The sequence below is a fragment of the Galeopterus variegatus genome, unplaced genomic scaffold (genome assembly GCF_000696425.1).
Source record: "Galeopterus variegatus unplaced genomic scaffold, G_variegatus-3.0.2 Scaffold1596, whole genome shotgun sequence".
In the NCBI taxonomy this organism is placed as follows: Eukaryota; Metazoa; Chordata; class Mammalia; order Dermoptera; family Cynocephalidae; genus Galeopterus; species Galeopterus variegatus.
In genome coordinates, this window is record NW_007727707.1 from 241,341 (window position 1) to 365,370 (window position 124,030).

The window sequence follows — 124,030 nt, forward strand, 5'->3', positions numbered from 1 at the left end:
AACCTTCCTTGTGGGGCAGTATCCACATGATTTATTTAGACCTCTTCTCCATGCGAGATTTCTTTTTTCCTTCCTTCCTTCCTTCCTTCCTTCCTTCAATCATTCACATTAGTATGGACTCCAGATATTTATTTTATACTTTGGGTTATAATCCAATACTTTGTTTTGTTGCTTAAGTTGTTCCAACGTTGGCCATTGGGAGCTCTTTTGGTTCGCTCCTGTGTCCCTTTGAAATATGACCACCATTTTTCTTTTCTTTTCTTTTTTAGCACTTTCTTGCTTTCTGGTGCTACATGATGTTACAGGCTCATTGTGTATATTTCCTGCCCCAGATTATAGCCATTTAAAGACATATTTGAATTGTTCTTGCATACTCCTTAATTTCAGATCAATGTATATTTTTTCTCAGAATAATTAAAAAATTTAAAAAGTATTGGAGAAATATATCAGGAAGTTAGGGTTTTGTGATATTTGTCAGCTTTAAAAATTTGTAAGCTGTGATTTCTTTTTTTTGGCTGAAATAAATATTATTTCTATAACTGATTTGGCATTTATGATTTTGTATGTTTTTCTTTGAAACAGTCCCCCAACTGTAAAAGTTTTAGGCCCTAGATCTTCCCCCTGGTGAGACCCTGGTTCTCCTATGCTGCCTAAGTGAGCCAAGGCATTTACAAATGAAGTCTAGGTCTTCAATAGTCATGGTTGAGAGAGAGAGGAAGTGACAACATTGGTACATGGGAAAAAGCTGGCACAGCCCACATGCCAGGACAGCTGAGCCTCCCCTTAAACTGGTTGCTGACCATGGGCCTTTGCTAGCAGCCCTTCTTTGCCTATAATGTAATTTCAGTTGTTGTATTTATTATTTTACTAAGCACATGGTACTAGTGATTCTTTCAATAAGTGTTCAGCAAGAACATTTAATTGTGTTAGGCACAGCTGGAGATAATAAGACAAAGTCTCCAACTCCAACAAACCTACAGTGCAGAGGCGGAGATAACATAGGAGGTTATATAGATCGTTACAAATGGAATGTGACAGGTGCTTTGAGGCCATAAAATTCTCCAGGGGTGTCAGGATAAGCTCCATCGAGCAGGGGATTTTTGGATTGGGTCTGGACAAATGAACAGAAGTTTGCCAGGCAGAGAAAGGGTCATTTCAGGCTGGGAAGTGGTGTAGGGCTGTATTGGGTAAGGATTAGGATTGTGAAAGGTCCTGCCAGGCACACCAGGAACCTGAGGGAGGCAAGCCCAAAATGTAATTATGATTATTTCAGTATACTTTCCTAGACTGACAATTCCTGTGCCAGATTCCTCTTTGTAACTCTAGCACTTAGACAGTTCATACCAAATAGTAGGTGCTCAAAAGCATTTGTAGAGCGAATAAAATAAAACATGCTAACATTCATATGGAACAACAAAAGACTGCAAACAGCCAAAGCAATCCTGAGCAAAAAAAATAAAGCCAGAGGCATAATACTACCTGACTTCAAGTTATACTACAAAACTACGGTACCCAAAACAGCATGGTACTGGCATAAAAACAGACATCAGACTAATGGAACAGAACAGAAAACCCAGAAATCAACTCACATACTTACAGCCAACTGATCTTTGACAAAGGTACCAAGAACATACATTGGGGAAAAGACCACCTCTTCAACAAATGGTGCTGGGAAAACTGGACATTCATGTGTAGAAGAATGAAGTTAGACACTTACCTCTTGCCAAATACCAAAATCAATTCAAAATGGATTAAAGACTTAAACATAAGATGTGAAACTATAAAATTCCTAAAAGAAAACATAGGGGAAACACTTCAGGAAGTAGGACTGGGCAAAGACTTTATGAATATGACCCCAAAAGCACAAGCAACAAAAGGAGAAATAAACAAATGGGATTATATCAAACTAAAAGCCTTCTGCACAGCAAAAAGAACCATTAACAGAGCAAAAAGACAACCTACAGAATGGGAGAAAAGTTTTGCAAACGATGCATTCAACAAAGGATTAATACCCAGGATATACGAGGAACTCAAACAACTTAATGTTAAAAAAAAAAAAAAAAAGCCTGATTAAAAAATGGGCAAAGGAGCTGAATAGGCATTTCTCAAAGGAAGATTTATAAATGGCCAATGGACACATGAAAAAATGCTCAACATCACTCAGCATCAGGGAGATGCAAATCAAAACGCCATGGAGATATCATCTCACCCCAGTTAGACTGGCTATTATCAGAAAGACAGAGAATAGCAAATGCTGACAAGGATGCAGAGAAAGGGGAACCCTCTTACACTGTTGGTGGGATTGTAAATTAGCACAGCCATTATGGAAAACAGTATGGAGTTTTCTCAAAGACTACAGATAGAACTGCCATATGATCCAGCAATACCACTGCTGGATATATACCCAAAGGAATGAAGATCATCATGTTGAAGGGATACCTGTATTCCCATGTTTATGGCACACTGTTTACAACAGCTGACAGTTGGAAACAACCTAAATGTCTATCATTGGATGACTGGATAAGGAAAATGTCATATATCTACACAATGGAATACTACTCTGCCATCAAAAAGAATGAAATTCTGCAATTTGCAGCAACATGGATGAACTTAGAGAAAATTAAGTGAAATAAACTAGGCACAGAAAGAGAAATACCATGTCCTCACTCATAAGTGGGAGCTAAAAAAATAAACAAATAAATAAAAAAACGAAAGAAAGAAAGATACAACAATCATAAAAATTTTTGAACTTTCAAAAGGAGAGAACAGAACTGAGGTTGCCAGAGGTGGGAAAAGGGGAGAGGGAGGGAGGTAGCAAGGAGTTAGTAAAGGGCCACAAAAAACAATTACATTGTATGATGCTCAATATACTAATTATCCTGATTTGAGCATTACATATTGTATATGGGTATTCATATTCAACTCTGTACCCCAATGATATGCACAATCAACTATGTTTCTGTAAAAAAAAAAAGAAAAAATAAAAAGAAAACATGCAACATTCATTCTATATTTACTTCTTCAATGTAGGCAATGTGAATATTTGACTATAAAGTTGTCCAGCATAACATTATATATATAATAATAAAATCTCAAAAGAACTTAAATTTCCAACAGAAGTGGATTGGTTAGGAAAAGTATGGTACATTCACTAATACAACAGAATTCTGTAGCTATTAATAATAATGATAAAGATTGAGATTATATTTACGAATATGGAACAGTACTTATAACATATTGTTGAGTGGGAATAGGAGCTTGCAATAACAAAATGTACAATATGAACTAGTTTTGTAAATTTTATGCGTGTGTATATATGTGTATGAGTATATACACACACATACACACGTAATTATATGTATACATATATGTATATGTATGAAATATCTGAAAGAATTTTTGTAAATTATGGATTTTTATTTTCTCCTTTTTGTTTATTCACCTTTCGTATTTTCTCTATAATGTGTATACATTAAATATGTAACAAAAAATGCTTTTAGTAAACTAAAATTTTGAGAAAAGTTGTTTTTCACCAATAGTAACCATAAAGAGTTCCCTATTAAAATGCAAATGCTCGTGTGTGTGTTTTGTGTAGTTATATCACTATTTTAACACTTCATTGGTTCACATTGAATGGTCTTTACCTAACCACTGTCTCATTTAATTCTCACTACAAACCTGGGTTAGAGGCAAGGCTGGTGTAATTGTTAGTGAGAAGTGTAAGTATAGGGAACTGACATTCAGAGCCTCAGCCTTGCCTAAGTTCACACAGCTGGTCACTGGCTAAGCTGGACGTCACCTACAGGCCTCTTGACTCCAAGGGGCAGGGCATTTGTCTTTCCATCCCAGAGATTATCCAGGTGGAGGCCGAAGACATCCATAGTAATATTCCAGCGCTTTCTCCTGACATAGCAACCTTTGAAAAATGATACAGTAGAAGAATATTTGATGATATACAAAGATGTCCATAAAAAATTCCTAAGTAAAAAAAGCAAGTTACAAAAGTATATTCTCATTTTAGTAAAAACTAAAATGTCTGCATAAACATGTAAAAAGAATCCGCAACAGGATATATTGTCAAGTTCAAGAAGCTAGATGTGTATATGTGGTGTGCTACCTTTCGTAGTAAGAAGGGTGCAAAATAAGAATTTATATCTGCATTATGAAACGTTAGAAGGATATAAAAACAACAAAAAGAACCGGGTAGGAGTGCGTGGGAAGTACGACGGAGGGGGTGGGGGATGGGCAGCATTTCTCAGGGAATACCTTTAATACCACTGTGATTTTGAACTATTAAAAAAACTATAATTAAAAATTGAAAAATGTGATAGACATATCAAAATGCTTATTTGAGGTTGTTGGAGAAACAAGGGCAGCATTTCTCAGGGAATACCTTTAATACCACTGTGATTTTGAACTATTAAAAAAAATTGAAAAATGTGATAGACATATCAAAATGCTTATTTGAGGTTGTTGGAGAAACAAGGAATATTTATTCCCTTTTTTGGGGGCATCTGTATTTTCTCAATGTTTTGCTGTGTAAGAAAGGAGTTATTTTGAAATGTTTTTCTAAACTTATTAAAGTCTTTGTACCCATGGTTGAAAAGAGGAATCGAAGGAGATTTCTAAAAGATTTCAGAAAAAAAAAAAAGCATTCTGTAGCATGCTGTAAATATGAATCCTTTCTTTACCTGAAACTATTTATTACTCCAGCCTGCTAGGCTGCAAAGATACATTCTGGACCTGGTTTCCGTTTTAAGAAAAGCCGTAGTCCCCAGAATTCCCTCTGGAATTGCATTCAGGATACTGTTCTGCTGGAAGGTAAAATGCAGATTTCCCACTACGAGGCCAGTCCTTTCCCCTACCCCAGTGTTGATTCACATATGCTTAAAAAAGAATCCCACCCCACCTACTTTCAGGGAAATGGAAGAAGTCCAGTTCAAAGATATTCCCTGGGCCTTTCACATTTTTGATTGATTGTGAATTTAATGTATTTTTAACTCAATTCAAGTGCTTCTCTCTCAAGAGACTGCTCCTCCTCTGTTTCTCGGCTGTGTTGCCTGAGTTGTAGTCAGTGGAGTTTGGCTGGGTGTTTGTTGACACATTTTCTGGGCAAGGCTATTTGAGAAGCACTGACATTTCCCCTATCTTCCTCTCTAGGCATCAACCCAGTTTGTCTTCCATCCCGGTTGGGCTCTAGTCTCTTTCTTGGAAGAGAAGAATCTGCTTTAGTCTTCACAATTGCTTTCAGATTTTTTTCTTCTCTCTTTATTTCCTTCTCCAGACTTGTCTCTATTCCCACAGCCTGGACCTCTGCCCAGCCAGCCTTGGAACCATGCTGTCTCCCTAAGCACAGAGTCCTCTGCTCTAAAATTTGGAAGAGACCTCAGAGATCTTTTTAGTTTGCAAATCAGGAATCTCCTCTACCATATCTTTGCCAGATGGTCATCCAATGTCTTCTTTACCACCCCTAATGACAGAGAACTTACTACCTTTCAAACCATTGTTGGTGTTAGAAAGCTATTTCCTAAGGGCACTGAGAGCAAGCCAGAGGTCCCTCGTTTGCTCTTCAGTCTTCGTCTAAGTGAACTGAAGGGCCTGAGGGAAGGAGGATGGGGAAGAGAGGAGACCATTGCCTAGCCTGGACCAGACGGACAAGACTGACATTTGCCTTGAGGGCAGTGGGGTGGCCTGGAAAGAGCTCTGCATTTGGCCCCAGAAGATAGGGCTTTGTCCCAACTCCATCTTTTACTTACTGGCCCACTGATCTGGAGCAAGTCATTCATACTGAGTCTAGTTTCTCTCATTTATAAAATTAAAGTTGCAATAACTACTTCATAGGGCTAATGGGAGGGTTGAATGAAACAACACAGGTAAAAATGCTTTGTAACTATAAAGAATTTTATGAAGAGCATAGTTATCATTGAAGATGTTAAATGCCCAGCTTAGTAAATCTGTGAGCCAGCCCAGACTAGAGAGCTACAAAATGGAGGATTTTGGGATTTACTCTGCCTGCATCTACGTGTCCTTGGCCGAATTAGCTCGTGATCATTGTCGGCCTCCTCTGAGTGGCCAATGATAATGTGACAACAGAATCTGGGCAAGTCAGAGGCTGAAGGATGTGAGTTCCCATCTGGTATAAAACACTTATTTTCAAGATGAGTGAGAAAGATTGGTGACTTGCCCAGTTACATGACTCTATAATGGTGGGCTGGTCTCTGAACCCAGAAGCCTGGTTTCTAGGCACAGCTCTTGTAAGGTTTCTGACAGAGATGCAGTTGGTATTTTGGACAGTACAGTCTTCATTGTGCAAGACTTTCTGGATCACTGTAGCAAGCTGAACCTCTCTGGTTTTCGTCCACTAAAGGGCAATATCATCCCCTTGTCTTGTTGCTATTGAAAAGGCTGCCACACATCTGCGACTGCTTCCAGGCGGCGATACCTCCCCCAGTTGATGACCATGAGAAACTTCAGTGATAGATCCCATAAAGTGGAAAGAGCATTGAATCAGGAGCTAGAAAATGTTTGCCCTTAGCAAGCTCTGTGATCTACAGAAAATAATTTCATGTCTCTAAGCCTTAGTTTCCCCATCATGAAATGAGGGAGCAAATCCAGAGCTCTCTAAGGTCTCTTCCACAGCTCTACTCCAGGCCTCACTCTCTGGCCCTGCCTGCACCCAAAATGACTCCATCAACGAGCCTTCATATTAGATATTGACATAATGGGTGACTTGTGTTCTTTTATATGAGGGCACTTCAAAAAGTTAGTGGAAAAATGGAATTGTAAGATCATATAAATCTTTCCACAAACTTTTTGAAGACCCTTTCTATATTTTCCAAGTTTTCTACATGGCACATATGTCGTTTTTTATAGTCACAAACATTTCCTCATTCTTCCCATTCACTCTCGTGTCCTCTCCCTTCCTCTAGTCTTTATCCTCCTCCCTCAGCTGGCATCTTTCCATTGGTATTTAAGTATGCTTAAGTTTCTCTCATTAAAAAGACAAAAACAAAACCAAATACCTTTGACCAACTTATCTCTCTTCCTCATTACAATAAAAGCTATTTTAAAAATGGTGTGTTAATATTTTCTTTTTAAATTTTTATTTTCTCATAATTTTCTATCTACAGGAATTTGCAAAAATAGTTCAAAAAATTTCCACATACTTTTCACCCAGATTTCCCAAATGTTTGCATTTTACCACATTTTGCTTTATTTATCTACCTATCTACCTATCTATAGCTATCTGTTTATGTTTATATAAACATATAAATAGACATATTTTCCTGAGCTGTTGCACACAGAACTCTCCTTTACCCCTAAATATTTCAGTGTGTATGTCCTATAAATGTAAGTACAAGGATCAAAATCAGGAAATTAACATTAATATCATGTTATGTAATCTACAGACCTTAATTCTAATTTACCAATTGTCCCAATAATGTTCTTTATAGCAAAGGAACATTCTTGATCATGCTTTGCATTTGGTTATCACATTTCTTTAGTTTTTTGGTTTTTTTCACACTGTGGTAGAGAGTGTCTCCAATCACCAGCTACTGAGCAAGCTGGGCATGGAATGGGTACCTCTGCCAGGCTTGCTTTCCCTCCCATCTCCAAAGCTGACAGAATGCTAGTCACTCTCCAGATGCAATCCCAGGAGGTCTCTTTAGTTATTTTTGATCTGGAACAGTTCCTCAGCTTTTTTCTTTGTGTTTCATGACATTGACATTTTTAAAGACTAGAGGCCAGTTTTTTGTAAAAGCAGAATGCTAGTCACTCTCCAGATGCAATCCCAGGAGGTCTCTTTAGTTATTTTTGATCTGGAACAGTTCCTCAGTTTTTTTCTTTGTGTTTCATGACATTGACATTTTTAAAGACTAGAGGCCAGTTTTTTGTAAAAGAAATCTCTCAGTTTGACTTTGTCCTATGTTTCCTCATGATTAGAATAAAGTTATGTTTGGGGCCGGCCCGGTGGCGCACTGGATAGTGTGCCACTTGGGAAGCGCGGCGGCGCTCCCGCCCGAGGGTTCGGATCCCACATACAGACCGGTTCCCGCTCACCGAGGGTTGTGATCCCGTTGCCGGTCCCCGGTCCGGTACGGGGGCAACACTGAGGGTTGCAATCGGTTGCCGGACACAGAAAAAGACAAAACACACACACACACACACACACACAAAAAAAGAATAAAGTTATGTTTCTTCAGCAGGAAGACCATGGAGTGATGCTGTGTTTTTCTCAGTGCGTCATATCAGGAGGCATGTGATGTTGATTTGTCCTATTACTAGTGTTATGGACTGACTGTTTCCCCAAATTCCTATGTTGAAATCCTAACCCCCAATGTGTGGGGCCTTTGGGAGGTTATTAGGTTATAAGAGTGTAGTATGCATGAATGGGATTAGTGCCCTTACAAAAGTGACCCCATAAGGAAGGAATTGGTAAAGGGCCATGAAAAATGATAACAGTGCATAATGTTGAGTATACTAATTATCCTGATTTGAGCATCACGTATTGCACACAGGTATTGATAGTTAACTCTGTACCCCATAGATATGTACAGTCAATTATGTTTCAATTATAAAGAAATAAATAAAATAATTTTTTAGTTAAAAAAATAAAAGTTACCCCAGAGAGCTCTTGCGCTCTCTTTCTGCCAGATGAGGATACAAGAGGAGGGCAGACTGCAACCCAGAAGACGGTCCTCACCAGAACCCCGCCATGATGGCACCCTGAACTCAGACTTCCAGGCTCCAGAACTGTAAAAAATAAATTTCTGTCTTTTATAAGTTACCCAGTTTATGGTACTTTGTTGTAGCAGCCCAAACGAAGACAACCAATCATGTTAACTTTGCTTACTTGGTGGTGTTAAGCAGGTTTTTTCACTGTAAATTTACAATTGTTTCCATTGCAATTAATAAGTATCTTTGGGAAGATACTCTGAGATTATGAAAATATTGTTAGTCCTCGAATTTTTTATCTTTTAATTTTAGTACCCATTAATGATTCATAGCTTGATTGAATTATATTATTATAATGATTGCCAAATGATGATTTTCTAATTCCTTCATTCCATCTGCATTTATTAGTGATTTAAATATTTTAATTTTGTTAAATGCCTTTTCAGTGTCTATGGAAATGATCCTTATTTCTCCTCTTAGATCTACTAATATGAATTATACTGATAGATTTGTTAGTATTGAACCATCCATGCACTCATAGAGTAAACTTCACACAGTCGCTACTTTTTTTTTTTTTTGGATGATGCTGGGGTCTATTTACTAATATTTTATTTAAGATTTTTGCATCCATATTCATAAGTTAGATAGATTTATAGTTTTTTGTGTGTAATCTTTGTTATTTATCAATATTATATTCTCATTATTATAAAATTTTTTTTTGTGCAAGGTTTCCTTTTTTTCCTAAGCTGTGAGACGGTTTAAATAGCATCAGCATTATCAATTCTCAAAAGTCTGGTAAAAATTCCCTGTGAAATTCTCTGAGCCTGCTGCTTTTTTTTTTTTCCTTTTTGTCTTTTTTACTGACTGGTAACGGGATCGCAACCCTCAGTGTTGCGCCCGCACTGTGCTCAGCCAGTGAGCAGGAACCGGTCTCCACATGGGATCCGAACCCTCAGCGGGAGCGCCTCCGCGCTCCCAAGCGGCGCACTCTCCAGTGCGCCACCGGGCCGGCCCAAGCCTGCTGCTTTTTGAGGGAGTAGCTCTTTGATAAATTTCTCAACTTCTTTTATGGAAATTGGCCTATTTTTACTTTCTACCTATTCTGGGATTGGTTTGAGGTATTACATTTTCCTAGAAATGTATCCATTATATTAAGATTTTCAAAGTTATTTGCATAGAGTTATGCAAAAAAATTAATTAAAAAAACAAATAATTAATTTAATTAATTAATTAATTTTAAAAAATTAGTCTTATGCTTTTTTATTTCCTCTAATTCTAGGCTTATTTCTCCCTTTTCATTTATTATTTTGTGAAGTTGAACTTTCCCCTGGTATTAATTTTCTGTTGCCATGAATTTAGTGGTTTAAACAATACACATTTATTATCTCACATTTCAGTAGGTCAGAAGTCTGACCCAGGTATCACTATCTAAAATCAAAGTACTGGCAGGGCTGTGTTGCTTTCTGGAGGTTCTAGGAGAAAATCTCTTTCCTTGCCTTTTCCAGAGGATGCCTGTGTTCATTGGCTTATGGCCTTCTTTTTCCAACTTCAAGCTAGCAATTACAGGTTGAATTCTCACGTCATGACTCCTTGACTGCTGTGGATTGAACGTCCCCCCAAAATTCACTGAGGCTTGACCCCTTCTATAACAGTGTTAAGAGGTTGGAAAATCTGATTATGGTATTTGAAAGATGGGGGCCTTTACGAGGTGATTGAATAGTGAGGACTATACCCTCATAAGTGGATTAATCCATTCATGGAGTAATGGGTTAAATGGTTTAATGGGTCATCGGGGAGTGGTTCTGATGTCTTTATAATGAGAGCAAACGAGCACATTAACTCTCTTGCTTATGTCTTTCTCACCATGTGATACTCTGGTTGCCATGCGACTCTGTAGAGAGTTCCCACCCAGAAGAAGGCCCTCACCAGATGTGTCCCTTGGATCATGGACTTCCCAGCCTCTGAAACTGTAAGAAATAAATTCATTTCTTTATAAATTGCCCAATTTCAGGTATTCTGTTAAAAGTAACAGAAAATGAGCTAATACACTGACCCACTGTCATGTCTCTCTGATCTCAGCCCAGAAAGGTTCCCTGATTTTAAGGACTCATGTGACTAGGTTTGAGCCCACCTGGATAATTCAGGATACTCTCCCCATCTCAAGATCCTTCACCTTGGCTTCCAATCAAGATGGTGGAATAGACGGTCCCCAGCATCACCCTCTCCCACAATCAACCAATATACACCTATTAAAAAGCAACGACTGCCAAGCTTGGGCTGCTAGAGCTCAGGAGAAGGGAAGAGACCTACAGAGTTCATGAAGGTGGGAGAAGCTGCAATGAGAGGAATAAAAGGACCGCTCCAACCTTTTTGAGCCCCAGCCACTTCAAGGCTGGCCCTGGTGAGTGCATGGAGCAAGAGCAGACAAAAGCCACAGCTGTGCCCTTTGTGTGATGTTGCTTGGAATCTGCAGGGGAGAAGAGGGTCTTGGTGGACCCCAGGACAGCAAGACCACTAAGCATGCTCCTGTGGACCCACATAGGAGTGAGGGGCTACAGACAACTGAAAAGAGGAGCCACTCAGAGGCCGTTAGTCATTGCAAGGGACTGGAACATGGCCTGTCCCATAGGAAGTGTTTGAAGTGAAGGGAGTCAGGGAGTCAGGCCCACTGGGTGAACATTGGAGAACAGCACGGACAGCTGATCTGCCCTCCAATCAGTGCAGGACCACTCAGTGGAGACTGGTCAAGAATATAGAACTGCAGGGGAGGCAGTTTGCTGAAAAGACTCAGGACCAGACCAGAGTTTCCACACAACCCAGGTATATTAGATCTCACAAGACCTTGAAGTGCTTAAAAGGTCAACAATTAAAACCTGAGCTGCACAAAAGGCCTTCCCCAGGGAATCAGCAACAAAGCAGGAATTTAGCTCAACCACAGGGCTCAAGTGCTGGTCCCCACAGGAAGTTCCTCCATTTTAGAAATAAGCAAAAGACAACAAATTAGTTCCAGTGCAGAGTTTAAGTGGGGGGAACAGCAAATAATCCAACACAGAACTGCAAGAAAAAACAAAAAACTCACAGATCAGAGACAAAGTTTTGATATTAACAAGTAAATATCTAATACCACTAAAGAATGCCTATAAAACCTAAAAGAACTGGAATCCCCCCAGCTCCCAAGCTGGGGTAGAGGGGGGCCAAGGGCATCGGCCATGCCCCGCAACCTCTGCATCCAGCCCAGCCATGACCAAACTGCCATTGGAAGCCCCTGGGCTCCCGAACTGGAATGGGGGCAGTTGCTGCAGTCCTCCACCACACCCCCTGCCCTCTACAACCAGTCCAGTGAAGGAGCTAGCTGTGGGCCAGCCCCTCCACTCTCCACCCATTCCCTTGCCCTGTTCCCCCCAACTGCTCCACAACATCTTAGAATGTTAAAATTAATTAATTAATTAAATTTTGAAAAAAGATCCTTCACCTTATTTACATCTTCAAAGTCCCTTTTGCCATGTAAGGAAGAGTATTCACAAATTCTGAACATTAGAGTATGAACATCTCTAGAGGGGCCATTATTCTGCCTACCATCTCCCTTTTCTTCTTAATAAAATTGGCTAAATTTTTATCTATTTCATTATATTTTCTCTTAATTTGTTCATTATGTCTTGTTTCTTTTTTTTTTTTCTTTAATGCAGCTGGCCCTTGACCTTGGTGTTATAACACCAAGCTCTAACCAACCGAGCTAACTAGTCAGCCTTGATTTATTCCTGTTTCTACTATTTTTATGTATTTTTAACACATTAATTTGTGTTTTTTCTTTCTACTTTCCTTTGGTTTATTTTGCTGTTCTTTTTGAAATTCTGTAGTCAGATACTTAATTAGTTTTTCTTCTTTACCAATATGAATAAAAATATGGAATTTCCCTCTGAACACTATTTTAGCTCTATTCCATAGTTTCTGATCTGTTGTTTTAATTGTTATTATTTCTAGACAGACTACGACTTGTTATTTTTTCTTAAACCCAAGAAATATCTAAGACAGAATTTTAACATTATTTTTGTTTTCTGAAGGTGGAAGGATCTCTATAATTTCTGATTTTCTTTACTATTACTGGTTTTATTGTATGTTCTGAGAATGCTTTCTTGTGACCTAATAATACTTTCTTAAGTTTCATGAATGTTTTATGGGCCCTTGGAGGTGGGAGGAATGTATTCTTTTTTTTTTTTTTCCTTTTTGTCTTTTTTTTTCGTGTCCGGCAACGGATCGCAACCCTCAGTGTCGCGCCCGTACCGGACCGGGACCGGCAACGGATCGCAAACCTCAGTGCTGCGCCCGCACCTCGCTCAGCCAGTGAGTGGGAACCGGTCTGTATGTGGGATCCGAACCCTCGGCGGGAGCGCCATCGGTGGGAGGAATGTATTCTTTAATTTCACAGTATAAGGTTGAAATTTTAGCTCTCAGAACTTCCTTACTAATAATTATATATAAGGAATTACCTATCATTGCTTATTTTTCTGTCCACTTGACTTTTCATGGACTGAGGGAGGTGAATTAAAGTCTCCTAACTCTTGCTTCCTCTCACCATGTGATCTGCTAGTACCCGCTGGCTGCTTGCTGCTTGCTGCTTTCTGCCATGAGTAGAAGCAGCCTGAGGCCCATGCCAGATGCAGCTGTCCCAGAATCAGATGAAGATAAAATATGCCATCTAAGAAGAGAGTGTGAACCAAGAACTGAACAAACTGCAGCTCAGTGGACATTTCATGTTTTTTCCTTAGTCACTAATCATCAGAGAAATGCAAATCAAAATCACGATGAGATTTCATCTCACCCCAGTTAGACTGGCTGATATTAAAAAGACAGAAAACAACAAATACTGTCAAGGATGCAGAGAAAGGGGAACTAATATACTGTTGGTGGAAATGTAAATTAGTATAGCCATTATGGAAAACAGTATGAATATTTCCCAGAGAACTACAGATAGAGCTACAATAAGATACAGCAATTCCACTACTGGGTATATAAAGAAAAGGAAATCAACCACTTGAAGAGATACCTGCACTCTCATGTTCATTGCAGCTCTATTTATAATAGCCAAGACTTGGAGCCAACCTAAATGTCCATCAATGGATGACTGGATAAAGAAAATGTGGATATGTATGCAATGGAATAGTACTCAGCCATAAAAGAGAATGAAATCTGCCATTTGCAACGACAGGGATAAGTTTGGAGAAAATTATGTTGAGTGCAGTAAGCCAGGCACAGAAAGGGAAATACCAGTGTTCTCACTCATGTGGAAGCTTAAAAAGTTGATCTAATAGAAGTAGTGAGTAGGATAGTGTTTACTAAAGACTTGTAAGGGGAGTGACGAGGGGAGATGGGGAGAGGGTAGTCAACAGAAAATTGTGGAGAGACAGGAAGAATAAGATCTAGTGTTCTGTAGCAATGTAGGGAGACTACAGTCCACAACAAATTACCGTATAACTTCAAGCAGCTAATTGTGAGGATTTTGAATGTTTCCAACACCAAGAGGTGACAAATGCTTGAAGTGATGAATATGCTAAATACTCTGATATGATCATTGCACCTTTATAAATGTGCACAATTATTATACTCCATAAATATACACAATTATCATGGATCAGTTAAGTAAAAATAAATTAAAAAGAAAAGAAATAGAAAGTAGAATAGTGGTTACCAGAGGCAGGAAAGGGGAGGGCGGGAGGGAGAATGGAGGAAGTTGGTAAACAGGTGCAAGGTTGCAAAGTTAAAGTTAGATAGGAAGAAAAAGTTCTGGTGCTCTAGGGTGACTATAGCTAATAACATTGTACTGTATATTTCAAGGTGGCCAGAAAAGAGGATCTTGAATGTTATAACCACAAAGAAATAATAAATGTTTAGGTGATAGATATGCTAACTATGCTGACTGGATCATTATACAATTCATGCATGTATTGAAATAACAAACTGTACTCCATAAAAATGTACGATGAAAAACATAAAATAAATAAATATATTTTTAAAATAAAAATGAAAAAAATAAAGTTAAAAAAACCCATTTTTTAAAAAAAAGTCTCCTAATAATGTGTTTCTATTTCTTCTTGTATCTTGTAAAATTTATGGAATGCCAGTATGATGGTGGTTGTTACATTACTTTGTGTATGGCTTTTCATAACTATTATATCTTCATTGTAGAAATTCCTTATCTCATCTGGTACAGTATTTTTTATGTACAAAAGCTTTTAAGGTTTTATGTGGTTAAATTTTATCAGTATTATTCCTTATGGTTTCTGTGCTTTGTGTCATGCTTTAAGAGGCTTTCTCTATTCCCAGCTTTTAAAATTATTCAATCATGGTTTCTTCCAGTACTTTTGTGGTTTTTTTTTATACATAAAAATGTTTAAATCATCTGGAACTTATTTTGATGTAAAGGGTGAGTAGACGCCTGGTTATACTCCCCACCCCCCAGCCTTAGTCTTTTCAAATGGCTTATCAAATTTTGAAACATCTTTATTGAATACTCACGTATAGTAGAAATCTGTTGTTTTTGCCTCCTGTCCAGTATCCTTTGCCTCTTCTTTTAATAACAGCACCTTTATTTTCCGTGGGGAACCACCTCTCAGTCTGTATAGTTTGTCTGGAACTAACACTAATTCCAGCTCCAGGGTTAGGTATATAAATCAACCTTGGTATCATCTCTCTGTCCATAGCGATTGGTTCAGGGAACGGGGCATGACCCAAGTTAAACCCATCAGAGTCAAGGAGACTTAGCTCTAAGACATTTACTGGTATTACTTCAGAAGAGATAGTTCTTTTCTGTTGGACTTGAAGCTATAAAAGTGTCAGCCTGGGTGTCCAGGGACCACTACTATGTGTAACCCAAGAATGAAACCAGTAGAGTGAAAAGCAGAGCCTCGTGTGATGAAAAGAGACGAGGCACTGGCAGAATTATTTGATCTTCTGGATCCAACTATGTCCTACCCCTGGACATTTCAGTAATGTGAGCCAAATATAAATATATGTTATAATATAATAAAATATGTGTGTGTGTATTTATTTGTCTGGGGTTTCCACTTGCAATCAAAAGACCCCTGGACTAAAAAAAAAAAATAATACATTGATTGGAAATAATGCTTTTATCATATGTAAAATTCTGGTAATAACTTCTCCCTTGAATCTGTTTCATTGACCATTTATCTATTGCAAGGGTCATAAACTAGAGGAACTTGTTTTTCAGATGTCTTATGTTTGGTTAAATCAATGTTTAAAAACATTTTGAATTTGAATGTTGCCGTGAGTATTGGCTGGTAACAGTTCTTAGCTGCCCCTTCTTCAGAGAACTGCTCTTGCCCAAACAGGAGCCCTCACACCAAGGAGGTTGTGCCCCCTGGCAACCCCCAAACTCTGCTAATGATAGACTTCCATGGGGTACAAAAGACCAATTCTGTCATCTCAAAGACATGGCCTAACTTTGTGTTCCATGGCATTCTGGCTTAGCATTTTCTCCTCGCCCTACCCTCTTACCTTTACTCTCCTTCTCCTAAAGGCACTTCCCAACAAACTGCTTGAGCAAGAATCCCAATCTCAGGCTGTGCTTCTAGGGAACCTGACCTAAGAGAGAAAGCTATTCTTTTCAGTTATTCTTAATACTCATTCCCAGGACCTGTCACTAAGTGGAAGAAGCAGCCCCTCTAAAAACAGAAGCAATGCAGATTAAGGATGCTGATACTTTTAAATGTATCTGCAAAGTTTTCTGGAACTACCAATCTTTCAAAATAGATCACATAATCAACACTGGGCACCTGCCAATGTGTAGCTTTATTCAGGCAAAAGCATCAGAGGATGATAAAACCATTGGGTGAAATTTGGTTGGGGAATGGGTTATTATTAATTACATAGGGGTAAAGGTACTTTTATAACCAAGAGAACCAGCATCACCACCTTACCAAAGAGATCAAACAGCATCAGTAATACTGGGGTGAACTGACATCGTGTGCCTCTTGAGTGATGTGACAGGAAGTACACAATAACACTTAAGTAGTGTTCCTTCCAAGACTATTTAACCTGAATCCAATCATGAGGAAATATCAGACAAATCCAGCTTGTGAGACATTCTATAAGACAATAGGTCTGGAGAATATCCTTGCACTTAGGAGCTGAAGTTCATTAAATAGAAGATAGATGAATTTAAGTGGTGTGTATATTATTCTGTCTACTTCTCACAAGTTTGAAGTTGTTTTTTTTTTTTTTTCCTTTTTGTCTTTTTTCGTGTCCAGCAACGGACCGCAACCCTCAGTGTCGCGCCCGTACCAGACCGGGACCGGCAATGGGATCGCAACCCTTGGTGCTGCACCCGCCCCTCGCTCAGCCAGTGAGTGGGAACCGGTCTGTATGTGGGATCCGAACCCTCGGCGGGAGCGCCGCCACACTCCCAAGCGGCGCACTGTAGCAGTGCACCACCAGGCCGGCCCTGAAGTTTTTAAAAAACAACTTGCAAATGAAATAAAGTATCCTTCATACAAGCACACAAAATATGTACTATATAAAAATCTCACATGCTTTCAAATTTGGTGTGCATCATTCAGTTGAAGCCTATTTTATCAAATTATGTTATGAAATGTGCATTATAATTATAGTCAATACTCCTCATATTTCAGTTTATAATAAGATTTTCTACCCCCTATTAACAAAAAATAAAATTATATTCTAGCTGCTGTACCAATTAGTTTTAGCAATATATACCTTTCTTTTTCATTAAATACATGGGAAATTTAATTATAATGTCTAATGAAATTAACAGAGCTATTTTGGTCTTTTTAATGCTTTACTTAATTGCATTATTCTCAAAAGCTGTCTACCAGAATTTAATACCTACATGGACACACATTTACCAAAGGAGTACCTTTCTTTCAACAACACTTGTCGCATTAATAGTAATTGATAACTTTAGCCACATATCACTCTGGATAATTATAAAATAATGAGGACTACTATTATCATCTTGTCTTGGTAACTTGGATTTGATTAATTATATTAGATCTGCATCAGTTTAATTTTTTTTTTTTTTTTGCGGCTGGCTGGTAAGGGGATCCAAACCCTTGACCTTGGTGTTGTAACACCATGCTCTAAGCACCTGAGCTAATTGGCCAGCCCAGCATCAGTTTAATCTTGACCTGACTACTTTAGTAATATTTCTTTCAATATGTGCTACAAAATGCATTATTCCAAGTTTTAAAATATTATTTTTGAAAATTTGTATTAACAGGTTTATTTGAACTGAAAAAATGACATCACTCTTTCTGATAGAAATTAAGTTGGAGTGTGACTCGGCTGATTGGTTTGACAATGAGGCCCAGCTTTCCCAAAAATGTTTTAGTAAACATTTTCCGGAATGTTTATTATTGAATGATCAGAATGGAATCTCTGAAGTTTTGATAAAATAGAGTTAAAGCATGCAATAAGACAAAGGCATTTAAGCAAAAAAAATTGAGTGATGGCAGGCATATTCTAAGTTGGCTCCCTGACCCCTGCTTTCTGGGTCTCTTGCCTTTGTGTAACTCCCTCCCCTTGAGTGTGGATGGGACCTAGGGCTTCCTTCTAACCTAAAAAATACAGCGAAGGTGATGGAATGAATGTGTTGATGTGATGTGATTATGTTACACAAGATTGTAACACTAGTTTTGTTAGGAGAGACTCTCTTGCTGGTTCTGAAGAAGCAAGTGGCCATGCTGGCGAGACCCACACGGCAAGGAGCTGAGGGTGGCCTCGAGCTGGCAGCCAGCAAAGAACTGAGTGCTGCCAAAAACCATATGAGCTTAGAAGTGGGTGCTCTCCCAGACATGTATCAGATGAGACTGTTCTTCCAGCTGACACCCTTACTGCAGCATTGTGAGGCCCTGAAGTAGAGGACCCAGCTAAGTCATGCCCAGATTCCTGACCCACAGAAATAGGGAGAAAATAAAGGTGTGTTGTTTTAAGCCACTAAGATTGTGTAATATTGTTATGTACCAACAGATGACTAATACACATGGCAAAGGTATGTTGAAATTAATACTTCAATATTTGAGCCTTTTTCAAATTATCAGATTAAATGGGAGTCCAGGTGAGGGAATTACAGTGGTTCTCAAACTTGAGCATAAATCAGAGGGCTTGTTGTAAAACAACAGATTGCTGGGTCCCACTCCCAGAGTTTCTGATTCAGTAGGTCTGGGATGAGGCCTGAGAATTTGTATTTCTAACAAGTTGCCAGGGATGTTGATGCTGCTTGTCTGGAATAGACAGTTTGAGAATCACTGGGTGCAGAATTATTTGGTAGCTAAGTCTTGATAAAACCTTTTTGATGTAATTCTCAGAAACTGAATCCATATATAGAAACTAGGAATTAAAACCCTGTTCTCCCTCAGTATTACTATAGCACCCTCTACTGACAAAGCCTCAATACTAGCCACCAAAGGAAAAAACGTTTAAAGGGCCCAGATCCACTTCACAGAACAAAAAAAAAAGGGTGTATTTGAGCTGAGAGGCAATATATTGATAGTGGGCACAGCCACACTGTAAGGGATGCTGGGAAGTATAGTCCAGCCACATATCTGGCTACAATCTTATAACCATGGGAGAAGAGGAAAAATGATTTTGGTGAACAGCTAGCACTCTCTGCCACATATTTCTTAGCACTTAACTTAAAATAGAAAAATAGGATAGAACTGATGCTAAACCCTATCTCATTCTTGCAGTAAACTAATGGAAAAAATACTAACTCTCATCTATTTCACTGAGAGATTAATTTCTGACAAATTTTTACTTTTTATGTTTAATAATAACATATCAGATTTGATTATATATTTGTTTTTTTGATTAATTATGAACTAATAATTATAATAATCACTCAATACAGAATAATTTTCAACGTGCAGAGCCTTATTGTCAAAGGAAATAATTTAAAATAATTTGTTGTGTACAAGTATGATAGAGTAAGATTAAAAAATAGGATAAAGACTTCCAAGCATACAAATATATCAAGATAAGAATCTTTATGGGGGTATACATGGAAGTATGAACTTAAGGATAAAAAAGAGTGACATTAAAGTTTGTTAGAACAGGAGATTATGTTTTTTGGTCGTAATTAGTGATGGTAATTTAGTGATGGTGGTAATTTAATTGCTAGTATATACAAAATCAGTTGCTAACTCAGAATATATTTTAAAATGTCAGAATTTGTAATAAATTGGAAGTTATATTCTTTTTACAGTATGATGAGAAATATTAAATGTCAACTTCAAATAGTGCTAAAGGATACCTAGCTTTACAAAATCCTTTTAGAGAGTATATAAGTCAAAAATGTGAAAACTACTAATTTAATTCATCATTGAACTTTCAACATCTGGCTTGGTACATGGTACATAACAGGTGCCCAATAAATATTACTTAAATACATAAAGAAAAGAAATAATGAATAGCAAATGGAGGAATATATATACCTATATACTTATAAATATATATATATATATATATAAATATATACTTATAAATAGTGCCCAGTGTAAGACAAAGGTTGTAAGAACCAGAGAGTCTCCGTCTAGTACAGGTACAAATTAATACAATCTTTTTGACGGGATCCTTGCAGTTCATATAATAAATAGCTTTAAAATGTGCCTACTCTTTGACCCATCAGTCCATCTTCTAGGAATTTATCCTGAAAGTCGTAAATAAACAGGATGCTCATTACTGTATTCACTCATTCAGTGGATATTTCTTATTCACCTACGAAGAAAAGAAATAATGAATAGCAAATGGAGGAATATATATACCTATATACTTATAAATATATATATATATAAATATATACTTATAAATAGTGCCCAGTGTAAGACAAAGGTTGTAAGAACCAGAGAGTCTCCTTCTAGTACAGGTACAAATTAATACAATCTTTTTGAAGGGATCCTTACAGTTCATATAATAAATAGCTTTAAAATGTGCCTACTCTTTGACCCATCAGTCCATCTTCTAGGAATTTATCCTGAAAGTCATAAATAAACAGGATGCTCATTACTGTATTCACTCATTCAGTGGATATTTCTTATTCACCTACTCTGTATTGGAGATAAAGTAGTTGGCAAAATGGTTACAGTCCTTCCTTCATGGAATCTACAGTCTACTGGGGAAGACAATCAGTTAATCTTGCAAATGAATGAATAATTAAAAATCATGAGAAGTTCTATGAAAACAGATAGCCAGCAGTGAGAGAGTATATGGGGGAGTGGAGAGGTGGGATGTGGAGAGCAAATCTAAGAGGGACAGGAAAATGAAATTATTCATTTATTTGCTAGGTTAGTTGACTGTGTTCCTCTGGAGTGACCTTAGAATTGAAATTAAGGAATGTGTGGAGGTTCAGCTGGTTGGAGATCAGGGATGGACTGAGAGGTGGTGTAACATTTCAGGTCCAGGGAACAGTTTGTGTCAAGGCTGGAGTAGGAGGAAGCAAGCTATGGTTGAGACACCAGAAGGTGAGGGGTGCCGGAACATATAAACTAGGGGAGAAATGGTGCAAGATGAGGCTGAAGAGATCGGCAGGGATTCACCTTGTTGGGACAAGTAAAGGATTTTAGTTTTATTCCAAGAAATGACTATAAATATTTTTGAAGGAATAATTAACAGAAATAAAACGCAGACTCCAGGTGTTCAGTTCAACAAGCGTTGACATTTACATGTAACAACTACCCAAACCAGGATACAGAATAGTTCTATTACCCCAGCATGTCCCCTCTACCCCTTTCCAACCAATATCTGCCCACCCATCCTCTGCTGCTTCTTTATGATTTCTATCACCATAGATTGGTTTTGCCTATTCTAAAATTTCATATAAGTGGAACCATAGAGTATGTATCTTTTGAATCTATTTATTATCTATTTATTTATTATTTAGTTTAACATAATGTTTTTGAGATTCATCCATGGTGATGTGTGTATCTGTAGTTCATTCTTTTTATTATTGAGTATTATTCTGTTGTATGGATACCATGACTTGTTTATTCAATCTCCTGTTGAAGGACATTTGGGTTATACTTAGTGGCTGTTGTGAATAAAGCTTCTATAACTGTTCTTGCTCAGGTCTTCTTGTGATACATGTTTACATCTCTCTTAAGTAAATATGATTGAAATTGCTGAATCATAGAGTAGATGTATGTTTACCTTTGTTTACCTTTTCAGCTTTGAAAAAATCACTCTGACTACAGTATGGAGAAAGGGCTAGAGTGGGGCAAGAGTAGATGTGGTGAGACCTGTTAGGTAGTGATTTGAATGGTCCAGTGAGAGATAACGGCAGATTGAGTTATGGTTCTGGTGATGGAGAGGGATTTCAGAAATATTTAGAAGGTAAAATTAATGAGTTGGTTACTAATGTTTCCAGTGTTCCTAATACTAGAAAAGGCCCAAATTATTATCATTTGTTTGTTTTGGACATATCATATTTGTGGGCCCTTAATCTCCAGCAAAGGGAACTGCTTAAATATGTTACATGTGTACTGTGGAATAGCATGCAATCATTAAAAATGGTGTGGTAGAAGAATATTTCTTGACATGGAAAGATGTTCAAAATATATTTTTAAAAATGTTACAAACTCTGTACAATGTATAGTATGACAACTTCTTAATATTTGAAAATCAGTATAGACAAAAGCCATCTGGAAAAATGTACAGTAAAGTGTTAACGATGATCTCTAGATTGAGTTTCCAGAAGAGTTTTTAATTTGGGTATGATTTTTTCTGGTTTTCTACAAAGAACATATGCTAATTGTGTAATATGAAAAAACACTTAAAAAACACTTAACATTTCAAAAATAAAAATTTAAGAGCACAAAACAAAAATAAATAGAATCCCACGGGGATAGGAAAGGTGGTGGGCATCTTTCTTCTTGATTCTTCTTCCTTTATCATCTTGATTCTTCTTCCTTTATCCTCGCATGGCTCTTTCTCACCTTACACTGTATCTTCTGCGCAGGATACCTGGCAAGGCTTCCTAGGCCTTTTTCAAATTTTGAGTCTGAGAGTGGAAGGGCTAGTGAGAAAGGCTGAGCTGAACTCAAATCCAGGATTTTGAAATCCATGGAACTTTCTCTGATCCCTGTCCCACCTGAGGGTAAACTCAAACCTCCTTTGGATTCCAGGAGCATCGATCAGTCCTATCGCCTCTACCATTCCATGGAATGTCTTGTGCAAGTCATCCCTGACCTTCCTGTTGTTAACCCAGCCCCCATGCTCAGACTACCTGACACATCAGAAACATCTGCCATGGTTGGTCTCTCCTTCCTACTGGAAATAATCTTGCGATTATCTCTAATTCACTGGCAACTTTTCTTTCAGCTTCCTTTGCTGGTTCTTCTTCATCTCTCCAACCTCTTTATCTTGGAGTGTCCTAGTGCTCAGTCCTTGGAACTTTACTTTCCCATAGTGATTTCATCCAGTCTCAGCTTTAAACACTCTCTTGCATACTGACAGCTCCTAATTTCTATCTCCAGCCTGGATCTCTCCCCCGAACTCGACTCATATATCCCAATCATTGTTCTCATTTGGATTTCTAACAGGCATCTCAAAGGTGATATGCCCAGAATGGAATGCCTGTTCTTCCCCCACCTTCACCCCAAATTGTTTCTTCTTAGTTTTCTCCTTCTCAGTAAATGGCAACTTCAACCTTCCCTGTGCTCAGGCCAAAAAACTTTGAAGCCATAATTGACTCTTCTTTTCTCATTCTACATGTCCAAAACTTCTTGGCTCTTCCTTTAATATATATCCATAAATCTATGTCCTCCTTATGCCCCTGGTCCATGCCACCATCTCACCACACCTGCATTACTGCAGCAGCCTACAACTTGGTCTTCTTGCTTCCTTCCTTGCTCCCTAGACTCTATATTCAATTTAGCAGTCAGAGTGATCCCTTAAAATATACATTAGATGATGTCACTTCTCAGTTCAAAAAACTCTAACAGCTAAACAATAACAGAGTAAATGCCAATCCTTTGAAAGCCTAAATGGCCCTAGATGGTGCAACCACAGTTATCTCTGACTTTCTGTCTTACTATGCTCTGACTCCCTCTGATCCTTGCTATTCTGAAAGTATTCCAAGCACGTTCAAAGTTTTGGGGCCTTGCACTTGCTCTTCCCTCTGCCTGTAATGCTTTTCCTTCAGAGATCCATCTGGCAGCCGCTTTTTCAAATCTTTACTCAACTGTGAGGCCTTTCCTGACTTCCCTATTTAAAATTGCAACCCTCCAGCCTCATCATTCACTACGCTTCCCTGCTCTATTTTTCTCCATAGTATTTAATACTTTCTAAAAAATGCTACCATTTTATTCATTCTATTTGTTTTTTGTTCCCTTTCCCAGATGTAAGATCCTTGAGAGCAGAGATCTGTATGTTTTTTCCTTCCACTAATCCTAGAGCAGTACATGGCATAGCATCCGCACTATTTATTCACTGAGTGATACTCAGTATGTTATACCTTGTATCCTAGTTTCACATAGAGAAATGTCCCCCACTAGCCTGTGAGCTGCATAAGGGAGGGTGGGTTTCATTCTGATTTCCCAGGCCCCTTGCTCAAGGTGTTTCACACAGAATACACGACTGATTCATGGTAACTGAATGATGGAAGAAAAGACTCCCCTTCCTTAAATATGGAGACATCCTGGAGAGCCCTGGTAATTGTTAAAGGAAGGTGTAGCAGACACCACTGATGCCAGCTCCATGTCCCCTCAGCTCACCTGAGCTAACTGCATCTTTAGTTCCCAGCACACTGATACCTGCACCTGTCCTCTTCTTCTCTTCCTGGCAGAAAGTACATTGAAGAGTTAACATTCCTGGCGATAACCTTCAACCAACAGGGGCAGGAATTGGTGGATAAATGCCCCAGCTTCCCCAGCCACTGGCCAATGTGGTCAGAATAAAATGGTGTCAGTAGTGTTTAAGTATGAGCTTGGAAGTAGAGCATTTAAACATTTAAGAGGTCACCACATGTACTACCATACCACAAACAGGCTTTAGTTTGAAAATGCCATCTAAATAATTTATTTCCAGCATCCAGCAGTCTCTGGCATCTAGTAGGTACTCAGTGGATGCTTGGAACATGAATAAACATATGCCTTTAATGGCGGGACTCACCAATCTTCAGAGCTTGCTCAAAGGTGGTGACTTGAGAATGATGTTCTTAACTGCTAAACTCGCCTACATACGTGCACACGCACACACACACACACATCCTGAGTGTCCTAGGAAACTCCTTTCTCCCTTACCTCCTATGAGATCTGGGAAGTAGCACTTCATTGGTGCCCTCACTGACCTAGAAAGTTAGGCTGAGATGGCTCTCTGAGACCATGTAGTTAAATCCAGTCAATCACAAAGCTGGGGCTGAACACAAATGTCCAGGCTCCAAGTGTCTCGTCCTCTTTCCACAGTAGCCACTGTGAACATTCCAAGGAAGAAAGTAATTTTGGAGGATAACAGTCATGACCATTTTCAAATTCAATTTCAAAAAAGCGTTACCATTTAAGAAAGCCTGCCAAAAAGATAATGGAGATGAAAAAGTGCACTGTAAACTGTAAAGCGCTATCCAAAGGTTAGCTGTCTGAGGTTCACTGCCAAGGTCAGCAAATCCAGGCCTGGATATAGAGCCAGTTCTTACATCAGAGGAGCTAAGGAAAGGCTGGTCATTCAAGGGGCCCCTTCTGAATGGGACACCAGTGTATTTGCTCGGATCAAAAGGACACAGTTGCTTGCCTGTGTACCACCCTCACCCCCACCCCCTATTTTAAGTACAAAACACTAATGCTGAATAGAATCATGCTTACATTATATATTTGTTTTAAAACTGATAATTTTCTGGACCCTTTCCCTTTTGCTTGTATTTCAGAGCATACTGAGCTCTGGCCACCTGCACCACTGGGCAACGGACTGTCTATCCAAGGTTTCCAACCGTCTGGGCACATTAGTGTTTTTCTTCTACATTAGTTTACATTTGTCCCAGCTGCATTAGAATTTAGATTCTGCACATACTCTGGCTCTCAAAACCACATTCTTTTGCCCTCACACTACCTCTTTGTCTTCTGACAACTGAATGAGCATTGTTCTCCTGGCTTGTCTCATGAAAGGGGACCCTGATGAAGAGTAAACTTCCCACTTTCCAGGCTTCCTTATCCTAGCGCCCAACTGTAGAAGGGGGGCAGTGTTTGGTGACCTCTGGCGTTAGGTTAACGATCTGGGTCTGGGCCCAGGCTGGATAATGAGCCTGTGAATAATGCGGAGTGGACTGTCAAAGCCTTATCATGGTGAAGCTGAGAAGCAGAGACAGCTTTGTCCTGCACTCCCTGCCTCTTCTCCCCAAGCATCTTTTCTTAATCTGTCAAAGCTAATGGGGTTTATGTGGCAGACATTCACTCCTCACAAGCTCCAATTCGAGCGGCTGTGCACCGATTCAGTCTCGGATGTTTCTACACTTAAAGGCTTGTAAAACGGTGAAAGAAAGATAGTAGATAAACTTACAGAAACCTTTCTGTTCTAGGCTGGAAAAAAGACTCTGCTTTATTTCTCTACTGTAATAGGAGTCCTGAAAAGCCCAAATTAAAGCTGCAGAAAAAGGGTGAAATAAGAACACTAAAGGCACACATTTCCCAAGAGGTGTATTACCCAAGAAAAAGATGCAAACTTGGAGGAAGGTTTTTACTGCTGCATGGCCAGAAAAAAACAAAACACGTAAAAGCCTCCTAAGTTTGTCGTTTTTTTCTTGAGGTACCATTAGTAAAATTTTTATTTGTCAAGAGCAAAACTTGGGGGAAAAATTAAGAAATAAATGGTCTTCTTAAGTTCTTACTGGTTTTCAAAGTATCCATCTAAGGGGCTAAGCAGAATAATTCTGGGACTCAAAAGTCCTAGCCTAGTTAGTAATCCTTTCACACAACCAAGACCCAAACATGAGCTATGCTTTTCAAGTTGGTGACTGGATGGGCTAAAGGGCATGGGTGATCTCAACTCACCACTGGCTGGGAGGAGAACCTCTCTGCCTACTACTCCTCTGGATCAAATTTTAAGCCAGAGTTTAGGAGCAGCTGTGTACTTCTATTTCCAGGTAAGAGTTCCCTCAACTACTCTCAATGCCATGGTAAAGCTAAATAGTTGATAGAGAGGGGTGGGGCTGGAGACAGAGAGGAAGCCTGGCGGCTTTTGCTTGCTTTAAAACCAGACCACTGAGTGCAAGAAAGAGGCAGGTTTCAGGCACTTGATAAACGAAAAGCAAACTTCTTTATTGTACACAGTACAGAATATAACGCAGCTTGGCAGGATGCATACAGCCCTGCGCAGGGGAAAGTATTTCAAATCAACTGGCAGGTTAAAGCCTTTCTTCTGCACTGTAGACTTTCCACACTCTGGAAAAGAAGCAAAAAAACAGACCCCCCAAACCCTGAAAAAAACCCAAAAACCATCCGGGAGGTACATGAATCCGGTGGGAATGCCATGGTGATGCTGCCGTCCTATGTCCTGTGACAGCACAGGCCACATAGTTTCAGCAGGGGAGGGGTAGCTCAGGCTATAGAGGATTACTTTCATACTTGCTAAGACAGCATAAGTTCATAAAAAACAAAACAAAACCAAACAACCGACAAAAAAACCCAAACCAGGATAAGTAAAGAAAGGAAAAACAAATCTATACAGCATTTACAACAAATAAATCTCTAGCCGGCAGGGGGGTTAAATATGCATCTATGTATACAGATTATGTGTAGGTTAGAAAGCTATAAATATGGTTTTAGAAAGAGTCTTTTGATTAGAGTACAATGCTAATTAAGACCCAAGCTATAGGTTCAACACCTCTGTGGGCTAATTAGTTTCCAATAGAGGAAAATCTATTGTTTCCACAGCTATAAAATGAACCCCTTGTCTCTGAGAACTTCTTCACAAATGTGCTGTCAGTCACAAGGGGGACTGTTTGAAACTATGGAACGCTCCATTAATAGAAAAGCAATTCAAGGCATGTGTCTTACTCTCATGGAGTCAGCACTGTCTCCTTCACATCTCAGGAACAGCACAGTCATTCTTAACATGCTAAGTGTCAAGGGGAGCACAGAACTCTACCAATGGAGCAGGCAGCAAAGTACTACCACTTTCTAGTAACTTTTCCTCTACTTCGAGCTCAACTTTCACATAGCTTTAGCTTGGTTTAAAACTTTTCCAATATAATACAGCATTCAAAATAAGCTTAAAAAAAAGTGGCAATAGAATGCTAGCTCTGTTTTACCTGTCAGGGTCACACATAAGTCGCTTTAGCTTGGTTTAAAACTTTTCCAATATAATACAGCATTCAAAATAAACTTAAAAAAAAGTGGCAATAGAATGCTAGCTCTGTTTTACCTGTCAGGGTCACACATAAGTCTCGAACCCTACTGAATCATATGTAGGAATTAAAGTCCAAGATTAAAAGGAGAAGGAAATCAAAACAAACGGATGAAATGGAAACTGTTACCAGTTATGTCCAGGGAAGAATCCCTAGGGTTCCCACCAGGTGACCAGGTTTCAAATGGATGTGATGTGTATTATGTACATATGCTTTCCATGTTTGAGAGGGCATGTTTGTGAACATGGGGAACTATACATATAGAATTTAAGCTTGTGTCCAGACTGCCCTGCACACTTCAGAAATGTACAACTCAGGTTCAAATGTTCCATCAGGCTGTCTGGTGCAGAAAGCACTAAGCAGGCAACAAAGTGGGCTTTTACATGGCTAAGGGGAAACCCCCAGCAAAGCCCCTCTCAAGCTGCAGCGTCTTCATCATTTGGCACGGCCCTGGATAAAGGACACAGTGCACAGTTACCAAAAGGGTTTTTTTTTTGCTTTAAATACCAAAACTACAAAAATCAGTTTATAAACTGTTTTTCCAAAACAACCACCAAAACAAAACAATCCCCCAAATCAAAGTAAAACAAAATACTGTCAAAAGTGTTCATTGCCCTTCTCCTAAAATGAAAGCTGTCCACACTCGGCCATGTGACTGGAAAGGGAAAGGGGGCTTGCTCTACTTGGTGACCACATGGCCAGAAAGGTTCCCAAGAGTAGCAGTGACTTACAATTTGAGAACCATGGAGTGGGTAACAGCTGTTCTGACTTCTCCCCTTTTTTCTAGACCAATGGGAAACATTTCAGATCGAGCTAGAAGAGCTCTCCAAATTTCAAAACATATTTTTAACCCTTAATAGTTTGAGCCTCCCTAACTTAGCCTATGTACTTTTCTATGGGTTTGTGATTTCTTTTTCAATAATTTGTGCAAACTAGAGCCCTTCTATGTAAAGGCATTTAATAGCCCATGATCAATGAAGATTGTCACACATTCTGTCCCGTTTTGTGGGTACTAACCTGAACAAGGTATTGCTTTGCATATATTGTCCACAGTAAGGAGGCTCCATTTTGATCTTTTCCCAGAAACCTCATCAGAATCAGAGTTGAGGCACCAGCCTTTTGGTGGTTTTCTGCCCCTCCCCGTTCCCACTCCTATCTTTAAGGTGTATGTCTTTAAGGGTGCCAATCCAGAGATGGCTTGGGTTTTCCAGATAATACTCAAAGGGCAAGCTTAAGGAACAGCCAAAAACACAAACAAAACCACTGCCCTCATTTGCCTGAATGGGAACTGCTAGCTCTAGGGTTTGGCTGCTCAGCCACTCAGAAACTTAGTAAGCAAAACCCTCAGCATAGGGGAGGCTGCTGCAGCGCTCCAGATCCAGGAGGTAAGCAGGGCTGTCTTCGAAGTGGGTCAGCGGCAGGGTGTCCTCCTCGCTGAGGTGGCACTCGGACTCTGCCTTCAGGAATGGACGCTGATTGTCCGGGAAGGCCATGGAAAAGAGGGCATCCGGGTCACAGACAAATTTGTAGACGTATCGCTCCCCAGCCACCTGAGAGAGAAAACACACCTTACAAGGACCAGCTGGAACAGGGCATGGGGATCAAGGGAAGAACATGAGCTATTTCTAAGTCCCTGAGCTCTCAGGAGCCTGGGACCAATGGAGGCTCATAAGAAGCTGATTATCACAATCATTAAGATTTATTGTGAGAAATCTCAGGGACCTATTATGACCTACCAAGTGTTTTGATGAAATCACAGCTCAGCAGTTGAAAAGGAAGATATGCGAACTTCAAAATCACACTAGATAGGCTCTTTTAAAAGAAAATCCTCACTTTCTTATACTGACAGTTTAGACAGCATGGTTATGTGGAGGCTGGTGTGTGATGTTTTCAAGAAGGTATAGGATCGAAAGGTACAATACAGGAGACAGATCACATTTTCAGTTACCTCCCAAGTTTAGTGTTTATGGTATGGCTTTGTTATTTTGAAGGATTAGGAATGATTAGAGAGGCTGTGTGGAATTCTTTTTTTTTGGGGGGGGGTTTATGAGTATTCATGAGATGCAAAGCTGATTGTTGTGTGGAAATTTTAAGTTATGTTCCAAAGCCAAACAGAATTGCTTTCTGGCTTATATGAAGTTTTAAATTACTCATTGTGTGGTTCTGCTATATGAAGGAACTGATAACTACCTTTATATGTGTTCTACATATTATAATATTATTAGAATCAGAAGGTCTTGATTATTCAAGGGCCTCATCATGTAGTTGATGAGCCATCTAGGTCAATGGGATCACCCACTCTCTGCAGGTTGTTTAGCAACAGAATAAGAGGGCACACGCCACTGGAAACCAAACCTGATAATCAGCTACTGTCCGGAAACAAAGGGGGAAAAAGAAGGCAACTAAAAGTACTGATAAAAGAAACATTTTAGGCTAAAAATTTGAACTATTGAGTTTAATCCTGCCCTTCAGTCCTTCTGTTGTGATTCTAAAATCTCTTTTTAATTGAAGACATATGGCTTTGCTTCCAAATCTTTGATTTAAGAAGTCTGTTGCAGCAGCGGCTGGTTGTAGAGCTACCAGTACAATTATCCCAATAGGTCTTAAGCTCATTTTATGGTGACACTTCGGTGTCCAGTCACTAGAGCATGGGTGTCTACACCAACATTCCATGGAACTCCAACACTAGGTAACTAGGAACTATGTGTATGAAACTGGGTGATTAGTGTCTTCACCAGCAAGTCTTAAGGGTGGCAGACATGTGCAATCAACCATCCCTATTTAGTTTTTTAAACCACAGTGTTAACTTGAATCCCAACGCCAAAAGTCAGTTTGTGTGGAGGAGTGAGACAGGAGGACCTAGTGGACATAATGCTAGCTCAGAAGCCAGGAACAACATGGCTTCTGGTCCTGGTTTAGTCACTAATGTGTCTTAACCCCTATGAACCTCAATTTTCCCTTCAAAAACTGAGGGCATGGGACTACAGCTTTTCTAAGTCCCTCCCCACACTGACAGGCTATCATTCATCTTTTAATTAGTTCTCATTTGATCATGGGTTATATAATAAATAACATAATAATTCCTTATATTGGATTAAACATTATTATTTCTGGGTCATTTTCAATGTATTATCCTGTGAGATTACAGCAGAGATTATTATCTACAATTTTATTGGAAATAGAGGCTTTGGGAGGTTGAGTTTCCTCAAAGCATCCAACCAACAAATGGGAGTGTTAGAATCTGAACCTACCCAAGCCTCATTCCTGGGCCTTCTAGTATTCTTTACTTATTTCATCCTTAGAAAAAAGTTATCTTCTACTTCTGTAGAAAATCTAGGAGCTACTCATAGAGACAACTCATTTCCATTAATTCAAGTTATTGTGTCTTGGTTACATTCCCTCATGATGGATCTGGAGTTGGGAATAGCAAAGGAATAATGGCGATGCCTCCTGAACTTAGGATTTGACCTGATGGTCGAATTAACACTAAAAGGGGCATGGTGGCTCGGGGCAAATGCAAGTGACTGCTAATGGGTATGGGATTTCTTTTTGGGGTAGATAAAATGTTCTAAAATTGATGGTGGTGATGGTTGCACAATTCTGAGAATATACTACAAACCACTGAATTGTATACTTTTAAAAAAGAGGAAATAGGGCAGGGTGACCACCCATCCTAGAACACTTAACTCTGTGCCAAACACTGAAGTCAAACTTCAATTCCTGCCCCAAAGGAGCTTACAGTCCTGTGGGGGTACTGACAAGTAAAGAGTAATTTACAGCACAGACAGAAGGGTAGTAATAGAGATAAGAGCAGCTGCTATTAGAAGCAGAACAGGGGACCATCTAACCCAGCCTGGGGACTGCAGATTCTTGAAGTGAAAAGATGATTACTGAGACAGAAAACAAGTAGGGGCTGGCCATGTAACGAAGGCATCAGGAATGTTCTAGTTCTTAAGCAGGATGGTAGTTTAATAGGTGTTTTTCCATTTTATAATATGCTTGATAACACACATATGTGACACGTATTCTTTGGTAAATACTACATTAATTAACAGAAAAGGTGGTAATTCTAGTGAAAGCAGTCAAATGTGAGTGAGGAAACAGGAGTTAGATGGTAGCCTGACTGGGAACAGCCTGTATGAAGCACTAAATAGTCTGGACTTTATCCAGAAGATTATAAAAAGCTGTTCAACATTTTCTTAGGGTGGTGAGGGGAATACAGGGCCTAGGAGAGAGATGAATCTGGCTTCAGTGCAGACATGTTCTTAGCAGCAATGCCCATATGTTTCTGCCAAGTTCATCTTGTCGGCTACTACCATGTAGACTGCCTAAATGTGTAAATGCTAGAATCTGGGGAACAGTGCACTTACAACATTTTCTGGCTAAGAAACGCCAGCAAAGATTTGCCGTTCTCATCTTCTACTTATCCACAGGATTTTAAGATTGTTGTCCCTTACCACCTATCCCAATAAGGACTATTTTACTGGCTTCCTCAAAATATGCTTGAGACTCTATTCTGCAAAGAGCAACCTGCTACCAGGTGATTCTGCTCCCATTTTATAAGTCCTGGGTTTTTAACTTGAATTCCAGTTTCTATAGGTTCTGAAAGAGAAATAAGATTTTCTTATTCTTTTAACTAACCAACACATTTGGAAGTCTAAGTGTTTTAGCAACTAAATACTTCAACCAAGCTCTTGTGGGAGGAGAGATCTTCAAATTGATTTCGTGTACTCCTTTATGGATACAATAGTTGATCTAAGTTTCTGGACATTTTTGTAATTAGAGGCAGTTTAAGTAAAGCAGAGGAGCCTAAATTTCCTATTGGATGTTCCACACGCATCTTCTGGTTTCCACATACCCAAGAGCATTAAGGGTGCTCTTTATATCTCATCTGATGCTTAAGTTTGCTTTCTCAAGACTCTTCCCTACCACAGAATCACTTACAAGGTTGACGTTTTCTCCTAGCTGTTATAAACAGTCTTATTATGGGTGCTCTTTATATCTCATCTGATGCTTAAGTTTGCTTTCTCAAGACTCTTCTCTACCACAGAATCACTTACAAGGTTGACGTTTTCTCCTAGCTGTTATAAACAGTCTTATTATAGAGCCCTGGACATCTCCTTTGACAGTAGTCAGGGTGGTCTAAGTGTGTTGTGTCATTGCTCACCTTCTGCATGATGCCCTTCTCATAGTAATAGCGTAGAGAACGGCTCAGCTTGTCATAGTTCATGGCTGGCCGGTTCTTCTGGATGCCCCAACGTCTTGCAACCTGAAGAGACAGGAAAGCAAAGAAGCAATGGAAACACATTCCCTGGGCCTAGTGGTTTTCTCCCAGTCCCAGGAGAGCCAGTTATATAGCCTGACTACTTTGGTCAGCAATCCATTTCTCTGACCTGGAAGGGAAAGCATTTAATTCCCTCAAGAACACACATTCAAAAAAGGTGATGATTCAGTCACAACTGCGAGGAGGTGAGATCTAGAGGTGGAAGAATCCTATCACTTTAAGATTGCAGAGGGCTTGGCTAACATCCCAGAGGATGCAGACTCTCTACTGTTTCTCCACATATGAATTATTGACCAATACCCATAGACCATTAACATGTGGCCATTAACTGCTATGGTTTCTGTAGCAGTCAATAAGGAATAATTAGAATGGTCATTCCTGAAACATTAGAAACACACTACTGAGTTGCTAATGGGCCAGCAGAGCAAAAGTTCAATTCTAATAAGATTGGAAAGGGGCTGGGAGATGTTTACTTATTGCAGCTCATGGAGTAACGGGGGAGTCAGATCATTTCAGCCTGCTGCCATCCAATCCCCTGCTCCCAGCAGACTTGCAGAATGGACATTAAAGCATGCAGCACCATTATCCACTTAATGAAAAATTAACAGGGCTTCTCAAACAGTTCTGAAGTGCATTATATCCAGCCCAGTCCACCTGAGGTGCAGTGGTGGGGAGATGTAATTGGAGCTTTGGGCAAAGAAGCCTCATGGCAGGAAAACTTCCTAGTAGAGTTTATCTAATTCTCAGGAAAGCCAAGCAATTTCTGTTCTTAAGTATCTCAACTTCCAAAATCTTACTTATGAGGATGGCTGTCATGGTAGGAGAAGAATAATCCTGGAAATCTGAGATTTCTCAAAGGTCTTTAAATGTATGCAAACCAGGTTGGTTTTGGAAGCTTTTTAAAAAAACAAACTACATTCCTTTGATCTTTTAAAAACCAAATGTTAAACATGGAGTGGGAAGTATGGAGAAAATAGCATTTCACATTAAGCATTTCCTTAAAGTATTTGGGCAAAATGAAAGCAACATCTCCTAAATTCAGGATTCTAAAATGACCTTTAATAAATACCAAAAATGATCTGATAAGAATGCATTTGTCCTAATTACATTAGAATAATTCAATAGGCATGATTCTACTCTGCTGTGTAAGAAACTCTGTGAAAGTTCAATTTCCATTTGTTTGCTTCATGCCCCGGTGGCAGACATGATGTCCCCAGGTCTCTTTTCTCTGTATTGCACCCACTCAACTCTATCTTCAAAACAGCCCAAAAGGTAAAATTAACCAAAAATTACATCCTGGTTAGAAAAGATAAACGTTTTAAATCAATGTAAATAGTGGGGAGAAGGGAAATCTGCTAAACCAATATTTCCTTCTACCCTATTCAAAAAAAGTGACACTCCATGAAACTAATTGTCTGCCTCAAGTGACAGGGACATTTAAAAGAAGTCCAGACTCATCATTTTACTATGTTTAGTTGTGGAAAACAATTCTTGAATATTCTTCAACTTTAGCGGCAACCTCTCTTTGCTTTGACTTGCATATGCAATAGCTTGCTGAAGAGAGTTTTGTATATGCACAGATTTCAAAGCAGCTCTGGTAGCCATAGTTACTGACTCATCCTCTCAGGCCACAGCTCTATGATTCAGTAGCCCTCACCAAGGCTGCTCCTTCCATAGTAATGAATGATGCAGCACAGCACCAGAGCAGCTGGAAATCAGGGCTGCTCCTCTTCTAGGGGGAGGGGGTTCAGGCCAATAGCTTGTTACCAGCTCTTTACTTTCATCTTTCCCATTAGTTATTTTGGTAGCACACGTCTTGAGGACTGAGGATGAAGGAGTTAAAAAAAATCCACTCATCTCCTCCTCCCCTTTAAAGATAGAGGAGCCGCAGCACAGGGAGCGGCTCTTTCTAGCAGCCCATCCTTTAAAACCTCCCCATGGCATCAGTTATCTGCCACATGTTCAACAAACAACCCTACCCCCCAAAATATTCATTAATGCAGATTCACAGTTAAAATGGCTCCAGATTAAAGCCGAGTCAGTCATAATTGAGAGGGTGCTAAGCTGGATGACTATCAAAAGACATTTGATTAGGGGGCCTGCCAAAACGCAGTTCTAAAACCACAATTTCCATGCACAGTGTAATGGATATTATGGATAATTACCCAGAGTGCACTACTCAGCCACACAGCTGCCTACAATTACGTCCCCAGCAGCTTCCTCCTCCGCCTCACCCTTCAAGCTCCCCCCATGACAACTTCTTACAGCTTTTTCCAAGAATTGGTATCTTCCTGACATCAACAAGAATAGAACCCTCACAGTTACACAAGGAGTAGAGGGGGAAAACTCAACAAATGTTGCGTGTCCTGAGGCTAAAGTGCATGTGTGGAACCCAATCGGTCCTGGTTAAGAGAGTGGAACATTTGGAGCTTACGGAATGCTCAGGGACTTCAAGGTGGGGTGGAAAGAAGCACTTCCTGAAGAAACAAAGCTGCCCAATCAACCAAGGGAGGCTCAAGGCCACCGCAGGCCTCTCACATGACTTGGCTGCTTGGCATTTATGAACATTCTGGATGAATATTAGTTCCTTTATTAAGTAAGAAAGCAGAGGCCCTTTGCCATCTGTTCATCATTTTCTTTACCACTGGTAGGAGAGCGGAAGATTCAATAACAGCTTTACAAAGGGTCATAGCCAGGTTTACCTGCAGCTGGGCAGCCTGTGCTGGGGCCCGAGGCAGTGGCAATAAAGTAATAAAAGCTCCTGCTTGTGAAACGAGATAAATCAGTAAGTGCTGCCCACATGACAGATCTACTTTCAAAAAGCCTGTGAGTCTAGGTGATATGCTTTCCTCAAACTTCACATAAGCCAGGCCACATTATTAGGAATGCAGTGAGGGGGCGAATGGGTTCTCCAGTAGGGCTGGAAGCCTAAAATATGGCTCCATTTCTACATGACTTAGCCAGAAAGAAGTAGTTAGAAAAATACAGCGGTACCAAACCCTGGCTTTGAAGGTAGACTGAGCCTAATAGGAACTGTTTACAGTATTGGATGTTGACACTTATCCATTCTTGTGAATGAATACAAGACAGGGAACACCATATGCATGTCTTCTTTTACAATAGCCTTTAAAGAAGCCTGCCTTATTCTCCTACCAATCAGGATTCTTCCTAAGTTTCTAATCTATATATTCTCCTTTTCCCGTTTTAACTTTCAGACCATTTCCTTCTTCAAAACCAAGTGCCAGGTTGTTACCTCCTGCTGTTAACCCCCATACCAACTTTTCCCCGTGGTGCACTAAAGTGAGCCCTGGAGTTAACTGAACAACATCTAAAACCTCAGTCTTCCTCAAATGCTTTCCAAGAGTACTGTTCCCATTTCAATTATATACAACTCAGAGATACCTTTTGCTCTGCTGGCTTAATACATATGCCTAGGTACATATTACCAAAAGAAACATATGTCAGTTTTGGGGGGCAGTTATTATTGTTTTTTTTTTATTTATAATCTCTCTAGATTCTAAATCAAATAAAAACTAAAAATCACCCCTCATTAGATTATGTTAAATTCAGACCTGATTTAATTTACTTTGTTACGTGATAGTCAGGAAAAAGGTTCTATGTTGTGTCTTTTCCATTGAAGAAATGGTACTGGTTCTGTCCATAGGTCTTTCTGTCAATAGTTCTGGGCAAAATGACAGTAACAATGTTTCTTTTTCTATTAGCAAAATAATGGAGGTTCTCTGTCATATCTCAACTAATGTGATGCCACATAACACATTTTAAAAAATCTAAGCTCATAAGATTGACCCATCTCTGATAATTTTATTTCTCCAGGTTAGAGCCATTTAAAATATGCAGTGGGGTAGTTGCATCCCGTAATATATCACCAAAATGTCATACAATGTGTTCATGTAGCCTCAGATATAGGCTGCGACATACAAGGGCTGAGGCCAAAACAAGTTTGTATCATCGAAACAACTCTTGAAAAAGACTTTCCAAGAGGGATAGCATATCCTACTTGTGTTTAAGCCTTCATGAACTCATTCCCCAGATTTTGCAGAAGTGTTACAAACACTTTTTGTGTATTCTACAGTGCAGAACTCTGCCTGTCCATGTTTTGGAAACTGTCCTATTAATAGGAAAGGCATTGCCAAGTCCATTGGCCAGGCCAGAATGTGAATGAGAAGGAAGGGCACATTTAACACAGTAAAAAGCGTTAATGGAATCTAAACAAACATCATCATCACCATGGTCAACAGCAAACCAAAAATCACCTGAGCCCAGCCTCCAGCGCTTACCTCCTCTGGTTCTATCAGCTTGAATTCCATGCCTCGGCCTGTCCAGGCAATGAAGTGGGCATTGGCTGGGTCATCAAGAAGGGTGACCAGGAACTGCCACAGCTGGAGGGAACCTCGCCTCTGGTAAGGGGGCCCCTCCCGATACATGGTGGGCTCTTGTTTGACTTTTCCTGTTTGGGACAAAGATACATATGTAATACTTTAGTCCTAAGTTTCTCAAGTGATTTGGACAAAAAGGAATTGTTAATGCTGATTTAATCATTTAACTTGATAAGACTGACTGAGGTGTTCTGACATCTCCAACACTCTAGCTTAGCAAGAGACCTTGAGTGAGGCTACTTACCTTCCAGTCTTTCAGGCACAACACAAGTGTCATCAAAGTATAACCGGGGATCTTTCTCATATGAAAAACCTGTAGGAGAATTTAAAGAGAGAGACCATGTTGCTTAACAAATTTTATCTGTGTTGTACTAAAACTGGATTTGAGGACTAAAATGGGATTCTAGCATTTCAGGTCCTAAGCCCTACTGTTATCTCTATGCCAGACTGAATTTTGGGGGACTTCAAAAGGACTTAGGTGTTTGAGTTCTGATGTAATCACCTGAGCCTCAGTCAGAGCAGCATCAATTCCTGCTATTAGAGCTAAGATGGCAGGGAAGCGCTGAGTCACCAGTAAGATCCTTCACATCTCGCTTCTAAGGTCTGCATGGATCAGTGTTGCTGTGACTAAGCCTTTACATCTGAAAAGACATCTCATCTATTTCGGTTGTCCTAGCTGGATGGATTTGGTACACAGTCACTCCATTTTCCTTTTAGCTAATATTCATTTCAGCCTTTCCTACAAACTTGTCCAGGTTACTGTAGGGAAAATATAGTAAAATGGTCAGGGACCCTCAGATGTTCAGAATCTTGCTGAGCATTTGATGTAAATATGCACGTGCACCCAGGTGTTCCTTGGTTATTGTCTAATGTAATTGTGCACCCAGGTGTCCTGGGTTATGGATTTAAGTATAAAGGATGAGCGACTCTGATCCACATGGCCCCGGGCCCCCAGGGTGGCCTCTACTGCTGCTGGAGACTGTTGCTGCAAGCTGTTGTTAGTGCCCCTGCCCCTGAGGGATGCCCTGCGAGGTCACCACTGTTGCTGCTACTGCTGCTATTTCTTTTTTTTTTTTTTTTTTCTTTCTCGGTGTCGTGCCCGTACCCGGGACCGGCAACGGGATCGCAACCCTCGGTGTTGCACCCGCACCGCGCTCAGCCAGTGAGCGGGAACCGGTCTCCACATGGGATCCAAACCCTTGGTGGAAGCGCCGCCGCGCTCCCAAGCGGCACACTCTCCAGTGCACCACCGGGCCGGCCCAACTGCTGCTATTTCTGAGGACTGAGCTTGTGTTGTCTGCCAGTGGCTCCTGGGATCTTTCCCAATTACCCAGCATGGACCTGCGTGTGAGGGGTCTGGTGATCCAGTCCGTACAACGGGTTTGAAGGGTCTGTGGGCCCTAACCTGTAGCCCTGACAATACAAATGGAAAACTTAGCGTAACTAAAATAATGAAACATTTTGGTTTTAGTTATGAATTGCCTTCCCCTTCAATTGGCATAGTCATATAACCCCAACCAGATAATTAGTGTAGCTATTGCTATAACCCAACAATTGGCGTAGCAATGGCCCTAACCCAACAAGTGATTTAGTCATGTAACCCTACTGTTACCTACATACCTCATTCAATTATGAAAGAGCTTGGAGGGTAAAGAATGTTGCCAAAATGAATAAAGATTTGGGTCTGTAGAGGATTGCGATGAGCAGCATCAAGCTTAAAAGCAAGTTGGAGGTATTATCACCAGTCACAGTAGAAGTAATCTTGAGAATCGCTAGTAATGAAACTTACTCATTGTATAGACAACAAAACAGAGGTTAAGAAAATTGTTCCAACTACACATGTAAAGGAAATGAAGGGAAGGTGTAGGGAAAGTGAAGATAAATGGTTGGGGTCCCTTGGGGGTTTGGAATCTTGCCAAGCATTTGATGTAAGTAATGTAAACTATGCACATGTGCCCAGGTGTTCCTTGGCTATTTGTCTGTGGATGCGCGTGTTCGCCCAGGTATCCTGGGTTATTGGACTTAAGTATAAAGGATAAGTGGCTCTGATCCACAGGGTCCGCTGCCTCCAGGATGCTCCCATGGAGGCGACCACTGCCACCACCACTGCTGAGGACTGAACTTGTGTTGTCTGCCAATAGCTCCCAGGATCTTTTCCCAATTACCTAGCGTCGACCTGCACATGAAGGGTCTGGTGACCCAGCCAGGCATGTGAGGAGTCCGTGACCCAGTCTGTACAACGGGTTTGAAGGGTCTGTGGGCCCTAACCCCTAGCCTGGACAATACAAATGGAAATTTAGTGTAACTAAAATAATGAAACATTTTGGCTTTAGTTATTAATTGCCTAGCCATACAATTGGTGTAGTCACTTAGCAATACAGAAGGTAAGGCAAAAAATGAAAGGGGCAAGGAGAAGGAAGGACAGCCCGACATTCTCCATCTGCAAGTCCTTAACGTGCATTCAGCTCTGCCCCACATGGCACCAGGCAACCTGACAAGATCAGCGGTTCAAAACAGAGGATGCAGATCACATTCTTCCCTGAGGTCTAGCCTGTTCCGGAGTATAAGGACTCCAGTGTACGTTCCTTTACTAGCATACTTCTCAGGAGAATGTCTGATAAAGGATGCATCCCTATGCTCAGTTCTCTGGTTGATTCACCTGCTCATATAGTACAAGTATATGTGTGTTGCATGCAGTAGGGACAGGCAGGGGAAAATGCTCTGTAATGAAAGGCTTTCATTAGAGTTTGAGAGGGATTTGCTGTGACTTGAAAAATCCATGGGTAAATATGCCAAGAAATAATTCCACTATTCTTTATTTCTTCACAATCAGCCCAGATCAAGTAGCTTCTTGGCAGGACCAGCACCATTTCTAAGAGGCCTAGGACTGAAGAAACACTGCCCAAGTTGAAGGAAACTGAGACTGTTTTGAGGTTTGTATTATTCATTTTTGTCTCCTCAATTTCAAGAATGATTTCCCTGTTGCTTAACTGTATCAAAGAAGTATATTTTACTGACATTTATTTATTATTTAATGCACTAAATATTTATGCCAGGCATTGTGCTAAAAGGGGGCAGGTAGCGAGGGGAAGAATACAGACTTGGTCCTTGTTCTCATGGAGCTTACATCCCAGCTGAGGAAGACAGACAGTAAAGGAAAAAAGAAATAAATGAGACATGGTGTAAGGTGGAAGTTAAAGAGTGTGGGTTCTAAAGCCAGACTAAAGACCTCAATTAGCTGTGTGATCTTGAATAAATCTGTCTGCACTCCAGTTTCCTCACTGGAAGACTGGGGGAGATAATTCTTACTTTATAGGGTTGTTATGAGAATTTAATGAGTTAACATATATTCTGTTCCATTGATCTATTTATCTTTACATCAGAGTGCCAAGAATAGCTCTTGGTACATAAGTGTGTCATAAATGATAGTTAAAAAAGTAAACACAGTAATTGCACATTGTGATAAGTTCTGTTAGGAAATTAACTGGATACTGTGAGAGCTTTATCTTATATCCTCTGTCATAGATTCTAAATTCCTTGAGGATAAGGACAATATCCTGAATATGTTAGTGTCCTTACAGCACATTGCACGTAAGTGCTTAATAAATGAGTGACTCTATAATGTACATTAAAAAAAGACTTAAGAATATAATGCTAGTCTTTAAGTCAGGGATTCAGTGATTCCTGATTAGTTTGCAATTTGGTACTAGGAAACTTTGACTTTTATGACAAATTGGTAAACTTTATATTATCAACAAGACTTACATAATCCATTATGTTTCATGCTTTTTGCCTTGGGTGCCAGGAAGCTATTTCCTGACATTCCATACACATTTCATTATTTCAATGATATTTTAATGGTCTCATTATAAAGTTATTATAAGTGAACTACTTCAAAGTGTACACACCTGTCAAACTTGCCATGTTATTTTTGCAGCTTTTCTTCCTCTAAGGTGAGGATAATACATTCACAGTATATAGAAAAAAAAAATGTAAATCTAGATTAAATTCTTGGTTTGGTTTTCAAAACTAATCAGATGAGGGCCTGCCTATAAGGAGTATCGTTTTGATGTATTTTGTGGTTTTTAGTCATTGCCACATGTGGGTCCTCTGAAACATCTCTAAGATGCTATTGGTTTAAGTGAAATTTAAGTCAGTTGAATGTGCACCAACAGTTGTATCAGTTGTGGCCACAACCATCTAATCACTCAAATAAAGGTGGCAGGAAGGAGGAACCTGTTTGAGGGGCAAAGTAGAAATGAAAAACAAAGTATTATGCAAGGATTCCAGGTGAACACTCAAGGCAGGAGGGGTATCTTAGCAATCACAGATGCCAATCAGAAACACTTGTTTTGCTAACTGTTTCATGGACATCTGTGGTCAAGCCTTATGAGGATAGAAAAACTATGTTAAGGTAATTTAGAACATTTAAAAATGCTGGTCTCTTAAACTAATTTCTTCAATGTGGGTGGGGTCAGGGACAGGAACGGGAAAGAGTGGGGGGGAAACACACAAACTCAGTCTGTGTGTCGTAAGCAACCCAATGCTTTACTAAAAATATTTCCTTTAAGAGCATGCTCTTTCCTAAATGTTGTAATTATGCAAAATGTTTTCCTCCCTCTCTTCCCTCTAGTTTGCCTGCTGCAGACATCAACTGCTTCTGTAGAAACATTCAGGAACTTTGGAAGAGAGCCCCACACAGCTGTGCCTATCACAGCCAGTGGTCCAGCAGACAGCCATTCCTTTCCAGGGCTGGACACTCAGAATATCAAAGGGTGCCCAGTGGCACAACACTTGGTCTCCCATCTAACCAAGTCAGTAGGAAGCAGCTTCCCATAGAAACCACTCTTGTGAACTAATACACTTATAAAAACTAGCTAAGGATTCCTGGATATCAGCTCTTCTGACCTTTGTCTAAAACACTAGAGACCAGTAGTTCTCAACCTTGGATGTATGTTAGAATCACCTGGGGAGCTTTAAAAACTATTAAAACCTGTGACCCATCACAGAAGTTGATTTAATTGCTCTGGGTGAAGCCAGGACATCAAAATTTTTAAGAGCTCCTGAGGTGATTCTAATGTGTAGCCGAAGTTGAGAATCACTACTCTGTAGTTCTCAAACTTGAACGTGCATCAGAATCTCCTTCAAGGCTTGTTAAATAACATACTGCTGGGCCCACCCCTCGAGTTTCTGAATCAGTAAGTCTAGTAAGTCCTGAGAATGAAGTCCCAGGTGAAGCTCATGCCACAGGTTTGGGGAGTCACACTGCTCTAGATATTCATGGGGAACGGTATTTGACAGAAAACAAGACATACTTCTGGAGAACCTGCTCTAAGAAAAAAACCTTCTCTTTTTTAAGGTTCAGAATGGAAGTCCTGAACCTATTAACTCAAGTCATGCTTTTGTTCAGAAGTGTAACTTTAAGTTCTGAGCCTACCTCTTAAGACCATTCATGCCCCACAAACTTCATCTAGGTACCCAACAGGGCCCCCTTTCCATCCAATGAGCCCACAGATTTGCTACTGTCATCCATTCATGCAGGAGCTATTTAGCAAAGGCTCCTTGCAGTTCTGAAAGCTAAATTATCCTCTCCCCCACAAAGGCTGTCTTCTGCCTTTTGATTCATATCTAATTACTTCTTTAAGGAGATCCTAAATTTTAAAAATCTGTGAGGATGCACTACAAACAACAACAAAAAAACACAGGCCTTACAAAAACTGGCATCAGATGCCTTAAAAATGTCATATCCTTTTTACCCAGAAATTTCAGGAATTTTGCTTCAAGTATTAATCAAGAAAATGTGAAAAGATTTAGCTAGATGAATGTTTACTTCGTTTGGTTTATTTTGTGGATAATCTGGAAATACCTACATTTTCAGCAACAGGTGATCAGCTAATGCATACTCATGCAATGAGTACTGTGCAGCCATTAAAGAGGAAACCATGGAGGAGTGTCTGATGCTATGCAGATTACATGGGCTGCAGAGTGTGGAGGGAGATGAAGAGTGTGGGTTCTGCAGTCCAGGGCTTGGCTCGGCTCAGAATTCTGGCTCTACTCTCACAGCCATGTGAGACCCGGAGCAAATCTTTTAACCTCTCTGAGCCTCAGTTTCCTCATTATACTATGTGGCTAACAGGACTGCTATGAGAGTTAAACGACTTTAATTCAAGTAAAGAGCTTAGAACAGTTTTGAAACACAGTAAGTATTCAATATGAGTTAATGATTATTGTTAAAAGAGAAAATAGATCATAAAACAATAAGCCCTGTATTATCTGTATGATTCTATATTTATATATACACAGAAAAGACTGGAAAACTAAATTGCAAATTAATGATTATCTCTGGACAGTAATATTTAATTTTCATCTTTTTGCCTGTCTATGTTTTCTAAATTTTGTGTAATTTATTGCTTGTGGTAAGAATAAGCTACAAAAGCTTATATTTTTAACAAAAGAAGCTCCTCCAGGAAAGTTTGAGATCCTAACTTCATTTTGACTACTTCTTGATGCCATATGCTGTAGAACACTTATGCATCTTATTTGTACACTACTTTCACCCCAATTAGGTCAGTGCTAATGAAGGCAAAGTCACAGGCTCAACCCTGCCCAATGTTTCTGCTCCTAATTATAGTGAGATTATTGATGAATTAGTTTGGTCCCAAACGGATTGGGCATAAAAACTTGAATAGATAGCATACACTCAACACAAAACCATCTTCTTTACATATGAATAAATGTCAGGACATATGATAATCCTGGTTTGTGGGCAAACTGCTTTATATCAGTTCTCATGTTTCTCTTTCCAGACATTTTTTATTTAACCAATTAGAAAACATTTTTGCCTTTCTATAGAGTGTTTTGTACATAATATACATCTATAGAGTCTCCCTCAACCTCTCCACCCCCACGTCCTTCAACCCTCCCACCCCCTGCCAGTTCACCTCCTCAGCGACCCTCTCAAGGTCAGTGAAGAACACCTCAAATGTTAAAAGCAGCAACCATTTATCATGTGACAATAGTTACAATGAAGAGTTACCCACCTAAACCAAGTAAAACCTAGAAACACATTTTAAAACTTTTTCTAAGACATCTTTGGGCCACATAAAACCATCCTCACTAATATAATTCCTAAATTCCAATTTAGGCTAGTAGCATTATATAGCTATATAACTTCCATGTCTAGAAGTGTGGAAATGAGGGGTATCATTTTTTCTTCATATTGTCCTATGAAATCTTAAGTTAGGGTCATTGATATTGAAGATGATGGTAGCCCTCACAATGCTTAGAAGTATGCCTTAAACCCTGTGTGCAAAACAACAGAAGATTACAATCAATTAGCTCTTATATTCATGAACTAAGGAGGGCCTAATCCATGATCTCAAATCTCAGCCTGGAAATTGAGCAATTTTAAGCTTATTATAACAACAACAACAAAAAAAAGCAAGCTCCTTACCTTCATGACTGTTGGAGAAATACCCCCCTCTCATGTAGGATGACTGGCAGTTAGGCACTTCTGAAAGGGAAACACAGATGGACACACTCCCATCAATATCAATAGTTTCTGTAGTAGAAGCAACATATTGGTTTAACTGCAGCTCTGTAGTAAAGCCCCTAAACCTTCTCCTGCTCTAGGGTTATGTCTTTTTGGCCTTGTCCTGGAAAAGAGGTACCACCCAAATAAGAAACACGAGAAACACTATAACCCACCATCTGAAAATAAGATATTCCTAATCAAGAGTCGTGGGAGGAAATAAGTGATGCCTCATTCTCATATTCACTCATTTTAGAAATTAGCACCAAGTCTGGTGAGAGAACTAATTGTAGAGAAGGAAATAGGCTTTCAAAAGGTCAAGCTTAGCCTCCTGCCTATACTGCCTCCTGGGCTTTCGTTGGGGAGGAGGAAGAAGACTGCTTTAGATCTTTCCCAATTTGCTCCCCTTTACTGCCGATGGTCACACACAATTCTGCTCCAAGAGGTGAGGGTATTTTTATGCCAAAGGGATTAGGGGATTTGAAGTTATGAAGCCAGGATAAGAACTGGCAGGGGTGGGGGACTGCAGTTTGTCAAGTTTGCAGTGTTCGGACCGTTACACTGAAACCAAACCACACTCAAGTGATCTCTTCTTCAGGCATCATGTTATCAAGGTGTCTGTCAAGAGGAAAGGAAGACAAGTGAGTTGTGCTCATGTGGCACAAGGCTTCACCTTAGGAATACCACTCAGAGCAAAGAATTATAGATATGGTAACATCTGTTGAGTGTCTTGCTTTAAGGAAGTGGGGTGGGGTGAAAAATCCATCAGGACAGATTAAAATGTTAATCCCAAAGGAAAAAAAGTTGCTGGTCATGCCTACTCCTGAGAAAAATACATCAAAGCCTTCAAGAGGAATGCCAGTGGAAATTTTTACAAGTTATCACTACCTCACACTTAGTAATTTTTCTGTCATAAAGCAACAAATGTCTCCCTTCTACCTACCTCTCCAGCCTTTTCCATAACCAATTTCTGCTTGAAAGGAGCAATCTATGTATTATCTCAGAGAAGGCCAAGAGCAAATTCTATATCCCATTCCATTTGCAAAAGCTATTCAAGATCATACTGCCCCACCTTCCCCAGGGTCTTTATGAAAAGACCACAAGGGAAAGGTTGAAAATTTACCAACTGCCCTCAAATTCCTTTTGCACCAACTGCAAAAACAGAGTGAAAGTTTAAGTCATTTCTGAAAAGGGAAGGGGAAATGATGAGGAGGAAACAGTTGCCAAATGTGCAAGCTGAAAAATTCCAATTCTCCTTTCCTCTAATAGTCTCATTTAATGTGCTTGGCCTACAAGATATGTGGCAGTGAATGGGAGAGATGGGGGATAGGTCCCCCAAGTACAGCTTAAACTGCTTGATATGCTTAAGTTCATAGGTAAGAGGTATCCCATTACCAAACAATAGATGCCCTAACATGTTATATATCTCCCTCTGTATACCAGCAGCCACTGAAGACACAAACTTTCCCAGTTGCAAGCATTGCAATAGAGCAGTGAAAGCCATGAAGCAACCAACAAGACAGCCCTTCTCATGGTGTATCCAGTACCTCTTACAGCTATGAACTATCAGGTGCCTTCTCAGAACACCATTTATTTCAAGAATAGAAAGAATCTGTCCTACACGTAGACTCTCTTTCTTATACTGGAAATTTAATGGGTCTGTTGAATTAAAAAACAAAGTCACAAAACTAAAGACAGGACTAAAATACAGAAATAATGTTCCTTGTGTCCAGTGAGCCTAAGGCTAATATATCTTAAATCACTCAATACTGGACCTCGGCAATCTTCTGGCTTGGACTCAGGTGTACTTTGCTCCACTTATGAATGCTCCTGCACTTCCTACTATTTATATAGCTTTTCTGTTCTCTTTTGTATTCAGTTATGCATAAACATGTCTGCTTTACTAGCTCACAAGTTCTTTGAGAGCAATTCTTATAAAACTATTCCCCAGTGCCCTGCACATAGAAGACACTCAACAGCAATGAGGCAGATGAATGTGAGAATGCAGAAATGGATGGCAGGATTTCATGCTAACCTGAGTCAACGCAGTAATCCCGGGGCTCCTGCTTGATTCCCATTGGTGACTGGAACCCGTGTGCTGGGGGGCCTGGCATGCCTGGGACCCCATGCTCATAGAGCGGGTCATGGTATTCTTGTTTGAATCCCTGAGGGGGAGGGGGAGCTGCAGGGACAATAGGTTCTGACATTTGCCGGTGGTAACTGGGGCGATTATCTCCAGGAGCTCCTGACTGAGGAGGGAAGGGGTGGCAGGGTTCAGACAGCTGTCTCTGAAATCTGTAAGAAGAAAGAAGTTACTTGTTTAACTAAGACAGGATGAATACCTACTATGATTGAGCACTGGAGACCAGAAGTTCAAATTAATTTATTTCTGGACAATTTACCCTCTTCCCCAAATTATGTCACACATTTCAAACCTCTTGAGTCAGGGAGTGGCCAAAAAAATCAATCAAAGCAATGATGTGGTAGCCTCTTATCTTACATGTAAGTTTATTTCATGCACAGACTGTCTTTACATATGGGCCAGATTATGTATTTGTAGACAGAATGAATTTTTAAAGACTGAAGAGTACAAATTAACCAGTTAGAAAATGTAGTTAAAGAAATAAAAAGAAAATCCTATCCACAATAGCAAACAAAAACAAAATTCCTAAGAATAATCAGGAAATGTATAGGACATATAAGAATATCTTAAAATTGTTTTCTGAGGAAAAGAAGATCTAAGTAAAGAGAAAATACTGTATATTTAGGAACTTTGAAGCTGTTGATTCACTGCAAATTATTCTATAAAAGCAAAAACCTTTTCAACCAACTTGACAAAATGATTTTAAACTTCATTTAAAAGATTAAATAATGTTTTAAAAGAAATAATGACTTACTAAGTATTTACACATATTATAAAACTACAATAATTAAAACAGTAATACAAGGAATGAAAGATTGGTAGATCAAAGGAATTGAATTGTTAAGTCAAAAACTGTCTCATATATTGTAAAATTTACTACTCGTTAAGGTTAGCATTTCAAATTAGTGAGGAAAAAGTTAGACTCCTTTGTTTATCACATGCCCAAATAAATTTCATATGGATTAAAGATTTTTTTTTTTTTTGGGCAGCTGTCTGGTGGATTAAAGATTTTGGTGTAAAAGTGAAACCATAATAGGAAGTAAATATACAGAAAAACATGTTTGGAGTGAGGGAAAACTTTTCTAAACATCATACCAAAAGCCAAAATCAAGATAAACATAGATATACCTCACCGTATAAATTTCTATAAGTCAGAAAACACCAGAAACAAAACCAAAAGAAAAATATCAAATGGGGTTGGGCAGGGGACTATAATAGTCAGAAAAAAAACAGAAACAAAACCAAAAGAAAAATATCAAATGGGGTTGGGCAGGGGACTATAATAGTCAGAAAAAAAACAGAAACAAAACCAAAAGTAAAACTGGGGAAAAAATTTCTAACAGATACAGCAATGTTAATATTGTTGACATAAAGAGCTTTTAAAAATCTACGAAAGATTAATATCTCAATAGAAAAATTGGATAAAGGGAATAAACAGCAAAATCACTACAGAAGAAATACTAATGGTCACAAACAAACAAAAAGTTTAACATCATTAGTAATCAAAAAAGTACAAAGTAAAAAGAGAAATACTTTTTCCTGTTAACTTGGAGGATGAGCAGGCAGCTAATAATTCTGTGCCTGGCACATAAACTGCACTTGAATCAGATGATTAAATAAATCTACAGAGATGGTTACCGATGCAAATGTCTACCAAGGGAACTGGTTTACATTGTGATATAGCCATTTAGTTGAAAGCAACCATTAGATATGATATAATATGCAAATACATAAAAACCTGGAAAGGTATTTTTGATATATTAAGGCAGGTTGCTAACTAGTATACAGAGCATCAAAGCTTTGCAAAAATAAAAAAAAGTATCATGGTGTCCTATAAAATCATGGAAAGATTTACACCTAAATGTTAACACTGCTTATCTTTGGGATGGTTATAATTTTAGTTGATTTTCCTTTTTTGCTCATCTACAATTTAATAATAAATATGCATTATTTTTAAAACAAGACAACAATAAAAGCCTTTTGCTATTGTTATTAGTCAACGAGTATCCTTAACACTCTTTAGCTGTCAGATAAATCCAGATGTGTGCCAACTGACCTTCTCCTTTTGAGCGGGTACTGTTTTTTAAAAAAAATCAATGAGTTTTTTAAAAATCAGCAATATAATCCTGTAATATTAAGTACTCTCTACTCTTAGCTTGAATTCTATTTTTCTTTTGGGTGGCTGGCTGGTACAGGCATTGAGCCATGGACCTTGGTGTTATCAGCACCATGCTCTAACCAACTGAGCTAACTGGCTAGGCTTGAATTCTATTAATAGCTTTAATCAAATAATTTGATTTTGATTTGAATCAGTCTGTGGCAACAGGTGGCCAATGCATTTCTAAAACATCAAGATTTAGAACTGTGAAGAGATCTGGGTGCAGAAGAGACACTGTTTAGATCAGGGTATAGAACAACATGATATGTTCTCTGTGAGTCTTTGCTATCCTATGGAAAGCAGCACCAAAATATCATTTCATAACATGAAGACTACTGAGCAATTTACATATAATTATCCTTTCATCTCAGATATTGAAAACATCAGAATCTGCCTGGCCAATGTCTTAAACCACTTTTACAAACTATATAAGGTTCAGGGGGTCAAGAGCCTATCACTGGGGTGCTGAGTGCACTAAAGTAGAACTTCATCAGAAACTCGATTTTTAAGATTCCTGTTATTTAAGGAAACCCTTCAATGGTCTTTGAAGAAGTGTAAATTTGCAACTCAGGTATAGGCTTGACATTTACAATATAGGCAACAGCAGCATGCTGCAAACCTGACTCTTTCAGAAAAGAAAGTTGAAGATACTCTTAAGGCCTTATTTTTATAAAGTTCCCAAACCTTATGCTACTCGGAAGGAGCAGTAACAAAGGCATCCACCTTCCATTTTCTCTCCCTGTCCCCTCTGCCACCATTGTAGCAGCTTCAAAGGTGACCTCCACAAATCAGTTCCTTTGGTGGCCCCAAGATGGCATGTATCACTCAGTCCTGTAACCAGAGCCTCCGTGCTGGCAAGCCCCACCGCCCCATCGTCCCACTTCCGCTCGGTGCTCATCTTTTTGCCTTCCAGAGTGAAACTCTAGAGTTGGCCTGGTATGGCCTCCTCAGGAAAAGGTACTTCTATATGGGCACCAGCCAGCAACCTCATCCCCTCCCCCAGCATGACTTTAAGGATGCATAAAGCTTAGATGCCTGTGAACTGCAGAACAGATTCTATAATTGGGATTGTTCAGTCCTGGTTTGTTTTGAAAGAAGTGGGAGTAGCAAAGGGGATCTCAGGGGTAGGTCACAAAACCAATATATTTGGAAAAAATAATCTCTCAGAGCTTGCTGCCCATAATGACTTTTATTTGCAGAGCTTAGTGGAATAAGTCAGTTCTTGTCCTCAAAATACATTTTGAGAACTTTACTCACTGACCTTCATTTGAACCCCCTTCCCCTGTCTGCAATCTTTTTGAAGCATCTGAGAATGTGTTGTATACATAATACAGCTATGGCAAAGATGCTCCTGTTTACAAGACAGGCAATCATTTTCAATGAAGGAGTAGCTTGGTTCCTTACAAACCTCTTCTTCCCTTTAACCTCCCTCCCCCTTTCTCCCACCCCACCTCCTATCCCAACCAAGCTCATGCGTAATGAACTCACATTTGGTGAGCAAAGGGAGACTTCTGACTACTGAATAAGCTTCAACTCAATAGGTTACAGATTAAGGCTTTTTCAGTGCCAGTTTATTTAAAGAACCAGTTATTTATTTATTTGTCAGATTTATATAGCGCCTTTCCTCCCAAGAGCTCACCCACGCTACCAACATTTGGTTTACATTATGAAAACCGTTAGATGCTTTTTCTGCATTTCCTTTTCAGTTTCTGCTGCCAACACACAGAGTAAACACAATGCTTACAGGAAAAAAGGAGAAAAGTGTAGATTCGATGAAGGCTACACAGTGGTTATGGGTGCCAGGTGAAGTAGTGACGGTCCAGAGGCCAGCTAAAAGATGACACAGAAAATCTGCCAAGAAACCAACACCATACACTTAGTATTTCCGTTAAGGCTGAGAGAAGAAGACGGAAAATAGAAAAGCAGCATAGCTGGGTAAGAGGCTCTGGCTGTGAAGTCAGAACATCCTGGGCTGAAATCCAGGCTTTACTAGTTACTAGCTGTGTGACCTTTGGTGAGTTATATAACTGCTCTGAGCCTCAGTTCCCTCATCAATAAAATACGGGTAACCGGGATACCTTCCACAAAGATTTGTTATAAAGATTACATAAGATAATGCATATAACAGGGCCCAGCACACTGGTAAGTTCTCAATGTACGTTACCTTCAACTGCTCTACCTTTTCCCTGCAACCCCCAAGCTAAAATCAGAAGCTATGCAAATATAAGGGAACATCTTAAGGAACTGAGAGAGGACTATCACACATACATGCTCACACAAATCAAAAGAGCCCCACTGGTTGTGTACCGAACATCCATTCTCCTTTTTCAGAAAGAGAATACTGATTTTTATTGTGGGTGGCAATGCGCCACCCAACTTCACATTAATTTTTATTTTCCTGCCATATAATCAAGAACACACCAAAGAACTCTGAAAGAGCTCCCAGGGCTCCAGGAGGCTTGTCAACACTGCCTAGACTCCAACTGGCCCATCTAAACTATGATAAAACAGTGAGAGGAGAGGAGCCAAATATCTCCTTTTTAGGCATAGATGTTTGATTTCTCAAGATCAAATCTGGGAGAAGGATGGTGATGCAAACATGACTTGTCCCCAGGATATAAGATGGTGAAAATCTTAGTCGTACATATACAACCCTAATAAGTCTAATGATGAAGAGAAAAGATTAGGAATAAAGGGAGACTTACATTTTAAAAACTTAACATTAAACAAAGCAAAGAGTTAAGTTTGTGGTATCTACATTTTAGACAGATTTTTTTTAGTATAGTATATGGAAAATAAATGATTTTTTAAAAAAGTAAAATAGTCAAAAAAAAGTAAAATTGTCATAGAAGCTAACATTTACTGAGCACCTTTTCTGTCTCAATGTTATTTTATTTAATCTATCCAACAATTCTACTATTCTCCCATTTTCAGATGAAGAAACCAAAGTTTACAGAAGTTAAGTGCCTGTTTCATCTCATACAGTAGCAGAGCTGGGATTCAACCCCAGGTCTATCAGTCTGTTCAGCTCCGGAGCCACCAACCTATACTATTTCTACAATCATTTTGAAATACTCTCTTGATGACATTTAAATAAAAACCATATAGTCCAAGCAACTAGAAAAATCTCCTATGTTTGGCGATGAAGGAACATATTTGTAAGGAACTCTAAGGTTGAAAGAAATAATAGAAAATACTTGGAACTGAATTTTAAAAATACCACAAATCATAACTAGTGGAATACAGATGAAGTAGGACTTGGGTAAGGAGATCAAATTACTGATTGTCCAAACCAGAATACTTTGGGGAGCGAAGGGGAAGCTATTAGCCATTATTTCTAGACAAGGCATAAACTGTATGTGACCTGGAAAACCTGAATGTATGGTTACCCCAGCCTTAGAAGAAATTTTATTTGGTTATATACTTATACTATAAAGAAAAAGGTTAAAAATTAACAAGCTAATCATCCAACCAAAGAAGTTACAGAATAAACCCAAAGAAATTGAAAGAATATTTTAGTAAGAGTAGAAACCAATGAAATAGGAAACACCCAATAGAGGAAATAAGCAAGGCCAAAAGTTGATTTGTTGGGAAGACAATAGTGTCTGCTGAGACTGAGAAAGAAAAAAGGTCTAGATAAATAACATCAAAAATGAAAAAGAGACAACTACAGATTTTAAAAAGGATATCACAAACAACTTTACGCCAAATAATTTTAAAATTCAAACAAAATGAACAAATTCTTAAAAAAAAATTAAATTCATTCAACTAAATAAAAATCCAGAGTAAAACTGTTAAAGGTGAAGACACTGAACCAGTAATGAAAAAAATATTCCCACAAAGAAAATATCAGGCCTAAACTGTTTTACTGGAAAATTCTTCACCAAATTCAAGGAATAAAGTATTCCAATTTCACATGAAATATTCTGGAGTATAGAAAAAGGAGGATACCCTCTACTCATGTGATGAGTGTAACCTCAATGCTAAAACTAAACAAGGAGGATATAAGAAAGAAAAATTATACATCCTTCTCAATCATGAATACAGATGCAGAAGTCCTAAATATGTATTAGAAAACAAAGTTCAGCAACGTACAAAAGGTAATACATAATAAACAAGTTCGGTTTGTCACTAGAATGCAAGGCTGGTTTCATATAAATCAACTCAACACATTAAGAAATTAAAGGAGAAAAATCGCTTGGTCATCTCAATAGAGGCAGAAAAAATGTTTGATAAATTTCAACATACATTCATGTTAAAAACTTTCTGTGAATTAGGGATAGAAGGAAATTTCCTTTAGCTTATAAAATGTAATGAAAAACCTACAGAGAACAAGGTGAAATTCTGAAAACAAGCCCTCTTAAGATTCAGAATTTTAAAAACTGCACTGTATCCGTTATAAGTACATTATTCAGTCTGTCAAAGAAGGTTCCATTAAGCATCCATGAAACTCAGTTTCGGATCCCAAAGTGAATGTGTGCAGCCATACATAACATGCTATTGACAGGGGCACATGGAGATGTGTCAAACACTTTCCTTTAGTCCAGGCCAGGCTACAAATATGACTCACATTCAAGTTCTTTCCTCTCTAAAAACTACAAAATCTGGGCCGGCCCGGTGGCGCACTCGGTAGAGGGCGGCGCTTGGGAGCGCGGTGGCGCTCCCGCCGAGGGTTTGGATCCCATATAGAGGCCGGTCTGCTCACTGGTTGAGCGCGGTGCGGGCGCGACACTGAGGGTTGCGATCCCATTGCCGGTCGTGGTACGGGTGCGACACCGAGGGTTGCGATCCCGTTACCAGCCACGAAAAAAGACAAAAAGGAAAAAAAATAAAAAATAAAAATAAAAACTACAAAATCTGAAGGACAAAAATGAATAGCAATTTATTAGGGATGGACTTTAAGAGAGGAAGTAGAAACAGGAGAAAAACTTAAGTATACTAAATCCCTTAACTTATCTAGTATCTTTAAGGAATGAGTAGTTTCTATTAAATCAAAATTCCAGAAAACTTAGCTCAACTCTTTAAGCTTTAAAGGCTTGATGATCACAACTGAGGGAGAGAACTTTCTCAAACAGGTTAGGTGACATCCTTGTTCACAAGATACTGCACATAACCAACCTTTTCTTGATGACACTGGGGTGCTATATTCTGACTATCAGTTACAGCATGATAGCCTATTATAATACTGATGCCCGTAGGGGCTATTCGGAAGCAGAAGTTTTTTCCACAACAGGAAAAATCCTTTTCTTAAATCTTGTCTTTTCTTGGGTTTTTGCATCTTTCCTTGCAAGACAGCAGCGTATTTCAAAATTCTTAGATGATATATTTCTTAGTGGAGCCTCTTCAGTTGAACTGTGGAGCTTTCTTCAACTCAAGATGTAATGAGATGTGGTATAATAAAAGACAAAAATATATATGGCTAGTGCTATAGGCATAACATAGGAATATTTTCTAAGTTCCCCCACCCAGCACATGTAAACACTGTAAGTGGCACAATGAAAAAGCTTGTGATTGGAATGGCTGAAGGAAAAGCACTCCTCTTTAAGGAGCAGCTGGTCTGTTGGGATAAATGGAACATGTCTGAACATGCCAAATTACATGGTTTTTTATTCCCTCCTTGCAGGGAGGAAATCACCAATATAAATCATAGCTTTCAAACACAGTATTTATCTTCTAAAAATAAACAGAGTTGTGAAGAATTATGTACTAAGATTATATAAAACATTAAGAATATGCTTTTGACTAGATTATATTTTAGTTGTTTAAAGAATAATCTTAGCAAACTACCATCACTACCAATAAACACATATTGAGGACAAGTAAGATATAGGGCTAAATGTACTCTAAAGAAAGGGGTTTAAATCATGGTTTTTATTCTCAAAGAGCTTACTTTATTCAACTGAATAGATAAGACACACTGTAAGCAAAACAAAAGATAGGTGTCAAAATATGGGTTTAAATTAAGTAATGTAGGAATTCAGTAGGATTTTGTAGTTTACGAGATGGATCAAGTTCAAGGTTCAAATGGATTTATCAAGGTCACTTTCTCAGCTTTGAGTAGACTTTAGTGGATGTTAGCAACCCAAAGAAAATCATAAGCAAAATGAATAGTGTAGCTGTAAGTTAATGTTTTGGTTTCTGAATGTAGGACCCTATATTTGGCCATGTGATCTTTAGGAAGTCCATTAGTTGCTCTGAGGCCTCTTATCTGTAACATGGCGTTTTTAATTCTGTCTTGGTCACAGAATTGTTAAAAGGTATAAATAAGACTGTATTTTCTTCTATCCTGCACAATACCATGTATTTTTGTTAAGGGGTAAGTTTGAGTTTTGAAGTAATATTCCTTTTAATTTTAACAAAAAGTTATAAGTAAAGAACAAACTACAGTTACTAACAAAAGTAATCAGCCCCATTTTTTGGCAAATATAAAAGTTATTAAATGTGTGATTATTAAACTTGATATGATACATGATTGAAATTACTATTACTTTTACAAATTCAAACGGGAGATTTTAGTTTGCCTTGTTAAAATCACTGTCATGTTTCTGATGTGGCAAATATAAAAGTTATTAAATGTGTGATTATTAAACTTGATATGATACATGATTGAAATTACTATTACCTTTACAAATTCAAACGGGAGATTTTAGTTTGCCTTGTTAAAATCACTGTCATGTTTCTGATGTATTTTGCATCACACATGGATACCCTCAATAGGCAAGGGCAATAAGAACAAAATTCAGAATACTGGGTAATCTATGCTTTATAAAAGAAAGCAGGGATGGGTGGGCTGGAATAGGGATAATGGTAGAGGAGAGAGCTGGGTCAACTCTTAAAGTGTGACAATAATACATCCAGGCCCTGCCTTGACCCACCAACTCAATTGCTGGGGTGGAAAAAGGAATCTTCATTTTAAATGCCTGGATCTGCATTTAAACTCCTGTGCACTCTCAGCTTTGAGACTACAGTGCTCTAGTACAGAACCCCAAATGCCCCCATATTGTTTTTATTTTATCAAATCAGGAGCCTACAGAATACTTCACCCTTCACCCCAATTCTCTCAAGCATCTCTGGATCGCCCTGGAGTTTGTGAGGTCTATTTATTTCAGACTCATCCTTGAAGGCAGAGTATAAAGGGAAGTAAGTCCAAGATGGAAAGGTAGAATTCAGGTAGGAATCACCCTGAAAAAGAAATACCTGTTCTCTGGTTCGCCCCTCTCTCCCTTTGAACACCTAAGGGCAGACACTCAGGAATCCAAACCTCCTCCCTTTCCAAGGAGGCTGGGTAGCCTGAAGACCAAACCTACTTCACAACGCAGACTAAGGCTACCCTGTCTGCCAGTGCTGCAGGACAAATAACCTCCAGTGGAATGGTATTTCTCCCCCAACTCAGTTAACTATTAATATTATCTGTTACATAAGCCCCTTGGATAAAAAACAAAGATTGAGGGGGAAATATTATTAAAAGAGACTTAACATGAATAGTTTTCCTTTACACGTGGCATAACACATACAAAGTTTGCTAAGTATTTTAAATACTGAATATATGCCTACCCTGTCCCTCCTCTCCAACTATAACCCTTGCAGAAAATCATCAAGATGCTGTTTAAAATATAACACCAAATAACTACTGAAATAAAAATGGTATCTAGGCCGGAGTTCACAAACTAGCAGGCCTGCAGAGTGATTTTGCCCAAAAAGAGGTTATATTTAATCTGCAAAGTGTTGTTGTTTTTAATTGGAATTAATTGCCACTTTAAAAAAAAATCTGGTCCCGGTCTGGTACGGGCGCGACACTGAGGGTTGCGATCCGTTGCCAGACACGAAAAAAGACAAAAAAAATTAAAAATAAATAAATAAATAAATAAATAAATAAAAAATCTGTAATTTTTTTTTTCCTTTTTGTCTTTTTTCGTGTCTGGCAACGGATCGCAACCCTCAGTGTCGCGCCCGCACCGGACCGGGACCGGCAACGGGATCCCAACCCTTGGTGTTGCTCCCACACCTCGCTCAGCCAGTGAGCGGGAACCGGTCTGTATGTGGGATCCGAACCCTCGGTGGGAGCGCCTCTGCACTCCCAAGCGGCGCACTGTAGCAGTGCGCCACCGGGCCGGCCCCTGAAAACATCTGTAATTTTTATATAAAAATCCACATTTCTAAATTCTCTTGAAAAAGTACAAAGTTTGTAAAAAATCTGTAATTTTTATATAAAAATCCACATTTCTAAATTCTCTTGAAAAAGTACAAAGTTTGTTAATATAAGGTAACAATTGTCAAAAATTTAGTGGTAGCTGTCTCCTCCAGATGAACTCCCAGTCGCAAGAGAGGCCTACTCCTGAGCCAGCCCCCCAATCAATGCTCACCCCTTGGGCCCTGTATAGCATGGGTGTGTGGCCCTTGGCCTAACCAAGGGAATAAACACCAACCAGCCATATGACGCATCTCTTTATGGTGACTTTCAGAGCAAAGGGAGGAAGAGGATCAGAACCAAACAAAGGTGCTTTACTTTTTCCCAGCATTTGATCTAGAAATAAAGAAACCTCCAAGTAAATACTGGCAGGCATCTGGGCTGCACCACACATGGAGAAAATATACTCACACATTCTCCCTTCTCCTGTCCTCTTGCCCCTACACCACCCAATGCAGAGCAAGAAAGACAGAAATGAAATATAACGGTAACCATCTTAATGTAATAACCTGCCTACAGTTAGCTCCTCATCCCAGAGAGACTTGAAATAAAAGACAGGCACCCAGAACATCTTACACATAAAGGAAGGCCACAAACATACAAAATTCTAGAATACCAATGAACTTACAAGGCTGGGACTTTTGAGGTCAAGTTTGTTGTGCAGAGCAGGTTCCCTTTGCGCCTCTTTTTGATGAATCAATGACTCTGGACAAGTTACTCCTGATGCCTCAATTTTTTTATTAGGACTGTAAAACTACCTGCAGTCTAACCAGGAGAGTTCTTTCTTAAAATAGATATATAAATATATAATAAATAATATATAAAAATAATATATATAAATAAGGTCCTTAGTTAATCTACTTTTAAAATGTGTTAAAAATCAGATAAGTAATAACACCTCTTGAAACTCAGCAATCTTCCCTAATATGCAAGTAAAATGGTAATAAAGCAATTATGGGCAGAACTATAAACCAAAGTTCAATTCTAGTAAACAGTATCCAGGAAACCTGCCCTCGGTGAAGGTTAACAGATTGTATGGCCTGGGCAAGTCACTCTTGCTGTAGCTCTGTGGGGGGGGGCGGGGGGGGCGGGGTTAGTACCAATGATCTCTCCCTTACCTACTTCATAAGGATGTCGCAATGTCTGTAAACCACGGGGAGTACCTCAGGAACAGGGTGGCATAGCAATAGGTCATATTCACGTCATTGTTAGACTTACCTCATAAGGGGCCTCTGTGGAATGAGAGTTTCATAGGTACCTGGGAAATATGACAGATGGCTTCCCCTCCCCCACTGAAGACAGGAGAGGGGTGATGGAGACAGTGAAGGAAGCCGGATCTGTTGTTGGCACCCACCTCTGTTCTGATGGATACTGGTTTTCAGGCATCATCTTTGGCATGTGCAGGGGCTGATGTGGTGGTCGGGGCACTGCAAACGTTTGCTGTTGTGGTCCAGGTTCTGGAAGTGAATGGGGCACGGGGGCAGGGCCCACACCTTGTACTGGGCCAGCTGCAGGGGTATGTGCTGAGGTGGGCAGAGTTGGCTGAGGTGGGGGAAATAGGGAATTCTGATGGGTGGGTGACAGCGGCGTGGTAGGAGGGGTTAATGGCTTGAACCCAGAGGGAGGCTTCCTATCATAGGCACTGTAAACAGAAAAAGAGAAGGAACCATTAGCTGTGATGAAGCCATTAGCATGGTTACCAGGTCCAGCACAACGCTAGTTTGCAGCCCATTGTTGCCAGGAAATGACAGCATTAACATAGTTAAATTGCCAGCAGCCCTGAGGGAATATTTGTACCTCTGAAAAGTGACAAACACACTGCGTCACAGGGACTTGTTTAACACTTCTAGTGATTTTTCTCAAAGATAATTTTAGCCTCTGCTTCCGGTTTCCTTTTCGCCCTTTTCTAAAAGAATTCTCCTGTATGCATATGTAGGTGTGGATGGTCCCCTCTCTCAAGTATTCCAGGGTTCCCAGGAATTAGCCAGAATCCTTGTAAATTTCTGCTGTAACATCACTTGAATGAACAACCCTTCTCCTCCCCCGTTCAGGCATATCTGTGTTTATCTTCTAGAGCAAAGAATGATTTAAAATTAAAGCTTCATTCCTGAGGCCTGGATATTCTTAAGTAAAGGGCATAAGAATTGAAACTTTTTTGTGTATTCTGATTTGAAGATTACTTCTTTGGTGCTTAAAGTTCACATTAACATAGGATAGACATGAAGAAAAATATATTACCTGCTTCGAAGCCACAGATCAAATATCCCAGCATTCAAGGCTCTTTCCCTAGAAGGGCTCAGTACCATAGGAACTTAGCTCCCTGCAGAGCCACAACACTAACACTGGGCTACAACTCAAGGGTTACATAGTCAGGAAAGAAGTGTTTGCTTTACTCCAAAGCTCTGCTGAATAATACCTGGAACACTTGGTTTGATGTCTATTCCCAGAGCCTTTCTGGGCAGCCTTTCTGTGGTTCCACTTACCAATAGTTGTAGAGGCACTTTTCTCCATAGTTAGCACCAAGAGCCTGCTCATGGCTGCAGGAGGACAGCTCAGAGGAGGGGCTGTGCAGCTCCCGTTTGATCTTGGTTGGAGGTGGGGCATGAAGCACCACTGAATCAAAAGAGGGATGAGGGAGGCACAGAGAGAGGACAGCCGATTAGCAGGGAGCACAATGATTCCTTCTGCAAACCTTGCAACTAGCTAATTGTTCTTGGAAATCATGTCAAGTCTCACATCAGAGAAAGCAAAATACTTAAACATATAACCTTCCACCTAAAGCCAATTAAAAGTTCTTTAAAGTTAGAAATCGTCGTCTCATACTTTTAATTAGTCACGTCTTTCTTTCCCAAATTTCTTTGGTCATGGGTCTTACTTCCCAGAGGCTCTGAAACCCTTAAAAATCCTGTATGTGGGGCCGGCCCGGTGGCGCACTGCTACAGTGCGCCGCTTGGGAGTGCGGCGGTGCTCCCGCCGAGGGTTCGGATCCCACATACAGACGGCCGCTCACTGGCTGAGCGAGGTGTGGGCGCAACACTGAGGGTTGCGATCTCGTTGCCGGTCCCGGTCCGGTACGGGCGCAACACTGAGGGTTGCAATCCGTTACCGGTCACGAAAAAAGACAAAAAGGAAAAAAAAAAAAAATCCTGTATGTGATGGGTCTTCAGGAAAAATACAGGTGGTAGTAGAATACCAAGAGTTGCAGACATGAAGAATTTTGTTTCCAAAGAGGACAAAACAGCCAAAAATATGTTGGTAGACATTACACATTAGCTTATCAAAAGCTTTAAATTGCTGTAGCAAATACATTTCTTATTCAGAGGTATATTTACAAATTAAACATGATTTTTTAAAAGTCCATCCTCAAGTGACTCTAAATAATCAGCTGTGAGTAAGAAATACTCAACTTTAGGGGCATTACAAATTTTTTTTAAAGCAAAGGAATGAAACAACAGACTGGCCCACTCCCTAGGAAAGGCTAACTGCATACAGGAGAAGTCCTGGCAACCTCTGTGCCCACAACATCTGCTCTAGGCCTGCCCTGGTGAACAACTAGTGAGGGCAGGTTTTCATAACCAGTGCTTTCGTAGATGGTGCCAATGACTTTTCCTGAAGTCATGAAATAAGTACATGGAGCTGCTGCTTTATGTTGGAAGCCAGCTACATATTCCATATATGGTTCTGAGAGGGCAAAGTAACAAGAATCTTTCACATCAAGGCGGCTTACACACAGAGGCCAACAAAACCCAAAGAATGAAAAACCAGGTTTGCCTTTTCTGTCTTACTAGGAGCTAAATTGTTTCAGAGAGGGCATTTTGCCTAAAGGAGAAGGACAAACTCTAAAGATGCTGTACGATGAGGGCTGTCTTCTTCTAGTTCTGAGTTAGAATAGCTACTGCCTATCCAGTGGCCTTGGAAGGTGGGAGAGGAGAATGTGCAAAGCTTCTGTGCTGGCCACTTTCCACAGCATCAAAGGTCTCGTTAAATAGCTAACCACAGCCAGTACCCTGGTGACCCACTAAAATGTTCTGTCTGACTCAATGTTTACTCCTAAAACACTTTCAGGTGCTTTTTAAATTCTGAGTGATTATACTAGCTAGCATGAGCTGAATGATCACCCTTTTTCTGTATGATAAGACTAAACAACCTTCTGGCCAGCTGGTTTCTCAGGTGCCTCCTACAACCCCAAATTCTGGGCTCAGGAGTGAACACATGAGACAATGACTCTAACACAGATGACAAGGTTATAAAGCAATGTCACTGTAAAATCTTGCCAGTGACTGACTAGAAAAGACAGGTTTTCATAATTCCTTTCTTACATAACTCCAACTGCTTTTCCTGAGTACATGAAATAAATTGAGAACTAGCAGATTATATTTAGAAGTCATTAGCGTCTCTTGTGATTTTTTGATGGTGACATCAATGGCAACCAACACTCAATTGTTATTAAATGTTTTCAGACATTCAGACACAGAAACTAGCTTAGCTTGTTATTGTTTGAATGTCGTTAGTAAATGAGAAGAGAGTCAGAGGATGTGACATGGAAAACCATCCCTCCAGTGCAGGCCTTCCTTGCACTGGTCTTCTGCCGTAAAAGTTCCGGCAAAATAATAATGAGAGGTAATGATGCCCCGATTTAAACAAAAGTTACAAGTCCTTGAAAAATCTACTTTTCTTACTTTATGTAAAGGTGATCATTTATAATCAGGGCTTTCCCTAAGTCTGGAAAGTAAAAACAATTATGGTATAATTCAGTTTTATCATTTCGAGGTTGTAGAAATGTCTTGACATTTTTACAATATTATTATAAAAGTTATCAGTTCCACTGACAAGACTAACACACACTAAAGGGTAAACTAAAGTTGCCCAGAAAGAAGAATTTTATAATGGTTCCAGGAATAGGATATATCCATTTAAAAAGAGAACCTAAACTGCCAGCTAATTTTGACATCTTTGTTTTTTCAAAGCTAGACAGTACTATTAGTGGGTTGCTCTAAATTATATAGTATCTTCTACCCCCAAATTGTCTTAAATGTGAAAATTTAAGTTCTCTATACAAAAGGGAAGTTCAAAAAATATTTGATCAGTAAATAAACGGATTATATTTTCAACTGGCTTTTAACATTGAAGGCAGAGACCACATCTACCCTACAACGCTGGGTACAATGTTAATCATAAATACATTTTCCCCCAGAAATCAACCATTTGAGGAGGAGAAGAATATGAAACACTGCAGAAACAAGAATGGAAGCTTTCACAGATCTACACCGACAGGAAAGCCATTAGGGGCTCTGAGGAAGGGTCAGCTCCCCAAAGGTCTGCTGGACTAGAGAATGTGTGAAGGAGCCTGATCATGGCATGCATTAGTCAGAGGTAGTGATTTATTTAAAGCAGGAACTCAGATGCCCAAGGAATGCTCCTTGTTTCCGTCTGTTTCCTCATTTGTAAAATGAGGTATGTGACACTGTCTTAAGAAATAAAGAAAATGGCACAGCACCTTGCAGATGGTGCTATGATATTGTGTAATTATACCCTGTGCTTTCAAAAATAGAGTATTTACCTTTGCACAGCCAACTTACTAAATGATGATAGAGACCCAAGACTATAAAGAATGGCAATAAATTGGAATTGAAAAAAGACCATAAATTCTTGAGGGAGTGGAAAAGAAATGCCAAAAAAGTCGACTATTTGAGCTGACAAACACCTTCAAGAATTAGAAACTGAATTTAAGCTCAGTGTTATAGAAGATGGGTCCACAAAGTCAGTGATGCCCTGATGATGATTCTTGATTAATATGGACCATCTTCTTTGTCATAAAGATCCCTCTGTCTCTCCCTCCCTCCATTCCTTCCTACCTTTTTTCTTTCCTTCTTTCTCCGAGTATCCTCTACAGGCCAAGCATTCTGGAGGCGCTGGTGGTATGATGCTAAGCAAAACAGACATGGTCCTTTCCCCATTGGCATGCATAATTTAGTGAGGGATCTGACTATTAGCATCTTCTCATATATGCAGTTAGAGATAGACTTGGGCCTCAGTACACTTAATTCAAGACCTTACACTTATAGGTAAGGACCCTGAGGCCCAAAGGAATTGCTCAGGGTCTCAGAGCCGCTGCTATGAGAGGGGAGGGGCGTCAAGGGCTCCCCACTGTCATTTTGGCAATCTTCTACCACATGGATAGAAATGGGAGATATTCCACTCCACTCATCTACTTTGTACATTAAAAATAGAAGACATAATTTTTTTTTTTAACTAAAACAACAAAAATATCACATTACACCTGGTTGAGAGAAAGTGCCCTAGAACAAAGGAAAAAAATGGATGAGAAGAACTAATACCTCTGGAAAAGAACAAGGAAGACAGACCAAGAAAGATGCAGCCAGACAGATCCCTTACCATTTACTTCGTGCCAAGTTGCTCTTACGTATCTTATTTCATTCAAACTTCCCAACCCAATGAGAAAGCTGCTCCCATTGTCTCCATTTTATAAATGGGAAAACAAGGGTCAAAGTAACTTGCTATAGTCTCACAGCTAGTAAGTGGCCAGGATTCCTACCTAAGCAGTTCGGAGTCATTCCATTATATCGTCTCCCAGAGGGAATCTGAGAGAAAAAAGGCTAAATCAAAAAGGCATTATAAGATATAGGGAAAGAATTGGAGAAGGAAGACAATGCAGGAGCAGACAACGGAAGAATAGTTTTTGCCAAGTCTCAGAGCTGTATCCTCACGTGTACTCTACTTTCTCCAGCGGAAGACACACCTCATATACCTAAATCCACGCAACGACTTAAACCTTCCCCTATTTCTAGGACACTGCTCGGGATCTCTCTTTCACCCCTACAGAAAGCTAACATCTCTGACTACAGCAGCCTTCACTTTTTGCATTTCTTGCCTCCCATTCTAGTGTTGCACCTAAAAGGTCTCATTCCCCTTCTATATTCCAGCTGATCAATATCCTCTGCTCACTTAGACAGTTGCAAGCACTCTGGAAGACTGGTATCTTCTACAGCCAGTCACTGACTCCACATTGTTGCCATGAATACCCCATCTCTCTCCCCAGAAGCCCTGCCCCTCCTTAAAATAACTTCTGGACAATCCTCCCTTGCTACCACCTCTGAGGCAGGAACACTTTGAGTGAGCTGTCTGGATTCCTATTTGACTGCAAGAACTCTGTCAGGGATACATGCAGAAATATACACAAGCATCTTGCTTGTCAAGAGTAGGAAAGAAAAAGGTGTTAGCTTATAAGATTTAATTAAGTTCCTATCTGTGGGTATGCACTACAAAGTACAATGTATTGCTTTGTATATCACCATAACACCATTTTAAATTTAGATATGATGTTCATGTCAACCAACTTAACTTCACAGTTGCTTTTCTTACTAAACTAGGGAACTCCTTAGAAGATATTTCCATCTGACACAGGAATCAAAAATCAGGCCTGGGCCTACCCAATGCTATAAGGCAGGAAAAATATATGCATAGCATATGGATTAGAAAGGAAGAAATGTAACTGTCATTATTCACAGATGGTCTGATTGGGTATATAGAAAATATAAGAGTATCCACGAAATATAAGAAACAATAGGCTAATTTAGCAAGGTCACTGGATACGAGGTCAATTTATAAAAAGAACTGTCTCTAAATATAGTAACTAAAACAATGTGAAATTAAAAAATACATTTACCCCAGCAAGAAAAACATAAAATACCTAGGAAAACATCTAATAAAGGACACATAAGATGCCTACACTGAAAACTACAAAACTCAGAGGAAAATCAAAGAACTCACAATAAATGGAAGGCTATATCATGTATCATGTTCATGAACTGGAAAGCTTGATATTGTAAAAATATCAGTTTTTCTGAAATGTATCTATAGGTATGTAACCCCAAACAAAATCTCGGCACTACACAGAAATGAGAATAAAGAAATTACAATTACCGCTTAACTACATGGACAAATCTCACAAATATGTTGAGCAAAAGAAGCCAGACACAAAAGGGTAACATACACACTGTATGAATTGAATCCATTTCTATACAGTTTGAAAAGAGACAAAATTAACCTATGGTGTTTAAAGTCAGGATGAGGCTGGCCGGTTGCTTACTTGGTTACAGCATGGTGCTGATAACACCAAGGTCAAGGGTTCTCATCCCCGTACCAGCCAGCCACCAAAAAAGAAAAAAAAAGTCAGGATGGAGGTTACTCTCAAGGGGACAGTGTCTGTTAAGGAGTCTTCTTATATTCTGATAAGTTCTGTTAACTGATCTAAATGCTCATATCGCCTATGAAAACTCATCAAGCAGCTATACCCTTATGATTTCTGTTACTTCAATTAAAACTACTATTTAAAAAAAAAAAAAGCAGCCCTATCCTGGTCAAAAAGCACCATTGAGTTAATAATACTAAGATTTCTCAAATCTTATTAAATCTTTCTTCTGTGACGGTATAGAAACAGTCTTCCAAAGAAATAACCCAATTGTTTTAAAAGAGATAAAATACACAAACTGGTCCATTCAAGAGAAATAATTCCCTCTGCTGACAGAATCTGTTTCCTGCCCACAAGTACAGGCCTGTGGACTCTGTCCAAGGCAGCCACCCCTTGCCAGTGCTACAGTGAACTACACTATTACAGCACCAAGGATGAAAATGAAGGAAAACACTCTTGTTGAATGTTATGATGAATGACAGTTCCATTCAGAAGGAATTTTTTTTTAGAAAGACAAAAACCACCTTGTCTAACAACGCTTTCCTCTGATGCTTCCTAATCATTAAAGTTTCAATTTGTCACAGACTTTGTGGCGAATACATAAAACATTTATGTGGCTGCAGAGCGTTACAGAAATTGCCAATCAGTGATACTGTGGTCTGAGGGGAGAAGGACTAAGCCCATCCTATTTCCTTTGCTTCACACAGGCTTTGCCTGTCTTCTACCACTTGCCACCATTCAGGTTTTGTTTTGGGGTCTTCTTCCTCCCTTCTTCAGTTTCATTACCTTCATGTGGGGCAGACTCATCTTTCCAAAATCAGCATTGCAGCCCTGACCTCGGGGGAGGACCTTATTTGGTCACATGTCAACAGCCACGATCCTCTTACTTTACATGGAAACTTGTATCTCATGATGCAAGTTAACCAGAACACCAATTTCTGCTTCTGAATGGCATGTCCATGAGGCTATGTCTCAGGTGGCCAACCTATGTCTCCAGAGCCTCCCACAGCACTTCTGAACAAATGTGATGTGGAATGTATGTAAACAGTCATGGCCAGATACTTCCCAGGATCTCAGAGCCATAATCCAAAAGTGAAGGCCTACTCCCAAGCTTGCCACTCTCTAGGCCACCAGCTTTGGGTCACTGCTTCTCTCTTACACTACTGCAACCCCACATTATTTCCCTCTACAGGAAGAATTATGTACTAGTTAATTCATGAATTGGGGTGGGGGTGAGGGGAGCCTGAGACATCTGCTCATACTATTCTTTGGTTGTGGCAATGAGTAGAACATGAAGAAAGAAGGCAGAGAAAAAGACTATCGTGCAGAGGGACATGTGAATATAAAAATGGCACTGGCAAAAAAGAACTGAAGGATCCACCAGGGAAGAGCAGAGGTGGCCTCTTCTCCTTTCTCCCCTGATTTACCCTTAACTTGTCTGAGTACTCCACTGGCAAAATCCAGAGAGCTTTAAGTCACGAGAGGGAATGTATCCTGGGTTGTGGTTTGAAAAGCCAAACAAAGCCAGAAGGTCTTTTATCCAGCATACTGATGCCTGTTCTTAGCTCTGGCCTTTTTTGATGAATTTTGAGACAAAGCTCAAATAGCTAGTTAGTAGAAAAAGAGACATAGATAGGATGAGGCTTACTTTTTAAGTTCTACCATATTACCACAACGGGTCAGAAATATTTCTTTATTTTAGGACTGAGTGGATTAGAAACTCATTTCAGGCATAAAATTTATTATTAATATCTCAATATTCTTTATAATTGCTACAGCAGCACTACTGAATGACAATGATAGTAGATAATACCCTGTTCTGGGAACCTGGGAACCAGGGAGGTTCACAAGGAGATAAAGTAAGCAGATAAGTTCTGGTACTTAAAAAGAATATCTGGAGAAGGAGATGTCTTTTGGATTTCTAAACAGAATAAGAGGCACACTCAAACTCATTTTAATGGTTAACAATGATCCTGCCTAGTAATAATCTTCAAAAATAAAAATTGGAAATGTTATCAAATTTAGTTAGGGTGCACAAGTTCTAAAAGCAGAACTGGAGTAGGTATGGGGGAATGTGCTGTTTTCTTTAATATCTAACACAGCTAACCTTTGTAAGCATAAGTTCTCTTTTTAATATAGTAAAAATCACCCATAAATAGTAAAATCAACTATTGAACAAGCTGTCATAAAAATTTTTAATGAGTCCCTCAAAAGCCTCAAACATGCACAAACCATCTCTGACCCAATCATCTCCATTTGCTACACTCTGCTCTTTTATCAGTGTTTTAAGTTCAATCCAATAATGTGGATGTGAGAGGTGAGAGAATCAACAATACAGATTGCCAGGCCTAATGTCAGCATTTCCAGATGTTCTTTTAAAAATGTATCCTAAAAAAAAAGTTAACAACAATAAAATAACTGGCCAGTACTCTTAAAAAAAAAAAATTCAGTGTTATAGGGGCAGAAAAAAGGTGGGGAGACTGCTACAGATTAAAGAAGATAAACGAAGCACCAAAATAAATGCAATGTATGATTCTTAACTGAATCCTAGATCAAAAACAATATCAACTTCAACTATAAAGACATTTGGGGACAACTGGGGAATTCCGAATATTACTGAATAAAAGTTAATTTTCTTAGGCTACATAGAAGAATGTCCTTAATCTTTGGAGATGCACACTAAAGTATTGTGGTTGAAATGTCATAATGTCTGCAACTTGCTTTCAAATGGTTCAGAAAGAAAAAGTATATGTGAGTATACACAGAGATGAAGCAAATGCAGCAATATGTTTTAAAAATAAATCAACAAGACAGATATTATATCCCATGTCCTCTGAGATATTTGGAGGAAAAAAATCCTTTATCTTACAATTGACTAACATGTCAAAAGTAGAAATGCTAAGAACACCAAAACTGTGCATTCACACATGAAAAAAGCAACCTTTGACCTGTTACCAAATCAGAAGGATAATATAGCCCCGGGAATCCAAAATTACACAGGATAAATGTTGGTCATACTCTAAAGTCTAAGCCAGTGGTTCTCAAATATTTTGTTGGCCTTGGCCCACTTAGAAAGGATAAGGTAACAACCTAGAAAGGGCAAAATGATCAATGAAAATAACGCCTATTGGTAATTCCATATACATATTAATGCACATATATCAAGAACTAAAACATATGCCCAACTCAAGACCACAAAACATTCCTGAGAAAAAATGATGAATTTCTACTCCTTCTGACTATATATGAACATCAGGTTTAGAACATTACCAGAACAGCTGGACAACTTGTTAGATTTCATCCCTGGACTCCTCAAGAGGGCACAAAGCTGCCATCACCAAACTGTGAAGGGCCAGGACCAGGGCGAGGAGGAGAGGCTTGAAATGGGTGGCCTAGGCTATTGCTGCTCTGAGCCTTAGGGGAAAAAGGCACAGGAGTTTCTGTGGGCTCCAACTGGCCCAACCTAGCTTACCAGGCCAGGAGATCATAAAGAAATATGGAGCTAAAGACTGAAAAATAAAGTATGTTGGCTTAGAGAATCCCCTGTGCATTTAAATCCTGGGACCCAAGGATGGCAGAGGACTCTGGTGTGGAATCCAGGCCCTCCAAACATCTCATGACTAACACCTAGGTGGACATATCACATACAGGGCTGAGATTCCAGGGTAGGCTCATTCCATAATCTCAAACTGCAAGAACAGCTGTAATTGTCCTGGGCCAAGTCCTACATGAAGAAAGCAAAGCTTCTGCTCTGGGATAGGATTTGGTATCAGTAGGTATAGGGAAGGATTGCTTCAGGATTGGCCTGGCTGCAGAATTCAGGATTTTAGATTAGTGACTAATAGTGATGATGGGAGGGGGTTATGGTGTTAATTACGCCAGGGTATTTTTTCCTATTTGTCTTTTGTTTCTTGGGGAGGAAAAGGACTGACTGTCACCCTGGTAGTGTATGTCAGGGCTGCAGGGTATAGGATTATACCATGAGGTAGCAGAATTTGTCAATAAACAATTACAGAAGCCCTTCCTATAAGGCCAATTTCATTTTCTGTACAATAAATAACGCAAGAGCCAAATTAGGAACTGGTAAAGCTAGTTCCTGGAACATTTGGCTCCTGGAATCAGATTTCTCCTATGCAGTGGGAAAAAACTATAGTCAGCAGAAAAGAGGCTTCAGGAATTGGTGTGTAGACAAAAAAACCACTCTACTCTTCATGATCTAGACTTAAGAAACTTGGAGTAATATAATCAGCAGAAGAAAAAAGGCTCTGACCTTATCATGAGATGGACCATGGGAAAAGACAGATGCAATGAATAGGGTTAGGATTACATTGGTATAGGAACAAGATCTGCTTAAGATTGAGATTCAAGTTTTTGAAGTTTTGATGAACCTGCATAAAAATGGTGGGGAATACCAGAGTGAAATAATAACCACTGAAATTAGAGCGAGGGCTTGCTACAGTGAAAAAAGAAGTGAGGGAAGGAAATGCCTTTCTTGCCCATAAGAGTAGATGAGGTTGTACCAAGTGTTTGGAAATTCAAGAGTTGGGACCTTTCTGGGGAAGATTTTTGGGATGCAAGGAATTTTGTTGGTGAGCTCCTAATGCTAGGCACCTTGCTTGAAAGATAGTGTAGAGACTCTTTCTCCAAAGAGCCCACTCAGTTCATAAATGGGTTGGCAGAACACCTGGTTATCAGGGACACTGGAAGATTACTTTACAATTCTGAAAATAGAAACCTAGAGGCCTTGAATATGAGTTAGAAATTAAAGGGAGGAAAAGGAGCTTAGAAAAGAACTGAACCAACTCTGAAAATGTATAAATAGCATGAGTAGAGAGTGGTATCTGAAATATCTCTAAGAGGCCACCTGCAAAGGTAGTGGAATTTCTCCTAGGATACAGGAATTAAGAGTTATCAATAGAAGGCTGGCCGGTTAGCTCATTTGTAGCTCTCTCAGTTAAAGCATGGAGCTGATAACACCAAGGTCAAGGGTTCAGATCCCTATATCGGTGAGCCATCAAACAAACAAAAAAAAGTTATTGGTAATTTCCCCCACCTGAGCTTTAAGTTAAATAACAGAACTGATATCATGAAAACATTAAAACCATGAGGCCATGTTCTGTAAGCCTCTCTTCCATGTCTTGTTTCTTCAGATAACCCTAAATCTCTGCCATGGACACAAGCTGACAACAGCAGTATGGGTCTAGGTTACGACACATATAATGACTAGGCTTCTCGAATGTTGCTTTCTCTGGGGAAATGCTGGCTGTATATAGAATCAGTGCTTCAATGACAAGATGCTGCAGAGTGCATATTGGTTCTGGAGAGCAAGGCATTTCTAAAATGCGTTTGTATAGGGCCAGTGTTATGGTATTTTATGCCCTTACTGCTTCCTGGAATGTGGATTATATGGGATACAAGACAGATTCAACAATGGAGAAATCCAGCTCTGAAGGTGCCAAAGCACGTTAACAATTCCAGCTTCAGGGGGTCCCAGGCTGTTGCTGCCATTAGACCCCAGAACGAAGCCCTTCTGACTAGGATAAAGGAAGGAAAAGATGACAATAGTGGTTTTTCACTTACAAAGGGATTTTAATTTCTTTGCAGGAAGGATTGACTTGACAAGGGCTTACACTTTATAGGAAAGGGCTTTACTTGGCGGTGTTCTTACACTGTTGGAACCATATTATTTGAACTAGAAGGTTTATATTCTCTAGTGACTTCATATAACACAGAGCGAGGGAAGGCAGTTTGGAGATTTGCTTCTGCTAGGCCCAGTTCAATGGTTACAACATCCAGCAAAACAATTCCCCCCTTTCCCCCTCCAATGGCTTCTTCCAGCAATGGCAGCGGCTGGCCAGCAGAACAGCACATGGCATCTCACAAGCAATTCACCAACTGAAATAATACTATTGATCAGAAGGTGAAAAACTACACTTTTCCCATGAAAATCAGCTTGGGAGATCATTGTATAGTGTATAATTACAACCCAAGAGGTGGGATAGTACACTCAGCTGACCCCTCAAAACATGGGGCGTACTCCAAACTCCAGGGGGAGCTCAAGGCTCCCCCTACCTCTTCACTACCTCCCTCCAAAAGGTGATCCAGGTCAAGGATAACAAAGGTCCTCAACATCAGACAGTGGGACAGACAAAGAGGGCATGGCTTTGGCTAGGAAGAGCAAAAGAAGTCCTCTAAGCAGTCTACCTCCTCCTCTGCATGAGGCTGGAAGCTGCTCCTGCCCTCCAAAGACTGAGAGGGCCCCAGGAAGAGCTCAGAGTGATGGGCCTGTCACAGGAAGGCATGGACTGACCTGTTGTTGGCCTTCAGAGCAACAGAGTCATCAAGGGTAACCTGTGGTCCAGTAGCAAGTTTGCCAGGGTAGAGAAGCTGGCAGGTTATGTCCTTGGTCATCAACTAGGAGGGCTGGTTGCTAAGTGGGTTTTGGGATTCTGGCCTTGTCTTTTCTTCACCTCTATCAATACTAATAATAATGACATAGATGATTTTTAAAGGTTTCTATTCTACATCTGGCTAAAATGGAAGGAAAGACTTTTTTGGATTAATGTTCCTTCTCACCTCCCAAAAGTGGTCATGTAAGTAAGAGGAGCCCAACTTGGGTGTACATACCAATTCAAGAATGTCCTGATTCATAGATGGTGAATTGTAAGAACAATGGTCTGTCACTAAATAGCTGCATCTTGTCCTCAGTACAAAATTACCTTTCCAAACAGAAAACCTCTGTTATCTAATGGGAGGAAAACTGAATGCCAATGGTAGTCGAGATTTTTTTTTTGACCCAGATGAACCAGCTTCAGATTTACTTCCTTTAAGTTCACATTCTTTCCACACTTCAGCATTATTCTTGAAACAGCTTGGATGTGTACAGTTCTTTTTCTTTAAAAGACTCATTTATCCTAACAATTTAGGATTGCTTTAGAATTCTGAAAATGAAAACCCAGAGGACTTGAACATAAGAGTTAAAAATTAAAGAGCAGAAAAGGAGCTTAGAAAAGAACTGGACCAACTTTGATTGAGGTAGGGCTCATGTATCAATAGATATCAGACTCGTCCATAAAAAATACTGTCTCTAATTGCAAAGTGTTAACACATTCTTGAACTTGTGGGCCATGGAGAAACCAAAGCATTTAACAGTCAGGTAAAAGGCTTGTCCGAGGGTACACAGCTGACTCTGAGGAGAGTAAAGACAAAAATAGAGGTTCCTCTAGCTTATAATGTACCACCCCCACTCAACTACTATGGGATGGGGCTTTTTAGACCTACAGCCACAGAGCTGGCTTCCATCTGGGGTGTATGGTTAATTTTTTGATTAAGAGACTAACAGGATAAATATGTGAGTGATTGGTCTAATTACACCAAAAGGAAGATACGAGCATTATTTAGAATAATGTTTTACTATTTTCCTTGGGCAGCTGTTCAAAGAATTTTAATATTCAACCTTTACCGATATGATAGGCAACTATTTGTTTTATTTTCAAGATTGAGAAAGAAGTCTAAAGGGAGCCCTTGATCTCCCACTCCTCTGTTGCTAGCGATGACAGGGTGACCTCCTCCACTGTGGCCTGACATCAGCCTCAGCAGCCTGCACTGTGGAGGGCTGCTCACAGCGGAACATGCAATCAGGAAAAGGGAAAACATGACATTTTTCCTGAAAGGTTAAAAAACGCAAAACTAAATAAACCTTAAGCTTAAACTTTAACATCCCTTCTATAATTTACTCTCAACTTATGTAATTCTTATCTAAACTGGCACTAAAATAAAACGTTAACAGTACTTGAAATAGGATTTAAGCACTGTGGAAAATCTTATCTTCATCTTCAAATTTAAAATTCATCCTTAAAATCTGACTGGCGAAAATCCAAACCCCAGGGAAATGGGCTTCTGCCCCAGATCCATTCCCTTCTATCTATAGCCCCACTTCTCCTAAAAGCAGAAACTCAGCAAGTGCATCAAGGGTGCCTAAACTGTGACTTGTTCTCTAGCACACAGTCAGACTGGTAAACATAGCATTAACTGCTCAAAGTCTAAATGTGGCCTAGCAACACTTGGCTAGTGTTATGTGTTCAAAAGAGGAAACAGAAATAGCCCTAACTAGCTTTCTCCTATTTATCTCTAAGGTCATCCCAAGGACCCTCAGAACTTAGGATCAGAGACCCTTTACATAGTTACTGAAAGCTACTATGGGGCTCTGGAAGATGGGTGGGAAGGGAACATGGTAGAGAACATACACATCCCGTTCACCAGGTAGCCACTGTGCGCAGAGGAGCCACTGCCCCTGAGGCGGTATAAGGAAACACATGACAGGGCCTCTTTTGCATTTGGAGACACTTAGAGCCTAAGAAACATGGTTTGTTTCTTATTTCAACAGGAATGGAAATTGGGAAGCAGGGACTAAGTTTTATATTCATCCAAATACAGAATACATCAAAAACCCTATGCTGTTTTCCCCATATTCCTCAAGAAATAAAATTCCATGGCTGGTGAGGAAGGAAAGGAATGAAGATGGAGCTGAGGAGGAGAAATTTTCTGACTCAAGATATCTCCCAGCACAGCAGAGTTATCACTGCTCAATTATTCTCTATTAAAATTCAGATTAGGAAACTTGGGGTAGGCTCCAGGATCTGGTCTTTACTGTGGGTGACTGAGTGGAAGAGACATCCCCCCTCTTCTATTCTACCTTTTCTATGGGAAAAATATAAAAGACTCTCATTAAGTGCTCTTTCAGGCTATTGCAAAGCATCTGCAGGCACTTGGCTGAAAAGTGTTTATGTAAGCTTAAGTCCTCCTCAGCCCCTCTGGAGAAGCACGCGTATCAGCAGCCTCTCACACAGCCCCCATCTAGGGTTACCTCCTGAGAGGTTCCAAACTCTCTTGCAAAAGCACAATCTGCCCAGGCCTGTACTCTTTTTAATAGGGAAAGGAAGACATGCTTGCAAGACCAATTTACAGCAAGCGAAAAATTTCAGGAAAAAAATCCTTAAGCAAAACACAAGTGCAAACAGCCTTATGGTTGTGAGGATGAGGAGCAGGAACTAAGAAGACCTCTTTAAAATCCTGAGAGCATTGCACTGGATCATTCTTATTAACTTTTGGTTTGCTTTTTAACTGATTGTCCTTTTTATGCTTATCATGCAGCCCTTTGGGAGTATGTCTGTGAGCTGTTAGCTAAGATGTTGGAGGATGTTTAAGGTAGACCTGTGAGGCATGTATACCCATAGAACTTGGCCTAGTTCCAGTGTGAGGAAGCCACTCTGGTTTGGGGGTTGCTTGGAGGCTGGGTTCTTTCTGGTACTTCCTGTAATGTTCATTTTGGGAGGCAAAGAATTTGATTAGAGCCCAGTGGAAGGGTTACAGCCATAATGAGGTTCCCCCATAGCCGAGTATGAGAGTTTGGAAAGTAGCATTATAAAATGCCATTTATATGACCACAGTGAAAAATTAAACAGGAGAGAGAAGGCCAAGGAGTAGAGAAATTACAGCTTTGCCACCCCCATGATAAAATGTAAGCCTAAGCAAGACATATCTGTGTCGTGGCAGGCAAACGTCTGAGTTCTTTAGGCCTGGAGTTAAAAAGTGGAGGTGAGAGCAGAAGAGTAGGCAGGAATCTTTAATGGAGAGCTGAAGCCACAACCCCAGGGGAAGGAGATAAAAGGGTAATATCCTCAGATCAAGTCTCAACACCTCTTTCTTCCAGGAGAAGCTAAACCACCCTTTCTATTATTACTCCCTTCAGACAGCTACAGTCTAAAATGAAAGACAAAGAAAGGGCAGCAGGCTTCATTGGTCCTTCCCCATAAACCCAGGCAATGAGCCTGGCAGTTTGAGGGTTAAAGTGAACACTTAAAAGAAAACTCAAACCCCATTAAGCCCAGGCTTGGAGAATAGGGAGCAGCAGGGAAGCCAAAGGAAACTAATTTTGGAGGCTCTCCAAGCTGCCAATCACAAGCATATTTCTAACAGTCCTAGTGTTGTTAGAGTTGGTTGTTTTTCCACAGGCTGCACAATGGGGTCTGGTTATTCATTGAAAAAGTCTGCAAGTGAGCCCCGCCCTCCATTCACAACCAATTTGGAATCCTCCATTCAGGCGAGAGGGGGAATCTGCAGCTCAGCTAGCTGGGGCAGACCTACCAGTGTCCAGAGCCCAGCTGTTGCTGCAGGGATGCTTGCTCACCCAGTGTGCTGTGTTTATGTAAGAATTTCAGACATTGAAGGGGTGCCTGCCTAGCACCCTCCCTAGGATTCAAATAGCCAAGACCCTTGGCTGAAATCTGCAAAGGTGTGCAAGTCTGCTGGAAGTGAGGTCAGGAAGTGCCCTCTGGCAAAGGGGAAAGGCAAAAGAAAAACTATCATGCGCAGCCCTGTTCAGAATCTGACTGTAGCTACCAGCTGAGAGAAACAGACTTCAGTGGTATTTCTCCTGCCCCTACGGGAGCTGGTTTGCTTTAGGGGACAGCTCTATCTGGAAGCCTGCCTCTCCAGACTTTCCCATTCATGCCAGTAACTACATCAGGAGCCACCTGGCTTCCTCCCCAGGGGAGAGGGACTCTGGAGACACCACTAGATTCTCTGGCTGCAGAGGTCGGGGAGAGCTACTATTATGACAGTTTCACAGTTCTTTTACCTGGCTTTGGATCTGGCCTGAAGGGTTTAGAAATACCCACCTGGATGTTCATGAGACATCAAAACAGATGAGTATGGAGGTCTGGGATTGGAGGGTGAAATCTACTTCAAGACTTCACAAAGTACAAGGCTAAAAGCTGGTTTGGTTTCTTAAAGATTTTTTTCCACATCTTCAATAATCATCCTGAGGGAGAGCTCATAGAGCTGGTTTAACATCCAGGCTTTATTTCATGGAAAAGCATACTTCTTTATGAAAATCAAATCCAGGAGATAAATTTTAGCTCATGGGTGATTTCCTTTTTGCTCATAACATATTTTGGCTATTTTCAAATGTCTTATATCTACCTTTTCTCATTATCTGCCCCCACACCCCCTCCAGTGAACTCAGTGCCACCAGAAGCATTTCTCTGAAGTCTTTCTGACCACATAATCCCATTCTATGCCTTGGCCATTCGGCAGATCAGCCTTGAACTCCTGGCCTTTTAATAGCTAGATCTTATCCTGCTCTCTGAAATCTCGCACCCTCTGCTGCAATTTTCCCTTAAACACTTCCTCCTTCTAAGCAGAGGAGCTTCCTTTATTTGCTACAAAGGGGACTTTTATGGGGGCTCTTCTCTCTTTAACATCTGAGCTGATTGCCCATTGTCATCCACCTGCCAGGCCCACAGGTGTACTTACGTTAAGATATGGTTATAATTTATGCACATGCATTCGTGTGCACACATACTAAGGGCCTAGTATGTTGCCATTCATTTAAGCTGAGCCTAGAGGAACAGGACAATGATTCAAACTGACGACCAAAGCCTCTGTTAAATGAGCTTGATGAGTTCACAAAATGAATTTTTAAAAAAGCAACCTAATCCGGTAATGGCATCAGCATGCCTGGCATCTGTTCAAGAGGGAGCTGCACTTGACAAGATTCTGAGCTCCTTGGATTCCAAGTGGAGAAGCACTGTGTGCCAGGGCACAGATGGGCCCAAGCTGCCTCAAGGGCAGCTGTATGCCCAAGAGGGGCTGTCAGCCTCTGAGGCTGGCTGTACTTTACCACCATTAAGACCCAAGAAACTTGTGGAGCAAACAGTCTCTGTAGAGAATCACACACCCCTCCGCACTCCACCACCAGTAACAATTTTTCTGGGACTGAAATTAAAACAATGATACTACTAGACAGTAGAAAAATGGCATATTACAAATCTTCAGCTTAACTATGCTACCCATGTCTTAATCTTGTAAAACTGAAGAATACTGAAGAGCAGGGGACAAATAGTACTTTCTTGTATGATGCCAGGATTTTGTTACTTCTGGCACCTACACAAGTGATCTGCCTGGCAGACTCAGATGTAATTCCCCATCCCAAGTCTTTCTCACCAAATACAAAGAACTGGCAAGGCTATAGAGTTTTATTAGTGGACTAAGAGCAAAGAGACACAGAAGAGTGAGAGATTGTCTTAAATAAGCCTAACTGAATTAAAGTTAGATGAAAACAGATTTTATTAAACATATGGCTCTTTTAGATAAATGGGTACTCTGGGAGTGGGGCCCTTAAGAGTCCTCGGTCTAAGAATCTTAGAGGCTATCAAAACAGGAAGGATTTCAAAAATCATTTAGCACCCTCTCAGCTAAGGTAGTCTGAAAGTAACACTGTAAAACCTTGAGTCAAATAATCTCCTTGCATATTCTCCTCATGCTTTCTTCAGTATTCTTTCTTCTTTCTCCCTACCTTCAGAACTACTAGCTCCTGAAAAGTATAAACTGATAGCCTTGACTCCCTCAAGCGTCTTATTTTTAAAGTATCTACTATTTTCTTTCTTACCTTCCAAAACAAAAAGACTGTAGGTTGATCTTTTTAAATAGAAATGGCCCAAGACCACAGAGCAAGTACATGTGGAGTTTTGCTATATACCACATCTGGGACCAAAATGATGTGCCCTCTCCAAAAGAAAGGCACTGCCTGTACTATATCAACCTCACACTGTTTTTTTAAAAAAATGTAGCTGAATAATCTCATGGTGAAACAGGAGTAAGAACAATGTTTTTTAGGCTCAAGGGTTGTCATAACAGTTAATCCTATTTCCCCAGCCAGCTATTGCGATGTATTTATGAAAAGTCAATATCTCATGGTGAAACAGGAGTAAGAACAATGTTTTTTAGGCTCAAGGGCTGTCATAACAGTTAATCCTATTTCCCCAGCCAGCTATTGCGATGTATTTATGAAAAGTCAATCTTATCAGTTAATTAGCTGGTCCTTAGGAAATTACCCGTACTTCTCCCAGTCAGTTCCATTCTTTTTGAAACATAGATCTAAAAAGAACACTTCAGGAGGAAAATACGGTCACTTGGATTTTAAAACAATTCTCTAAGTTACGTTTGGTATGGAGTCATAAATTTGAAATAAGATTTTATCATGCTCTCTCCTTAACATAAAATAGTTTAGTTATTGAAGTTGTGAGAGTAAATATTCACAATATCACAACTGAAACAAATGAGATAAAAAAAATCATAATTAAAATCTGCATTTTATTTTATTTTTTGAAATCTACATTTAAAAAACCGTGTTTTTTAATATATATATATATATATATATATATATATATATATATATATATGCTAAAATCTAGGTTGGCTGGGAGTTAGGGAGAAATTGGGTAATGGACACAAAAAATAATTATGTTTTGTGGTGATGAACATGCTAATAATCCTGATCTGATCATCACATATTGAACACAAATACTGATAGTCAACTCTACCCCACAAATATGTATAATCAATTATATTTCAATAAAAAAGGTATTTCCAGTTAAAAAACCAAAAAATAAAATAACTGTTTTATATATATATATATATGCTGAAATCTAGGTTGGCTGGTTAGCTCAGTTGGTTAGAGCATAGTGCTGATAACACCAAGGTCCAGGGTTCGATCCCTGTACAGCCAGCTGCCAGAAAACAAAGAAACAAACAAATCTAGTAATACACCCTTAAGAACCCAAGCAGTCAGTTCAGAAAAATGAATGGGACATCCTACCCTGCCCCATACTGAAACATTCCAAGCTCCAATCTTATCTATGGCTTTGATTTGTAGTTAATTCTGTGAAAACGTATAGTAAAGATGTGTACACAACTATGTACTGACCCAGATTACTTGGCTTGGTAGCTCTGTGTTAATGTACATATTTAATTACATACACATTTATATAGATATACATATACACACACTTATAAATATATAGGATATATGTACAGAGTTTTATCTGCACACACACTAATATGTCTTCTGGAAAACATGTCAGTTTTCATAATTTTTCTCTCTCTTCCAAATCCTAGATGGAAAAACTCAAAGCACTAAGATATTTAATAAATTCCTCAGGATCACAGAAGGAAGAAAACTGAGGTGTTGGACTGGACAGCAGGCAGTCTCCCTAAGGCTTTCTGAGACCCACCTCTATGTACCCAAAATAATGACAGATAGCCTTGAATACATCTGAACATGCTGGTAACCCCTGGCTCTGCAGCTTTGTAAGAGCTTCAAGGATGTTATTTTATGAATTTTTTTTCTCTTTTCACCTAATTTGCCCCCAAACCACTGGTCTCTCCAGCTATCTGGGCCTTACATTATTGCCTCTGTAAAACGAGGGGGTCGGGCAAAACTGTCTCTACAAGGGTCTTCAAGCTCAAGCAATCTGGGATCTTCACAGTTACTTCTCAGGGCCAAGGGACAACTGGAGACACTGGCGGAACACCTGTGTTGTACTTTCTATTCCCTTGATTTAACCTTTAAGAGTTGCCAGGTGGGGAATGCTTTACTAATGTCTATAATTGTGAGGTAGAGGTGAAACTGTACAGCTAGAGGTAAGCTGAGCATTTCTATATGACTTATAAGAACAATGGTTTCATTTATTAAAATCTCACTTATAGGTAGATGGATAACTATGGGCAAAACCCATTATCTGGAAAAATTACAAAATATAATCTCTTTAGAAGTTGAGTTTATAGTGTTTACAAAAAAAAGCCATAATCTTTAAAACTGATATTCTGAAATAAAAACGATTATCCATGTTACTTAGTATTTCTCTTTCATTCTCTCTCCCTCTCCCTCCTCTCTATCCCCTTCTCTCCCTCTCTCCTCTCCCTCTCGGGCACATACAAAATTAATGAAATCATTGTTAACAGGGAAGTCTGAATATTAGCAATGGCCACTGGTAAGAACATTTGTTACAAATGTTTCTGATACTGTAGAAAAAAGGCTTGCTTTCCCAGGCAAATGTAAATTTGGTACACAGGTCATTGATTGGGTGATTCAAACCAACTCATAAGGTTTCATTAAATCTGAATGAGTTTCTTTCCCTCCCCTGGAATAACCATGGGCTCTTACAAAAAATGACTGGAATGGAAGCTAGTCCTCAACACAAGGCTGTGAAAAATATTCATAGAGAAGAATGTGCTGCCTGGCTGTGGGGACACAAAAAATAATTATGTTTTGTGGTGATGAACATGCTAATAATCCTGATCTGATCATCACATATTGAACACAAATACTGATAGTCAACTCTACCCCACAAATATGTATAATCAATTATATTTCAATAAAAAAGGTATTTCCAGTTAAAAAACCAAAAAATAAAATAACTGTTTTATATATATATATATGCTGAAATCTAGGTTGGCTGGTTAGCTCAGTTGGTTAGAGCATAGTGCTGATAACGGCCTATCATTAAAGAATGTTTAGCTGTTACCTCTGTTCTTCTATTTAATAGATTTAGAACACTCATCTTTTACTCAGACCCAAAGATACCCTCTCTCCCAGTAGCATTTTTATACACATGCACATACACAGACCCCCCGCCCCCCCCCCCCCCCCCCCCCCCCCCAGATAAAACAAAGCTGGGAAGAATTTGTTGGTGCAAAATGAGAAATTGAAACCTTGCCTGGCTCAGGTGCTTGCTATTATAAACTATGACTAAGAGACATGAATTTCTCTATGATGCAACTCTCAAGAGAGGCAGCATTTTCTCCAGGCCTCTCTTAAACCTGCTCATTCACCAGTGACTAATGTTCTTTAGAGCGGCCCTGTGCTGCTCAAATTTCATCAGCCAGCTTTGTCCTTGATAGCTCTGCCTGGACCATAAAAGCTCCCAAACCTGTTGAGGACAGCCCCAAAAGATCAGTGCAAAGCTAACCATGCCCCTGCCAGCACTGAGAGTTATCTTTTGAGCTCCCCACTGCATTTTAGTACATCAACTAATGAGCACTTAATGACCATTTTAAGAAAAAGATTTTATTCATCTCTGAAGAGTAAAACCACAGCAACTACATGAAAAATAAGAGCAAATCAGGTCACCTTATGACCATCCTTTCTTGGCTTACAAGTAGAAACAAAATTGACAAAATGTTGGGTGAAATCACAATTAACTATAATTTGCCATTAACTATTTTCTGCACCTTTAAAAGGAACAAAAATGTCAGGTTCATGACCTGCATCAAGGACTTAATTTATAAAACAAACAAGAAAAGCTATAAGAATGTCTGTTAATAGATGTTTTGGTCCAACATTTTATATATTATGTCAGTTAGTTTATAATTTTGAGCTTGAAGCCTTGCAATATACTTAAGGTCAAAAGAAATTCAGACTGAAATTATGTTCAGTAAATCTTACCCACAACAGAGTTTCAGAAATAATTTTAATAAGGAATGAAATAAAAATTTTCAGGGTTAACTCTGAAAAAACTAAAAGTATACATACTGTCCAAATCTGCTAGCTATAGCTGAGAAGAGTGTTCTGGACATTCATTATCCAAGACCAAAAAATTTCAGAACAAATATGCCACCCCCTGAAAGGTACTTACAGTTATCAGACTGAAAATCTGGGACAAATTGTTCATCATCAGGAACTTGTGCTGGAAAAGAGATTTTCATTTTAGACCTTGACGTTTTATTAAAAAGCACAGTAAAATGTTTTATATGGAAAACAGGACAGCCAAGAAACTTGCCTTCAGCTAACCAAGCCTCTTGAAGTTGACTGAGATCCTGAAACAACTCTGGAATTGAAAACAGAAGACCCCAGAATGAGGATACTCTGCTAGGGAGAAGAGGGGGAAGAATCTACATGCTGCTGACAATGGGGGCAATTTGAGGAAGTCACAACATAGAAGGGGAAAGCTTCACTACCTTCAGAATCATGAGCCAGATCTGTGTCCAAAAACTTCCTCTTTCTGTCAATCACAGGCCGCCCTCTACATTCCTCTGATCGAGATTTCTGTAAGAGGCCAACACACAGTGAAGACTCAAATGTAGTAAACACGTCCAAAGGGGCTTGACCCACTAACCAATAAGGAGAAGACTCATACTTGAAGAGGGAGGACAAAACAAACCAAAAGCCACATAAACTTAAACTTACCCCTGGGACCATAAAAGGGACTTGCTGATCATAAAATCCATCCATGGTGATTCCAACGTCTCTAATATCACTTTGAAAGGTTTCAGCATTGAGTAATTTCTGGGGGAAAAGGGATCCTCCTGTAATGAATTTGGGAGATTTTAACTGAGAAGAGGGAAAAAAGAGAAATGAAGCAGTTTTATACTGCTCTTTCTTTAGAACCTGTGCAAAATCACTACCTTCTCTGAACTTAAGTCCACTCAAGGTGTAAGGTTTCTGGACCAATGCCAGGCTTGATTAATCAAAGGTGCACTGTGTACTTAGTGCCAAATCCATTTACCCAGCCATCATTTCCTTTCTTTTCTTCTTCTTTTTCTTTTATAAAGATTATAGATTTGGTACTGTCTGTCCCCTAAAAAAACAGACATAAAACCCCCCAAATCTTATGTTAATTATAAAAGGATGATTTCAAGATTCTTTCATGTAGAAGATCCTCCAGGGCATTTGCAGTAGAGTTTTTAAAAAAGAGATCACTTCGTGTTTGATAGTACAGTGACAGGAAGTAGAGAAACAGGGTTTAAGTATTTCAAATTACTGGCAGTTAAGAATCTGACATACACAGTATTTCTAAAAGTATTTTGTAGATCAGTGGTAAAACACTTTATGTAGTATCAGGAATAAAGTGATCAGAAGTGTACTTATCTTTACACACAACTCTTTATTTAAAACCTAAACCTTCTGTCCAAACAGGTGTAGTGTTTGTAATGTCATAAATATCTCCACAGCGATGTACAAAGATATCTGTGATATCTCCAATTTCTAAAAGAATAAAATATCTATGAAAAGTAAATTCCACTGCATATATTTTAAATGCATCTCTAAATCTTAAAAAAGCATTAAAAGCAAAAGATCCATGGAAAGAAAATTCAGTTTGTTTCTTACAGTAAAGTCAATTTTCCCAGACACATCAAAAAGATTAAAATTAAACTCATTTCAGCACTGATAAGTGTTAGGGCTGAGAAGAGAAGTTGGGGATCAAAGGGTAAGGAGAGAACTTTTTCTAATTTGGGAGAAATAAAGAAACAATTTTGGGAAGTTATCACCTTCTTGAATACTTTGTTTTATTCTCCAAATAAAAATGCAGTTAAGTCAACAAAATGGGAGAAAACATTAATTGCACTTACCCCAGCTCTAAGCAAAGCACAGTTGCTTATAGTATAATTTCTATTGTATACAAATTTTAAATAGGAAGGTTTTTTTAATAGTGGTCAGTTTCATCCAATTTATTTTTCACACTGTGGAGCATATCAAATTTTCATAAGTGAGCAGGATACAAGGAAACTCTTCACCGCCAGCCTCCTCCTCAGCACTTTGGCCCAAGTAATCAGATATTTTCAAAGTCAAAGCAAAGAGAGGAGCAAAATAGCACACAGTACATAACTTCCTAGAAAAACACTCCCGCCAGCCTGTCTGCTTGACTTCCAAACAGCGCAAAATCGTTTAGAATAAAGCCTGCCTCTCAAGTGTAACTGGCCGTATACAAAATCTGAGCAACCTCAGCAGTGAGTTGAGGTTCCTCAGCAGTGAGTTGAGGGGTATGAAAAAGAGTTTTCTGTCACCTTTGAAAATCTGTCAGATTAATCTGTGGCCTTAGAAATTCTATAAATGTTTGTTGGGGGAAAGGAAACAACGAGCAGGAGACCAGGAGGGGGAGATATTTTCAGAGTATCATGATGAAATACTTCACCCTAAAGAGCAAAAGTACTCATAACTCGTAAAAAATTAAACAACGTAAAGAAACTGCCATAAAAGAACCCAAAAAAGGCACTGAGGACCTCTAAAGTGGCCCTCATAGTTCAAGGGCCAGAAAAATTGTGTTCAAAGTATCATTTTTTCAAAGCCTGAAGGGAAAGCTCGAGTTCATCCAGGAGTTTAAACCACTTCCTTTGGGCCTCCCCTCTAACCTCCAGACTCCCGGGTGTCCCCACGAAACTTTAACACCGCGCTGCGGCGGATCGAGGCCCCTCCCCCGTGGCGCGCAGCGGGCCTGGTTTTATGAATGGGAGAGCGAGCCGCGGCCGCCACATCAGGTAGAGGCTGTAACTGGATCCCTAGCGCTGGGCCCCATTCACAAAACAAGACACACTTCCACCCAATTCCCAGCCTTCCCCATTCATGAAAACTCCTTCAGCTGCGCCCCCACCCCCACTCCCAACGCAAGCCTAACCTCCGACGCAGGCCCCTCACCCCAGCGTTTTAGGAAGAAAGCTCAATGCTTCATTCACAAAAAGAGGGGGAAAAAAAGCCGCAGGGAGCAGTGAGCCAACGAAAGAAACCCGCTTCATTCATAAAGTCACCAACATTCATAAAAACAAGGTGCAGCGCCGGGCGCTACCAATCGCTTCCAACCCACCCCCACCCCCACCCTTACCCCCACCCGAAACATCTCTCCTTGGCATCCCCTCCTCAACCAAGAGTTTGGTTCCCCCAAAGGTTCCTCCCGCCCTCTGAAAATGAGGCTAGACCCCTTAACCCAGCGCGAAGCTCCAGCATCTCTCTGTCCCCCCTCCGCACCCGCTTTTTCCCCACCATCCCCAGGCAGCTGTTCTGGTACTCCCCCATTTTTCTCGAGAGTCGCCGCACAGCCCGACGCCCTCAGCCTGCTGGGGGTGGCAGTGGGGGAACTGGGTGTCCACTCTCCACAACCTGAAACTTGCAAGGCCCGCTTAAGTTCCTGGCCGCCCCCCAACCCCGCAGGCTGCACATGCCTATGTCATTTAACCCCTCCCGGTGCTCGGGGAGGAGGCAGCACCTCTCAAATAATCCCCCTCAAATTGCTTCCCGCCCCCTCCTCTCAACTGCAAGGCTCCGCCAAGCGTCTCTTCTCGCGAGCCTCCAGGTCCCCTCGGGGCTCTCAGGTCTCCAGAGACTGTAAAGACCCGCAACTCCGCACTCTCCCATCTCTATCCGGGAGCCCCCGCACCTCGCGCTCCCGCGCGCCTCCTCCGCGACGTGCGGTAACCCGCTCTCCGCGCGCTCCGGAACCGTTAGCCGCACCCGCCCGACGCCTCCCAGGAACCGGACCGGACCGGGCCGGGCCGCGGGGGGTGGGGGCGGTCAGCCCCGGGGGGCTCACGCCAGATAGTGCACCCTGACTTTGAGGATTCTAAACCAGCCCGTGAACTCTCGCCGGCGGGGCCTTTCGAACCCGTTTCTGGACTCCCCCTCCGATGTCCCCCTGCAACGCCCCCTCACCTGAGGCGGCCGCTCTCCTCCCTTTGCAGCAGCCCCGGCGGCGCAAGCGCGCTCACGCACGCGCGCACCGGGCCTGGGCGCCTAGGAGAATTGGCTGGGCCGATCCGCTTCGGGGACGGTGAACCGCTCCGCGCACCAGCGGCTGGACTCTGCGCCGCAGCTGCCAACCAGGCTGGAGCGCTGGCCCGGCCCCGCGCGGCCCACTGCTCCGCCCGTCTCCATTGGCCCGCGGCCCTAGCCCAGCCTCGCTCCCATTGGCCTGCGGCCGTTCCCGCGGCTGTCCATCACCTCTTGTTTACCCTGTCTGTGGGCAAATCCAGCCGAGCCGCCCCATCGACTACGGCCTTCATTGGCCAACGGTACGTCTCTCTCCACCCCCTCAGGGGTCTGTTTTACATAATTCATGCACCGGGGGCCATTGGCCAATCAGCACAGGCTTGTTTATATAATGAATGTAAGAACGTTTTTCATTCATAAAAAACGCGACCTGAGGGGGAAGCTTAGCTGAGTCAGTGAAGCACTTAAAGGGGCCGAAGCTTGGAGGAACCGCCGTTACTTCCCTTCTCGCCGCTCACCAGACTTTTCACGGAGACAGGCTCTTCCCCTTTCCCCACTCACCCCCACTTCTCCCTCCAGCAACTCCAAGGCCAGATTTGGATCGCTTGGCGCTAGACGTTCGCAGCTGCAGCACCAAGCAAAGTTATCATTTTAGAATCCAGGCGAGAGGAATTCGTCATCCACACAGAGAGAAACTCGCTGACCGACCTGGGCGTTCGGCCCACAGAAACACAGAAAACGGAAACCGAGCCCTCTAATCTTAGTTACCTTTAAGAGAGGCCTTAATTTCTTTTAACCAGGTTTCCAGTGGGAAGAATAGCAGAATCTCCCTTTAAAATCTGAGCTCTCAAACAGATTTTAGTTACTATTTTATACTGACAAGGCCTAAGGCCCCACCAAATCCCGTTTTCTCCTGATGTTCATTTGACCCCACGGTGGGTTCTGGAGTCAAGATGAAAGGGTCTGGGCTCAAAGAAGCCTACGACGGGAACGGCATCAGCCAGTCAACCGACCTAGAAAGATAAATCCCTCCGAAACCGGCATGCAGAGTTAGACCGCTTGCCTCCCTCCCAGGGCTGCTTGTTTTCCATTTAAGTGTTGAATGCAAGATGGTGTATTCGCGAATTAGATCCCGTGCAGCTGGGAACGAGGAGAAGCAGCTCTGCTTGCCAAACGATAGGGCATTAACTGCAATTGCTGAGATTCTTAACAGGGTGTTCCAGGAAACAAATAAACAAGCAATCCTCTCCCCCTTCCGCCCCCTCTACCCGCTCCTGTGAAGGCCGTGGGGCGGCTCTCTATCCTCTCTCCCAGGATGCTGGGGGCTTGTGGGGAAGCTCTGTTCTCATTCTGTTGGTGTGCCCTGCCATTCACCCCGTGTGCCAGCGGTGGGGAGGAAAGATGTGTAAGGAGAGAGTTCCTAGCAAACGGGGTTCTAGGGTAGCCAACCCTGGGGTTGCCCCCCACCCCCCACCGTGGGGAATGCAGTATTGATTTTCAAGAAAAAAAATTTTTTTAAGTCAAAATTTCCCCACCTTTTCTACCTCCATTTGTATATCTTAAACAGCTTGGTCTGTCGTTGATAACCCTTCAAATGTTTGAGTGGACCTAAGGAACCTGGAGCACCCGGGTGGAGTCCTGGGCTCAGTACTGACCAGGCATGAGCTATTGACTTTGGGAAAGACTGGGACGGGCATGAGTTGATGGGTGAGAAAGTGCTCTGAACTTTTAACAAGAAGTCCTTGATATTAATTTTCTTGGTAGAGCATTTTGCTTCTGACTCCAGTTTTCTCTTGGTGCCTTTCTTCATTCCTTTGGCAGAGACATTCCTGTTTGGGGGCGGGAGATTTTACCCTAGACCAGTGGTGCTCTCAGCTTACTGCTGACTTCTGTGGAGCCTCTATCTCCCCCCAGCTAGATGCAGAGCCCAGGCTAGCTCCCAGATACTCCTCTTCCCCAGCTTTGCCTATCCCCACCCCATCCCTCCCCTATCCCATCCCATGTCATCCTGCTCTTTGATCTAGTTTCTCCAAAAGAGCTTTCTTACTCTTCTTTGCTTAAGTCTCTGCAGACCTCTGGAGTTGTAGTCCCCAGGGCCACATGTCCTCACCATATAAGCCATATAACACATCAATCACACTTTATAACTGGCTACAGGAAAACAGTGCAGGATGCGTCACAGCAACTTCCTCCACAGGGTTGGACTTGATGCCCTCGAATGTGGCTCTTGTAACCTTGTTATAAGGCTCTCTATCCCATCTTGGGAAGGGAAGTTAGGTATTTCTAGATTGAGTAGTAACAAATAGTGGCTAAATTGGAGTCAGGGGAGGAGGTGGGTGGTAGGTTTTTATAAGAAAGATGTCATAGACAAGAGCATGTGTAGGAATTTATGCCAGAATGGAACTACTGCCAATTAATTATTTAGTCATCTAGTAAACATTTATTTTGTACAAAATATTCAGCCAGACCCTGTGCGAGGCAAAAAAGTTACAGAGATAAATAAGACACAGTCTTTGCCTTGGAGGAACCCATACTTTATTGCATAATTTCAGTAGCTGAGGTTTACTGAGCACTTAATGTATGACTTTTTCATGCCGTATGTAATTCTACACAGATTATCTCATTTAATTCTCACAGTAATAGTACTGAAGTGGCCAGTACTATTAATATCTCCATTCTATAGATGAGAAACTGAGGCACAGAAAGATAAGTAATTTGCCGGTGTATGTAATTCTACACAGATTATCTCATTTAATTCTCACAGTAATAGTACTGAAGTGGCCAGTATTATTAATATCTCCATTCTATAGATGAGAAACTGAGGCACAGAAAGATAAGTAATTTGCCGGTGGTCACAGAGCAAATATGTCGGTTGCTGAACCTGGGTAAGAGCTAAAGTGGTCCCACTCCAGAGCCCATATGTGGAAGACCTCACATGTGCCTCTGTTGCTCAGCAGGCCATGAAGAAACATCATTTGAACCCAGAGTGGGAGAGAATAGAACTGCTTGGAGCCATGGGGAGGCAGATTTATCTCAGCGCAGTGTTAGGAAGGACTTTGGAATGTTCAGAGTGGTGCAACAAAGGAATACCATCACAGGAGGCATTTGTGCAGAAAGACTTAGGGACAGTGTAGAGGGATGCCTGCACTGGCCAGGATGGATGAGCTCTGAGGATTGTTCCAAATCATACAGTCTGTGATTCTGGGAATTTGGATCTTTGTTTTGGACAGGGAGGTCCACTCCTGGGCACAGCTACCTTGGCTTTAGCATGAAAAGTGAGGGTACAGCTTGTGATGACCTATCTTGCCAGTCCAACTCCTGGGCCCAGGGTTGCTTCCTTATTGTTCAATGTTTACTGATGTCTTCACTGTCTTCTTTTCTTCCACTACTCCTTATGATTTCCCACCACCACTCCCAACCCCTTCCCACTCCCCTTCTTCTCTTGTTATCTTTGCCTTTGTAAGGGTTAAGGGTCAGTATTTAGAAGTTCTTTGTCTAGTACATTGAGTCTTTCCTCCTAAGAACATTACTTACATTGGAGGTTTTGTTGAGCCTGTGTTCTACTTGGCATTCCCTCTCCTCCAGGAGAGAAAGAGGATTGGAAAAGAAAACAAAAAGAGAGACCAACCCTGAAGAACATTCATCTAGTTGTTGTCCCTGGCAGTAGCAAAGCTCATTTAGTCACAGTAAGATAACCAGACCCTTGTTCTTTAAACTCAATTTACAATGTGTCTTCAGCAAAACAACAGGGAAGAATTGGGAAAAATTAGTGCCTTTCCCCAAGCCTCAGTACTTCCATTACCCTTTAGAGGATTGCTTTTAAAGTTTTCCTTTAAAATGTCAAAAGTAAGTTAAGGTGCAAGGTAGACAACCCTGCCTTGAGCTAATTAACAAAATGATGGTGGGAGATGTGGCAGCACTATGATCTTGGTCCCTCACTTTGGGAAAATGCCTTCTCTCCCTCTGTTAGGAATGTTGTGGTGAGTATAGGCCTGTCTAGAGCCTGGGGTGGCACCCAGCCCCCAGTGTCCTTTTCTATCTTGTATATGTATAGGAAGGGACTTGAGGACAGGGTCAAAAAGGTACAGAAATATTTTTCTCGTCTTCAAGGGAGAGATAAAGAATTCTATCTTTCTTAATAAAATTCAGAAATAAATGCCCTAAAAACTGAGGAAAGAAAAGAAAATCTTTGAGATTCAAGTCTTTAAATAAATAGGGGCCATATTGTCTTCAGGGTTCCTGAGAGCCAGGGAATAGCTGACATTTACTGAGTACTTAATATGAGCCAGATACTTTGCTAAACTAACTTCACACGTATTAGCACTTTTAGTCCCAACCACAGCCCTCAGAGGGAGGTGCTATTATTATCACCTCCACTTTTCACAGATGAGGAAGCTTAGATTCAGAAAGGTTCAATAAATTGCTCCAGGTCACATAGCTAGTGCATAGTAAAAGGGTGAGAGTGCCCAAGTGGGCCCCTCCAAAGCCTGTCCAGTAACCACTGCACATGGAAGTTGTGTGTGCTGAAGGACGACAGCCAGCACTGACAGAGCACTTCATCATGCCAGGCCCTCTTTCAGGGTTTTGCTTCCATTAACCCACTTGATCCTTCTAACAACACTGTGATGTAGATAGCATTATCATCCCCATTTTATATATGGGGAAACTGAGGCACAGAGGGGTTAGGTAACTTGCCGAAGGTCACAGCTAGTAGGAGTTGGAGTCAGGAGCCAAATATATATCTTGAGCACAGTCCTTGCTGTTACATACTTCACTATGTTGCCTTAGTCCCTGAGATCTCTTCTATCGTCTTGCCTCATCTTGCCTTTGGGCTCTGGTTGCTTTCTTGCCACTCCAATGAGAGTTGCTGTGCTTCCTTGATAATTTGCTCTAGCAACTCCAGACAAACTTCTGAATTATTATCCTGGGCCAGCAAGGATTTGTCTTCATGAAAGCTACTTTAGAAAGAGAATGGAAATTACATTTGCTGAGCATCCCCAATATGCCAGGCTCTGTACTAGGCACTTGATATATAATGTCTTATTTAATACTCTCAATCCCTCTTGAAGGTAGTAATAATACCCAATTTGCTAATATGAAAACTGAGGTTCAAAGTGAGAGGTTTAAAAACAAACATGTCTGAGGTTTCTCAGTTTAGAAGAAGCAAGTTAGTTCTCTGACTGAATACATGTCCTTGACCTCTGACCCAGCTGGCCTGTGAGGGCCTTATTACTTTCCTGGCTCATTTTCTGAGCTCAAAGACATCCTCTCTCTTGTCTCCTTCTCTTAACTCTCAATTCTTAGATCTTAAGAAGCATCCACTATCAAGAAAACCTGGAGGAGCATGTCCTATTTAGATTTCTGATCACTGAAGGATTTCTTCCATAAGCATAAAACCTAAAAAAAAAAAAAAAAATCCGCATAACTGGATGGAAATCTTTGGAAACTTCCCACAGCTTTCCATTGCCTTCAGAACCGAGTCCAGCTCTGAGAACCCTCGGGCGGGAGCACCGCCGTGCTTCCCAAGCAGCGCACTATCCAGTGCACCACCGGGCCGGCCCCTAGCCTGCCCTTTTAACCTGAGGCAATCTTCCCACTATTACCACTTGAAACCAAATAACCACAGTAAGTGTTTATAAACACGTATACATCTTTTCCTTCCCTCTTTCCCACACCGTGTTTCTTGTTAATAGTCTGTCTGCCTGCCCCTAGGCTCTGGGACACAAAGCAACCTCCATTTAAACGACCCATCTGAACACCTCTCTTCATTCCTGCTCCTTTCCCTTCTCTGCATTATGTCTCATCAAGAAGCCAAACTACATGCCTAAAAATGCAAAATATGAAAACAACATCCCATCCTAGGAGATCCCTGACTTCTCAGCACTGTGGAGGTGCTTAGGTCCTCTGTGTGTTCCTCCCTGTCCTCAGGCTCTACCTTGGGGCCAGACACAGGTGCTCATAAAGCTATTTGGGACCACAATTTAGCCCCCATGTCCACTCTGTCCCATTGTTGGACGTGTAGGAGGCTAGGTCAGAATCCAGCTCTTAAGAAGGATTATCAAATGATGTAAGGGAATGCTCAGGCATCTCAATTTTGGCCTATTTTGTGGGTTTTTTTTTTTTTTTTTTTTTTTTTTTTATTGACGTTCAACACAGATACAGGGAAGTACACAAATCATTAGTGTAGAACTTGATGAGTTTTCACAAAGTAAGCACCTCTATGCACTCAGTACCCAGATTAAGAAATAGCACATTATCAGCTCCCTTCCTCATCCCGCCAAAAGCCCCCCTCCTTCCCCCACCAGACACTAATCCCTGTCCCAAGGTTAGCCACCATCTTAGCTTCTAATATCATATATCAGTTTTGCCTGCTTTTGTACTTTATATAAATGGAGTTACACAGTACATACTGTTGTGTCCGCCTTCTTTTCTTCAATGTTTGGGAGAGTTATACATTTTGTAGTATATAGTTGTGTTTTGTTCTTTGTCTTTGCTGTATAGTATTCCACTGTATGAAAAGTATATGTGTGTATATATATACATATATATATGTATATATATACACACACACATACAGTCACACAGCTGATTTATCCATTTTGCTGTTAATGGACATTTGGGCAGTTTCCAGTTTTAGCTATTACTAATGATGCTGCTACAAATGTTCTAGTGAGACTCTAGCACATGCCTTTTTGTTAACATCATTCAGATTTTATTAAAGATGTAGTAATAAGATTCATTTTAATGTCATTTCTTTGAAAAGTGACAGAGACTCATTACAAAAATTTCAACATCACAGAAAGATGTAGAATGAAAAAATCAAAGCCCCCACATTGCCTCCTAACCTGTACCCCCATTCTCTAGAATTACGCATCATTAATAGTTTCTTATGTATAGTTCTAACCATTTTTCTATGCCTAGACAATCATATCTAAGTATATGCACTCCAGCCTTTAAGAAACACAGATTGGATTTTACTACACTGTATTTCTGTGATGGAGTTTGGATGTGTTGTCCCCTCCAAAACTCATGTGGAAATTTGATCTCCAATGTGGCAGTGTTGGAAACTGATTGAGTCATGGGGGCAGATCCCTCATGAATGGATTAATGCTCTCCCTGGATTAATGAGTGAGATCTCGCTCTATTAGTTCCCGCTAGAGCTTGTTGCTTAAAAAGACCCTGGCACTTTCTGTCTCTCTCTTGCTTACTCTTTCGCCATGTGATCTGCTTGTACCTGCCGGCTCCCTGCCACTTTTCCACGATGAGTAGAAGCAGCCTGAGGCCCGTGCCAGATGCAGCTGTCGCAGAATCGTAAGCCAAATAAACCTCTTTCCTTTATAAATTATCCAGTCTCAGGTATTTCTGTTATAGCAACACAAAATGGACTAAAACATTCTGTCCCCTGGCTGCCCCACTATAACACTGTAGAGTCTCAGCAATAAATGAATGAGAGTATTTGGCCATGGGGGATGAATGGTTTTTCCTTCTATCAGATGAGGCTGGCTATCACTTATTAAAGGTCCTTATTAAGGTAAGACACATGGGAGTTTACACAGCAGTAAGTTTTATGTCCACTTCCATAAACACTTGTTGAGTTGCTGGTATTCTCAGCTTGGGGCTTGTCTGAGAAGGGCTCACAGTCTTGTGGGAGGTGGGAGAAGGGCACAGGAACAAATAGCTATTATACAATGTTTACAGGTGTCGTAATAGAGGCCTGTAAATGGGTTCTAGGAGTACAAATGAAGGAGCAGTGAGTACTTCCTGTGAGGGTCAAGGAAGGTTCCTGAGAGAGTTGACATTTGGGCCAGGCTTTGAATGATTAGTTACTAGAACTTTGCTGAGCAGAGCAAAGAGGGAAGGGCACTCACAGACACATGGAGACTTGGCAATAGCTGGCCTGTCCAGAGACTGTCAGTTGCTCATGTGTGGCTAAACTGTAGGGTGATAGGTCCAGGAGGAGACACGACTAAGAGGGGACTGGAGTGGGTATTTTGGGGACAGGACATCAAGGGCTCTATACAATCATAAGAGGGCTAGTCATTCACATTCTGGGATCATGGGATACATTTCATAGGTACTTAAGAACAATCATCCAAAAGATCCAGAAAGGCTGCTTCCAACATCATATCCTCCAGGATACCCTCAATTAAAGAATGCATGACATTGTTCATGCATCTGTGTTGACCACAGGACAAATTCTTCTAACAGGGACCCTCTCAGATTCTTGTCTGAATCCCCCAACTCCAAACACAGAACCTAGTACTTTGTAGGTGGTCACCAAAAGATGAATGAATGCATGAACGAACAAGTGATTTCTACCGCACAGCAGAACACTGTGCCTGAGAAAAGGGGTGGCTGGGTCACCTCCTCTTTGTGGATTTAGCCTCTGTCTTGCCCACATGGTGGGAGAGGAATGAGGAGTTTGTTAACTTGCCTCTGCAATAGCTCAGGGTGCGTACTGAGGAAGTGCTTCATTTCCTTAGCAGCAGAACCTGGGCCCTGGGACATTGCATTTCATCCTGGCCAGATTTGGGATGGCATGGAGCTTGGTGGGACTCTAGAGCCTCATCTCAGCCTTTAGGCACCCAAATGAATTCATACTGTGCCAAAATGCCCAAATCGCCCATTTCCATGTATGAAATCCAAGCCTTATTCAGAAGAGTTTCTGCCTCCTCAGTGGCTCATTCAACCTAGGTCCCCTGCCCTCCTCCCCACAAAGGTGCCTCCTTACGCCCTGGGACTGGGCAATATTGAACAGCTTGGAAGAACTACTTTCCATTTCTCCTCCACCTGGGAAGATTGGAAGTCTTCAGGTTCAAAAGGAGAATGTCTTCCTCACACCTGGCTTGCCTGGTCCTCATCAGTGTTGCCAGTTTCCCTGGGATAGACCCTGGTGCACTGGAGGGTCTTCTCTAGGCAGCCAAGAAAGATCCATGTTCTGAGGCTTTCCTTTCAGCTTGATCATAGCGGATTTTTCTTCATCGGGTAGCATCCTGGGTGGGAAAACTTCACATGACCTTTAACTTGAACCACCTTTGAAATTTTTCCTTACGCTTGTTGTTCCCTGCTCCATCACCTAATTGCTTTGTTTGTTTATCTGGGTTTTCATCTGGGCCTTCCCACTAAGGAATGCTCATCTTGAACCTGGAAGCTGACCTCAGGGCCTGCTCTGGCATGGTCTGTCTCCTCACAGTAGAATATAAAAGCTAAATATGGTCTTCCCCTTCCTCGTATGTTAAACTGCCTTCAATGACAAGATGTAATTTTTCATTACAGGATCCATACTTTACCCATTCCAACCCACACATTCCTGACTGGAATTCAGGTAGCATTCATTTACAACTATGTGTACACCTTGTAAATGTAAATGGTAGCTAGGTAATCCATATGACAATACGGTAATAGCTCTATAGACTCATGTCTGGAAGATGCTCTTTGTTTATTCAAAGATCTTCAGTGGGTTAAGCTACCTCCCTCAGCTCCCCAGATTTACTGCCTTCTGTCAGAGCTTTTAAATTATACCTGTGCTTCCTTGAGGCACGTGGAGAATGGTGAAGAGAGCATGAACTTGGAGCCAAAGCCCCATCTCATATCTAATTCCATCTTTACTAACTAGGTGACTGTTGCAGGCCATTTTATTTCTCTGCACATCCATCTCCCAACCAAAAAATGAGTATAATAACTACTGCCTCACAGAGCTGTTCAGATATTCAGTGGGATAGTGTAGCAGGCATGGGCAGTGGAACTGGGTTTCCATCATGGCTCTGCAACTTGCTAAGTGGATGAATGTGAGCAAATAATTTAATCTCCTTCAGCCTCAGTTTTATTATTTGTTAAACGGAGATAATAATGCAAACCTTAAGGTTTCCAGGAGGAATAAATAGAATATTTGAAAAGCATCTAGCAGAGAGTCTGGCATAGAGTAGAAATATAATTACATCCTGTTCTCTCCCCTCTTGTCTGTATGAATCCAGCCACGAGGTGCTAACCTTTCATGACCACCCTGACCTTTTCAGTAAGATCTGCAATAATATTCTCAAGGATAAATTAAAGAGTTCCCACACTTTCCTTCTCCATGTGATATTTCCTCCATTGTAGTTTTCACTTAGTGTTTTCTTCTTAACTACTTTTCTCTGATATCTAGTGTTTCTGTCTTCTCCACTGATTTCTGAAGAAACTAATGGAGTTCTATCAGATCTCAGGACAGATGGGCAGGAAACTTTCATGGAGGATGGTATCTTGCAGAATGCCCAAGTATTCTTTGGCAGAGAAGGGGGTGTGGAGATCATAGGCACAATGGGGTGATAAAGGTGCAAATGTGTGTGGGTGCGTAATATATTGGGGGAAGAGAGATGTAAGATGTCTGAAGCAATAGCTTGCAAAGTCACTGAGGTGTCCTGGCTCACATCAATCATAATTTTCTTAGTGGAACACCACGATTTAAAAAAAAAAGATGATCACAAAAGCGTGTGGTATATAATTCTATCGCATAAACCAAGAACAATTTTATTAGCAGAAAATGGGAATTTATTTTATGTATACATATAAAACTGCAGATGATCACAAAAGCGTGTGGTATATAATTCTATCGCATGAACCAAGAACAATTTTATTAGCAGAAAATGGGAATTTATTTTATGTATACATATAAAACTGCAACCACGAGCATGTGTCTGTGAAATAAACAACCTGTTGAAGGACACGCGATGGGCTGTTCCTGAGGCTCTTCCATGATTATTCACCTGAGACTTGTTCCTGTGCTTTGCCATCTGTGGGCTTTCAATGGAGATAGGCAGAGTGCTGGTGCCAAAGGTTTAACAAAAATTGATGGGAAAGACTTAACATTGAGAAAATTGTATCTTTGAGCATAATTTGGACAAAGTTCCATTACTCTATTTTAGTAAAGGAACATTTTTTCCAACTGATGGAACTTCTGAGGGCCACTGAAATAGAGCCTGTGAACAGGAAGGGCTGGGCTGGAAGCTGGGGGTGGGGGTTGGTGGGATGGGGGAGTGACAAGTGGAAGAGGGAAATTTGGGAAAGACAAATCTGAGGGGTGTGAAGAGTGGGTTGAAGAACATCAGAGCAGAGAGGTGAAAGATAGCATAGAACCTGGATGAAGAGATGGGGGGATCAGAAAAAGCATTCTTCAGATGTCTCTTTGTCCTGGTCCAGGACACTCCCAAGTGCAGAGGAACAGGACTAGGTCCATAGGAAGAATGCGGAAGGCTGTCTGTGGGCTACTGGCACTCTGAGTGCCTCCGAATGATTGGAATCCACCCAGCATGTCCTTCTGCTTCTGCTTTCTGCTGCTGCTAGCTTGGATAGAGGAGGGAGAACAGTTTTAAATTCCTTCAGTGAGTAATTGACTAAGTGCCACACTAGGGGTGGGGGTGACTCTTATTTGCTCCTCCCACTACCCATCTCCCCACCCCAGGATTTCTTCCAGTCCTTCCTGAGGGCAGATCATGAATGGTAGAGATCCATTCAGGCCATGTTAAGCCCAAGTCCATGGTCAACAAGTAACAGAATCCTGCAGGCTGTCACATTTTTTATTTTAAAAGACTTAGTACATCACTTGTACCAGAGTGGGACTGGAAGTAAAAATTGTTCTTTCAACTGGCAGGCATGCCTATCTATCATGATACTTAAAAATTTTTAAAAAAATTTATGGCCTAATTCCAATCAAAGATGTTTCAGATATTTAATAATCTTACTTTTTTTTTTCAGTTTCTCCAAAATTGTTTGGTTTTGTTAATTTTCTAAATTCAATCTTCTTAATTCACCTAAGCTAGGAGTTTGGTCTTTCAAAAGTTTTAAAAACATTTCAAATTACAAAATTATTATATACCTATTGTGTGTAATTAGGAAAATACAAAAAATGATTAAAAATAAACTAACGAGCATCCCTCATTTTAGAATTAAGTACCATTAACATTTAAACATATTTCTTCCTTGCCTTTTTCTTTGCTGTTTTACATAATGGAGATTTAAAAAATATATACTTTTGTGTTTTGCCTAGCATTATATCACAGGCACGCCTCCAGGACATTAAACACTTCAGAAACTCCATTTTTAAGTTTTTCCTAATATGCCTTCTGGCTACTAATCATTTAGTTAATTATTAGCCTAATGTTGAATATAGGCTTTTTCCAATTTTTTGAGGTTAAAAACAGCACTTCCATGAACATCTTTGTGTACATCTATTTTAGTATAGGTATGACTGTAGGAAATCTGGCCAGACCCTGAAGCCTATTTCAGATGAGGGTTAGAAGTGTCCCCCTGCCATTGTGAGTGACAGCTGTCAGCCAAAGGGAGGGCTGCACTAGAGACTCTCTGGCTCCTGGCAGAGAGGATAACACAGCACAGGAATGTCGTAAACACATCAGAGAGGTCTTGTGATTCCACTTCGTAAGGGAGGAACCTAAAAGACAGTCCGTTTTCAAAGGAAACAGGTTTTCAAAAGGTCTTTTGAGTTGACCAGGTTAGAATTGTGTGGTTTTAAAATTCAATTACACATGTTAAAAAATAGGGGATCAAATGAGATAGAGAATAGCAGTTACTCTGAGTAATAAACTAGTAGGAATATTATTCGTGAAGTTCGTGCAGGATGGCGTTCTCCGTGAAGCAGTACCCTGGGGTAACAGAAGGAGCTTTGGGTTCAGCAAAGCAGAATTTTGAGCCTGGGTGGGTCATCCTGGGCAAGATGATTTGAGAGGAATCTCAGAGTCTCCACTTACAAAATGAGGGGGATGATGACACACATATTCTCACCTGCAGTTTGTTCAGAGCATTCAAAGACCAAGCATCAGTAAATGGCAGCTAAGACTGTGCCCTATGGGATGGCTCAGGCTTGTTCTTAATCCAGAATTCTAAATAGCTGTGCCTGACCCCCCCGAAAAGCTCAAGGCAGAAGTCTCGCACTTGCAGACATGGAAATGAAGGGGGAGTCCTGAATTATACTTTCGAATCCACTGCAGGGATCTTAAGCCATCTCTCTTCCGGCATTTGATAAATGGTTTAATTTGCACACATTGGCTTTCCATAACTGATAGTTCAACACTGTGTTTTTTTTTTTTTTTGCCACAGGCTTTAAAAAGGGACAGGGCTGGGCTAAGGGAACCTGAAACATTGCATTCCTGTCCGAAGCTTAAAAACCCTGCAATCAAACCGCAGGCCGTATTCGGAAACAAGTGTATCCAATGACAGCTTATTATGGAAGGTTCTGAACTTCTAAGAATTCCTTAGTAGGAAACAAAATACAAAGATCTCTTTCTAATTTTCTGCAACTAGGATTTTTTTTTCTTCCTGACTGCTCCAACCTTCTGCCTGTTTGTTAAAGTGTACGCACGGGATGCCCAGCATGTGAAGCTTAAGTGGGAAGAGGCTAGTTTCGGTGGGCCAGGGAGGTGGACAAGATGTGTTCTGCTTACACATGTCTGGGAGCTGGGCTTCTCCCCATTAGTTAAACATGGACACAGAGTAAAGATTTCTGGTGTGAGTGTTTGTCTGTGTATTTTCAAATCATGCAGATTTGATGCTTCTGAGTCTGTAGAATGGTAGGAGAGAAGTCTGTGATCACCTGTCGGGTCTGGGGTCCTGACAGGCCTACAGCAGGTTTTATTTACAAATGTTGAAGGGGAAACTTGTCATTCAGTCTTCTTTTGCTCCTCTCTCTGGGATAGAAAGAACTACATTTTTCCTACCCCGCCGTGGATATTTTTGCAGTTCTTTGAAGTGCAGCTCTGTGTATCTTGCAACAGATTAGAACATATTCACATTTTATTTGCTCACAGAACAAATATTTCTCTTGGAATGAGACTGAGGCAGCGGAGCAGAACCAGGCAGGACCAGCGACTAAAGATGGCCCCCAGCCCCCAGGCCAGGTGGCATAGCATCTACATGATTGATTACACATGATTGGTTCTCCCTAGTCGCTTCATTGAGGCCCTATAGACACCGAGGCAGCGGAGCAGAACCAGGCAGGACCAGCGACTAAAGATGGCCCCCAGCCCCCAGGCCAGGTGGCATAGCACCTACATGATTGATTACACATGATTGGTTCTCCCTAGTCGCTTCATTGAGGCCCTATAGACACATATGGATTGACTGATGAGTCATTTATTCAGAAATATTTATGAAGCCCCAACCAAGTACCAAGCACTATGCAGATTACAAAAGTGAAAAGAGATTCTGTCCTTGAGGGCCTCATGGTCAAGTAGGGGAGATAAGAGATGTTTGTATTGTAATGACTCTAATCAACGTGACAAAGATAAGAGTCTTCAGAACTCAAGAGGTAAGTGTTCTGAGGTGGGTAATTATTCTGCATGTTGGGTGTATGGGGGCAAGTGTTGAGTGTGTAGTGTGGTTGTGGTGTGTATGTTCCTCTTTGTGTGTGCGGTGTGTGTGTGGTGTGGGGAGTGTGTATGTATAAGGGAGTAAGTGTGTGTATATGTAGTAGATGGTGGTTGTGGTGAATATGTGTATGAGGGGGTGGCAGTGATGGTGGTGGGTGGTGTGTGCGTGTGTATATTGGTCATGGTGGTGGTAGAAACAAGGTAGGAAAATCTTGTCAATGAAGACGAGAAGAATAAGACTGGTGGAGTATATGTGTGTGTGTGTGTGGAGGTCTTGGGTGGGGGTGTGTGTATGTGTGTGTGTGTGTGTGTGTGTGTGTGTTTGTGCACGCATGTGCATTGGTCACAGTGGAGGAGTAGAGGTCACAGAGTAGGAGAAGGGCCCCACAGGCAGAGGAGCTGTGCCGACAAAGGCCTGGAAATGGGAAAACTCTAGAGGGTGCAAAGGGAGGAGGTGAGTGGTGGGAAATAAGCTAGGGAGAAGTTTTTAATTTTGACAAATACTTTTTCTATTAAGACAATGGCAATTTTGCACACTTCAGCTGTCCCTCTTCCTAAGCTCATGTGAGGACCTTAGGTTAAAAGAGCAGTTTCCTTTTCTGAAGACTAAAGTCCAGGTAGGATGGGGGCCTCCACTCTGGGAAGGGCCATATAACTGAATCTCTGAGTGTTTACTGAGCCCCTTCTTACCTGGGCTGCTGCACTAGGAATGGTACTCAGAGTTTCCAGCCTTCTGAGCTTTCAGAATAGGATAGGTAGATACTACTGGACTTGGGGCAGAGGAGGTTTAAATGCTGGAATCCCCGAGTCAAATGTTAGAATAAAGTGCGATGTGCCTCTACCTAATGGCAACACAAGGGGCTCTCTAGCTTTCTCACAATGCATGGCTGCCCTGGCTAGGTCTGCATCTTGTGGAGCTTTCTAAAGAACAAATAAGGAGGCAGATGGTAGGAGCTGGCTCCCTTTCTCAAATTTTGGTTTGCTTTTCATTACTTTCCCCTTTCTAGATAGGGTCAGAGTTGCCTCATGATTAAACCTTGGCCAGATAAGAATGATTTATTTTCATTTTATTACACAGGGAAAGAAAACCGACATTTACAGGAAGTTTAATGTTTGCAAGATACTGTACTAGTCACATCATCTTCCTGGTTACCTGTGAGGTAAATATTATCATCCCTATTTTACAAATAAGGAAATGAGGGCTAAGAGAGGTAGAGCAGCCAGCACAAAACCACGCTAATAACCTCTGGAAGTGAGTCCCCATCGCTGGTCACCCAGCTGAAATTTAAACTCAAGTCTGTTTGGCACCAAAGACCATGCCCTTTTCATAATGCTTCCTGAAGTTTAGGAGGCAGCATGGTATAGAAATGATGGTGGGTTTATCATTGGGTAGGCATAGGTTCAAACCCAAGCTCTCCCTTGTTCTGGTTATGTACGTGTCCTTGTATTCCTCTCTTCCTTGCTCCCTTGTCAAATGTTCATCAAAGTCTTCTTATATCCATATCAACCACTGAGCTGGGGATTGAGAACACACCTGTTAACTCCACAGTCCCTGCCCTCCCAGGGTGCCCAGTCTGGTGGATCATGCAGACCATGACATAAGCGATTACAATGCAGTTTGAGAAGTGCTATGATGGGGAAGCACCAGATGCTGCGGGATCACCTCTAGGTCACCTCTGTCCAGTACGGTAGCCACTAACCACAGGCCACCCTTGTAAGTATAAAATAAATGCTGAACTTTGAAGACCCAGTACAAAAAAATAATGTTAAGCACCTCACTAATAATGTTTTGTATTGATTGCATGTTGAAATGATAATTTTAGAATATGTTGAATTTAAAACTATTTTATTAAAATTAATTACACCTGTTCCTTTTTACCCTTGTATGTGGCTACCAGAAAATTGAACTTACACGTGTGGCTCACATTATACTTCTACTAGATAGCACTGCTCCAGAACAATAAAACAAGATGACATCTTAGTGCAATGATCAAAGAACATTTATCCTGTGACCTCCTTAGGAAGGCACACAAGAGACGCTTAACAAGTGGGAGTTTCTCTCCCTCTACACATCATTTTAGTGGCCACTGAAGGGAGGGTTGTTCATTGTGGGACCCTCAGTCCTCTGATGCTGTGGAGAAACTATCAGTTGACATGGCTGCAGGGCTTCTTGTTCAGCCCCCTTAAAGATTTCTTAGTCTTTGGGTCCTACATCTTGAGAGGTAGCTTTTGTAATCCTTCTCTGCATGCACCCCTTAAAAAAAACAAAACAAAAAAAACAAAACAGGGCTGGCAATCAGATGAAATAAATGTTGCTTGTTGCCATGGCGCCTAGCCATTTTTGCTTTTCCTTATTTTAGCAAAAGAAAGTCATATTAAATATCTGAATGAAGTCTGATTTTCAATACCTTCATTGGATTTAAAGGGACAAGAGTCCATTGGAATAATGATAAGGCCTTTTCTACCCACAAAATTCATAGAACTGGGAAGCGTCTTGGGAATTGATTAGTCTCACTCAGATACATCCTCCTCAGAAAGTGAGGTGCAGTGAGGCTTACAAGAGTCCATTGGAATAATGATAAGGCCTTTTCTACCCCAAAATTCATAGAACTGGGAAGAGTCTTGGGAATTGATTAGTCTCACTCAGATGCATCCTCCTCAGAAAGTGAGGTGCAGTGAGGCTTAAGGGGCTTGGCTAGGGTAACAGAGCCCACAAAATTCATAGAACTGGGAAGCGTCTTGGGAATTGATTAGTCTCACTCAGATACATCCTCCTCAGAAAGTGAGGTGCAGTGAGGCTTAAGGGGCTTGGCTAGGGTAACAGAGCCCACCAAGGTGGGTGTCTCTGATCCCCCCCATTCCACATGCACCTGCCACACCACACTGCCTGTTCTTTCCTGACATGCTCCTCCCTCCCAAAGCCTTCTCCTGTTCATACCTCATCCTCTCTGCTGCCTTCTATCTCTGACCTGGTGTCTTCCCTTTCTTGTAACAGGCAACAGAAACAAGAGTCAAAAAGATATAAATAAGTTAAAGGATGGACAGAAATAAGCAAGACAAAGTGGAACAGAAAAAAACAAAACAAAACCCAATTTTGAATAGACACCATTAAATGAAGCCAGAGAGACCTATCTTAGCTTTAAAAGTGGTGCAAGTAAAAAGGTAACAAGGGTGTGTTCGGAGGAGCATGAATGTGGACTCACAGGTACAGGGCTTGAGGACTGGCTGTTGGCCTTGGGAAAACTTTAGTTTCCTTGTCTTTAATCAATCTCAGTTGTGAGAAGCAAATAAGAGCATGTTTCTGAAAGGACATTGTCACTTTTGAAGCATCATACCAATCGTTGTTATTATCATTCATAAGAGGCCAGGAGGTTTTGGGGCTGTGAGAGCAAGATGTAGAAACAGGGTGATATGGGTGCAAAGAGAGCTAATGTGGTATCCAGAGCAAGGGATGCGGCTCTGCACTTGCCCATCATTTCTGGGGCACTGCACTGTGTTTAGTTCTGGAAATTGCATTATTGTTATTATCATTCATAAGAGGCCAGGAGGTTTTGGTGGCTGTGAGAGCAAGATGTAGAAACAGGGTGATATGGGTGCAAAGAGAGCTAATGTGGTATCCAGAGCAAGGGATGTGGCTCTGCACTTGCCCATCATTTCTGGGGCACTGCACTGTGTTTAGTTCTGGAAATTGCATTTAACAGGGACTTTGTCAGACAGTTGTTGTTCCAGAGAAAGACGCAAGACTAGCTTAGGGTTTGAGAGTCATGACATATAAGGGATGATTTAAGGATCTGGAATATGTTTAGTCTGGAGGGGAAAAAAAAAAAAAAGACAGCTAGAACAAGGTAGCTCTTTCCAAATATCTGAAAGCTGTTCTGCAGAAGAGGGAAGATTTATTCTGTGTGGCTAGTGGCAAAACCAGGGACCAATGATGGGAGTTAATGGGAGGCAGATTTGGGTGTAATAGGAGCCTATCTAAAGCTCAGAGAGCTGGCCCCAAATAGACTTCCTGGGACGGTAGTGAGCTGGCCATCAGGAGAAGTCTTCAAGCAAAAGTGGCTGCCTATGGGACAAGGTGCTATATAGGGGAGTCCTGCTCTGGATGAGAGGTCGGACCAGCTCTTCTCTGTGATCCCTCCAATTCTGAGACCACAACTCTCTCCTCTTCTGATCTCTCTCTGATCTGCTTCCCTCACCATTTCTAGTGCCTTTGTTGACTTTCTACTCCCTCTATGAATGGCTTTTGGGTTTCAGATTCAGAAATATTCCTGTAATAATTGATAGTTTGGTTTAATGGAAAGTAGAAGGGAGGAACGTTTAAAAACAAAGGCAGTTTTGTTACTTTGAAGGGCACACCATAACCTGTTAAATGGGGGAAGAAGCAGGAACATGGTCATATGTCTTAGAGAATCTTGTAAATACTGAGCAAATGAATGGACATTGCTTATTCTTAGCGATTGTTTAAAATGCAAACACAACTGCTAAAGCCTTTTGTTCTTGAACAGGTCAGCATTTTCCTTGTTTACACAATTCTTTTGTTAGCTACAGAGATTCAAGAAAATTCTCACTATAAGAATTCTGTATCACAAACTACTTTCGAGATTCATAATTTAAGTGCTTTGCTGATTTAATTATAGCAAATCCTACACAGAAGGTGTTTTCTTGATTTTTTGACTCCAGAAAAGCCATTTTCTTGAGGAAAATATTTTTCATGCATAGTTAGTGTTGCAGTTGAGGGAGTGAGAGGCTGGCGGAATCTCTGCAGTTGAGTGGGCAGCTGAGCTATTTTTCCAGGATCTTGTTCTGCCCCCAAGTAGTAATTATGCATCTGTCTTACTGTGTCCCACCTCAAACATCCCAACCATCATTTCGGAAACTTCCACCTAGACTCCGAGGCATAAAATAGAACTCAGCAGATCCAGGTGGAAGGAGGAAGGAATGGGTAGGAATGAGTAACATTTTGGTCAGGTTCCCTGAGGTCAGAGAATGACAGCAGGGACATAGAGAAGCCTGAGGATTCTGGCATGAGTTTCAGGGTTTTTGGAGCCTGTTGGTCAATTGTGGCAGGAAGAGCCTGCAGAGACAATAGTAATGGCTCTTCAAAGGGCTCTTCAAATCCAGGGGACTGGCCAGTCAGGCCAGCCTGGGCAGGGAGGTGGGAGGCTGAAGAGGCAGCAGAAGCCCAAAGGCATCTGCAAAGACCCACGGCCATCCTCTAAGCCCCTGTCCCATTGCAGGCCCAGTGCCGAGGCTGCTGTGCTGAGCTCACACCTCCTTGCCTAGCCCCACTTAGGTGACCTTGAACTCTTGGCTCAGGACAGCCTCAGCCTGGAGACCAGGGGTTGGATTTGTTCTCTGAGGGGAAGGATCAGCCAACTTTGGTGTGGAGTCCATGGCACAGAGAAGCACAAAAGGTTTCCCATTCGATCTTTCATTCCATACCTGCTCTTCACCAGGTCTCTTCTGTCTCAGAGTGCTCTTCTATAGGCTCTGGTTTCTGAGTTGTTCTGAAGCCCTGACTTATCTCTGTCCTCCTAATGTGGTCCTGCCCTCCCAGCAGAGTATAATGCAGTGGTTCTCAAACTTCTCTGGGTCCAAAGGTCCATCTATGGCCCCAGCTTAGAAAACATTAGATTTCAGACGCCTGCCCTCAGAGATCATGATTCAGGAGGCCTGGAGGGATCCAAGAATCTGGAGCCCGGGTGTTTCTTATGTAAGCAGTCCATGGTCATACTTGGAGAAATACTACTTTAGAGCAAAGAACACGATTTTGGGGGCATATGGGAAACAGGACTGGGTTACTTATTGTGTTACTTGTTGAGCAAATTAATTACCGTTTTGGGGTCTTCTGTCTCATAATCTATAAAATGCTCACCAATTCACAGGGGAGTTTTCAGGTGTCCATGAGATGATATACATAAAGTGTTTAGCTGGGGTATGTTCAACAAGGTTTTGACTTCCTCTCCTTTTTCAACACCAGGAAAGTGGCCACAGAGAGTCTCAATGCCTCCCAATCCTGGCATATCAGTGGCACCTTCTGGGCAGTGGGCAATGTGGAAAGGTTACAGAAGAGTCTGGAGGAGCACGCACATCCCCAATACTCCATGATTTATCAGGCAATTCTGATTTTTCAAACAATGGCATGAAAAGAAACCACCAAGAGGTCAGAGACTGGCCATCTGCTGTCATTTTTATTTGCAGTAAACCACAGAGTCAAGACATACACATACACAGTGAGTTACAGAACAAGTCCATGGCACCCTATGCACGCAGACAGGCAGGCTTGAGTGCACTCACTATTACAGAAGGACATACCTACGGGTGGGGGAGGCAGTGGAGGTGGAAGAGTGAGGAGGAAAGGGTCTGGACCCTGGCACTGTACCTCAGTCTTGGCTGGTAAGTCTGGATTTATGGGCCGCAGTTAGGTGTGTTAGGACCTTTAGCTTCAACCTGTGCCCAGGGTCACCCCCAAACACTGAAGTTTAGCTGAATTCCTTATGTGGGAGCAATGCTTTTCCATCATGGGATGGAATTCTCTCCCAACACACTGGCAATTACAGGTAAGAGAGATTTGAAACACAGAAGTGAAAGTGCTTACGTTTCAGGGTTTGGGTATGTGTGTGCGTGCATGCGTATGTGTACAAGTGGAGGGTTTACTAAAGAGTTTCTTTGTAGTGTTTCTTTCATGTTGGCTCCCCAATTCAGCTGATTTCTGAGCATGATCAGTTCTCAAGAGGGAAGGAAAGTAGATTCTTGGCTGAAGGGCTAGGAGTAGCCCTCCTGGGTTAGCAGGGCTGGGGGAAGCGTTGGGCCTGGTGGGAGACCCATGAGAACAAGGACCCTGCCTCCTATGGCTGCAGCGTTTACCCCAGATGAAGGCAAGATTGCTGAAGTGAGAAGGTCTTTAGAGCCTCCTTGTTTGACAAATAGAGAAAAAGAGCTCCCAGCAGGCTAAAGGACATGTCCAAGACCACATGGCTGAGACAGGGCTGTAGCCCACTTCCCATGTTGCTCTTTTTTTCCCAGGCAGGGTTTCATCCTCATCCCATTGTGGGACATGGAAGGACCTCTTCCACAGCAGTGTCTATGGAGCATTTGCCAGACTTTCCCAAGGTAGAAGGGTCTTACTTGTTTCTGCAGAGAGATAAAAGCATCCATCAGGGCCACCTCAGTACGTGGATCCTTGGGATTATAATCACTTGACAGCAATGACTCTTTCTCTGAGATACCCACCGAGTGTGGAGGTCAATGGCACAGAGAAGCACAAAAGGTTACTTCTTCCCATTTTATGGAAGAGGACAGCTGGGCTGTAAGCTGGGTCAGCAACTTGCTGTGAAGCCTCTTCTCTCTAGTTGGGTTGCCTGCCTTTTACCATCTGGAGAAGAAAGAAAGAAAATGCTGAAGGTTTTGAAATCTACTTCCTTGTCAGGTGACCTGCACAGCACACTAGACTGCACTGTCTCTATCAAGACTATAGACCACCTTGGCAGGTTAGCACAGAAAAGGGTCAACATCTGGAGCACCGGGCCTTGTCCAGGTGTACCCTTGGCTTGCCTCCTACCCAGGAGCCTGGGAAAATGGCTTTAGAGAGGAACTTGGTATATACTGATGGAGAAACCAGTGCAGAATGACTGCCATTCATATTTCAACTACAATCAACCACAATTTGTTATTCAGCTACGAGCACAGACATTGTGCTATGCTGGCTACCAATTTGGTGTGAAATGTTGGACTCTGTGACATCTAAGGAAGAGACTTTCCAACCTAGGGGGCTATGATTAAAGAACTCCCTGCTCAATGGACTTTTCATGTTAATTGAGATAGTCTATTAGAAATTGTGACTCCAGGAGGGTTACACTTGTGGTCTTTTGCTTATTTGTTTTGTTTTTGTTGATTTTATGGAAGCCAAACCCATTTAACTGCCTTGGCCTCTAGTCCCTTCTTGTTCCTAATTCTGTTGTTTTTACACTGAAACTAATATACTCCTCCCTGCTATAAAATGAGTGATGAACAGTGGTACAAGCAAGCCTGGGACATTCAACTAGGTCTTTATGGGTTAAACTTCCTCATAGCTCTATACCCACAAAGGTGCTTTATGTCCGTGATGTGACTCAAGAGGCAAAGAGAAAAAGGAGAGCAGTATTGAACAGAGGTGTTTAAGTTAGATACTGAGGACAATTTTTTATAGGAGAAGTTGTGAGACACTGGAGCACACCCTGAAATTGGGCTCTGGAGTATGTGCTCTGATCTTTCCTGTGCCTTTTAAGCACAGGTTTGCCTGCAGATAACAGAGTGGGCAGATGTCCCCTTACGACCCCATCTGATCCTCTGATCTGATGTACAAACATTCTAAATATAGAATCATGGTGGGGGGTGGAGTAAAGAGAAACCTCAGGAGAATAAAAGAAAGAAGAAAAAGTGGAAGCAGCAGACTCTGGGATGGGTAGAGGTTGAGAAAAGCAGACGTGGCGGGAAAAGATGGAGAAAAAGTAAGAGAACTGCATTAAACATATTAAGAGATTAGGGAACAGTGCCTGGCAAATAGACACTGTTTAAAAGCAAATATTTATTGGTGAATCAATGAGTTAAATGCATGAATAACCCCATCTATCCCCATTTTACATGTGGGAAAAGTGAGATGTAATATGACTTGTCCAAGACCCCACTGCTAGTTGGTGTCAGGGTAGAAACTGGAGTTGGCCCTGCGAAAGGAGAAGTCCACTGTTGAGCACAGGGACAAGAACTAATTTCCTGTGTGGGTAGGAAGGGCCTCAGGGCACAGCTGTGATGCTCAGGAAGGAGCAGGAGCAGGAGCACAGGCCGATTCTGTGTCTTCCCTGGCACTGCCTGGGAGCTGCCAGGCCTGGGGTAGCTGAGGCAGCAGAGGGGAGCACTCACTGCAGAGGGCCCCGGGGTCTGCCTGCTCCTGTTCCTTTCCTCAGTGGCAGGAGAAAAACAAAATCCTGACATAAATTGTCCCTTCTCTTCTTGGGAGCCATGTAAAATATCTACTGAATTAGGAGGTTGGGCTCATCACCTTTCCTCACTTCTTTCTCTCCTCACTTCTCTGAGTTTCCTCAGTGCAGATTCCAAAAGCTTTTCTCCTCCTTCAAGAAGATGGAGTCTGGAAATGGATGGGACTTCTCACCCAGTCAATTGGACACAGGATCAATTTCTTGCAGATGACTTTCCTTTGAGACCATCTGACAGATTTCCATAAATGTCCTCCCATCTATTTTGTCTCTTCCTCTGTCCTAGACCCTGATTGCAAACATCTTAGAATGGACACTTGCACTGGAGTCCTCTGAGACGCCACGGAGGCTTGGCCATCAGGTCCCATGTGATTTCTCTTGATGCTCCTCTGCGGTGACCCAGCACAGCATGGCCCCACCAGGGACAGCAGGCCAGCGAAGGGGCGGTACCGCCCTGAAGGGGCTCAGCACGTTCAAGTGAACTTTGTCTTTTGAATTCCTATTTCCCCAAGTTTTAATCACTGGGAAGGAGGAGGAAAAAATGTGCTTTCTCCTCCCTGCTATAAAATGACTGATGAACAGTGGTACAAGCGGACCTCTCTGTTCTGAGGAGAGAGAGAAGAGAAAAATCACATTGCCTAGACAGGGCAGACGCAAGTGTGCAGGACCCAGCCCGCCGTCCACTCTCCGTCTCTGGGAAGGCCTGCCAAGAGCTCTTATGTAAGCTCCAGGGAGCTCATGTGTTTTCATGCCCATCAGCAGATCCTGCGCTTTGGGGCCAGGGGTTAAGCTGGAGAAGGGAACTTTGAAGAGATTGTGTTCTTCAAAAGAAGAGGCGCTCTGGGAAGAGAACACGTTCCTACGGTGGGGATAATGAAAGCGATTTTCATCTTTGTGCCAGTCAACATAGACTTTCATTCCTCGTGGTGTCAATGTCAGGAGAGGAAAATGTGCTTGGTCTTAAGAACCCCACGGTATGTGGGAAGGGGTGGCTGGAGGTGGGGGTGTTTAATGAGGCAAAGGTATGTAGATGTGCACTTGGGGTATGGATAAGAAAGCTTTTCCTCCTGATGTGTGGGAAGTCAGATGGTGCCCAGTCAGGTCCGCCCTTCACAGGCTGGGATCAGGCCTTGGTTGAGGATCGGGTCTCGGTTTCTAATTGTTGCCACTGCCTATGCTGTGCTTAAATGGGAAGTTCATTTCATTCATTGACTGAGACAGGGCAGAATATTCTGGAGCCTGTTGTCATTCGTTTTATCTGCTTCCCTTTCATTTGGCAGAATCACTGAGCTGGTAGACTTTTGCAAGCAAACTAACCGACCACCTTGCCCACCATCTTGTCCAGAACATCTGCAGTCAGCCCATCCTGATCCCAGCAGCCAAGCACAGAGCAAGTGGAATGATACCTGCTTTCCTTACACTTTGCCTATTGAAAATTATCTCACCCTGTGTAAGTGAGCCAACGCTTTTCAACCAGGCTTCTCAGATGTTCTCTCAGGGGTTGACACACTTCCCGTTCAGTTATGCCCTAGTGGAGGGGGACGATCTGTCTCTACGACTTAGCAGCTTACCCCAGCCTAGCTTCATATTCTTCCCGTGATGGGAGCAATAACTGCAACTGTTTTTTATATGAATAAATGAATCGGCAGATAAGATGTTCTATTTTTTTCCTTGTTTAAAATAATATTGTGCCTAGCCTCTCTGTAACTATTGAAGCTTTAAGCAATTTTTATTTCAGAAATAAGAACGTACTTTTTTCAGGTGAATTTCTAAACTCCTCTAAGTATTCTGCATTTTCTCTCTGGCATCATTAGAGCTTATAACACTTCCCCATTTAGTGTCTTTTGAGAATTAAGTTAATGTGCTGTTTACTTTCCTCTTTCCAGATCAATCAGGAATGTTTTGAACACAGCTAAGACCCAAAGAACTTTCTCCCCATGAGTGACTGAGTGATGTCCTGATGAACTTGTATTTGGGCAACTTCTGGATTCAGTCAGTTGAGAAATGATGGAGCTCATATGCAGAATGCCTTGAAATCACCCTCCAGCAATGCGGATGATACACACAACCTTTAAAACTTAAGAAAGGCCCCCCATGATGATGTATGCTTAACTATTCTGGCGTGAGATGTCATGATACCTATAATTTACTGTAAAAAATTTCAGCAAAAAAAAAAAAAGATGAAGCAGATATGGCAAAAAGTTAGCAATTGTTAAATCTAAGTGATGGGTACGTGGTTGCTCATTATACTCATGGCTCTACTTTTCCGTATGTTTGAACATTTTCATAGTAAAAATAAATTACTTCCAAATGCTCTAATTTCAGGAAGTATAGTTAACTTGTGAGGTATTCAGGGGGTGACAGGGAGTGGATAGGAGCTGGGAATTGCTTAATCCTCTTAGGTTTATCATCATTACCTTAATGCCTGGTAGAAGCAGAGTATGACGACAGCAAACCTCGAAGTGACACCCTCTATCATTAACACCCTCCATGCATGTATGGTTCTCTGAGTTGAAAGATCTAGTTCTCAATCCTTTTACCTCAAGGATGTTGGGGAGAGAGGAAATATTCACCAGGAAAACTTTTCTTGAAGATCATACCATTTTCTGGTAACCAGTTGGTACCAGTTGTCTTAAAAAAAATAAAAAGACAAAAAATATATATTTATTAATTACTTCGGAAGTTCTGTCATTTAGCCCCTCAACAGACTTTCTTGGAATCTTCTGGATTGCCATGTATATTGTGGGGTTTTAAAATTCATTTCCTTTTCTATTTTCTAAGGTAAAAAAATTACCATTTTTATTTTCCCTCTCTTTGTAATTCTTCCTAAGATTCCATGGTAAAAAGAATTATTGGTAAGGAAAAAAAGTTCAATTTGGTATGCATCACTCTGGAGGCTGTCTTTTTTATCCCGAATTATGATTCACCCAACAGATTTTCAAAAGGACACATCTAATCTCCATTCCACCTTTATTTATCAGTTACTAAATTCTGATGTTTGATTACCTTATTTCTCTTGTCCCGATCTTTATTATGTTCTCTGTGTATCTTTTCATATGATCTTTAATACTGCATGAACACTCTGATCTGGTGTTTATTGTTGGCATTTCTTCTCCGAGAAGTGTCTTAAGATATAGCCCAGCTGGTGCCTGGGTATGAGGACCTGGGGAGAGGGAGGAGGAGAGAGTGTACACAGGCCTCCTGCTGCCCAGCTCTGCCCCTCTCCTTGGTGTGGCCCTCCACCAAAACATACAGATGCTATCTTCCACTCCAGCTCTGGGAGAGGGAGGACAGGGATTTGGTGTTTAGTTTGAGAAAAAAGTAAGTTGGACACAGGCGATTGGTTTTTGTGTAGTAAATCTCAGTCACCATGCTTGAAGCTCAGGGTAATGGCACTGCAAGCACGGATGTGGGCTTTGAAGGCAAATACTGACAGATCTGAATCCTGGATCTGCCAGTATGAGATTTGCTTTGCTTTCTCAGTTTCCTCATTGGTCAAATGGGGAACGATGTAGCCCAACTAACTTCATATTGGACTAGATAATAAATGATAGTTGTTACTTAATAATGATTTCATGAATACCTGGATATTTCTGTCTTACCATTAACTCAACTTTAAGCTTTTTCTTATTTTTTAAGGATTTCTCAGTTCTTTCTTCCTTTTTTGAACTGTAGTGTTTATGCTCATCTCCCTTGCCCAAATCAATCTGCTAAAAAATTCAGTTCTCTTTTTTCATCTCATGAATCTGTATCTTATTATGCTGATCTCTTACTGTGTTGTAAATCCACTTCTGTGCTGCCCTTTTATTCTTTGTCAATTCTGACCCGATTTCTAAGAAGTGGATTGCAAATATTTCTGTCATTCAGTCCAAGCTGAATTTCATATTTTCTGAATCATGAAGCTGCCCTCCATGTGACCTAGAAAGCCCTTTGATGATCCATATTTAGCTGTATCCATCACTCAACAGATGTCTGTGTAAAGGCCCCATGAGCTCCCTCTACATCCTGTGGTTTCAAGTTCCTGAGTTGTTAGTTAAAAAGGTTTCATCCTCTGTCCCCCACTCATTCCAAGGTAGAAGGACAGATACCCACTTTGGCTATTCATTCATTTGTTCATTTAATAAATACTTAATCATTATCTACTACATGCTTGGTACTGGGTTAGATGTTATCTTCTTTGCCTTCAAATTGCATTTTCCTAATCTGACTATTTAGAGTAGTCCTCCCTATTTTCCAATTATTCCTATAGAATCTGCATTGAGCATCTTATTAAATGGTTTCTTCTATCTGCAGTGTTTCCTGACCCTTGTAAGACTTGGAGGCTTAGTTGCAAACTCCAATGCCTTGCTATAATGCACCTGCTATTGTATACATAGATTTTAGGACAACATACGTTCATCAGGGCTCTATCTAAGGCGGTTTCATTGGCAGATGAGGCTGCAGGATTCTGCTTGTTTTACTGCACCATGGACATGAAGAATGAAGCGTTAGCAAGGGTAAAATGCCCAGCAAGTTAAGTAGCTAATTTCCAAAATCCCTTGGGTTTTTCTGTCCCTAATTTCCCACAGAGATGCCCAGGAGGAAAGATGCTTCTCTGCTTTTTGAGCTCTCTGGATCTTCCCATTAGATAGCATCTCTTGGCATCTGAAAGGCAGCCTGCCATTCTGTTCTCCTGTGGAACACAGATGGTCCAGCCCACGCCTATCACTAATAAGGATCACATGCAGAGCCTCCTTGTTGGAGGCATCCTTCACCAACCCCAGTGCTCCTTCCCTGTACTGGCTGGTCACTGCTGACCATAGCATTAAAATCTGAGAAGGCTGTTTGCTACTCTCCCCCTCACAGAGCTGAACAAAAAACCCAGTAGGTAGGCCCTGGGAAATGAGCCCCATCCAGCTAGAGTGTGAAGACATTGAGGATTAAGGGATGGATGCCAATTTGACTGCAAGGGTGAGATTTTGGGATCCAGCTGTCCATGGATGCTGTGGAGTTTAAATATGAACAAGCACTGGGAGTTCTTCAGTAGAAACATGATTAGATGGCTATAAAGAAGTAGAATAGATAGGACATCAATTTGTTAATGCCATGTAATTTCACTTAGGATGCTAGTAGGGTTAGGAACAATTAGATAAGAATGTTAAAGATGCTAAAATATAGTAGGAAAAGTATAGATTTTTATGCCAGGCAGACCTGTGTCAAGTTCTAGTCCTACCATTTGCTATCTGTTGGACAAGGTACTTCACTTTTCTGTGCACTAATTCCTTTATCTATGAAATAAGAACAATGCTCACATCTGAGGCTGTTCTGAGGATTAAAAGGGATAGCACATTAAAAAGACCTTGACATAGTGCTTTGCACCTAGTAAGCGGTGAATGGTAATTGCTTTCTTATCTCCCTTTCCTGTTTTCTCCCTATAGTAGAAAGTTGAAAGATGCACACCAACATAACTGTGTTTTTTAGACCTTGTTCTGTTCTCTGGAGCTATACAGATGAAATCTGACCCTTGCCAGCTATCATGTCTTCCCTTTAATTTTTTCCCTTTAATGTTAGCATTTCCCTTCCTTTAATGTTAGCATTAGGCACCACCCACCTGGGAGTGTTGAGGTACAAGCCTGTGATATAGGGAATTGGAGAGTCTAGATCCCTCCCATCCCTCCCATCCCCATGGTTCTATTTTTATGGATCCCAGTGTGGTAGTGTTGCATGAAAGGCACAGCCTAGCTGGGACAGGAGGTAACTGAGAGCTTTGGCCAAGAGGAGAGGGGGCTAGAGATGGGAAAAGTTGATGCAATTATTTTTGGCAGGAGTTGGAACCAAAGCAGCAAGAGAGAGTAAGTTTTAAGACTCCCTGGCAAAGTAACTTCCTAATCTGTCACTGAGCATGTGTAAAAAAGTGATTAGTGGGTCTCTATATTTATCATGATTACTCACAAATATGTAATTTACATAATATATACAGCACATTAAGTACTATGTCACCTTATATAATGTGCATATGTATAATGTATATGCATGTTATGTAACGCCAGTCTGGAGGCTCTTCTAGGTTCTGCCAAGTATTTCTTAATTTATTTGGCAATTTTAACATATCTTTTCCATCTGTGGAAAGAATTCTCTTGAGAGAAGCTGTCTCTGACCTGAATATAATCATCGTACTAAGTCTATCTCCACTCTCAATTCACTAGGGAAACCCCACAAAGACCAAGCCATAATGAGATGCATCTCTTAGCCTATCATCCCAGGGACAACACAATGTACTGAAGATTTCCTGTTTTATTGTTTTTATTGTTAGTGGGGTATAAGCATGTGAGCGAGTGGGAACCTGTCTGTAGCATGGTCAGAAACAGAATAAGACAAGAAATAAAGGACTGGTTTCTGCCCTGACTATCTAAGTGTGGCTTTGAGAAGTCATTCGACCTCATTAAGACTTGTTCTCCTTATTAGGATTGGGATAATATTACTTTCTTTGCTAACCTCAGAAGTTGCTGTGAGGATCACTATGATGAGGTATGACAGTAAGAAACCACAGTCACAGTGTTTAAAGGATGATTTGCAAGGTTAGGTGAAACAACACACAAGACTTACTAAGGTTACCAAATCAGAAGTGCAATTCAACTGAAGTTTGTTACACTCTGTGCTCCCAAGGAGGACCTGGGGTATGTCTCTCAAGCAACATTGCAAGTCCTATGCATTAAGGTAGAGTGGGTAGGGGCCAGTCTCTGCACAGCTCTTTTCTGAGACTTGTGAGTCTCTGAGAATCATTTTCACCTGTTGATGGTGCAGCATCTCAACGACCTCAATCTTGGGGATCGGGGCTGAAACACATGCAAGACCTTCTTTAAATGTCTTAGAAACAGTGACCCCCAAACCTGAACCTGCCTCAGTTTAGAATCAAGTGGCTTCCAAGATAGTACCTGTAGTCATTCTGGAGCTTGTTGGTCCTATCACCAAGGGTCCCATCATCAAGGATATTCTTCAGGTGGCCTGTTTTTCCCCTTGCCCAGAATGCTGCACTGTTAGGTCGAGCAGGGTAGTCCCAGATCTCAGTCTTAGATGGTCCCACATGACGGCTTCCTTCAGAGTTAGGCTCAATTTGTACACAAAATCTTAATAGCTCCTGGCCCCATGTAAAGAAATTAGAGGCAGCTCAGTGGAGCGATGTCAAGTGGGCCCAGGTTTGCTTTTGAGAAATCTCAAGGTGGGGTGGGGGGTGGCCCAAGTGAGCAAAGTGGCTGAGGCAAACGTTGCTTTCTACCAATGAAGCTCTGCACAGACTTGCCCTTCGGAAGGGAGGGGAATGCTGGCACCAGCTGAATGAAGCCCACTGAGCTCTGCTGAACCCCTCTGTCCTGGCTCACAGCACCTTGCAGAAGGTGCTTCCTTGTGACTCTCCACTGAGTTCATCCCTGCAGCCAGCGGTGTTTCCAAACTATGAGACTCTAATGACCATGCTGAGGTGACATGTGGAGAGTTCAATTTGATGATCTGTCTAGTGTCTTCAACTTTGACCAACTTCTCTCCAGTTCAGGACAGAGAGGACCTCTGGGAACCCTCACAAGGCCTTCATTTTCTCCTGCGGGCTTGTCCATGCTCGTGCTGCACATTCATTCCTCCCTTGCAACGGGGCTCCAGGTAGGATCACTTCTCAGTGACCAGAAATTACCGCATTCCAAGATGTGTGAGTTCTTTTCTATTAAATGTCTTCTTAGTTGCACTTACTTTCAAACCACATTAGCCAAGATACCATGGAAAAATCTCTTAAATTCTCTGAGACTCAGTTTTCTTATTGACAAATGGGAGAGTAAATCCTGCCCAGCATATTTTTCATGATTGTTTTAAGATTCAGCAGAGGTGTTTTCAGTCTCTTCATGATAAGGAGCTACTTTCATTTCCCTTAAACCTTATGATTAACACAGGGAAATGTATTTTGACAATAAAATGGTGGAGTGGGGGAGTAGGAACCTTCTTTTTCTTTCTACTTTCTGTTCCCATACTACCTATGTTTTTTTCCAATCAGGAAAAGCCCATCAGTAAATAAATATTTATACATATATATAAATATGTATGCTACATATATACACACATGTGTAAGACCATCAGAAGGTCCTTCAGGTCATACTCCAGAAGTGGTAAGTACAAAGAAGCAATAGGGACCAGCCTGAAGGTGTGTCTCCTGGTTTCCCAGCAAAGTCCCTTCCCTCCCATACTCTCTGCCTTTGGGAATAGTCTGTCACCAGGGCTTGAAACTCGAACAGGAAACACACTTTGGCTTGAAAAAGAGAGAAGCTGGGGGTGGTTTTTCTTCCCTTTTTACACAATATTATGACACCAATTTGAAAAATAAATCCCAGTTTCTCCACTTTCCCTCCCAGGTGTTCACAGAACTAAGAAAATAAATACCACATCTAAGGTGTGCTGCGCAGGCAGCTCTGGGGGCTCTTGGAGCCGTCTCTAAACAAACACAGCCACCAGAAGAAGGCTTTGGGGAAAATCACAAGTGCCCACTGACAGCGCAGAGAAATGAGTGTGGAAACATAGCTTTCCACAGCCTTTCTGCCTCCTCAGCAAGTTCAGAGAAAAGTTGTCGCTCAAAGGACAACCAAGAAACCAACGTGCGCTTGCGGAGCCCTGCCAAGGATTATGCTCTGAGAGCTGGAGGCGGTTTTGTCTCTGTACAGAGGGACCTTTGTGCGAGTTCTCTGGAACCAGAGTTCTTTCCTTGGCCACATCCGATCTCACCATAGGCAGGAAACCTGCTCGTTGTGAGTGTCCATAAGGAAACTTGCAGGCCTGGTGGAAAGAAAGGCGGATTTCTCCTTTAGTCTCAGAGAGGTCTACTCCAGGCCTGTGGGAACGTGGGGGTTGCTGCATGAGCCAACCACACCCTGGTGGGCCCTAAGTCCATTCAAAATGTTTTATTGGCACTGGCTCTGTTAGGGGCATATTCACTATTGAAATAGATTGTATGGCACGGTAAAGTTTTCTTCCTGAAGGGTAGCTTTACTTCCACTGGTTAGAGAAGAGTGTGTGTGTATGTGTGTGTAAATGTGTGTGTGTGAGTGTGTAGTTACAGTTTCTTGTTTTCTTTCTTGTTTTAGTTGGCGTTTGGCACACTGTTTAGTCTTTTGAACGGCTCTTCCTCCTCAGCGAAAAGAAGCTGCCCTTCTGGGGAGGTCCCATCATCATGGGTGCTTGGTTCTTGTGAGTAATTTTAATCTAAAAGCAAACAGGCAGAAATGAATTAGTGGCATGCAAATCTTGGTAGCCTAAGGGAGAGTGTTGCAGAGAGAGGAAAGAAAGCCAGCTTTGGGTTGGAAGGAGCCCCATGCAGAAGGACAACTGTCCTTGAACAGCTTAAAAATTGGCATCTTGACCCTGACTGGGCCTGGAGTTTGGCACTGCTGGAAGTGAGGGGCGGAAACACTGGGGCGAGACAGGTGTGAGCTTCCCACGTGGTGATCAGCTGGCACTTGTCCTGTGTCCTTGCTATTCATAGACTCTCAGAATGTCACTGCCAGAGGAGACCTCTGGGACCTTCTCATTCAACCCCTCTGCAGGACAGATGAAGGAATGGGAGCCCAAGGCACCACTAGGCCTTAGATTACCCTAAAATCACACAGAGAGGGCAGAACTGCTAGAGCCCAATTCTTCAGGTTTCTGGCCTCCCTTACTCCTGACCATGCCTGCCCAGGCAGTGCAGAGATGTCACCAGTTGACCCAGAGGCTTCAGTCTGACATCTGACCAAACAACATCATGTGGAGAGTTCCCAAGTGAGTCCCTTAGACGTTTCCTCTTTTCTTAGCCTTCCAGGGAAGATCTTACTTTCTTTTAAAATCATTTTTTTTTTAAATTTTAGGGTTTATAAGTGTTTTTTCCTGTAAACTTTAAGTCAATTGGAAGTGAAGGATATGGATGAATTCTCATTTTTGTCTTTCTTCCCAAACTTATTCTCAGGGCATGGCTTCAAAATGCTTAATCCCTATTCGAATGTGGTCTTGTGACACTGCCACCTTAATAACCTACATTATCAGTCTATCAACAATATTTATCAAGTATGACACATTCACAGTAGGAAGATGGTGTGGAAACAGGAGGCACTTAGGATTCAAAGACCTGGGTTTGGGTCCCAGGACTTCTGCTTCTTTGCTGTGAAACTTTGGAAAAAATCATTTAACTTTTAGAGCCAGGGCTTGCTGAACTGTAAAATGAGGATAATAACATTTGTCCTATTTTTCTCACAAAGATCAAAAAATACATCAGTGAAAGCCCATCGTAAACTATAAAATGGAAAGTAATGGTTAGTTAGATACTTGACTTATATTGGGGGAGAAAAAGAAAGATGGACGTCAAAAGAAACAGAATCTATGAACCCATTCTCATGGTTTTTACCACATTATTGAAAATGACAGTGTGACCACAGAAGAACTCTAAAAGGGAGAGACCCATCGACAAGTTAAAATTAATGTAGGATCTACCAAAGTGGTGCCAAAAGAAGTTATGTAAGGAATGAGAAGTCTCATGAAGCAATTAGGGAAGAATTTCAAGATTTGAAGGATAGAAAAGAAATGTGTTGCTGAAAAGAGAAGGAGAAGGCACCGGGTAGAGGAGTGTGGGGTGAAGGATGAGAAATGTGGGCAGGGATGCAGGTGGGGCAGTTGGTGTAGAGCTTTAAAGGGGAGGTGGCAAGACTGCATCTATGTGAGATAATAAGGAACCATGAGAGATGACCTTTCCAGCTGGAGAATAACGTGATGAAAAAAGAGTTTGAGGGAAATTATTCAACAGCTGCTGTCACGGTGAGCTGGAGTGGAAGCTTCTGGCTAAGAGGGCACTACAGTAAGCCAGCTTTTATATTTATAAGGCTCCAGGAAATGGAAAGAAAAAGATGAAAGCAAAATACATTGTGGATAATTAGCATAGCCTGGTGATGGAAGCTGAAAAGGACCCTTATACTGGCTTTGGTCAGCCTGGAGATCTAGAAGGGGAAAGGTAGTTACCAGAAGAGCAACCTGAGAATACATCAAGTACCATCTTGTGTTGTGTGTCTCATTGTAGGCGTCATGTTTATTCCAGAATTCATGGAAGTGAAGCATAGACTGGAGACTCTGACAGCACTTATCTGTGGCATGCAATTTAGCATTCTCTGATGATAGTGATTTGTGGCACATTCCCTTGTGGTAAACCTTCCCTCACTCCTGAGCTCATGTGTCCCTTGAGGGGAAGGACTGTAGCTTATTCACCATAGTATTCCTTGAGCCAGTGTGGTGCCCATTCAGAGTACATGTACTGACTAATGAGCACAACCAAGAAGAAAGAGAACACATCGTGGCAGTGGAGAGGGCTATGTTGGGGGTACAGGGCGGCAGCTGGTGCACTACCTACATTTCTCGCTGATGGAGCCCATTTTTTTATTGAGCCAGTGTGGTGCCCATTCAGAGTACATGTACTGACTAATGAGCACAACCAAGAAGAAAGAGAACACATCCTGGCAGTGGAGAGGGCTATGTTTGGGGTACAGGGCGGCAGCTGGTGCACTACCTACATTTCTCGCTGATGGAGCCCATTTTTTTAGACATAGAAGACCTTAGCTTCTCTTTTTTCTCCCTCTAGCTGAGCAATTTATTTGCTTTTTAGCACCTCCAGGGAAAAGAAGAGGAAGTGAAACTCAAATCCCTTCCCATTTGGTTTTTCAGCAGTTTTGACAAAGGTCTTGATAGGGTAGGAGTTTGGAGCTCCTGGGTAACATGATATTTTGGTCAGCTCTGTGAATTCTATTACTACAGATAACTGAGGGAAGTATGAGTTCATATCCTCACTTTGAGTCAAAGAGATGTCAGTCCTCTACCTCCAAATTAGGAGGGGCTAGTGGGTAAAATAAAAATCCCATTTTAGGAGATAGTAGGATGTGGCTAAACTATCCTTTCAACCCCTGATAGAAAGAGAGCATCCCACGTGCCTGTAGTTGAAACCCAAACTTCCCTGGTAATTGAGCAGGTCAGGCATTTAACCAAAGTCTCCATGATTTTCTTAAAAACCATTCTTTACACTCACAACACCTGGAAAGCACTAAGGACAGCAGCCCCATGTTGTTAGTTTTCTGCACTCATTACAGAGAGAATTGGTACAGTAGACTCTTGTGTAATAGTTCAAAATTCACGAAACTACTGCAGCACATAATTTTCTCTTTGAAATGTAATAAAATTTTAAACTTCATGAGTACTGGGGCTTGACTTTGTTTGGGGGGCCATTTTCTGGGAATCAACACATTTTTATTACTTCAAGAGAAGCAATATACTGAAAGACTTCTTCCTGAACGTTGTCCTCTCAGGACGAATGATTCAGATCATGCCTACTAAAGCGGTCAATAACTGTAAGTGTGAACCCTCCCCGAATCACTTGGGAAGTGTCCAAGGTCTGCTCTAATTTTACCTGGAGATAAGTAGAAAGGTACAAACATGAAAGATCTCAAATAGTCTTAAAAAGTTAAGGAAATATTCCTTAAAAAATATCTTAAAAAGTTAAGGAAACATTCCTGCTTAAAGTGAGGCTAAGGGAGGAGGAGAGGATTTGCATAATCTTTCAGGTCTTAGCTATTTCTGGGTTCTCCAAGATTTTAGCATGTCCTGCTTCATGGGAATGTTTTCTGCTTTCAGAGGTCTTCAAATGTAGTTGGACAATCAGGATTTGCAAGGGGTGGAAAAGTGCGGGATTTATTGGTAAGTCAGAAAATTCGACTATAGTATTGGTTCTCAATGTGTGGTACCTAGACGAGCAGTTTCAGCTTGGAACTTGTTAGAAATGAAGATTCGCAGGCATCCAGATCCACTGAATCAGCAAATCTGGGATATGGCCCACCAAAATATATTCGTGTTCTAAAACCCGTCCAGGTTATTCGGATGCATACCCAAGTTTGGGACTCACTAGGCTAGATAACTAGGATCACTGTCAACTTTGAGATTCTACTATCTAACTCTGGGAGAAGAAGATTCTGAATTTTGAGGCTCAAATTATGCCATCTAACTGTGATAGTGAAGCATGAGAGATCATCTTATATACATATGTTTCTATGTATAAACAAATAATGCTCGCTTTTAAGAATTTAGAAAACATGGGAAAAAATTAAAAATCACATAGAGGTAATAACCGCTAACTTTTTGGCATATTGCTTTCCATTTGTTTCTATGCTCATGTATTTGTAATAAAATTGAAATTGGCTTCTTACTCTGCTGTTTTCATTTAACATTATTTCACAAGCATTTCTGGTGTCATTAAATGTTTGTTAGATATGATTTTCAATGGCTGGAAATGATTCCATTTGATGAATCCCACTTAGCTTATTGAATCCCTTCCCTAAATGTTGGGCTTTTAGGTAATTTCCAATTTATTGCCATGATGGGTAACGTAGAAACTGACATTCTTATATATCAGTCTCTGTATTCAATAATCTGTATTTTACATAGAATAAATTCCTAGAAGTATATAAACAATTTTTAAGGGTGAAAGTAAATGAGCTGGATCAATTTATATTAATATTTGTAATGTTTCTTCCTGATACATGGCTCCAGATGCTTTCCAGACTGGCTGTACCAGATTATACTTTTGCCTCACTGCATGAGTGTGCTGGCCGCACCACACCCTTGACAGCAATGAATATTATCTTTAAACAAAGAAATAAAGAAACAAACAAAACTGTGCTAATTGGTAAGTGAAACATGGCATAGCATTTGCTGTTTTAACTTAAAAACCTTTCCTTCCTTTTTTTAAACTTGTGATATTAAATATTTCATAGGTTTATTAGTGCATGGCATTTCTTCTATGAACTGCCTGTTCACGATTACATTGATAGTATTTTTTTCCTGCTGTATTCTAAAAGCTGGTTTCTTCATACCTCATAGGAATTAACCTGCTGTTTGAGATAGCTACTGCAAACACCTTGGCCTTGGCCTTTTACATATCTATATTGATTCTTGACTTGTAGAATCTAAAATTGGTTACTAGTCAAATATGTCACTTTTTGTTTAGAAAGTCCCTGTCCACAGTGTAATTATAATCATCTATTTTTTCCTGTAGCTAGTAACATTTAATTCTTTGACTGAATTGAAGTTGTTTTTTTGTTTGTTTTTTGGAATATAGTTTGAGGTAAGAGAGGAAGGTACATAATGACATACAGACAATTTCTTGGATAGCATATGTTGAACAGTCCATCTCCTTCTAATTAGTTCCTAGTCTTTCTTTTTCTTTCATTAGTTTTTATGTATACTAGGGTTTCTTTTTTTTTTTTTTTTTTTGTCTTTTTTTGTGTCCGGCAACGGATCGCAACCCTCAGTGTCGCGCCCGTACCGGACCGGGACCGGCAACGGGATCGCAAACCTCGGTGCCGCACCCACACCTCGCTCAGCCAGTGAGCGGGAACCGGTCTGTATGTGGGATC

The 124,030-nt window shown here is 41.0% G+C and overlaps 1 protein-coding gene, 1 long non-coding RNA gene and 1 other non-coding gene across 5 annotated transcripts in view; 1 reads left to right on the forward strand and 2 right to left on the reverse strand.

The window, feature by feature from the left end:
• Positions 1-28,522: 28,522 nt before the first annotated feature.
• ETV5 (ets variant 5) lies at positions 28,523-86,376 on the reverse strand. Its single transcript, XM_008577879.1, has 13 exons — positions 86,213-86,376; positions 82,979-83,097; positions 82,750-82,837; positions 82,572-82,619; positions 82,428-82,478; positions 60,221-60,350; positions 59,092-59,379; positions 47,284-47,543; positions 45,171-45,230; positions 37,962-38,030; positions 37,619-37,788; positions 33,204-33,305; positions 28,523-29,586 (listed from the first exon to the last, which is right to left on the reverse strand). The coding sequence occupies exons 2-13, from the start codon at positions 83,021-83,023 to the stop codon at positions 29,365-29,367; spliced, it is 1,533 nt and encodes a 510-aa protein (XP_008576101.1). The 5' UTR covers positions 83,024-83,097; positions 86,213-86,376; the 3' UTR covers positions 28,523-29,364.
• Positions 79,447-79,519, forward strand: TRNAI-GAU. Its single transcript has one exon. It is a non-coding gene; the product is annotated as a tRNA-Ile (tRNA).
• A 20,414-nt stretch (positions 86,377-106,790) lies between the features above and the next one.
• Positions 106,791-124,030, reverse strand: part of LOC103594639 — a 25,675-nt gene continuing 8,435 nt past the window's right edge. Inside the window, exons 3-7 of one of the 3 annotated variants that reach the window (XR_550867.1) lie at positions 116,513-118,814; positions 112,605-112,761; positions 112,016-112,229; positions 107,860-108,001; positions 106,791-107,760 (exon numbers count right to left, since the gene is read on the reverse strand). This is a non-coding gene — a long non-coding RNA (uncharacterized LOC103594639). The remainder of the gene's footprint in view (positions 107,761-107,859; positions 108,002-112,015; positions 112,230-112,604; positions 112,762-116,512; positions 118,815-124,030) is intronic. The other 2 variants (XR_550868.1, XR_550869.1) reach the window with 2 other exon arrangements.

What these genes read in the sequence shown, in the direction of transcription:
- ETV5 (XM_008577879.1), bottom strand. Translation starts at nt 83,023, where the DNA reads ATGGATGGATTTTATGATCAGCAAGTCCCTTTTATGGTCCCAGGG. An exon ending in GGATTACTGCGTTGACTCAG is followed by an intron (nt 45,231 to 47,283) that starts GTTAGCATGAAA and finishes TTTCCCTTTCAG; the next exon opens with AAGTGCCTAACTGCCAGTCA. An exon ending in AGAAGGGCATCATGCAGAAG is followed by an intron (nt 29,587 to 33,203) that starts GTGAGCAATGAC and finishes TTTCTCTCTCAG; the next exon opens with GTGGCTGGGGAGCGATACGT.